The sequence below is a fragment of the Marmota monax genome, unplaced genomic scaffold (assembly GCF_021218885.2).
Source record: "Marmota monax isolate L192 unplaced genomic scaffold, Marmota_monax_Labrador192_F-V1.1 WCK01_AAM20220418_F8-fsc00024, whole genome shotgun sequence".
NCBI classification, from domain to species: Eukaryota; Metazoa; Chordata; class Mammalia; order Rodentia; family Sciuridae; genus Marmota; species Marmota monax.
Window position 1 is genome coordinate 2,413,783 of NW_026695224.1, and position 144,179 is coordinate 2,557,961.

Sequence of the window (144,179 nt, forward strand, 5' to 3'; positions counted from 1 at the left end):
ATGACAAGACCTGAAGAGCCAAGAAGCCAGGCAGACATCAGTGAGGTGGGCCAGAAATTAGCTACAGCAGGAAGTCACCTCACTGGAGGGAAGTTAGGAAGAGATGGTTCCACACAATCCAGGTCGGAGTGAAAACTGGGAAGAATCCAGGACCATGCAAGAAGGGGCTTTCCAGTGGAAGCAGAAGCCATGGAGGAGACACAGCCACAGCCACTGACATAGTAAACTCAGGGAGATGGGAAGAAATACTCTGGATTTTCTCCTCCTCTTAGCTCACCCAAGGAGCAAGGGAGGCTGGGAAATGTAGTTTCCTGCGACAATGAGTGAAACAGAGAATGCAGGGAATGAAAATGAATCTGAGAGGAAGACAAGTAATTGACAAGCAGAGCTTCTTTCCCACTTCTTGAAATACACCCGTCTCCCCCGGAGCCAAGACAATCATTGTCTCATTGGAAGAATTAAAATGCAGAAGGGCATTCTCACTTGCTAAATGTCAGAAGGCACTGTGTAACCTGAATTAGAAGGTTCTGAAAACCACGCTGACTGTCCAGCCATTCTGCTGGGATAGAGCAGGAGGGAAATGCTGCTGGGATTCAGGGAATTTGATTTGCTTGCTTTTGAAAAAAAAAAAATTATTTTTCTGGCAAGTGCCTGATTTCTTTTGATTATTTATCTGGATTTGTTTTGCTTTCTTCACATTCTCAACACATCTTTGGAAGATTAATATTAAACCAAATCTGCAAGCACCCAAGGGGCTAATCCATTTTTCTGACTTTTTGAACAAAAGACAACTATTATTTCTTATCAAGAGAAAAAACACAACATTTTGAATTAAAAGTCTGGAGAGTTGCCTCCCTTCTTAGCAATCTGGAGGCTGGGGGCAGGGCTGGGGAGCTCAGCGCAGGATGAGTCTCTTGTGGGACTTTACCATGATGGTAGAGAATGGTCTTTGCCACACCAGGTGAAGACTTTGGGACCTGTGGGTACCTACTTCCCCTTCCCCTCCTCCTACCCCAATTCTGTGGAAAGGGTAGAGCTCCCCTCAGCCAATGAACAAATGCATAGTTGTGGACCAAGTTCTGCTGATGAGCAAATAAAATATTTAGTTGGTGAATTGTAGTAAGTGTTCCATCTTTTGTCCAAAGTCCAGACTCTGAGGTGCTTATCAGAAGCTAATCATGGCAGAGTCTTCCTGTGGGGAGTCAAGAGACATAACCAGTGGTAGCCATGCCAAGAAAACAGAGAGATTAGGGAAGAAGTACCCTGGCTTCCCCTCCTTTCCTGCCCTCCCACATCTGGAGGAAGGATCACTCTTAGAACTGGAATGTCCTCCCACTTACCTGGAGAAGTCCTTAAGCTGCTAAAATGCCTAAAAGCTGGAAAGTCCACTGTTGTTGAGAGCCACAGCCCAAGGGGCCCCAGCAAACTTCCAGCTGATTGGCTCACAGCAGCCCCAGCAAACTTCCAGCTGATTGGCTCACCGCAACCCCTGCAAACTTCCAGCTGCCAGTTGATTGGTTCCTCTGCGGTGATGCTCATTGGGCTGTTTCCCTGCCCTTTCAGACAAGGAGCTGCTCATTGGGGGACTCTTTTGGCTCCGCCCATGAGACCCAGCCAATCAGCCTCAAGAGCCGGAGGAGTGGGGGTTGAGATGCTCGCAGGAAGCAGGTGGTGGCAGTTGGGCCCTGAGGGAATGCCTGAAGACCTCCCATGGTGCAGCTTGTGTGTTCTAAAAATAAAGTTTGTTTCTGCTTGACAAGTGGCTCCTGAATTGTGCCCAGCCAGACTTTGGCACATTGTCCGGATTATTACCATCTTCTAACTTTTACCAGGTCTGTCCGCTGGTTTCCAAGGTCAAGGCCAAGACAGACTGCTCCCCTGCCTGATAACACTTCATAGACTTTCCTTCCTCTCTCATGACTTCTTAATCTTCTTTCCTCCCAGCTAAAAATTCCCAGTTCTTAGAACATATCCATCACATTCAGCTTTTGGTTTATGTGTCTGCCTGCTAAGTATTTGAACCAGACTTCTCCAACATTTGTCACAGTATATAAATTGGCATTCTTTGGAAAAAGAGAAAAAAAGTCCTGTGGTCAAATATGTTTTGAAAATGCTGGGTTCATAAACTTTGACAGCTGTGGTCAGTGTCCATCCATATTGCCGGACGGCAGGGAGAGGCTGTCTGGGAGCCTAGCAACTGCTTCTTCTCTCCCATAATGAAATATTTATTGGGGAGGGACTGGGGAGGGATCGGGCATCTGCCCTCCTCAGGACAGGACAAGTCTGTAGAAGTCAAGGTCAGCCCCCGACACCTCACACTACCAGCCCAGGATTTCTGGTTGCCAGGGGCAGAGGGAGGCCCCCTACACATACTCCCACACACACTCATGGGAACGGTTGTGGGTTGTCCAGGAGACTGTCTGCCAGGGGTGGGTGGCACTTCACTGCACAGTGTTCCCATTCCCACCATCAGCATCTGCATTTCTTTCCCAAGGGCTTTGTCTGGCCTGTGCAGCCCACTTTGCTCCCCCTGCCCCCGACCCACCTTGGTAAGCAAGAAGCATCTGGAAATTAACATTTCTCTGGAGCAGTTCTCAACCAAAGAGGGGCAGGAGCTGATGTGAACTACCCCAGCCCCCTTCCACTACCCTTTGGGTGGTCCATGTCTTGAGGTCATTGTGCTGCCAGGATTTCCCAGTGAGACTAACCTTCAGTTCACAGTGATAACTGACCACAGAAGAAATCCTTTCTTGACTGATTCCCCTTCCCTCTCTCATTTCCCACACCTTCCAGGGACTCAGGAATTTTTGTCTCAGTAAATGCTCTTGGGGAACTTAAACTCTGACACAGCCAACTTGAGTTGTAAGTCTCCAAGAATGGAGACCGAGGCCCTTCCCAACTGTGTTTGACTGAGGAGCCTTTTCTCACAGTCCATCTTGATGGGCTAGGGATCCAGAGAACTCCCTAATACCTGGGTGGGACGCAAGCCTGTTGTAGAGTTCTTGAGAGGGAAGAAGTCAAGGATGAGATGCATAACCAGGGTGCAAGGAAGGAACGGTATTGACCAGGGACCTAGAAATACCCAGAGTTGGGACTTCCCCAGGGGAGCATCCTCTCAAAGACCCAGTCTGCTGGGAAGTGACTGATAGGTGTTTAACGGGTTCATCTGCTGTTCTGGGCCTGCTTTGAATTCTAGTTCTCATATTTCAAGTGTGGCATGGGAATTGGACTAATTTCTAGTGGATTCATACTTCATACATACAAAAAAAAATGTACTTTAGCTGCCTGTGAGGGCATTACCCTTCTGCTCTGCTTCTGCCTGTAAGGAAATGGTGCCAATCTCCTCAAGCTGTGAATCAGAGGCAGAGTCACCTCAGGATTGGGCCATTATGTCAGGAAATTTAGCATCTGAGATGAATGGAAGATAGCTGGGGACCTTTTTCTCGACAACTTGGCTCGAGCAGGATTGATTCCAAACCTGGAAAGTATTCAAGCAACGCGGCGCCTGTGAGGTTCCAAAATAGGATCATTCTGTAGGAGGAAAATCTAGCGTGTGTCCTGCCATCAAAGCTGAGGTTTTTAATAAGGTTGGTTGAAGCTGTTGAGTCAGTGAGGAGGAAATCAACTGTGAAACCCTGGGTCTAACCTACACTTGGAGTCTGATAATCATAGAGACACGAGGCAGCTGCGTGGACTGGGAGACTTGATCTTGCCCATGGAACAACACCCCCCTAGTGCTGTCCCAGGACAGCTCTGTGCTCTTCCTGAGTAGGACATGATGTCTGAACAGCACTCATGTTTTTGTCATGTTTGGCATTTGGTGACCTGTTCCACATGGGATGGGATAAAATGTTTAAAAGGTAGACGTTTCCAGTCTTTCCTGATTTCCATCCCACTAAAGAACATCCTTTCTGGGGCTTCCCCAGACCTTCTGAGAGGGTCTCTGCTTGGCAAACAGCTCTTGAGATTCAGAATCTGGAGAAAGGAAGAGAAATACAAAAAGCCTGAAGAGCAGAGCTGGGAAGATAAGTTTTTCAGAGCATTTCCGGGGGAAAAATAAGTTCAGAGCTACGGCAGTAACTGAGCAAAATGGATGAGAAAGAAAACAGGAATGTGCTAAGCCTGGCTGATATCTACGTGGGCCCTCCTTGTGTTTGAAAAATATCCACCAAGTTCAGGAGTGCTTGCTTTTGTAATTACTCTTGATTGCTGGACTGGACTCTCTTGACCTCAAACCCACCTTGGGTCTGGGTTTTGTGGATCATGGCCTAAAAAGTTAAACAGACGTACACCCAGATTCTGAGCCTTTAGACAAATCCACCCACCCACAAAAAGTATGGCAGCAGCCAATTCAACTGGACACTGGGACTCCCCGCCTAGTTCACAGCAGTCTTAGATCATCTCTCTCCTCCTGACTGGACTGTATTTCTCACTGTCAACTCTGCTCAGGCTTTTCTGACTTCTGACTTTTTGACAGTTCTCTAATTTCTAGCCCTGCACTTCCTCTTTGGACTTGAGCTTGACTTCCATTGTTATTGATCCTTGCTGTCCTTAAGATCTCTTCTCCCCTATGCTAATTCACCAGCACCACCCGACTCCAGTCCCTGTCTCCTTGATGCTTGGAGTTAGCTGAGTGTGCTCTGCATCCTTCCTCCCCTCCTGGGGGCCATCAGACAGTGTAGTCTGTCTGTCTCCCCTGGCAGATGGGCCCTCCTCCGTGTGCTGTCTATCACAGAGACCCCCCTACTCGCAGCACTACATCTAGTCCATAACAAGGGCTCATCAAGTATTTGTTGATTGCTAGACACAGGATCAGCTTTAGGTCTCAGCCTGGGGGAAGTGTCAATAAGAACTCTTGACACTTGGAATTTACCATTGAAACACTGAAATGTGTTAACAGAAATTCCAGAAAGCCAGAGAGGCTCTTGGATAAATTAGAAATCATAAGGAAGAAAGATGCTATATTCTGGTCAACAGCCAATCCACTAATGATTTAACAAAGTCAATAGCTCATGGGCCTCCATGACCTTCCCTCACTGAATGGCTGTTCCTCCTTGTACTTGTAAAGGTCGGTCTTCTCCTGGCTCAGCTGATTTTTTTCCTCAGCTGGGCTGCACTTTCTCTTTGCCCCTGGATGTCTACTTTGTGCAGCCCTCCCTCTCCATTACTTTCCTCCTCATTACTTCCAAAAGCTGAAACAAACAAACAAACAAAATTCCTTAAGCCTGTGATGAAATCTTGTTGTTTTGGGTTGAATTTCTCATTTTTCCAGTTTTTATTTACTTTTTTCACCGTGGACCAAGACCTCTACTGGGCACTGGGAATACAGTGACAGTCTCTTCCATGAAGAGGTTCCAACTCAATGGGGAAGACAGAGAAACCCGGGCAGAATGACAAAATATTGCTAGGTCAGAGGGCTGGGTGTTGCAGAGGTAGAGATTTGGGGTTTGCATGCACCACCCTGGGCATTGGAAGAGGGAACACAGAGGTGGGAAAGGCTTCCAGGAAAAGCCTGAGATGATTTTGGCTGGGGTGAGGGGTTGAGGATTAGGGGAATGGGGAGTGGGCATTGAACCCAGGAAGCACTTTACCAATGAGCTACGTCCCCATCCCTTTTTTTTATTTCTTTTCTTTCTTTCTTTTTTTTTTTAAATTTTAGACAGGGTCTCACTAAATTGCCTAGGGCCTCTCTAAATTGCTGATTCTAGCCTCCAACTTGCAATCCTCCTGCCTCATCCTCCAGAGTCATTGGGATTACAAGTGTGTGTCACTGCACCCAGATGCCTGTGATGATTTTAAAGTATATATAGGAGGCAAGTAGGCTCAGAGGAGAAACAAGAGGAAGATGTTTAGATCTTCCTCTATCTTCTGACTTAAATGTACATCAAACCTTCTTTACCCAATACATTTATCTGTACACATCCTCCAAAACCCAGCTCAAAGAATGCTGCCTCTGTACAGTCTTCCTGACACTCTTCCTACCCCTTAAACTTCTGGAATTAAGCTCTTTGGCTTCCCCATAGAATGTTTGATTCCAATACAGTAAAACTTCTCACGCTATGTATCATTATTATGTACCCATGAACTTGCCTCCCAGTTGGATGGAAAAGTTCTGAATCTTATTCATCTCAATAGTCCTGGGTTAGTATAATCCCTGGAACTTATTACCTTTTCAATAAATTATCACTGAATTTAAATAGTCAAATCTTGAAAGAGCTTGCTGATGCCATAATTATTTTGCAGGTATCGACTTATATAGTAACTGGTAAGTGTTAGGTGGAGTTTTTAGACAGAATATGTAGGAACACACTGCTATAATAATATCTCAAAACAACAAAGATTTGACACATCATAGATTTATTTTTCACTCATATCACCTGTTCTATTCAGGTCAGCTAGTGGTAGGAATAAGGAGAGGAAGGGGATTCTTCTCCATATACCTACTCAGGAGCTCAGGATGATGGGGGTTCTACCATTTGAAATGCCCCCTGTGGCTAAAGCAGGGGAAGAGACATCTAGAGGGTTTTATGCTGACCTTCCCATGCATCAGCTCTGCCAGTGTGTCACTTCCACTTTAACCTGTTTACCAAGATAATAAGGTACTTGCAAAAATCCCTTCCCTAATGGCAAGGGGGCTGGGAATGGTGGGGAGAGGAGAAGGAGTGTTTGGTGAGACCACTACCTGCTACTATAGGAATATCATTTCCCCTGCCTTTTCTGGTACAACTGTGGCAAAGCCACCAAACCACAGTATCTGGCCTGAGATTCCATTGCTCGGGCTCCGATTGATTCATGGGAAACTCTGAAGCCTGGAGCCATAGAAAAGACTCATGTTACATCCATTTTTCCTTGCAATTGCTTTGAGAGCAGGCTGACTGGTCCTGGCTTTCTTCCTCTAGAGTCACTGTCACTGTCAAACTTCCATCTGTATTACAGGTGCCAGAAGCTGACCGGACGGTGCTTCTCTGACACTGCATCCATCACTGACTTTCCCCAGTGGAACCCTGACCCTGGCGACTCCACTTTGCACAGGGCTGCAGAATACCATTAGGTAGCGGCATGCACACTCTTTACTTTCTTGATTTTCAAATTTTCCTTTGGTCTCATTCTTCTCTCCGGTGCCAGTCCCTTGAATTACTGCCATGTTTTCATGTTTCAGTTTAATCAGATAGTTCATCTCTGGGGTTGCTGTCGCCTGGGCTTCAAATAAATAACTTTGGGTAATCATTTCTCAATGTCTTCGCACCCTCCCTGATACCTCCTCCCCCTACCACCCCTGCACCTATTATTCAATGCATCTTCTTTATGATCCTAGCTTGGACTCATTTGTGAAAGTCATTTTAACTTATTTTCTGCTTGCGTCTATTAATACAATGCATTTCAATGCTATTGCCTTCATTAATTCGACTTGTGCTTCAGACTGACTCAGGAGATGCGCCTCAACCACCACGTGTTAGCTTTTCAGAAGGGAGAGGGGAGGGGTTGCCTTAGTGGCTGGAATTTGCATCACCTCTGCTGATCTTATTATTCCTCCAGAGCAGCCGAGAGTCTTGATTTCCATGGGTTTCTCCTTCTGACCTTCTCCTACTAGCTCACCTTGTCTGCGCTCTCTCTCCAAGCAGTCACCGTGTCTTTTCTGTGCCAGTGATGGCCTGCTGGACCTGCTGGCTGGACAGCTCAGCTGCCTGTCCTTGTGACTGATCAAGCGCTCCACTCTAATCCTCCTCTGGCTTTGCTCTCAAAGATCCTCCAAATCTATCAGGAGTAGAAATAGAAAAGAGTCCTCCAGGCAGCCCTGTGGGACAGAGGAGCCCCATCACTCCTTGGGAATGATGGCTTCTTGATCATGTGTTTGGCTCTCTCATTGACTTTTCTTCCCTTAAAATTTCAGGGAAACTTGGAAGATTCCTAGCCATTTTGGTTTGAACCCCAAAACTGTCTAGCTTATCAGAGGAACTGGGGTTAGTGTGGATCCTCTGTTTCCTATGAATTTAGAGGAAGACCATCTTAGGGTGGTGAGGGAGGAGGTGAGTAGTGTGTGTGTGTGTGTGTGTGTGTGTGTGTGTGACAGATAGATAGAGAGGTAGACAGAGAGGGAGGGAGGGAGGATCATACACTGTTCAAGAAACATGTCTGACTAAAAGAACTGAGAAAATGGAAACCCCAGACTTTGAATTGCTCAACTCACTTTTAGGCAAACCTGTCTCTTCTTCAAGGCTCTGTCTCTCCTCTAGCTAAACAAGCAGTTGGAACTGCATGGTTTCGATTTCCTCCGACTCTGAGCTTCTGTGTTCCTCTGAATGAACATTGACTTGAGAATCATGGTTCGTCCATGGACGATTTCTTTCAACATTTTATGCTTTGAATTTTTTTAAATTATAAATTAATTCAAAAAAATTATTGTGATAATCAAAGGAGATCAAAGATGTTAAAGCAATGGAAAATATTTAATGGTACTTTTAAAATGCAAGTTACCCAACCTGCCTTTATCTCAGGGCCTTCATCTGCTCAGGCTGCTATCATAAAATCTAGGTAATTTATAAACAACAGAAATGTATTTCTCACAGTTCTGGAGGCTGTGAAGTCCAAGATCAGGATGCCAGAAGATCTGGCATCTGCCAAGGGCAAAGTCCCCGTAGATGGGGCTTCCTATGTATCTTCACATGACAGAAAGAGAAAACAAACTCCTTCAGGCCTCCTTTATAAGGGTACTAATCCCATAAATGAGGGCTCTGTCCTCATGACATAGTCCTCTTCTGAAGGCCCCACCTGTTAATATAAGATAAGGGCATTTGGGATTAAGTTTTAACTTATTAATTTTAAAACCTAATTCACACAACAGTACTCAGTGTCTCCATCAGCAAAAAGCAGATAACAGCAGCCCATATTCTTGGAGCTGTTAGGAGAATTAAATGAGGTAATCCAAGCAAAACTCTTAAAATAGTGTCTTGATGATGTCAAGCATCAAATAACTGTTTCATTATTTAAGTTTTAATGGGGCAATGTAGCAGGGGGACCCCCTGTGCCCAAGGTATGACTCAGGGACTGACTGACAGGAGGCAGTTTTGCTCAGAGGAGACCTGGGTCTGAAATAGCATTTAGTTCCCAGCCTGGCCCCAGGGTATGGGACTAGAGGGTCCTTCACTCTAATTCAGCATGGCTCTGGCTCAGTGGGGCATATTGGTACTTTGGGGTTTAGAAAACTCTGGGGGTCACCAGAAGACAGCATCCTGGGGCATACCATCAACAGCAAGTCCACTGTTATATGTATGGACCTTGAATGTCCCGCAAAGGCACATGTTTTAAAGCCTTTGCCCTCGGGGTGATCCTACTGGGATGTGGTGGGACTTTGGGGTAGGGGACTAGTGGGAACTCCTTAGGTCACTCAGGACATGCCCTCGAAAGGGATTGTGGGACCCTGTTTTCTTCTTCCTCTCTTCGTTTCCTGACCAAATTCCTGCAAGGAATTTTGCTCTGTCATGTACTCCCTCCATGAGATGCTGCCTTACCACAGGCCCAAAGCAACAGGGCCAACCAGTCATGAACTGGAATCTCCAAAACTGTGATCCAAAATGAACCTTTTCTCTTCCTAAATTGTCTCTGGCATTTTGTTATTATGGTGGAAAGCTGACTAATACATCCACCAATAAGGACTATACTGTCAGGAAGGAAATGAGGGAGTACCCAGAGCATACTGTGATATCTATCTTTAGTCAACTCTGCTTCTTCTGTGTTGGCTTCATTCTTGGGCAATCTCTCTTCTTGTGATAGTAAAAATAACATCTGGAAGCTTGAAACTTAGGAGTCTGAATTATCTACCATTCAAGAAGAATGCATTCCCCTTGAATCCATCTTGTCCCACCATCCCAGATATGGAACACCTATTAAAACTTAAATTGAACAACAGATACACCACTTATAATACCTTTGAAATAATGATTATGTTTGCAGAGTTGAAAACTTGGGACTGACTGGGTTATGGTATCTCAAGTCTTGGTTTTGACTCTTATTGGCCCACTTTGGGTCATTTGTCCAGCCCAAACCTCTTGAAGCACCACAGAGATGTGACACCCTGATTGACATGGTCTAGATCCCCAGCCCACTATGGGGGCATTAGTGGAGTCAGCCTCACCTGAACGTCCCAGGTTCTAGACCAAGAATAGTTGAGAGGTGGTCCACAAAGAGTTGCTGCAGACTTGGAAATGATGGGTTTGAGTTGGTGTACATATTTCTTTGATATCCCTATAATGGGTCAGATTTCCCAGAAACAAACCCTGAGATGAAGATTTATAGGCTTGTGATGAATCAAGGAAGTGCTCTCAGGGAAGATCTGGAAGCACTAGAGAGAAACAGGACAAAGAAGAGAAAAAGGACAATTTCAACAAAGCCCTGCAAAGGCTAACTTCAGCCTGAACCCACAGAGGAACTGAAAGTGTCAATCATACTTCAGGGAGCTGAGCCTATCTGCTCAGCGCTCCCCTGGAAGAATGTAAACTTCTAGGCATGGCTGCCATCCATTGTGTATGAGGTACTCTGGCTTCAGGAGGCCTGAGAAGAATTAAAGTGGTGACCATGGACAGCAGAAGTACACTGAAACACACCAGCCATCAATAGAGGGATTGGGCAGAGAATGGTTGGCAGGGTTTATTAGAAACCCGAAGCCCATGGTTTCTTCTTTATGTCCCGCTTCCCAGCTCTGCAGTTCATCAGTCCAGATGAACGTGTTGCCTTTGCTTAGAATGAGGACACTTGGCTCTAAAATCCCCATGTCAGAGAAAACTGAGGAATTTGATGAGGGCTGCAGTGCCATTATGACCACTTACCAAAGAACCCATTTGGTTGCCAAGCCAAATGTGCTCTCTGCACAGAGTGGCCTCACCATTTCCTAAATGATCCTGCTATGCAGATGATCTTTGATGTACCAATTGCAGAACTAAAGAGGCAAACAGTTTAAATAGATGTGCCAGAGGGGACTTGGCTCTCCTGTCTTTTCCATTGCAAGCCCAGGAAAGAGCTTCCTGCTCACAGGGGCAGCATGTACCATTAGGGATGGGCAAGCAGGACCCCTGCATGTCACTGTCAGTGTTTGCCCTCAGGATACACTTCCTGTCCTGGGAGGTGTGATATGGTGGAACTAACTGACCCCAGTTCTCTCCCCTGGAGCTTAGTTGGCTCTACGGCAGGGGGATTGTCTGGGCTTTTCCTTGGCCAGACTCCCTTTGTTGCTAATGGGTTCCTCCCAAGCGCCTACCCTAATTATGTCCACAACAAACTGTTCTCTCATCACCAATTGTATCCAAGCCATCAGTGGTCACCAACTGTGTTTGGAGATCCAGAAAGCAAAGTACCTGAAAATTTTCCAAATAGTCCTCAGCCCCAGTTAGGCAGTCCCTGCCTGACTCCCTCAACCTGGTTCATTTTCCCTTCTGGTCTTGTTCAGATGCTTTCCCCAACTAGGATCCAGGAGCACCATTCCCAACACTCATCACCTTCTGGCTCCCACTTGTCCTACAAGAATGTTGGTTGCTTCCAGAAGGCTTCTCATTTCTTCCAAATTTCACTCATTCCTCTCCCCGCCAACCCTTATTATAGCTCCTAGGAATCAAACCCAGGGCCTCAGGCATGTAGGGAAAACTCTCCATGACTGAGCTCTACCCTTGGCCCCATTCCCTCCCTTTCTAAGTAGAAGGAAGAATCAAAAGGGTCAATGGTCAAGTTAAATACTGAATGAGTGAATGAACAAAGAGACGGAAGAATGAATGAAGGAGCTCAACCCCAATCTTACACTCCATCCTCTGGCATTTTACTGCATGCTTTTTGACACTTTCAGGTAATTTCTCCAATAACCGCACAGGTTGCCTAGGGTGAAAGAGTTATTATTTTTATTTCCTTTATGGTTAGGTAGAACAGTCTGATACAAAGGAACATTGTGGGCACAACACTAAATTGGAATTCTGTATCCTAATCTTCCCCCCATCACTCTTTGAATGAAGTTGGACAAGTTTTGAGGCTTTCTAAGCCTTAGTTTCTGATCTGTAATGTGAAGAGACTGGACTAAGATAGTCAGCTCTGGGGTAAGAATTCAGTTTCTTCTACATAGGATCTGGGTAAATTTGAGAAGGTGCACAATCTCCCTGAGTAAACAGGAAGGATCATTACTACCTCAAGAGTTAACAATATGATGTCTGCCAGGTGCTAAGCCCATGGCTAACAGAATCTCTAAGTTCCTGCCCATATTGACATAGTGAGAACGTCCCTTCAAGAATGCTATATTAAATTTCTCTCTAAAAGAAGTGCAAGACCAATAAGCACACAGAGAGATATGCAATGCCACTTGTCGTTAGGGAAATGCAAATCAAAATCACAATGAGAAACACTTCACACTTATTAGGAAGGCCTTAGAAAGAAGTGAAATTCTAATATGTGCTGCCACATGGGTGAACCTTGAAGATGTTATGCTAACTGAAATAAGCCAGACACAAAAAGACAAATATTATATGATTCCACTTATATGAGGCACCTAGAGTACTCAAGTTCATTGAGACCGAACTAGCTATAACAAGACACTAGAGACTAAGAAGTTTATAAAAGATGGAGGTTTACTCAGCTCACAGTTCTATAGGCCAGGAGGTCCAAAGTCAAGGGGTGGCAGCTAGTAAGGGGATTCTTGCTGGCAAGGACTCCACACTGACCCTGGGCAATGCAGGGTACCACATAGTAAGAGGGACACCCACAAGAGGCAGAATCAAACTGACTTTTCTAACAGACTCACTCTGAGAGAACCCATTAATCTACTAACCCATGAATGAACTGATCCATTCATGAGGACAGAGTTCTCCTGACCTAGGACCTCTTACAAGTCCCATCGGTCCCTCCTCACCATGGGGATAACATTTCATCATGAGTTTTGGTGAGGACATTTAAACCACAGCACCAGGAGTTTGCCGAGAGGGATGGGGAGTTTAACGAGTAGAGAGTTTCAGTCTGAGAAGATGAAAAAGTTCTGGAGATGGATAATGGTGGTGGTGCATGACACTGCCGAGGTAGTTAAAGCTATTAAACTGCACACTTAAAATGATAAATTTCAAGTCATATATATTTTACCATAATATAGATTTTTTTTTAATGCAAAACAATTGCCACAATTCAAACTTAGGTTCCTTTGGGTGTATTTCTTTCAAGGTAAAGGAGGCCCAGAGCTCCAGATGCTCTTGGAGCTGAAGGTAAAGATCAGCCTGGCTGAGCTGTGCTTTATGCTAAACTGGAAGAAACTGGGTTGGTCTGGCCCTTTAATGCTGGTTCCACCAGAGCAACGACTTTTCAGCAGGAGCCAGGAGCATGCACATCATGAAGTCAGGCAGGACCTCTCCATGGAAATCAGCATTTATTTGAAGATTTTAGTGCTCGATTTAGCCTCACCCAGAGGTGACCTTCTATACATGGCCCAAAGAAAAAGTGATTTCTTTGATCATCCATCTGACCCCAAACTGACCTCCTGCATTTTTTCAATTCATTTTAAATCATTCCATTCAGGCCAAAGTCATTCCAGCTTCTTAGCAAAAAACAGTTTTTACCAACAATTCCAGGCTGATTTCAGACTTGTTCACTTAAATAGCAAGAATAAAATGTGTGAATTTAGAGTCCTTCTGATCTGGGGCTGTAGGGAAGGAAAATATTCATAAATGGAATGAGGAGAAATGGATGTGAACTAATGATTGTTTGGACCCCATCTAAATTGGAGGAATATGACTTAACTCCTGGGGGATCGTAGCTCTGAGGAAGCTCAGGTCAAGGTCAGCATCTTTGCAGGATGCTGCAAGTAGCAGCAAGCCCAAGTTAAGCTGGCTCAAACATTAAGGGAAACATTTCCTCTCGAAACATCTCAAGGCAAGAGGTAGGATGACTTGGGTTTGGCAACTCAGCCACTCAGTGTCATAAGGAAGAACTTGTTTCACCCATCTGTCCCCTTCCTCCATAGCACAAGATGGCTGCCATAGCTTCAGAGTCCACAGAACAAAGCTATTCGGCAGAAGCCATGACCGTGAGCCAGCAGACTCTCCTCCCACGTGACTCCTATCACGTGCTAAGGCAGAAACTAGGAGTTGACATACTCATTCTGTAAAGGATTAGGACAGCAAACATTTTTGGCTTTGAGGTTGTACATTTGGTCACAATCACTTAACTCTGTCTTTGGAATGTGGAAGCTGTCATAGATAATGAGTCAGCAAGCATGGTTGCGTTCCAATAAAACTTTATAAAAACAGGTGGCTGCCTGGATTTGGCCTGTGGGCTGTCATTTGCTTACCCTTGCTCCGTACCAGCTACCCTCAAACCAGGATCCAATGACTGTGAACCATGTCACAGGCCATTGGTTACTAATTTATAACAACAATGTCAGTGGCTTCCTCCATTCTCTGTTGGCAGCAGATAAAGAATATTGAAGAGGTTCTAATTCATGACACTGAGCTCAGGATCACCCCAAAGGCAGAGGAAGTCAGAGCACAGCAAAATAAATGAGAAGAAATTTTCAAAGAATTTCTTAATTCCTGATCCTCAAAGCAGATGGTAAGGGAAGACCCAGAACTTGGCTAAACTTTGTTCAACTTAACAAATTTAACATTTAAGAAAATAATTACATTGAGGGGGCACTGTAATTCCTCCGAACATCTAAATATCACTATTAATGCTCTATAAATTGTTCTTCTACCTCCTTTTTGTTTCTCCTAAATGAAATTTACGACTGAAATGACTTTAGTACTCAGGCTAAACCTCAAGATTTACAGATGACAAGACAAGCTCAGAGAAGGCAAGCTGCTGTTCCCAGATCACATAGTCACTCAAGTGGCAGATCCAAGACCCAAGCCCAGGTTTTGGTAGGTTGTAATACTGTTCAGACTATTTGCTGTCCTTCCAAAGAGAAGGATCATACAATTTCCTGCAGGATGAAGTGTGGCTCTTGGGTGTCGTGTTCCTCCCTGCAGGTGACATATATATACGACTCCCCTGCCACAAACACATTGACATGCTCTTGAACTCAGAAGTGACCATGTGACTTATTTTGCCCATGAAATGTGGGTCAAAGTGACATGTGTCTCCTCCTTTTTAAATTCAGTACTGGGGATTGAACCCAGATAGCTCTATCACTGAACTACATCCCCCTCCTTTTTTTTTTTTTTTTTTTTTTTGAGACAGGTCTTGCTAAGTTGCCCAGACTAGCCTGAAACTTGTGAACCTCCTGCCTCAGCCTCCTGAGTCTCTGGGAATACAGGTGTGCACCACCATGCCTGGCTGGCATGTGTCACTTCTGATTGCCATGCCTGTCTGCCCTCTCCCACAAGAGTGATGATGGCCAGAGACTGATGTTAAGCCTGAACCATAGCTGAAGAGGATAGGAAGTGTAGCCATCGCTGACTTGTGATAGGCCCCTGAGATCTGGGTTCATTTGTTACTGCGATGGAGCTGGGCCCATTCTGACCAAAACATAGGCTTTCTGACCCTGAATGCTGCTCTTTCTCACCTGGAGAATCTCAAGAATTCCAGCGATTTTTACATGGGATTTAACAGCACAGGCTTTCAAGGTGAGCTTGACATGTTATTTCTCAGTTTCCTCGTCAGTAGTATGAAGATAACACTGGTACGGCTTAGTCCACTTGAGCTTCTATAACAAACACCCTCCATTAGGTAATTTATGAAAACAAAAATGTATTGCTCTTAGTTCTGGAAGCTGGAAGGTGGCATCCATTGAGGGCTCTGCTTTACACATGGTGCCTTGGATGTGTCCTCCCATGGTGGAGATGGAAGACAGCTCCCTTGATCTTCTCTTATGAAGCTCTGTACTCACGGCCCAAGTCACTCCCAAAGAAGCCATCTCTCAACACTATTGCTCTGATGCTGGGTTTCAACATGTGAGGAACAGCAACATTCCGACCATAGTAGGTAAGGACCGCAGGGGATATGGCGGGGATTGAGTGAGGAGCGCCTGTTTGTTGAGGAGCCCTGGGTAAATGTTGGTTAATATTATTGACATCCTCTCTCCCTGGCTGACTCTGCAGTGACAAGCCGTGGTTGGGGTCAGGGTGGGGGTTCACTAAAACTATTCCATGGTCTACATGCAAACAGCCCCCTCTCCAAAAGTCACTGTCCCCCACGTGTGATGCTGACAGCCATCACCATCCCTGTGACAGGTCTAGGGGAAAGGGCAGGAGAGGCTCTATTGTGGAGGGGTCAGGAGCAGGGCCCCTGGAGTCCCAGTGGATGGGTTCAAATCCTCTGTGCCTTCCTTCCTGCACGCCTGTAGCTAAGCTCCTAACCTCAATGAACCTTAGCTTCCATCTCATGGGGTGAGGCAAGGATTCAGTGAAATGATTCATGAAAAAAATGCTTATCACGGTGTCTGGCACACTGCAAAGGCTCAGCAGATGTCGGGATCAATATCAGTATTCTTTCCTGCCAGTACCAGCCAAAAAGAGTGGGCAGGAAAGGAGCCGCAGGAGGTGATTCATCCCTCAAGGCTTCTGAATGAGCAACAGGGATCATTGCAGCTTACCTTTGTCCTCATGGATACACCTTGAAATCAGAGGCTGATTGCCTGGATGGTTCCAGGTTGGTACAAAATCAAGCATCCTCCCCCACACCACACAATTGGTATGGATTCCCATGACTGACAGGGACCCACAGGTCTAGTAGACATATCATGTGGGTCACCGGACATCCAAGAAGGTGCTGGCTGCACTCAGCCTGCCCTGGGGATGTGGGTTTGATGACCTCAGATCAGGGTCACACATCATGGGGGGAAGTGCTGATGGTGTAAAAATACACTGTGCCACTTTACAGGGAGTCCACGCTTGGCATGGAGATGCCCACAAAAGGAACCCCCTTACTCATGACCTTTTCAGCCACATCCTTCCTGAGAGCACACCCTCCATGCTGAACTGCCTGAGCTGGAGTTTTAACACACTCACCAGACTGGGAGCTCTGCCTGGGCCCAGGAGTGCTGGCCTCTCTGGTTTGGCAGACACCTGCTCAGGGCCTGGCCAGAGGTAAACTGGAGAAAGATCTGTTGGACATAAGCCCCTAAATCCCCCTTACCATCCTGGCTCTTATCTACTAGAAATCTCAGCATTTCTGCATTAAGCCTTAACATGCAAATGTACCTGGAAGGGGAACCCACCAGGCTCTGCTTGTGTTTGAGAGAGCTCATCAAGTGTTGTCATTTGTGTTGCCACAAGCGTTTCTTGAATGCTCATGTGTCAGGTACTGCCTTCTTCCACATTTGGAAAGATGGGGGAAGTATGAGACTATAATGGTCAATTTCAATTTTCCACTTGATTGGATTAAGAGTTGCAGATGATTGAGAGGCTTATGGGCGTGTCAATGAGGGTGTGTCTAGGAATGATTGAAGTGTGCGATAGCCAACTGAAATGGAGACCCTCCCTAAGTCTGGGCAGCACCATCCAGTAGGATGGTGGCTTGGATGGAATAAAAATTGGAAGAACCAGGAAGCAACAGCAAATGCAACTCCACTCTTCTTGAAGGGATTCTTGATTGCTGCTGAGGTCATCTGAGGATATCGGAAACTTGCTTCTTCCCTCTTGACGAAACAGACTCTGCCAGTGATTCTCCAGAAGGCTTAGGTCTTGGACTAGGGTAGCACTATTGATCCCTCTTGTTCTAGGGCTTCAGCCTCTTGGACGGCCTAGCTACTAGTTCCCCCAGCTCTCCAGGCTACAGACGGCGGTTGTGGACTATCCAGCTTCTGGTCACGTAAGCCAATCTAATAAATTCCATTTTTATAATTATACTTCCTGTGAATTCTGTTCCTCTACAGAACCCTGACTAGAGAACATTTAATGAAGACTCAGAAGGGGAACAGAATGAAGGGTGCGGCATGGAACTATCCAGAACTGGGGGGGTGCCCCTCAGCAAATATTACATAAAGTTCAATAGACTTTATACTTTTTTTCCCAAAATGTCACCATGGAATTAACAGAACTCTCTCCTGGGTTACTGGGAATGCATCTTTTCTGCATCCATCACAGCAAACCTTGAGGTTGGAAAGAAAACCTTTCATTTGGTGAATGATTGTGTAGGAGTATTACGGAGTCAAGGGAGAAGACAATGAAGATCTATGAGAAGAAACAGTGTGGAATTTGGAATATCTTCAATAAAATAATTGCAAGTCAATATTTCAGGGTAGTTTAATTTCCTATGGCATTTTAATGACCAATAAAGAAGATATAAAAATGTCATTTGTAGAGAAACTCTAACATTTTTGTTTTCCTGGTTATTTTAACAGATCAATTGGAACATACAATATGATTTTCAAAATAATTTTTTTTTTTTTTACCAAACACTATAATCACTCAAGCTACAGATCTGTGTAGTTACTGCTTATCACGCAGTCAAGATAGAAGTGAATAGAAGTTAAACAGGAAGAGAACTCTACTCTTTTCCCTTCTGATAATAAGGTAAGAAACCTTGTAAGCTCCAAGCCTAGGCATTTTCCCATTCTGTTTGCTTTGACTGATTTTCAACAGAAAGTTGCAATGTTTCCATTCTCAGGTACTCGGATGATATTGATGAAGACACATGAGGGACCCCTGGGGTTCTAGGAGGTGAGGGGAAGCTTTTTAATCCATTAGCTCCCATCTGCCTCTGTCCACCACCCAGAACCAACCCCAAGCCTTCCAGCTGAAGTGAAGTTTCATGGGATGGGTAGGAAAGAGGACTCAACCTCAGGCCCAGATGGACCCAGTACTCCAAGGGTGGGAGGGGCTGTGGCCAGGGCACCCAGCTGAGCTGATAGCTCTGGCTCCTGCAGTCTCATCCTACTTATCTCACACACCCTCCTCCTGCCCTCAGATCAGCCCCAGGGATTTTTACAGTCGGACTTCTGTCGCCAGTAGCATTGCAAATGCAGAATTGGGCTTCTCAGCAAGGACTTCTGGTTTGTCAAATTCAATCACCTAAAAGAGAAGAAGAAATGAAATTAAAAAAAAAAAAAATCACCCACCATAATGCCCAAACTACTGAAGGCTTTGGGGAGGTGAAGCCAACCACAGCTTTCTGCACCTTCCCATTTTCCATGACCAGGACACGGTCGCAGTTGAGAACGGTGTTGAGGCGGTGGGCGATGGTCAACACCGTGCAGCCTTTGAAGGCATCTTTGATGGTACTCTGAACGAGGGTGTCTGTCTTGGAGTCCATAGAGGCGGTGGCTTCATCCAGGAGAATGATCTGTCAAGGAATAAACACTGTAAAAATCATGCTAAGCCAAAGCTGTGCCAAGGGGGAAATTTACAGTCTCAGCTCTATTTATTAAAAAGAGGGAGAAAAGCACCCATTTTTTAAAAAAATTACAAAAGAAAAGAGAAAGAACAGTCAAATCACACCCACTTCACCTTCCTTAGAGAGGCTTGCTGGAGGAACAAGACTGTATGTTCACCAGCCTCCTTTTTTTAATGGTGTATTCTAATGTTACAAATATGTAGAAAGAAACCTTGAATTCATCCCATTTATTAAGTCTTGATTTTAATTCTTGCGCTATAGGAGTCTTATTAAGGAATCGGGGCCTAATCCCACATGATGGAGATTAGGGCCTACTTTTTCTTCTATTAGACGCAGGGTCTCTGGTTTAATTCCTAGGTCCTTGGTCCACTTTGAGTTGAGTTTTGTGCATGGTGAGAGACAGGGGTTAATTTCATTTTGTTGCATATGGATTCAAACTAAAAAGCTTCTTCTCAGCAAAATAAACAGGGAGTGAATAGAGAGCCTACATCTTGGGAGCAAATTTTTACCACTTGTACATCAGATAGAACATTAATCTCTAGGGTATACAAAGAACTCAAAAAGCTAAACACCAAAATAACCCATTCAATAAATGGGCCAAGGAAATGAGCAGACACTTCTCAGAAGAGGATATATAATCAATCAACAAATATATGAAAAAATGTTCAACATATCTAGCAGCTATTATGAATACAAACAACCTTAAGTGTTGGCAAGGATGTGGGTGAAAAGTCACACTCATACATTGCTGGTGGGACAGCAAATTGGTGCAGCCAATATGGAAAGCAGTATGGGAATGGAACCACCATTTGACCCAGCTATCCCGCTCCTCTGTTTATATCCAAAGGACTTAAAAACAGCATACTACAGGGACACAGCCACATCAATGTTTATAGCAGCACAATTCACAATAGCTAAACTGTGGAGCCAACCTAGATGCCCTTCAGTAGATGAATGGATAAAGAAAATGTGGTATATATACACAATGGAATATTATTCAGCATTAAAATAGAATAAAAGCATGGCATTTGCAGGTAAATGGATGGAGTTGGAGAATATAATGCTAAGTGAAGTTGGCTAATCCCAAAAAAACAAATGTTGAATGTTTTCTCTGATATAAGGAGGCTGATTCATAGTGGGGTTCGGGAAGGGGAGCATGGGAGGAGTAGATGAACTCTAGATAGGGCAAAAGTGGGAGGGGAAGGGAGGGGTGTGGGGATAGGAAAGATGGTAGAATGAGATGGACATCTTTACCCTAAGTACATGTATGAAGACATAAACATGTGACTCTACATTGTGTGCAACCAGAGATATGAAAAATTGTGCTCTCTATGTGTAATATGAATTGTAATGCATTCTGCCATCAAATATAACAAATTAGAATAAAATTTTTTTAAAAAAAGGAACCTTGAAGAGACCTTCAGCAAACCAGCATGGGGTATAAAAACAACACTTACATACATTTGCTACTGCTGCTATAGCAAATGACCACAAACTTTGGGGCTTAAAATGACAACAAATATATCATCTTATAGTTTTAGAAGCCAACAATCCCCCAAATCAAGATGTAATCAGGGCTGCATTCCTCTAGCAGACTCCTATCCAGATTCTAGAGGCCACCTGCATTCTTTAGCCCATGGTCCCTTCCTGGAATCACACCTCCTTCTCTCTTTGACTCTCCTTCTTGCTTCTTATAAAGACTTATGAATAGACTATGCCCAATGAGATACAGGAAAATCTCTCCATCTTAAGATCCTGAACTTAAGCCTGTCTTCAAAGTTTTTTCTGCCATGTAAGTGAACATATTTTACATGTCTGGGGTATCATGGCATGCACATACTTCTTCTTCTTTTTTTTTTTTTTTCCTTTTGTAGAGGGAGCATTACTCTGCTTACCACAGCACTGATTTGATTTTACAAATTAGAGAGCTTAAATTCAACTCCCACCTCTTCTGGACCTTGGTCTAGTTACTTCTCCATGGTTCCATTCTCTCATGGGAAGGGGAGTTAGCTTTATTATGAGACAGAAATGTAAAGACACAGAAGCACTTAGCATGAGCACTGCCAAGCAGTCCTGGCTGCCTTTCCCCTGCCACCAGCACATCTACAGAATACACACGTGTGTCCCACCCTTGATGAGGAATCAGAGTGGGATTTCCTAAACAATGGCATTCTCCAAATCAGTACGCAAGGCTAGCTAAGTCACTTAAAAAAAAAAATGGGAATGCGTTTTACAAATTGTGAATGCTAGCATTCTGTTGGCCTTCTTGAGTGTCCTGGGTACTGTTTCTGAGGACTCAGAATTGTTCAGGGACAAAGGGAAAAAGTTGAAAGACAGATTTTTCAAACTCAAACCACTTAGGGGAACAGAGAGAATACCTAAGCAAGACCTCCTGGTGGGGCAGCCCAGGGGAGGAAGATGCTACTGCTGAAAATGGCTGTTATTTTTCAATTTTTACCCCTCACAACTTTGTCTTAAGAAAAAGTGATCGGTTTTTAAATGGCTCAATTGCTCTGTCTTTGCTGAAAGACAAACGCCGGGCCCAGTCTCCTGGATTGAGCTGCACTGCAGGAAATATCCAAAATTTGACCAATCCATTTTCCGTGCTGTTTCCTTACTTTTGAATTACGAAGAAGGGCTCGGGCCATACAAAGCAGCTGACGTTCCCCTACTGAGAAGTTTTCCCCATTTTCTGTGACTTCTGCTTGTAATTTTTCCGGGAGTTTCATTATCTATAAAACATAGAAAATGCCACATTTATGCTGATGATCTATAAAATTGTCCTGAATCGTCTGTATTGATTGCCCCCTTCTCTTGCATTTATCAGCTTGCTTTATTTTACTGTAGAAAAGAAAGTGCAAAACAACAATCATTTCAATATTGCAAACAGGCACCAGGGAAAGACCAGGGAGGAGGCGGACATTAATAATTTAAAATCACAGCGTGACTCATAGAACCCCGTAGACAACTCACCAAAAGAGTACAAATGATGCACAGACGGTTCCAGAGAACACACATACAAAGAGAAATGGCTTTTAGGGTGGCTACTGTGGGACAGGAACATTTGGGGCTGACAGGGTCATGGGCAAGGGCTGATTTATTCAGTGCAAAAAGCCAGAGTGACTTTGAGAGATGCTCATGCTGGCACCATGTGGCTTCACAGGCAGGATACTCATCTGCTGACCCCACCTGAGACTGCAGCTCTGACGGGGAGGCTCCCTGATCACAGATGACTCAGTCTCCTCAAACCAGCCGTATTTGTCATTCCCAGGACAGGCCATACCCCCTTATCTTCCTGTGGCTTATCTGTCCTGATAAATAAATGAGGCCACTGGCCTCATAATAAGGCATAACTCCCCTTCTAAAATCAGCTGGACTTGGGTTCATGTCTCTATTCTGCTACTCACTGACCTGGACATGTCTCTTCCTTGAGCTTTAATTTCTGCATCCCTAAATTGAGGGGTAAGAGCACCAACCTCAGAGAGCTGTTGCAAGGACTGAGTGAGGTCGATGCTTGTAGGACACTTAACTGGATCATTGCAGAACCATAATAAAAGTGCCTATGGCTGCTTTTTATTTAAAAAAGAAAAAGAGCAAATAAGGATTGTATTCTACTGACATATGTGGCATCCACAGAATAAACCTGGCCTAGTGCTGTTCCAAGTGCTCATCAAATTTAAACCTGGACCAGGTATCTGGGGGGACTGAGACTGGGAAATGGACTCATCCTGAATAGTCCCAGAAACCTACTGTGTCTTTCATGAATGTTCTCTCCAGAACCTGCCAGAGCATCTCATCGGTGTGACTCTCAAAGGGATCCAAGTTGTACCTGCAACAAAGGAGAAGAGAGGGAGCTGGATTTCCTAGGGCGAGAGAATGGGGGTTGGGGGGTCCTTCCAAAGACAAGAACATGGGGAAGGAGTGGGATGCTGGAAGGAGCCATGGGCCAAGGAATGCAGGTGGCCTCTAGAAGCTGGAAAAGACAAAGTAATGGTTTCTTTGTGGGACAGGTAGGGAAGAACAGGAGGGGGCAGGTGTCGAGCCTGCAGCTCCAAGAACCGTGCTCAGCCCTGGCCATGATACCAAACACCCACAACTCTGCAATGACTCAGAGACCACTGAGGCAGACGGAAATGCGAAGCCCTGCAGAGAGGAAGGCACAACACTTGGCCTCTCTATGTCACTGGGCAGCAAAGTAGGTTTGACCTTCCATAAATTCTTGGCAGTAACTCAAGCTGGCATTCCAAATTTGCTCAGCCTTCAGAGGCCAGAAGTACCTCTGCAGCTCCCAGGACCTTGCACAGGGTTGAGCATCTCATAGGCAGGATGTAAGTCTCGTGTTTCAAGATGTATTTCTCCTACAAGCCACGCTATAGGCCTCATTCGGTGCTCCATTTGAGGGAATGTCCCTCTCACTGGGACCAACTGAGAGCTGCGGTTTCCTTCTCATGCTTTGACCTCAGATCCTGGGCCCGTGGAAATTGCAATCCTGCTGCTCTTTTACTTGAACAGCTTCTGCTTGCTCTTTAGTAGGAACAGATTAATGCACTTCCAAGAGATGGCTTCACATGCAAGGCTACCATCCATCTATTCCATTATGCACTCTGGGGTATCTTTGAAAGTGGCCATTACTAAGCCAGATGAAATGCCGGGATACAGGCATAAAATAAGTTTGTCCAGGGCCAACCGGGATATCTTCTCACCCTACATATCAAAGCATCTTGCTTATTAATAATGTAGTTTCTGAAATGCAAAGCTCATGGCTCTCTTCCCCATTTCCTTCGAAGGCTTTACTCAAAAAAAAAAAAAAAAAAAAAAAAAAAAAACAGGTACCAACAGCCCATGGAGATGCTGCCTCCCTGAGACAGGACAGCCCCAGGCCAGTCAAGCCCTGAGGACTGTGGGTCTGGTTTCACTATCCAAAAATAGGAATGCAGGATGATCAAAAACAGCTACCTTACTGTACCTACAAACAGGACAGGATCCTGGGGGATCACGGTCAGCTTGGTTCGGAGGTCTTCCAAACTGATGGTACAGATATCCACCTCATCGATGAGGATCGTGCCGCCCGCTGGCTCCACCAGACGGAACAAGGCCATTCCCAGTGACGACTTTCCTGGGAACAGTAAAAGCCACAACAACAAATCCAACATTCGTTTGTGCTTCCATCATACCCCAGCATTTAATTAAAGGAATTTTTAATGCAACGAAAATGACTCTGTGTGGATGACTGTGCGGGCAGAAATTCCTCACTTGGGGGGAGGGGGGGCGGAAGCCTTGTCACAGTTAACCTGCCCGTCCTCGAAGGGGCCTTTAGCACACGAGTCATCCTCTGAGCCTCATTTCACCAGAATGAATCTCATTTAATTAATATAAAAACGGATGTGTGGTTGCTTCCAACTCACACAACCATTTAACCTGAAGTCCTAATTTACCAGTAAATAGATGTGAGGGGAAATTACAGCCGATCCAACACACATACCCTTCTCTCTCTGGTGTGGCCTAACACATTCAAGGCAGATTCAAGGAAAACAGCCTGAAAGAAACAAAAGCAGGGCTTGTCCTCACCAGAACCTGTTCTTCCAACGATCCCAACTGTCTGCCCACTTTCTATGTTTAGGTTCAGTCCGTTGAGAACAAGGGGAGTGTTGTCTCTGTATCTCATCTGATAGTCTCTGAAGGTTATCTCCCCGTGACTGGGCCAGTCCTTGGGACAGGCCCCCACTTTGAGGGGATGAGTGCTTTCGGGAACACAGGTCTGAAAAGCAGAATAACCAAAGACAGGTTAATAACTATTCATTTCCCCATTCGTTTAACTCATTCCTTCCTCTAACTCTAGGTTCTGGTGTTGAAGTTGTGGTGAAGTTGACCCATAAGAACCCTGGTCTCAAAAAAGCTCATGTTCCAGTGGGGACGTCAGATAATGAACAAGAAAAGCAATTAGAGATGCAGACAATAAAATAGAGCATTGGAACAGCCTATGGACTTGTGGGGTGGGCAGAGGAGAGGGAAGTAGGAGTATTTGAGGGCTGAAGAAAAAGTCTATGTGACATTGGAGCTGAGACCAAGAAATGCTGAGAAGATTCCAGTTCAGGGCCTTCTAGACAGAGGGGGCCAGAACCAACTTGGGTACTTTGAGGAATAGAAAGTCATGGGGCTGTACTGCTTAAGGAACAAGGGGAGCGTGACACGGGGGAACAAGCAGGGACAGCTCACACTGGGCCCCATGGACCTGGGCAATGTCAGCAGTGTGACCTTGAAGCTGTGGCAAATCCAGGCTGAGACTTGAGATTTGCAGAATTCAATCAGATACGATTTCAGTATCTACCAGAGCTATCAGGGTACTAGAAGTGAAAAGACAAGAATGCAGGATGTCCAGTTCAGTGGTCTTTAGAGTCAAATGGAAAAGGCATGTAAGTTTCCTTCCTGAGAGATGAAGAAATGCAAAGTCTAACGAAGGAGATCAGTTTAAGATTATATGACCATTATAAGACCAACCCCTCCTTTTAAGTTTTAAAGTTCCCTATTAACAACTAGAATTAGGGATCCCATATGCCCTGTCAGGGTGACTGACCAGCCCAGAAAAATTTCAATTAGCTGAAGAAATAATTGCTTTCTTACTATTTTTAAGCCTTGGAAGATGTAGAATTAAGAATAAAAATATTTAAGAGAAGAATAGCTGGGCTTGGTGGCACACACCTGTAACTCCAGTTATTCAGAAGGATAAGGCAGGAGGATCCCAAGTTCAAGGTCAACCTCAGCAACTTAACAAAAATGAGATCTGATCTCAACAACAACAAGAAAGTAAAATAAAAAGGGATGGGGGTGTGGCTCAGTGTTGCAATGTCCCTGGGTTCAATCCTTCAGAAAGGAGAGAAAGAGAGAGAAGGGGGAGGGAGCAATACTGTAATCATATATTTAGTTTAAGAAATCTGCATACTTTGTGTTCAAGTATTTATAATATGTATAGAATTAGGCTTTGTGATTCTAATTCAAAATATAAAATTGAATAATTGATTTAAACACAATTTTAAGTTAAAAGCTTTCTGTTTATACACGGCCTTGGAACTGTCACGAGAACTTAAAGCTCACCATATTTACAAGTTTAATTTATTAGATTTATACAAACTCAGGAAGGCTTGTTTGTTAAATCAGATTATTGAGGTACTTAAAAGGAAATTGAATGTATTAAATTTTAAAATGCAGTTTAAAATGTTTTAAGTGTTTAATTAAGTTTGTAAGTGGGACCAAACACTGTTCAAAGGCCCTTAAAAAGAGATTGCTAGGATCCCTTAGACTTCTTTTCAAAAGAATAACAGCACTAAAACAGGGTCCTCCATCTGAAATTGGTAATGGCTTCTTCGTGCTGAGTGGGGGTTGGGGGAGGGGGACTCCAACCCCCTACGAAGAAGATGGGAGTGGAAATGGCCTTTGTCTCCCTGCCTCTTCTCCTGAAAGTTCTGCTAATTTTCAGGAATTTCCGAGGTAGAATCTTTGAAGCAGTTAAGTTTCTCTTGCCTTCCTTTAAAGCTGACTTTGTGCTAAGTACATTAGCCCACACCTGCAATTCCAGCATCTCTGGAGGCTGAGGCAGGAGGATTGCAAATTCCAGGCCAGCCTCAGCAATGAAATGAGGCTCTAAGCAACTTAGTAAGACTCTGTCTCAATAAAAAAATAAAATAAAATAAAAAGGGCTGGGGATATGGCTCAGTAGTAAAGTATCCCTGAGGTCAATCCTCAGTGCCAAAAAAAAAAAAAACAAAAAAAAAAAACAAAAAAAAGAAGTTGGCTTTGAATAAAACCAACTTTCCTACCAATTTGACTCCAAATATTTCTGGAGCAGGGAGTGTTATACAGCCAGTCTCTTTCCTCCCAGGGGTTGGTACAGCTGCCCAGTAAGAGCAGCTGTGAATTGAACAGAAAAACTCTCAAAGAGAAGTGAAGCTGTTTTTATTTTTCAATTTACAACTTTAATCAAATATTAATTTTTAGAAACCAAAATGAGCCACTGAATTGTCTTTCCTGAGTATATAAACCACCTATAAAGAATTTTTTATTTTATAGAAAAAGCCTCACATTCAACACCAAGGACTTCGGTTTGTATTATAAACAGAGGTTTAAAGAAGAGGGGTGACTGGTCAGATTTGACTTTTTAAAAAGATCCCTTTCACATCAAAAAAAAAAAAAAAAGATTAAATACCCGCCTACTCCTGTCCCTTCTCATTCACACACTGGTTTCTTACCATAATGTACTCCCTTAGCAGCTCCACGGAGGTGAACTTGGCCTGGGTCTCTGTTCCTGTCCGCAGGCACACTTGGAGCAATCCGCTTAGCTATTGCAAAGGAGCAAGCAGTCGCCGTTAGAGGCCTTTCCTCCTCTGGGTTCTGCTCTCCCACCTTTCAGGGCTGCCCTTGAGGACCACCACCCCCTTTCTCACTCAGGGCCAGATGCACAGGAGGCCTGCATTCCCAGCCAGGCACCCCAAAGTGGAGATATATTCCTGTCGGGTTCTTTTGCCTTTTAACACTTCCTCTATGTCTGGAAACAAATGGTGTTTACATTTTCCCTGGCACTCCAGATGGCGGGAATCATCCCACCACCACGGCACCACTTTATCATTCACCTTTCTGTCTGAGCAGTGGGGACCTGCCGTCCAGTGGGAATGCTCCCTGGGGGCAGAACTGCTGGGTATCGCTTCTCACAGCACCTGGATGGGCTCTCCATCAAGGCCCCCTCCCCACTCTCCGCCCAACGCCAAGAAGGAATTGAAAGCTCAGCCACCACCGGAGACCACTAAACCATCTAGCCCATCTGCCCGCTTTACACATGAGACAATCATGTATTAAAATAAAAAAAATCATGTAGGGCAGAGGGATGGCTTGATAAGATGACCCACTTGAGGCCAGGATATCCCAGAAGGCTACCCTGAGATTTAGGGCTAATAGTGTTTTAGGATGAAGGATGCCCCCTCCCCCACCTGCCTAAGATATGTCCATATCCAAATTCCTGGAACCTGTGAAAGTTACCTCATTGGAAATAGGTCCTTTGCAGATATAATTAGGATCTTGAGAACATCCTGGATTACCTGGATGGACCCTAAAGCTAGTGACAGGTATCTTTACAAGAGACAGGATAAGTCACAGAGCAGAAAAGGGGATAGGCAGGCAAAGGCCGGAGTTAGAGTGAGGCAGTTGTAAGTCAAAGAATGCCAGCAGCCACCAGCAGCCTGGCCAGACCAGAAACAGCCTCCCCTGGAGCCTCAGAGGGATCACAGCCTTGCCAACACCTTGCTTGTGGACATCTGACCTTCCAAAGCGTGAGAGAATAAGTTTCTCTTTTTTTAAGTCACCAAGCTCGGGGTAATTTGTTGCAGCAGCCTTAGCACACACAGGGTGTAGGCAGTGAACCCAGAAAGTATGGAGGGGATGGGTGACATAGGAAGACTGGGAAGGCAGCCAATCCCAGGTGTGTGTTCATGAGAGGTCAGGGCAGCAGGCAACTGGGATTGGGTTGCACTGGGACACCATAGGGGCCACACCACAGAGTTGTTCCATGCCAGGGCAAGGAGTCATCCCTCAGTATCCTTGAGGGGCTGATTCCAGGGCACCACCACCATCACCCTTGGCAGATACGGAAATCCAAAGAGGCTCAAGATCTTTACATGAAATGGCATCATATTTGCATCTTACCTATGTACCTCCCCCAAAGAGTCTAAGTCACCTCTAGATTACCTCTAATATCTAACACAATGTAAACATTATGTAAAGGGCTGTCACACTGTATTTAGGGAATAGTGTCAAGAAAACTAGTTTACATGTTCAGTAGCGACACAGTAATTTTTTTTTCCTGAATATTTTCATTCTGCAGGTGGTTGAATCTGTGATGTGGAACATGTGGATTCTGAGGGTTAATGTATCCACTAACTCCCTTCAGTCACTGCTGAGGCTGTGAGAACCCCATCCCTTACATCTCCAGCTGTGCCCCTGGGCTTAGCCTAGCAGGAAAGAGTTAGAGGCAGGACCAGTCTTCTCTCATGACACACATAGATGACACACATTTATTAAGCAATAGTGATGGGCCCAGTACTGGTCAGGGGGCTGGTTTTCCCAGGTTGAACGTGATAGACAAGACCCTGCACTCGTGGGCTTACATTCTAATAGACTGGCAGGTGGAAATTTCAGGAACCATAAGAACAGGGTATTGATAAAATAGGAAGCTTTGGGTGACTGGCTAAGCCTAAGGTTGGGGAACTAGCCTACAGTGGGCAGGGAGGACTAGGTGAGCTGAGGTCTTTATGAGGAGATGTCCGCCAGGCAAACCTCAGGCGAGAAAGCTCTGGAAAGCAGCAAGCGACCCTCACAGAAGAAAGCCGTGGAGCCCAAGCAGGTGAATGCAGTGGGAAGAGCAGTGGCTGCAGACCCTCACAGGCCTCCGTTGCACCTACCTCCCTGCTCAACACAGGCCAGGGCTTCCCATTTCTCTTAGAGCGATGGCTCTCAACCTGGGTGATTATGTCCCCAGGGGACATTTGGCAATGTCTAGAGACATTTTTGGTTGTTCCAACCTGGGGGGAACATATTGGCATCTAATGGGTAGAGGCCAGGGAGGCTGTTGAACATCCTCAGGTACACAGGACAGCCCCACAGGAAAAGCATTATCTGCCGGGCATGCTGGCACCCAATAATCCCAGTGGATTGGGAGGCTGAGGCAGGAGGATCACGGGTTCAATGCCAGCCTCGGCAATCTAGCAAGGCCCTAAGCAACTCTGCGAGACCCTGCCTCTAAATAAAATACAAAACGGGCTGGGGATATGACTCTGTTGTTAAGCACCCAGGGGGCTCAATCCCCAGTACCCAAAAAAAGAAAAAGCATTATCTCACCCAAATGCATATTAGAATACAGGTAACACCCCTTCCCTGACTTACAAAGCCACACATTCTACCCCTGCCAACTCTTACCACTTTGCTTAGGCCACTCAGTCTTTTTCAGACTCTCAAACACACCAAGCTCAGGCCCCCAGGCCTTTCCCCGGCTCCTCTGCCTGCTGCACCCTTCCTCCCAGTCTCCTGTGGCTTGTTCTTTTTTGTTCTGGTCTCAGCTCGGAAGTCACCCCCCAGCAGAGGCCTCCTCAGGCTTTTGGTTGTAATGTTGCTCCCTCTTCCCCCATCGCTGTACCCCACTTTGTTATCTTCACTGCACTTCCTGAACCCTTATTGGTTATTTACTCACCACCATATTTATTCCAGCTCTGCACTAGAATGTCAGCCCCATGAGGGCAGGACAGTCAGATTGTTTGCTGCTAAATCCACAACAACCAGTAGAGTTCCTGGCTCACAGCAGCTGCTCAGGGGAGAGCTGGCAAATGAACTAACTGATCCTTTTCCTTGACAGAGGCACATTTCATTAAGAACAGGAGAAGTATGATCTCCCAAGGGCTTGGGCAGCCCACCCAGGTTTAGAATGTCCACATCAGCACAGAACTGGCCCCAGTAGGTGGCTCTTCTCCTCCACCATGGGAGGGGACGTTACTTTACATTGGCTTTCTTGCTCTGTGGTGTTTCCTGCCAATTTTTCATCAGTCCTCTGTTCTCAAGTGAAGCTCTGTTGTTTCGTTTCTGTGTTCTCCAAAGGGGTCTAATGCTGGAAAAGCCCCAGAGCCAGCTGGAGAAGCCATCCCATAAACCTTAATGTGTGCAAATTCTTCTCTGACCCCTACAGGAACGTTTGGAAACAATTTTACCGAGAGCCAATGATATTGCCCCAAACCATGACCTTAGATGGGGCAAGCTGTTTTACTTGGACCAATTAAGGGAAACCGTTCAACATCATCTGTTTGATTTTTTTTTTACTAGGCAGCAACAAATGAAAGCATCCATCCATGAGGGAAATTGGCTACCCAAGGAAAAATTCATTATTTTCCTTATCTTAAGAGTATAGAAGATATATTTTTGTTCCTCCTCTTTCCCAAATAACACTTAGAATGATATCAGAAAAATTTCTCCAAAAAAGAATAGACCCTTAACAGCAAGGGGATTGGAAAGAGATGAAATTGAATGAGAGAGTTACAAATTTCTGCAAGTTGGAAAGAGGATGAGAAACTTTTGATAAAATGGAAGCAGAATGGGCTAAAGGGATTTAAAGAGCCTTCTGTCTAGCAGAACCTAGAGAGCCTCCAGGTGTGAGGAGGAGCCCACAAAGAGGTTGTCAAATTCACAGTCTGTCTACAGAGACTCCTATTGGACCCATTTATTCACTTCCCTCTTCCAACCAGAAGTAGTGATACACTGTATCCCTAGGCACAGGTTGTGAACACATGTATATACACACAATTTCCCCTCTAAAGAAACTGAACTGACTACCTGGGGCTCCAGGAATCGTACCTAGATTAAAATTCCCTTTTAATTCTAGCATGTGGGTGTCTAACGGCCAGCTCTCTGGGTGCTTTCCTGCAGTGCTGCACCCAGCCCACCCATAGTCAGGAAGCTTCCTATGAAGAGAGACCTAGGAAGAAATTCACAAGTGCCAAAGAAGCCCTGAAAACCCAACCCACCCATTCTCCCATGCTTAAATGGAAACAGAGCAGGAGACAGCTGAGCAAATCTAATGGCATGAAAGAGCAAGAACTGGATAAACAACAACAAAAAAAAAAAAAAAAGAAAAAGAAAGAAAAAGAAAAAAAGTGACCCAAGAACAAACAGATATATATAAGTCAAAGAAGAGGAAAGAGTCTAAGGGTGGTGGTGGGGGGGCTCTAATAATATAAATGTCCTCAGAGAAATTTAAAACGCTTCATTGATTTAAAAAATTATTTTCTTGGAGGGGGAGGGGAGGGGAAGGGGGGAATGGAAGGACAGCAGAATAAAATAGACATTATTATTGCTGTGGGTATGACCAATGTAATTCTGCAACCTGTACACTCAGAAAAATGAGAAATTATATCCCTTCTGATTCAAATGTATGATATGTCAAGATCATTGTACCATCATGTGTAACTAATTAAAACAAATTAAAAAAAATAGAGAGAATAGATAAAAAATTATTTTCTTAAAAACAGAAAGAATCAGAGCTTGTGAAAATTAAACATATGAATATATGATTGTCAATCTTAAAATTCAAAGGAATAAAAACAGATTTATTCTCAGAAAAAAAAAACAAAAAGCAAGAACAGAAATTTTGAGATAAAAGAAACAGAAATTGATGCAGGAAATCTAATATGCAACCAATATACATGAGTCACAGGAAGAAAACAGAGAAAGGAAAGAAATTGTCAAAATGAAGGAGAAATTTCTCTGAATTGAAGGGAGATTTGACTTTAAAGTAAAAGAAGCCACAGCATCGAACAGAATATTTTAAAATGACCCATATTCTGAAACATTGTCCTGGAATTTCAAGTACCACTGGTAAGGACTACATTGGAAATGTTTCCAAAGAGGAAAATGGGAACCATATATCAAGGGACAAGTTCAAGAAGCATCAGACCTAGGTGGGTAGGCTTCAAATCCTGGCTTTTAGACATGACATGTGTGGGATCTTAGCAAGTCTTTCTGGGTCTCAGTTTCCTCATCTTTAATATGGGGCTTACAGTAGTATCATCATGGGAGGTAAATGAATTTATATAAAGCAAAGCAAATACCATGTGTTCACCTACTATTGTTGTTACTCAAAAGAAAATAAGCATCCAAGAAGATAAGCCAGTCATAGACACTGCCATGGCTCCTCCAGTATTTATTTCACAGCCCCCACTGAAGAGTAGCTATACAACTTCGTGGTGGCCTAAATCAATCATCTCAATCCCATTGAGCCACTAATTAGTTCTTGGATACCTAAATTAATCCAATAAGAGTAAAGCTCAGGATTTGTCCAGTGGTTAGGACAGGAAATATCTCCAGCCATAGACCCGAGAGGATGTTGATCACCATTGCATGACTATGAGGGAAGATATCACAGAAGGACAAAGACAAGAGCCGTGATCCAACTGTGCCTGAAGCCCACACAACTTCCCAACATTTTAATGATGCGAGCTACTAAACTCTCTTCACTGTGTTAAGCCCATTTGAGCTTTCTTTTGTGTCCAACCAAAAGCACCCTCCCTGATATGTTACCTGGATGATGTAAGACAGCGACAAGCCTTTGGACGAAGGACTGATTGAGGAGAAACTCAGGGTCACCAACAAGGCCACAACCAAGGTGACGATGTTCATGAGGATATCCATTCTTAAAGCAAACCACCTGAGAGCACAGTTAAAATACAGAAGGTGGCTGGAGTTTTCATCGTTTAGCATCTTAAACCTAAAATTAAGAAAATCAGACAAAACAAGAGGTCGGGTTATGCTTAGGTCACACGGACGAAGGATCAGGGCAACTGGAGGAATGAAGCCAGGGGCTCCTTACTCAAAGAGAAGCCCGTTCTCACACGGGAAAACTGAGCCTCTGTCCACCTTCTCTCTGCCACCACAGACATCTTTGATTTGCACATTTTTGAGAAATCCCATGTGGCGGTTGCCAGTGGTGCGAAGTGGGCTCTTTCTGTCTCTCCCCAGAGCTGGCGATTGGAACCCACAACTGAGAACAAAAGCTACTGAGAACTCACGTGGGGTGATCTACGTAAGGGGTGTGGGGAGGGAGGTGTCGTGGAGGAGGCCACCTTTGAGGAGAATCAGTGTCTGTGATGATGGTGAAGGAGGCAGGGAGGGTGTCGGCCTGGCTCCCCTCCCCACTTCAGACAGACAAGATTCAAAATCATTGCTTAGAAAGCTGGGGGGTCTCTTCAAGGACAGGAAGCTGACATCTCGTACCCCTGCCCATGTCCACCGAGCCAAAGGGCTCACTGAGAGAGAAAGAGCACCAGGCAGAGTAACAGAGAGGTGACCCAGCAGAGCACAGGGGCCAGACCCACCCCTGGTGTTCCTCATTCCCCAGACGAAAGCAGGGTGCATCCTGCCCGTTCCTGCAGTTCCTGGAGTGGAGGGGGCGGCAGGAAGAGGGCGTGTGAGTGGCAGGCTTGATGCAGCGTTCCTTCCAGCAGCAGGCAAAGGGGGAGCCAGTGGGAATGCTGTCAAGCAGCTCGCCAGCGGACCCAGCAAACCTGACGTGGCGATCCCGGCAGAGCTGCTTGGGATTTGGTCCTGTTGGGACCCCAGCCTGCCTTGGCCGCATCTGCCCAGTGAGCTGGGTCAGCAGGGCTGAGCCGCAGAGAAGGGCCCAGAGGCGGGCAGTCCCCTAGGAATGTCTGTTTTCTGATCCCCTCCCAATTCCCCTGCACCAGCATCAGAGGACCAGGCTCAGAGAAAAGGGAGAGTGAGTTTAAAAGAAAAAGGAAAGACTGGGTGCTCCCTAACTGCAAATCTGTCTCCCCCAGGCCCCCCATCACTCACTCACACACACACACACACACACACATACACACACGCAGCACAGCCTTGCCATGCCAAGTCTTGGGGGGAAAGAGAACCATGACTTGAGTTTCTGTACCACTGAATTTTTACGTAGACTGAAGTAACTATTAGAGACATAGATTTCTGGGCCATCGAGAGTTCCGTGACCTACTGAAAAGCGGGCTTCATCAGAACAATTGGTAGAAATTATCGGGGAGAAAAATGAAGACGTTTCAAAGTTTAAAGTCCTATGGAGTTTAGTTCCTCTATTGCCATGAATGTCTCGAGGCCATGCTAGTCCACCCTGTTCTTATAGTCCCCTTGGGGATTCTACCTGGAAGCAACTCTGACCAGCCTTCGTGGACTCTTTCTGCCTCCATTCTAACTATTTTCCTCTAAACCTTAACCAAGATATTCCTCCAAACACCACAGTGTTTCTGTTTCTCTGTGACAAATGCAATGCCCATCAGAAGCCCTCAGCCCTCTAAAAAGAAAGATGGGGAGAATGCGGAAGACCCCATCCGTCTAGTAGGGCCCAGCTCCCAAAGGGAGTCTCTGAGAAATCTTGAAGGAGAACCTGTGGGAAGACCAAGCTTGAGTCTGTTTTGTTTGTCAAGGGTGAAGAGATGCGCGGCTCTACAAACTTTTCTCATGATCAGGACGTGGAAAGGGTCTGTCTACCTGTGAGGCAGGACTCGGCAAACGATGTCAAACCTTGACATCAGGTCAAATTAGTCACAGGACCAGCTGCCGACTGAACCCAGGACAAACCGTCAAGTCCAGTCTATTGAGATCCTGGGCAGCCAGATGGAGAGACAGTGAGAGGGAGAAAGAGTTAGACCCAAGCATCAAAAGGGTGTGTTAGCTTTTTAAGGAAGGAAAAGGTAGGAAAGAAAAAAAAAAGTCTATGTTATAGAAGTTGCTTGAGATTCATCAAAGTTCATTTTCATTTCTTCCTTTGGCCATAGCTGGACTGCATTCCTGGCATCCTGTGCAGTGAGGTGAGCCCATGGGACAGAGATCAGGTCAATGAATGTACAGAAATGTGGAGGATCCTCACCAGGGTTGAGCCATAAAAACACCTTCTATGGGGTCCACCACCCTCCTCTCTCCCCGTCTCTTCCTAAGGCCTGTGGAGCAGAAAAGCCTTAGATAGAAAGAGATTATGTGCCTAAATGTGGAACAGAATCCCCTTCTCCTGCCCCACGGAACCTTGTTAAATTGGTACTTGAGGAATAAATATATATTGTTAAGATCTCAAGTCGGAGCTGGGTGTGGTGATGCATGCCTGTAATCCCAGCAGCTAGGGAGGCTGAGGCAGGAGGATAGCAAATTCAAAGCCAGCCTCAGCAACCACGAGGTTCTAAGCAACTCAGCAAAACCCTGTCTCTAAATAAAATACAAAATAGGGCTGGGGGTGTGGCTCAGTGGTCATAATGTGGAGAACCTACTGTGATTCATACATTTTTCTATGGTATTTTGAAGTTTGGAGCTGGAAGACTCCAGAGAAATTTACTAATCTAGTCCCCAAGTTTTAACAAGGAGCAAACTGATCTATCCACAAAATTAAAATAAATGTGGCCTTTAAAAAATATTTTTACAAAGAACATGTAATAACATGAAAAATGGGATTTAAAATATGTAAGTTTAAAAAAGGCAATAAAATGATTATAAATATTTAAGAAAAAAATCTTGAAGGGTTGGGGATATGCTCAAGTGGTAGCACGCTTGCCTGGTGTGAATGAGGCACTGGGTTCTATCCTCAGTACCACATAAAAATAAAATAAAGATACTGTGTCCACCTAAAAAAACTAAAAAATAAATACTTTTTTTAAAAAAAGGACATTGTAATGTTATGTGTAACTAAGTAAAACAAAAAATAATAATAATTGGGAAAAATCATTTAACATTTAGAGGCATGTTTAATAAAATTAGTATTTTAAGTTAAAAAAAAAAAGGAAAATCTTGAATAGAATCTTCTGATCCATGGTTAGATGTGCCACTGGCCTCCTAAACCTAATTGATTAGAATAAAAGAAAAGAAAGGAAGGAAATACAGGTTGAGTATTACTATCTGAAATCTTTAAGACCAGAAGTGTTTCAGATTAGGTTGTTTTTTTCCCCAGATTTTAGAATATTTACATAGACATAATGAGCTGTCTTGGGAAGGAGACTCAAATCTAAACTAAATTCATTTATGTTTGATATATGCCTTGTACACATAGCCTGTGGATAATTTTCATACAATACTTTTACTGTGTTTGTATGACTGTGACCCATTCCATGAGGTCAAGTGTGGAATTTTCCACTTATGTAGACACATCAAAAAGTTTTGTGCTCTGGACCATTGCAGATTTCAGATTTTCAGATTCGGGGTATTCAACCTGTATATGAAAATGTGAACAGGGTCGGGGGTGGGGCCTATGAGCAACTTTTTCTTCTTTGTTTCTGTTTTCCTGAACTGAACACATTTTAGCCCTTCGAATGAAAAAAAAAACAACAACAACAACAACAACAAAAAAAAAAACATAAGGTTGCATTCTGAGGTCATCCTGAATGAGTTCCCCTAATTCATATCTTTTGGGGCTCCAGATGCTGGGAATAGAGCCAGTTCTCTGAGAGTGTCCCTGCCCAGTTCCCAGCTCATCAGTCAGACCCCAGCAGTCCAGACTGCCCTTCTTAGAACCACAGAGGACATTTGTTCCTGCAACTTTCTTTTGGGGTCAGGCAGGAAGCAGGGAGACCTCGGGGCAGGGGCCCAGCCCAGGACTCACTTGTTGATGCAGTCTTCCTTTTTGTCATAGGCATGGATGACACCCAGACCCTGCATGGAGGAGGTGATGTGGGAAAACCAGGGTGACCGGCTGATGTTCTCCACCTTCTTGAGCTCCTGGACTCCTCGGTGGAAAATACTGTGAGGAAATCAAGAGGGGCCAAGAGAGCCACAGAGCGGGGTCTCAATGGGCTCGCCCTCGCACACAAAGCTCCAACCATGCACTCAATATGACAGTTAAGTCAGAGATGGTGCCATCTAAGTTAAGAGAATGCACCGTCTACCCTTCTTCTGTCAGAGTGCCCTGTCTGGTTGTGTGAAAGACACACACCTGAAAAAGGTGAGCATGCGGTCCCTTCATTTGCTCTCACACCTAAGTGCTTCTTGTCGTGCCGCATAAGACATAATTCTAGTCTTTAAAGACCAGAACTTTTCATAAGGTTCAGCCCCTGAATATAAGCCAACCACTTTAGATGCTCAACTAGAGAAAAAAGCGATCTCTTCTATCTTGGAGCGAAACCTGGTTGTCACATGCCAATGTGTGGTCTTCTAAAGGCATTTTCAAAGACCATTTTGAACTAACATCAGGATAGCCTCGGGAGTTGACTTTAAAACCAACCCCCCACGGGATGCTTCCCTTTGCCTGGAAGCCCCAGGAAGCCGAGTGAGCAGGACACCAGTGGCCTTGGGCTTCCACATTAGCTGGCTGCTTATGAGACAGAGTCTAATCCCGCCTCCAGACTCTCAGATAAAACTAACCCAGGGGAGCGAGGGAGGAACCTCATTAGCTCAGAACTCAAGTGAGTTGGATAAAAACATTTGGCTAATTCGGTCAGGGCCAGCTCTGGTCTGCCCTGTCTTTAAAGCAAGAAAGTATGGGTGCAGGGCAGAGAAAAACCTTATGCTAAGTCAATCAACACTATGAAGAGGACAGCAGACTAAAACAGGGATTACCAAAATGAACCCAAGTCCACGGAATCCACTGGAGGTAATGATATCCTTTCCTTTGTAAAGAACTTGCAGATTTTTTTTTTTATTTGATTGTCCCAATAAACACTTGAGGTTGGAGATTGTGGCCAGGTGTCCTTTCTCAGAGTCACAAGGGATACTTTAGGGAGAGCCTGGCTCTCCCAACTCCCAGGGTACTTCCCACCACACCAAGTTCCCATACAGATGCCAAGTCCAGCTCCCCAGCCCCAGGGCCTCTCTACCCACATGTGCCATAATCCACTGACACCATCTATGAATTTGATCATTAAACTTCGACAATCCACAACCAAACACATAATTGTGACTACCCTAACCACCTCTCCTCCTATGTCCCCTGTATCTCCTCTTTGCACATAACTTCCCCCATCTGGGGTCATCCTTGGCTTCTCCCATCTTCCTAATGCCCCAAATTCCACCAGCCGTGCAACCCCAATGAGTCTACCTTACAAATGACTCTTGAATCCATCTTCTTTTCTCTTCCCTCTTTTGTGGCCTATGTCTGGTCCTTGTCAACTTACACTCTAAATCTCTAGTCTGCATTCAATTGCACTTTATTTTTAATTTACACAAATTTATAATCTAGTCATTTGATCCTCACAGCAACCCCCTCTGAAGCAGGAGAGGCATATATTCAGTTTGGAGATAAGAAAACTGAGCTTTGGAACATTTCTCAGGCTTCTCCAAGGTTCTCCAGCCACTTTGTAGCAAAGTTGAGACTCTGGCACCATTTTTTTCTGACTTTCAACCTTTTCCCCTCACTCAATGCCCACCATCTACCTGCTGCTAAGAGCCTCTGACCACCCCAGGAATAGGTGCAGCTGTATCCCCTGGGAGGCTGGGATCATTGCCACCCTCCTGCCATCCTCCAGGTGGGCAGGCAGAGCCTCGGCAGGAATCCCCAGTACAAAGCAGGCTTTTCTGTAACTCTGCCAATGATTAGGATGCAGGTTATTTCTCAAAGTTCACAGCATAAGAATTGGCCTCCTCTCTCTCTCTCTTGCCAGTAGCAGTAACGGCAGAGTCCAATGGTTAAGAACATAGCAGACAGACAGCAACCATGGTTACTAGTTTCCTGGCTTTGGACCAGTGACAATCTCCCAGTCATATCCACCTCTCAGGGTTGCTCTGAGGCTAAAATGCCAGATGTATCCAAAGCACTTAGCACCTGGTGTTTAGTAAGTGCTAAACATCAATGTGCTCTACCATCAGAGGGACCGTAAAGGCTCACTATCACCTGATACCCAGCCGTTATGCATATCAACTCTGTGTGTGTGTTTGTGTGTGTGTGTGTGTGTGTGTGTGTGTTTCTCCTTTTTAAATGGTGTGTAGACCTACCATAAAAGGATCAAGAAGATTATAGCAAGGACAGCCAGGACCAAAAGGACAGCGGGAAACACGGCAGCCAATATCATGAGAATAAACACCACCATAAAAAACTGCTGCAGAAAGTTCTCGGCGTGAAACGGCAGCCTCACATCCAGCTCATCCATGTCTTTGGAAAAACGATTCATTAGCCTGCCAGTGGGAGTCGTGTCAAAGAAGCTCATTGGGCTCTTTAAGATCTGTGGATAAGAGCAGAGATTCAAACTGGGTTGGGGAGAGTGTGTGGCAAACCCTGGCCACTCTGCTGGGGCTGGAATTGTGAACTCAGGGCCTGGCCTTTTCCTGAGGGTACAACTCAGTGTGCCAGGTGATCTTGAGGAGGTGAGGATGGATGCTACTCATTTTTTTGTGGGCGTCAGGTGTGGGTGTGGGGAGATTCTGCCTCTGTGTGTGGCCTGCAGGTCAGGCTTCTGCAAATCTGGGATGCAGCCTGAGAGGAGAGAGGCTTGTGCCTTTGGAGGAAGAAGGGACGTTTTCCCTCCCTAGGGCATTTAGAAGACAAGTTCCATTTTGCCTCTGTCCCCTCAAAGTGTGACCCACACCTGTACACTCTGGAAAGAGCCCTCACAACCAAAGGCTATGGCAATGGAGTGTGGAGAGGGTGAGAAGTCCTTACTGTACTCAGGGCTAGCAGGAGCAGGAGATGCCCTCTTGGCCTGAACATTTCTGCTCCCTACCTCTACCTTGTCTAAGGGACCATGATGCACCGGTACAGTTCCCTGGAATTGACCTTCATGACTGGTAATTAGATATGTGGGAGAATCCTAGCTGTCTGCAAACTCCATGAGAACTGTTCTCCCCCAGGCCCCAGCACAGTGCCCAGCACAGAGGAGGGACCCAATAAGCCCTGTGAATAGTGGATGTGCCTGCGGCCCCTGGTAACTGTACCTTATCGAACACTTGGTCGTGTAGCGAGGAGGACGCCATCAGTGTGGTCTTGGTGAAGGTCAAGCCTTTTATAATGCCAAACGTCAGCACGAACACCATGCTGGCTGCATATACCCACTGGTACATGTGCTGCCCGATGTCTGCCAGGATCTTGCCGATTTCACACGTGCTCTTGTTGCTGTGGGACCCACAGGTTATCTTTGAAGCAGAGCAAGAGAAGCACCATGAGTCAGTAAACTATTAAGAGAAGGGAAATTTTTCCAGAGAGAAGAAAACTAAAAAGAGGCACATAATCATGAAGAATGAGTCTGGTGGGTAAAATCAAATCAGCTCCCTCTGGGACTTAGGAGCTTAAAATGGTTCCTCCCCAAGGGGCACCTGACTTATGAGCATCAGACAGTCGGGGGGGGGGGGAACAAGGCAGATGAGCTAGGCGGGTACAGGGAAGCCATCCCAGAAGCTACCTGTGCCTCAGAGGACCAAAAGTGATGCTGAGCCAGCAAGATCTAGAAACGACAAGGAATCTGGATGCCGTGAGGGCTAGATGAGGACCAACTGGCAGGGCTGCCCAGGGATTTTTAGGGGGCACTCAGAGGGGCTTCTTACAGTCTCTCCCCTTTTCTTTTCCCAACGGCCAACTGTGAGGGTGCAGGTACACTACCCTGGGGGTTCCCTGGTTGGGGAGAGCGAACACAGAGGGCTCTCGGAGGATTTGAAGAAACTGTAGCTCCAAGTTGCCCAGGGAGAAGACAATTTCACCAGCATGTCCAGGGGGGAGGCCATCTTTCCCTCCTCCTCCTGAGAAACTGGCAGTTTCATTTTTCTTTGGGCTCTGTGCTAAAAGTCAAGAGTGCCTTTGGGGAGCAAACAAACATCTTTCTTCTAAATGCCATTCTGCTGATTACACTAATAGAGGAAATGTAAACCAGAGGTGGCTGATGGATGAACGCCTATAAAGGCAAAAGCAGCCCTGGGGAGTCAACTGATAAAAGGCCCAACTTGGAGGAGGGGTTTTCCTGGGCCTTAGGTTGAGCCCACAGCATTGAGGGATTGGGGCAGATGCAAGGGTCTGCCACCACTGCTGCCTGGCTCCATGGCCACCTGGGAAGGCACCCAGCCTAGGAGGTGGCTTCACTTCAACCCTATGCCTGAGGCTCTCCAAGGAAAGGGCTCTTTCTTGGGGAGAATACATATGTTCTAGGAGAATACATATGTTCCAGACATGACTCTCTATTTCTGCACAGTGCAGGTCACCCATGGGCCTCTTCCCTTGGGAATGGCCTCTGGAAGCTGCACCAAGCAGCCTCTCTCCTACCCAAACTTCCCCATGTCTGCGCACATTGGTTGTCATAGCAACAGAACTGTACCAACCAAAATGTAATCTCAGGGGATGGGCAGGCACCTTCAGAGCATTCCCTGGGGGTCAGGAAAGCTTTGAAACCACTGGCCATCAGCCGGGAGAACTCCCAGCAAGCTCCAAGGAGATAAAACTTCTTAGTGCTTCCCTGGAGGGGCCCTGACCAAGGTAGAAGCCTTGGGGGTGGGGCAGAAAAAAGGCTTCTGGTGGCCCTGTAGTATTTGCAGACTAAGTCTGACTTTTCCATGTCATGTCCCCTTCCTGCAGAGGCAAAGTTGGAGAGCAGAGCCATGAAGAACCTTCTGGCACCAGCAGTGTCTATGACAAGACGTCAGTTTCTCTCCAGAAGCTTCGTTGGCCCCCCACTGCCCCTCCTCAGAGAAAACTTAGAACAGAAGCTGCAGAACCTCCCTCTCCGGCATGCACTTGACCCCATTTGCTGTATTTGACTAGATGCCCTGCCTGTCTTAAAAAACTGAAGGGGGAACATGAATCATGAGGTGCAAGCAACCAATTTCAATTTCACAAAAAGGGGCAAAAGAACATAAATGAGCTCAGTGTGTGCTGCTGGACTCAGATTTTCCTCCAGCAAACTTTTTGCTCCAGATACAGACTCAGCATTGCCAAATGAAACTCACCTCTGAGCCCTTGTCTAACCAGAGACCCAGCCACCAGTTGCTGAAGGCGGAGCTGCCAATCATCAGGAGGAAGAAGAACATGGCAAAGAAAGAGAGAAAGTACCCTGCAAGAGGAGGTGAGAGAGAAGGGTAGGAGCAGGCTCATCATCCTCAGAGCCCAACCCTTGGAATTTGGGAAGTACCAAGCCTGGGAACTGCATTCTAGACTGATTCAAGATGTCTAGGGGTTGGGCCCCTGAATCCCAATGAGGACATCTATTCCATCTGGTTGGAAAATGGGTCCAAATTGTTATTAGAAAAATCTCTGATGTGCACTTTAATAGAAGCAACCTAGTATTCTTTAAAAGGAAACCAATAAAAACGCAGTCTTGGAGAGAAACCAGAAATGAAACTACAGATATGTTCTGCACACAGAGGTGGGAATTGGGTGCAGATGACAGATAATGAGGTGATTGCGTCTGTACTCAATGATTAGAGAGCCAAGGTGTGGAAGAACCATCGCTGGTTCATGGCTGCTGCCCACTCAGCTCCAATAAAACTGAGTCTGGCAGCTTTAATGGAGATAAAAAAGATTCCATTTAAAAGGCAGCATTATCAGACTTTAGTTTTTAGGGGGGAAAAAATAAAAAGCATTGATAAACAGCCCTAGCATAAAGACAGTAATTGTTAAAGGAATCATAAAATGTGAACCCAACAGTTTAAGAACAGATTTTTAAAATGCAAATTAAATCAAGAAACCCATTGTTTTATACCGAACCTCCAGAAGCCTTAATGTATGTGTGATATGTTTTCCAGGTCACAGTTCCTTCACGGGAGGATTCAGTCTGGACAAGCTGGTGCACAGGAACTACAGAGAAAAACACAAGGCCATGGCCCTCAGTCCCGACCCAACCCCCTGCATACACCACACCTCTGCTAAAGGGACCTATGACCCATCCTTCCATTTGCCTGATGCTTTCAAATTTCTACCATACTTTAGCTCATTTTATTTTGTTTGATTTTCATTACAGCCCTGTGAAGTAGGTGGTATTAGGTCTTTTGAGAAACACTTATTTAATACCTACTATGTGCTCATTCCTGGAGTTCAGTGTGTGCTGAGCTACATTGGTGTTTCTCCAGAAGTCCCCCAAGTATAGATAGGAATGCATGTTCAGGTGGCCCTCAGTACCCACATGGCTCTGCATCTGCAGAGTCAACCAACTTCAGATTGAAAATGTCTGGGGGAAAATTTTCAACTATACTAACCTTATGCAAACTTTTTATCCTGCCCTCACTCCCTCAATAATACAGTGTAATGACTGTTTGCATAACATTAATATTGTGTTGGGCATACACCGAAATAGAGACGATTTAAGGTGTAAGGGAGCATGTGTGTTGGTTATATGCAATTACTATTCCATTTCATAAGGGTCCTGATCAACCGTAGGCTTTGGCATCTGGGGCATTCTCCTGGAACTAATCCCCGGAAGGATGCTGAGGGGTAGCTACAGTTTATTTGGGAGCTAAAGGGAAAAAAAATGAAAGGGAAGGGAAGGTCACAATAAAAAATGTGGCAATCCCTGCAGGCACCTGGAGCTTAATCCCATTGTAGAGAAATCTCAGAGCCAGTGGCGAAATACATCTCAGAGCTTTTTCACATGAAAGGGATCTGAGATTTCCCTATACCAATTCCTCTTGGCCACTGGGGGAGGGGCTACTTCTTGGGGAGGTTAATTCTGCAGCTTGTCTCCTGGCCACCAGAGATAGTCCCCAAGCAAAGGAATGCAGAGGTGGCAGTTGGGAGTCAGGCTGTGTGCACTGAAGGGACAAGGACACCCACAGCCTCTTCTAAAGGGTGCCCTCCTAGGTCAGTTGTTGCATGGATTTCTGACTCCCTCCACCTGGCCATCCCAAGTTCTCTCCGCTCCCCAAGGGGAAGGTGAAAAGTTCTCCGGCAAACAGCATTTTACAGATACACAGATGATGGCCAAGGCAGCTCCCAGCAGCCAGCGCTGATTGTACATTTCTTCTCCCTCCTTCACACAGAAGCAAGAAAATGTCAACTCCCAAGCAGAATTATAAACCATCCTTGGCTTTTATAAACAGTGATAAATAGAGCTGGATGAGGGGGCACCCTATACACGGACTCTTTCACACCTCAAAGGCGGCTCTGTGAATAGAACCACCATTATTCTCTGCCTGGGAACCTGTGTGCTTCTTTGAAAATGGTCAGGCTGACTTTCACGCATTATATCTTAGACTAGAAAATGAGGGAGATGGGTGTGGGCAGAGCCCAAGGAATGGGCACCCTGGCGCACAAAAGGAACCCGTGGAATCCCCTGCAGCCTGCCAGCCCAGCCAGGAGTGTGGCTGGTGCCTCTTTTGCTTTTGCTGGGCTTTAAAAACCACTCTGAACCTTTAACTATGCCTAGGCCTCTTCCCTCCCAGTACCTTACAGAGCACTGAGCACCTGGTGTGTATCCTGGAGGATTAGGTCTCTGGGGCGGGGGATATTTCACAACTTCACTGCCCTCTCCAGTGGAGAGGGGGTGGGAGAAAAGGAGGAGCAGGAATTATTCTCTCCACAGGACCCCTAATCCTGGGCAGCCTAGAGTTTTTCCTCCAAAATATGGAAGAGATGTCTGAGCACTTCACTTCTGCCTAAGAAGCTACAGAGCAGTAAAAATAAGTTGTCTTTCCAAACATGTGTGCCTGTGTCACAAGCACCATCAATGGCACCCAAACCCATTGATTCAGAGACTTTTTATTCCTTTATGTTTTAACATCTCTGAAATCTGGATGTGCCTTCCCCTCAATAGCATATGATATCATTTAATTGGAACAGAGTGTTTTTCCTAAGTGGTATATAAAATAATGGTGGGTTTAAAAATGGATGGCATTTTAAATTTGATGAAAAGCACTTACTTAAAAAAAAAAAAATACCTACACATTAATGAAGATTAGATCTCTAACTTGAAAAGCCATCTTGCTGTGGGTGCTTTGAAGAATTGGGACCCCTGTTCTATCAATATTCAGTGCTAGGCAGGGCACAGGTGGATGCTCTAGGGACACAGAATGGAGGACAGGATGCAAGAATACAGTCTAAGGAGAACTGGACTTTGCCCAGTGCATCTTTCCTCCTCAGCTTCTTGGAATTTCCTCATGCCTTCAACCTCAAACCCTCCACCCTCTCCCCCTTCTTACCACAGTATCCCTAGCAGATTCCTACACTTCCTTGAGAAACCAATTTGGAGGCCACCCCCTCTGTGAAACCTCCTATGTTTGTTTGTTACTCCCACCTCGACTCCCTGTTTTTCTAATCAGTGTTTCCCACAGCTTTCCATTTGCCTAGGATTCCTACCAGACCACAGACCACGAGGTCCCAAGAACTCACACATTGGTTCTTTCTCTCCCAGCCTAGCTTAGTATCTGGCACATAATAGAATGTTTAGTCCTTAATTGTTTAAAGAACAAATAACCATATCCCATCTTGATCCCTTCATAGCTTCACAGTTCTTTCTCTGTGTTCCTCACAAAGGATGGGAAACAGCTCTTGCTGGCTTTTCCCTCTAATTAATCCCTGTGCATTGTTTTGATCTCTCCGGTGAATAATAATAATGACTATTGAGGGTCATTCTGTGTCAGGCACTGTGCTAATCACTTTGTGTGCAGGTTGTCATTTAATCTTTGCAAGAACCTATGAGATTGGTATGATTATGACTCCATTTTATGGGTCAGGAAACTAAGATTTCAATATTCTCAGGATCTTGCTCAAGATCACAGAATTAGTCATGGTGTAGAGCCAGAATTTGAAGCCCCCGGCTTATTTCCCAGTCGGCAGCACAATTCCAGCTACCTCAAATGACGTTCACAATACCTAGACTCAAACGGTAGAATGCCCAACATACACTTGAGTAGTTACACAAGATCATGGATGGTAAATAAATACCTTTTGTTTCTACAAATTCTGTATTGGTTTCAGATTCCTTTCCTTCATCTTTCTCATCTCCTGGAGTCAAAACTAGGGTGAGAAAGAAAGAGAGGTCTGTGTCCACTCTGGAGCCCAGGATGGGAAGAGAGGCGGGATTGGAGCTCTGACTGTACCAGCATCTTCATCCATCTCCTCGGAGCTCTCCTGCAGGGCTTCCACCATGGCTTCGTTGTAAATGTGTTCAGGGTCCTGGAGACAAAATGAAATTTCTTCTGAAAGCCAAATGGCAGAACTTCCTCCAAGGCCAGACATCACCAGGGACGGCTCCCACCCTCTCCAGCCCAAATGCATAGTTACCTTGAATTGCAACCCCCGGAGATTGTGAATCAGTTTTGCATAGTGCCCTCTCTCCTCCATTAGCTCCTTGTGGGTTCCCTTTTCACAAATCTCTCCATCTTCTAACAAGATGACTTCATCGCAAGACTCCAAAAACTGCACAGAGAGTAAAGTGATCTCCAGTAAAAGAGAGGAGAGCCTACACCCCCAGCAGTGCCCCAATCAATCTTGACATTAGGGGCCAAATAATTATTTGTCTTGAGGGGGCTGTCCTATGCATCGTGGGATATTTAGTAACCTCTCTGGTCTCTATTTGTTAAATACCAGTAGATTTCGTTCCCCAATTTTTATTTATTTTTTATTTATTTTATTTATTTATTTATTTTAATTTTTTATTGTTGGCTGTTCAAAACATTACATAGTTCTTGATATATCATATTTCACACTTTGATTCAAGTGGGTTATGAGCTCCCATTTTTACCCCATATACAGATTGCAGAATCACATCAGTTACACATCCATTGATTTACATGTTGCCATACTAGTGTCTGTTGTGTTCTGCTGCCTTTCCTATCCTCTACTATCCCCCCTCCCCTCCCCTCCCCTCCCCTCTTCTCTCTCTGCCCCCTCTACTGACATTCATTTGTCCCCCTTGTATTATTTTTCCCTTTCCCCTCACTTCCTCTTGTATGTACTTTTGTATAACTCTGAGGGTCTCCTTCCATTTTCATGCAATTTCCCTTCTCTCTCCCTTTCCCTCCCACCTCTCATCCCTGTTTAATGTTAATCTTCTTCTCATGCTCTTCGACCCTACTCTGTTCTTAGTTACTCTCCTTATATCAAAGAAGACATTTGGCATTTGTTTTTTAGGGATTGGCTAGCTTCACTTAGCATAATCTGCTCTAATGCCATCCATTTCCCTGTAAATTCTATGATTTTGTCATTTTTTAATGCAGAGTAATATTCCATTGTGTATAAATGCCACATTTTTTTTATCCATTCGTCTATTGAAGGGCATCTAGGTTGGTTCCACAGTCTTGCTATTGTGAACTGTGCTGCTATGAACATCAATGTAGCAGTGTCCCTGTAGCATGCTCTTTTTAGGTCTTTAGGGAATAGACCAAGAAGGGGAATAGCTGGGTCAAATGGTGGCTCCATTCCCAGCTTTCCAAGAAATCTCCATACTGCTTTCCAAATTGGCTGCACCAATCTGCAGTCCCACCAGCAATGTACAAGTGTACCCTTTTCCCCACATCCTCGCCAGCACTTGTTGTTGTTTGACTTCATAATGGCTGCCAATCTTACTGGAGTGAGATGGTATCTTAGGGTGGTTTGGATTTGCATTTCTCTGACAGCTAGAGATGGTGAGCATTTTTTCATGTACTTGTTGATTGACTGTATGTCCTCCTCTGAGAAGTGTCTGTTCAGGTCCTTGGCCCATTTGTTGATTGGGTTGTTTGTTCTCTTATTGTCTAATTTTTGGAGTTCTTTGTATACTCTGGATATTAGGGCTCTATCTGAAGTGTGAGGAGTAAAGATTTGTTCCCAGGATGTAGGCTCTCTATTTACCTCTCTTATTGTTTCTTTTGCTGAGAAAAAACTTTTTAGTTTGAGTAAGTCCCATTTGTTGATTCTAGTTATTAACTTTTGTGCTATGGGTGTCCTATTGAGGAATTTGGAGCCCGACCCCACCGAATGTAGATCGTAGCCAACTTTTTCTTCTATCAGACGGCGTGTCTCTGATTTGATATCAAGCTCCTTGATCCATTTTGAATTCACTTTTGTGCATGGCGAGAGAAAGGGATTCAGTTTCATTTTGTTGCATATGGATTTCCAGTTTTCCCAGCACCATTTGTTGAAGGTGCTATCCTTCCTCCATTGCATGCTTTTAGCCCCTTTATCAAATATAAGGTAGTTGTAGTTTTGTGGATTGGTTTCTGTGTCCTCTATTCTGTACCATTGGTCCACCCGCCTGTTTTGGTACCAGTACCATGCTGTTTTTGTTACTATTGCTCTGTAGTATAGTTTGAAGTCTGGTATCGCTATACTGCCTGATTCACACTTCCTGCTTAGCATTGTTTTTGCTATTCTGGGTCGTTTATTTTTCCATATGAATTTCATGATTGCTTTCTCTATTTCTACAAGAAATGCCGTTGGGATTTTGATTGGCATTGCATTAAACCTATAGAGAACTTTTGGTAATATCGCCATTTTGATGATGTTAGTTCTGCCTATCCATGAACAGGGTATATTTTTCCATCTTCTAAGATCTTCTATTTCTCTCTTTAGGGTTCTGTAGTTTTCATTGTATAAGTCTTTCACCTCTTTTGTTAGGTTGATTCCCAAGTATTTTATTTTTTTTGAAGATATTGTGAATGGAGTGGTTGTCCTCATTTCCATTTCAGAGGATTTGTCGCTGATATACAGGAATGCCTTTGATTTATGCGTGTTGATTTTATATCCTGCCACTTTGCTGAATTCATTTATTAGCTCTAATAGTTTCTTTGTAGACCCTTTTGGGTCTGCTAGGTATAGAATCATGTCATCTGCAAATAGTGATAATTTAAGTTCTTCTTTTCCTATTTTTATGCCTTTAATTTCTTTCGTCTGTCTAATTGCTCTGGCCAGTGTTTCGAGAACTATGTTGAACAGAAGTGGTGAGAGAGGGCATCCCTGTCTTGTTCCAGACTTTAGAGGGAATGCCTTCAATTTTTCTCCATTCAGAATGATGCTAGCCTGAGGCTTAGCATAGATTGCTTTTACAATATTGAGGTATGTTCCTGTTATCCCTAGTTGTTCTAGAGTTTTGAACATAAAGGGATGCTGTACTTTGTCGAATGCTTTTTCCGCATCTGTCGAGATGATCATATGGTTCTTATGTTTAAGTCTATTGATGTGGTGAATAACATTTATTGATTTCCGTATATTGAACCAGCCTTGCATCCCAGGGATGAATCCTACTTGATCATGGTGTACAATTTTTTTGATATGTTTTTGTATCCGATTCGCCAGAATTTTATTGAGGATTTTTGCATCTAGGTTCATTAGAGATATTGGTCTGTAGTTTTCTTTCTTTGAAGTGTCTTTGTCTGGTTTAGGTATCAGGGTGATGTTGGCCTCGTAGAATGAATTTGGAAGTTCTCCCTCTTTTTCTATTTCCTCGTTCCCCAATTTTGACAAGTAGAGATATCGCCAAACATTGTCAGATGTCCCTTGAGAGCCCCCAGTTGAGAATCACTAAGCTAGTCCCCAAAGATCTCATGAGTTCAAAAGCCAGCTTTGGCCCCCAAACAGTGAAGTACATTGGATTTTCCTTTGCTTCTGCTTCCTAATTGAGCTGCCCCTGCTAAGAAATCTGATTGTGGATATTTGGAAAATGAAATTGACAGTCATTGCAGCCATGATTTGGTAGAGAGGAGAAATATCATCTCAGCAATGGCTCTCCTCATATTTAACATGACAAGACTCCCTCACCATTCCCACTGATCCCAGGAGAAGCAGACCATGGTGCGATAGCTCAAGCCACACTCCAAGCCTGGGTTTACACGGGCTTTAACTAGATGATAAAAATACAGCTACATTTAATGTGGGTATCCCTTGATTTGCTCAAACCACTTCTGTTTTTCTCATTTGAATTCTCTATTATTTCCATATCACTCTTGTGATCAAAGAGTTCTGCTAACAGGGGTTTCCCTTCATTTTGGAATAAGACAGAGCTCTCTCCACAGGATTAACCATGGGAGAGCAGGAAGCCCCTCCTGCTCTGTAAACAAGATGCTGTGAGGTTCAAGATGGCTCAACCGAAAGCAGCCTTAGCAACAGGGTCCACCTGAGGTCAAATCAACCTGGGATGCTCTTGATTAAAAGCCTGAAAGACCTGGACATGGTGCTGCATGCCTATAATCCCAGAGATTCCGGAGTCTGAGGCAGGAGGATCGCTAGTTTGAGGCCAGCCTCAGCAACTTATGAGACCTGTCTCAAAATTAACAACAGAATGAATAAAATTAAAAAGTCTGAAAGAAGTAGCTACATTTATTCATTGTCCACCTGACAGGGGTGGGGAAGAGGATTGCACTCAAAAGGTTAAATGATAGCAGCTCATGGCTTGGATGGCTCTGGCCTTTTTGCCTCCCTGGGACTGTCTCAATGCTGGTCTACTTCCTCATAGGGCCTACACAGGAACAGCTCGGCTTTTAATGTCCAGTTGAGGCACTTTCTGACAGAGCCTCTTCTCAGAAGACAACCCCTCACCTTTGCACACCATCTTCCCATTTCTCAAAGCCTGGCCTGTCTCTTATCTCCCAACCTCCCACCGCCCAATATTGCCAGAAGGCGGGCAGCTTTGTTACCAGTTGATTTTCTAGATGGGGAAACTGAGGCACCACTGGGCCTGTTACAGCCCCACAGCCTTTTCTGCCTGTTCCAGGGCCCACTTGGCCCTCCAAAAACTCCTGGCAAAGCCCCCAAGGATCAAGTCCTTCCCCTCTAAGGAAATCAGGTCTCCAGTTTGCTTCAGCCAGACCAGACAGATTCCAGTGGCTTTATTCTGCAGAATCACGAACCTGACCCTGGGTCAGGTATCAGCTGCACTGGCCTCATTTCATTTGTTTCCTCAAGTAAATAGAAGAGCAGTCACCCAGCCCAGCCTCTCAGAGGCATCCAGAGTAAAAGCAGCAGAGACAGAAATGTTCCGGAAAAGCCCCAAGGCTCCAGTTCTGGGGCTCTGAGTCTCCTCCTCCCTGACAATGGATGGGAGGATCAGACAAGGGTTCTGGTGCCACCTGGTGGCCATCTGCATTTTTCAGTACACAAAAAGTGAGCTAAAATGACCTTGGGGGAAAGGTAAACAGACTCTGGGTAGGATGAGGGGGAGGGGGCCAATGCTTGCCTGCTGTCACCCTGCTGGTTCCTGAGTTTCAAAGATAAAGCAGGGCTGAGGTTATAGCTTCCCCTCCAAGAGGACCACTGGAAGGACAGCTCTGACTCCCACTCGCCAGGTGAGAGGCTTTCCCCACCAGGTCCCAGGATCCTCAGGAGGACAACCTTCCCCACTGCAGGTTGTCTCCAGGGACCAGTCACAGGTCAGAGCTATGGTTACATATTTAGCAACTTGGCTGGCCCAGACCTCCATTCCCAGGCACCACACGGGGCTCCAGAAGAAATCCAACCTTTTGCACCCTGACCTACACAGGCAGAGAGGGGCTTGGAGCTCTCATCCACAGCAGCCCAGCTTAGGGCTTCCAGCCCCCTTCAAGGAAACCCAGACAGTCTGTGCCTGCAAATTTTAAATGTTTAGGGCTTTTTCTGGGACCAGAATTCTAGCCCTGGGCTGAGGTCAGCTCAGGGGCAAGGTCACAATGATGGGAAAGCTGGTTTCCTAGGTCTCTGAAAAACTCAGGTTCGTCCTCTTGGTCACTGCCAGAGGATCCTAAAATACTGGCTGCAGTGTCCTGGACCATAATAACCTCATTTGCTACCACCCTCTCTCTCTCCCTGCCCCAGCTTGACTTACCCTTGCAAGGCAATGAGACCTGCTTCCTACCCTCAAACCAGGCCCTTGTTGAACATGGTCCCCAAAGGAGAGAGAAGACAGGGCTTCTGCTCCCCTGTCCCAGTGAGCCTCCCGATGCAGGTCAGTCTCATGGGATATCTCCTCCTACAGGAGATCCCCACACACGCATGCACACCTATATGTGTTGCACATCTAAGGAGAGAGGGGAGAGGGAGACAGCAGGAGGAAGGGGAAACCTGGATTTTCTCGAGATGGAAAAGAATCCTGGATTCCCTGTGATAAAAGAGTCCAGGCATTTGGCAACCCCTTGAGTCAGTCTGAGGTCCCTACCCTGCCAAATTTTCCAGCTCACTCAGTATGACAAAAGTCACTTTCTTCACCAAGATTCATGTCTCTAAGACACATCTTCCCCAAAAGGCAGACAGATTCTGAGCAGGAAGAAACTTCCCCAAAGCCTTAGCTTCACCCCAAAGTCCTGGCCTCAAGCCCCTTTCCCTGAGGCGTGATGACTGGAGCATCTGGGCCTGTCATCCAGAGGGCCCACCACCCCGTCTTCCCCAGCCAAGGTGCCCCTGGCCTCAGGCCTGCCCAGTGCTTGCTGGAGGAAGGGTGGGCTATGAACTATTTCCTCCTGGCTCCCCACCAATGGCCCAGAGCTCAGCAGGGGAACCTCATGTCTACCCACAGGTAAAAGTCAATTGTTCCCGCAGAATCCACTCTGATAGAAGAAAGATCTTGGCTCTTCTGAACCCAAAGTTAGGGCCAATAGAGGACACGCACAGAGCACCAGGCTGGGCTGCCTGGAAGTCTGGGGGAATCATTGGTGTCACCTGCTCCCACCATGCCCTGTCCAGGTGAGGACAGCCTCGGATGAGAAAGGTTATACAGGAGACTGAGCATCAAGTGCTACACCCCCACCAAGACCTCATGGATCCTGCATGTCCCAGTCACCTGCAGTTGGTGGGTCACCAGGACGACCGTCTTCCCCCTGAGCGTCTTCTTAATACATTCCTCAAAGACATGCTTCCCCACGTGGGCGTCCACCGACGACAGGGGATCATCCAGCAGGTAGAGCTGACGGTCTGAGTAGACAGCGCGGGCCAGGCTGATCCTCTGCCTCTGACCCCCAGAGAGGTTGAGACCCCGCTCCCCAATCTGTGGACAGGGACAATGGCACCACCCATCATCAGGTCCCAGTTCTCAAAGGACGGGAGCTTCCTGAGGCATCTCAGGATTCAGGGGGAAGACACACAGACTGATCATCCTCTCACCCAAACTCCCCACCCTCTTGCTTCTCTTGCTGCCCCAGGAAGCCCAGTGGGTGGTGGCACCGCAGGAACAGCTTTTTCCAATGCTGAGTGATGGGCGCCTGCCTCACCACCCCCCCATTCCAAAGCACAGCCCACCAATAACACCAAAGAGAGTTGTTTCAGCAGGTAACTCTGGGAGAACAGACCAGTGAACAGGAGGGGAGCCCTTTATTCATTTTCTATGGTGCAGTCACATGCCCCCCATAGGTAAATCTAGACTCCACAAAGAGAGGATGCATGCTCTCTGGTCATTATTTCATTTCTAAGGCCTGGCACCACTCTGGGCATAGAGTAGATGCTCAATAAATATTTACTGAAAGAATGAAGAGCCTCAGTTGCTAACTTCAGGGGATTCCATCCATCTGAACCCAAAGTGAACCCCCATCACATTCAGCAGTTCAGGTGTTAAACTGGGCACTGAGAGCTGGACACACACTGGACAAAATAATAATATGTGCCCGATCTATCAGGAGCTTATGTTTTTAGAGAGCAAAGGGATATAGACAATCATGGTACCACAGCAGAATTCAATAAGTGCCAACTGAGAAGCATATTCAGGGTACTTGGAGGAAAATTGCTTCGGGCTGTGAAACTGCAGAAAAGGAGGTGGCTTTGAGGCTGGAACTCAAAGCAGGGTAACAAGAGCAGGAGAAAAGACTGAGAGGCTCAGAGTGGGTGGGCACTCCGGCAGGTGGGGTAAAGAGGATCACAGCCTGGAAGGGTAGGAGGCCAGAGCGCCTGCTTGCCGGGCCAGGAAGGCTGTGCTGGCCCAGGAGATGGAGGGCCATACTGACTGCCAGTCCGTGAGACTGTGTGTTCTGAGCTGATCTTTTCTCAACTTTCTGAGCTCCACCTGGGCTCCTGGGAAAAGTGGTAAAGATTGTGCAGAGTGCACGAGAAGTCAGCCAGGGAGAGAAGAGAATGGCATGGTCACTCCCAGGTCACTTGAATTGGTAGATCAGCCCAAGACGGAGCCAGGCTCTTTGGACAAGCACCCCAGGGGCAATGTCTGGAGGTGACCCCTACACTTCTGGGCTGGGCAGAGCCAGTGAGGCAAGAAGGAGCCCTTGAGATTCCTGCTGTGTGCAAAACTCCTGGACCCCTGCTTTGGAGAACAGAGCTAGTCCTTGAGGTAAGGAAGCCTTTCCCAAGATGACCAGGCAGATAGGGAGTGGCCTCTGGAAGTGACCACAATGAACCAAACATAAGTGGGCTTGGACTGTGGTGTCCACGAAGTGCAGACCCAGATAGAGAATCCTGGGTGGTCAGAACCTGAACTTTGCCTGTATTTTCTGACAACCTTTCTGCCTCAAGGGCATCTGGATACAGGACTGGGGTTTGCTGGGCAGTTGTGTTGGGGTTCAGCTCCCAGCTCTGCTCACCTCAGTCAGGTCTCCATAAGGGAGGCTGCGGAGGTCCTTCAGGAGGCCACAGACACGAACCGTGTGCTGATACCTGTGGGAATGAAGTCAGAAGTCACCACATGAGAAAGACCCCTAGCACTGCTGCCTGCCTCGGGCTGCTTCTGAAGGCACCATCCATCATCACTGATCAGCTCCCCAGCCAGTTGCCTTGTCTTTGACCTCCCCAGGTCAGCATCCCCTTGGCTCCTGGGGCCTCTCCCCTGACCTGGAACAGAGTTGACTGAGGATGGCTCCTCCCCTTGCAGGGTTCCCACCATACTGGGAAGATGACACCAGAGTACATGAATCCCCTGGAAGGAGTGCCAACTGCTAACACTGCTCATGGGAATCAGAGAATGGGGGCAACCTTGTGGGCGGAGTCACTGGGGAGACAACAGCTGAAGCAAGACAGTGAATGGAAGAGAGATGTGTGGGCGGAGCTTAATGGCATGGGGCTGGGTGATTACAAATGGCAACCCTGACATCTACTGAGCCCCTTTTGCTCCAGAAAACTGCCACATCCACCCATCACTCCTCCCAGGTTGGAGACAATAGGGTCCTCCTGGGACAACCAGAAGGCACAGAGAATGTCACCGAAAGGGAGAGAGGCCACACGGGAGTAGTACTCTCACTTTGGGGCCTCTCAGCCTTTCTTTTGCTCCTTATTTTGCATCAGCCACTGTTAAAGTCTTGGAGTTCAGTCTTTGTGGAGTTTGATTTATGAGGCCCTGAGCGGCTGGACAAGCAACTCATCTGCAAACGGTACCAAAGTTAAGAGGCTCAGCACTAGAGCTGTCCCACTGGGCATGGCACCACTCAGCCCCAGGGAGAAATCCATCCCTTGCGAGTTCTGGCACTGAGTGATCTATAAAAGTCAGGGCTTAGTGGGATGTCCAGGCTGGTGTCATGAAAGAAGCCTGCAACCTCCTTCCTCAGTTTTCTGTGCACCTCAACCCCATTCAGCCCTTCTGTAAAAGAAATGCAGTCCCCCTCAACCATGCTCAGCCAGCCACCTTGGGAACTAGTTTCTGCTCTAAATGGCCCATGTGCCAGGTGGCAGTCAGGTTTGGGCCCCATCCAAGCGGCTGCCAGACCTTACAACTGGACCCTAGGTTTGTATCCTGCTGCACAGGCTGCCTACCTCCACCAGGGTTGATTGCTGATTGACTGAGTGATTGACAGACATCATTAGCATCATCATTATCACATCATCATCATCAGGACCCTGCTTCCGCCATGCACAACAACAGGCAGGCCTCACTTCTCAGACTCCACAAGGCACACCTTCCCAATAAAGGTGCAGTGGCAAGGCAGAAAGCAGGCAGGCCTTGAAATGCTGCCCTTCAGGTGGCACTCAGGCCCCAGGCAGCACTTGACAGCCAGAAGAGAATCTGGGCACAATCCTGAGCATCACACTCATACACCAACCTCAGGTCTGGAGTACACAGTGGTGATGGCTGGAGGCTTTGAAATAAGAATATTTTGGGTTTAAATTGCATGAGGTGACCCTGGACAAGTGACTGTACCTCCCTGGCCCTCATTCTCCACTGGAAGGAAAACACTGCAAAGCCATTGCCTCAAAGTCTTGTGCACAGCAAATCCTCCATCAAGTAATGTCTTTGCCAATCTTCAACCACAAGGCCAGGCCGCTCAGCATATTCTCATCCCCTCACCACACCCCATCTTAAATTCCCTCCTATCCTCCTGCTTCCTGTGGTCCTGAGAGTCACAGTTTCTAACCTAGGAGCCAGACCTCTGCTGAAGTATCAATGAATGGAAGTACTTGATTCATCCCTCAAGGTTAATCAAGTACCACCCTCTCTTGCCTGATCTCTCCCCTCTGGTGATCCCTGCTGCCTTTGGACAACCTGACACGGTCTCATGCCACTCAGCACGATCCTCCCTGAGGTACTGACATTTCTGTGCATCTCTTACAGTCCTTTCCAGATCTGAGCACCTTATGGGCAAAGATTCATCCAGGCCATCTCTGGGTCCCCTGTGGAGTCCTGCATGTTGCAGGCATTTGGTAACTATCTACCCTTTGATTTCCTTGTTGATAAATAAAGGAACCCTCCTTCCAGGCTGCTTCTGTGGAAAGAGAAGCATTCCAGGTGGTGGTAGGAAGCGGCACAGACAGAGGGGGTCAGGTCCAGGAGACCCGAGCAGAATGATTTGGCCACTGCCAAGGACTCCCATGCTGATTGGCTTCCTGTCATGCTTGAGCCTCCTGTTAACAGGATGGCAGGGGCCAAGGGAGGAGGAGGTGGCGTAATGGGCCCCTTGCTGAGAAAGAACATGCTGGCCAATGCCAGTCAGCAGGGACAGAGTGTGTGGGTTCAAGCAACAGAATGAGGAAGTTCAAACTTAGCCAGACTCCTAAAACCAACTCTCTCTCTCTCTTTATTTCAGCACGGTGTTGCTTAAGAAGGTTGCTAAGTGACCCGACTGTCAGGCAGTTCCAACTGCAACAAATGATGCTGGGGTTCAAGACTAAATCCAAAACTCAAGTCTGCCATTTAATAACTTTGACCTTGGGCCAGTCAACTCAATTCTCAGTTCTTCATCTGTAAAATGGGGATGCAATGCCAGGATCCCTCTAAATAGATGGTTAGGGGATACAAATGAGAGAATACACATGGCAAAACACCACACTCAGCAAAGAACCTGGCCTAAAGTGTATCAAATAATTATAACTGAAACTTTGCTTTTATTTCATTAGATCATTTGGAGGACACTAAAGACAATATATCCTGATAACACGGATGTCAATTAACAATGTCAAGGCTGATTAATTGCATGCCGGCTGCTCATGATTTCAAGTGAAGTTTTTGGTTACTCAGCCTAAAGCAAAATTGCCAGATTCATTTTTCTCCAGTCAGACAACATATGCCCTGTTTCAGAGAACCACAGAACATATGGTGCTCCGCCCTGGGAACAAAGTGTCAATTGCATCCTCTCCTCCAGTGTGCAGTCACAGGTCTGCAGAATGTGCCTCTCCCGAACTCTTGGGTCAGGAAGGGAAAAAACTGTGCTTGTGTGGATCCCATGAATGTTTCATCAGAACTCATTAAAGAAACCCACTTAGCGATCATTACCAATGGCATCAGCATCTGCAACAGAGCGTACCAAATACTACAGAGCTTCGCACTTTAAAAGTTAATGTTACCTTTGGTGATCGTACTTTTCTCCAAATAATATGTTTTCTCTCACATTTCCATGAAAGATCCACGCTTGCTGTGAAACATAGGCCAAGGTCCCGTTGACAGCCACAATCCCTTTCTGTAACTGCATCTGCAGTGACAATACCAGAAAAGCCTCAGGAGCCAAACCTTGAGGCCTTTACAAAAGCCCGTTGCTCTCAGCCACCCCCTAATTCTTTGAGCATTGATTATGGAGGTGCAAGAGGTCGATAATTTGCCTTGTCCGTGCTCTGCGAAGCCCAGCTCTGCAGATGGAGAGTCTCAAAGTCAAACACCTGCAAGGGCCCAGGAGGGAACATTAGGGAATAAGCAATGGCAAGCCCTACTGCAAACTGGAGAGCACAGGCTGCAGGGCCATGTCACACACGGCACCCCTGTGCCAACTACAACTACACCTCCTGAGCCAACGGATCACAAGAGGCTCCCTTTTTTCCAGGTGCACTGACAGGCTTTGGCCCTCCTTAGCCAAGTCCCCAGGGAGCAGGACACAGCCTGCACTGCTGTGGGTAGTGGCCCTAGTGTGCCTCACCTTAAGGAAGGTAGCTACAGCTCAGTGGCACAGTTGGCACCATGCAAGAATGTGGGCCAGGTGTTATCAGAGTTTCTGCTTTTTCAAGAGGAATGGAAAAATCTAGTTTCATATGAGACTTTTGGGACTTTTAAAACATTGAGCAATCTCATCAAAAAACATGCATGATATGCCTCACCAAAAGGTGAAAGATGGAGAAAGGAGCCAATATGGCAGCCATTGGTTACAAGAGGCCACTGAGTATTTGAAATGTGTCTAGTCTGAATTGAGGTGTGCTATGTGTCAAGTAGACATTAGATTCCAAAGAATTACTAGGATAAACAAAATGAACATGAAATATCTTACTAACAATTATTTTCTTTGCAAATTATGTTGGTAATCCATTGGGTTAAATAAAAATATATTAAAATTAATTTCTCCATTTGTTCAAAAAAAAGAAGTAAAGGAGAACAAGGTAACATATTCTGTATCTTGACTGTTGCCATTTTTTATATTTGTGTTGTCAAAATTCATATAACTAAATAGGGCAAATTATACCATATATAAATTATATCTCAACAAACAAATTTTATCTTAAAAATAAATCTAGTTCATGAGCTGTCTTAACAGTATTGGGCACATACTAACCACCTGATAAATAATGGCTACTATTATGATCCATTAAAACAACCAGCATCAGGCTGTTTCATAGTGGGGTATGGAGGGGGGCATGGGAGGAATAGACGAACTCTCTGGATAGGGCAGAGGGGTGGGAGGGGAAAGGGGGGAACTCGGGGGTAGAAATGATGGTGGAATGTGATGAACATGATTATCCAAAGTACATGTATAAAGACACGAATGGTGTGAATATACTTTGTATACAACCAGAGATATGAAAAATTGTGCTCTATTTGTGTAATATGAATTGTAATGCATTCCACTGTTGCATATAACAAATCAGAATTAAAAAATGCATGAACTCCTGTTTGTGACCCTTGGGTAGATAAGGCCATCTAAGATGACCCCACATGATCGGCTTCTGTTAGGTCATGGTAGATATTAGTGATGGTGCAATGTTCAAAGACACTGGGAAAGAGGACGTCTGAGACAGGCCATGTGCTCAGGCTGATGCACAGGGGACAGCAGCAGGGTTGTTTTTTTCCCCTGTTTTTAGGGCAGGGAAGGAAGGTGGCAAAGCTGTTAAAGGATGTGGTGCCATTTCATCTCAAGAATGGTCCAAGAGACATAGAATTAGACTCAGAAGAGAGACGATGATGTTAACAATAACTGTAATAACGATAGAAGATAAAAATGTGTGGGCAGTGGAGTCTTACTGAGCCATAAAGAAGAATGAAATCATGTCATTTTCAGGAAAATGGATGGAACTTGAGAACATGGTGTTAAGCAAAATAAGCCAACTTCAGAAAGTTAAGGGTGGTTATGTTTTTTCTCATATGTGGAAACTAGAGAGGAAAAAGGAAAAGAAAGTTAGGGGCAGGGGAATCTCATGAAAATCAAAGAGACCTGAGTAGAGTAAGTAAAAGGGACCGGCGGGGAGGGAGGAGAAGAGGAAATGGGTAAATACTGGGGAGTGATGTTGGCCAAATTATATTGTTGCATTGTGTGCATGTACGAATATGTAACAATGAAGCCCACCATTATATACAGCTATAATGTACCAATAAAAAGTATGGGAAAATGTGTAGGTATATTTCAGGCACTTGTGAAGTATATATAAAGATTTTTATCACCATGACTGGCTTTGGGAATTATCCTACAACTATTCCATAAATTTTCTCATTTCATCCTCACTAAGCTCCATCTTATAGATGAAAAAACAAGACTCAGAAAGGTTAATTCACCTAACCAAGGCTAAACAGTGAGCAGACTGGAGCCCATGGGCTTCCTGCCTCCCCTCTGCCCATGGTGAGGGGCCTGATCTCCCCACTGTATCATGGGGATAGATTCTATTTTCTCTGAGAAGTTCCAAAGGAGCAGACCAAAAGACAGAAGTTAAAAGAAAGCAAGTTTGGTTTCAGTATATATCAAACCACTCCAAAGAGGGAACTTTATATGAAGTTATTGTTTCCCCATCACTGGTGACACCTGAGCACAGGTTGGATCATCTCTTCCACTGTCAAGAGGATCCATGCTCTTATGGGGAGAATTGGGCTGGATCACCTCCAACATCCCTGCCAACTCCAGGGTCATCACTAGGCAAGCATGCTGAATCCCAGAGAGCACAGGTGACCTCAGGGGCTCACCCACTTAGCCCTGGCCTCCACCTCCAGGCAGAAAAGGGGACCTCACTCTTTCTACAGAGTAGTCAACAGAGACTGAAAGAAGTTCCTCATGTTGGAGCTTATAATACACACACGACCCTCCCCATTCTGCTCCACTGAGCCAGGTATCTTTGTTTCCTCAGAGACACCCCAACCTCTTCCTGTTGCACACAATCCCAGCTGGAAAACAAACAAACAAACTTCTCCCAAACTTATCTTTAGGGACAGTGGAGTGAAAAGAAGAAGGAACTTAATATTTTTCCCCAGAAAATTTCTCATTCATTTAGGATGCAACTTAGGAGCCATGACAACACGGAGGCCTGCGGATGCAGTAAACGACTTCACCCTTTCCCCTGGAGTCACACAGCTAGAGGTAGGAGAGAAGGAACAGGACCCAGCTTCTTCCCTCTTCCTGCACAAGATTTGTAAAGAAGTTGGAGGCACGTTGCTGCTTTAGTGTAAGCCTCCATTCAACCTCTCCTTCCTGGAGGCAGGCCTGGTTGAGCATCTGCTCTTGGCAGACACTGGGGCAGGTGCTGGGGACATGGAGATGAACGAGAGAAAAGGACATCTGAAGTCACCGTGAATGCCAGACTCCTTTGTTTTCCATGAAGCTGCCTTGCTGGATTTTCTAAATCAGAGCAGCTCAGGTCCTGGGGAAAACCATGAGCTTAATGATCCATCACTTCCTTTGACCAAGATGGGGTTTTAGGTAAGGAAGCAGGCACCATTTAACACACATCCTCAGGGAGCAAACTCAAGAGTGCGTGCAAAGCTTAGCCCTTGTTTAGCTGAGGGGCACAGAGCTACTAAGTACATCAACCTCCCAGAAAGCATCATTAACTATGTGCACAGTGCCCAGTGCAGCCAATCCCATGCACTGAGTCCACGATTCCACCACCCGAAAGCCCCCAAACTCCGCAGGAGGATAAGCATTTCACTGCCATTCTGGTGCCCTGTTTCACAGCACCCACCACTCGGCTTACCTGTCCTAGGAGAGCTGCAATGAGGGAGCTCTTTCCACTTCCGACATTCCCGCATATCCCTAGGACCTTCCCCTGCCAGAGAAATAGAGATAAGCCACAGTCACTCTCCTAAGTCCTCAGAGGGTCATGGGCCAAAGCCATCCCTCCCAGTCTATGTTGGCTAGGCTCGGACAGGGCAAGGGGTCACGACTGGCTCTCTGATGTGACTGCCGCAGACTCTCATCAGAAACTCAGCACACACAGCCCGGGAAGATGCAGAAATGTAAGTCTTAATTAAGTGTTCTCCCTTGTGCAGCATAGCAGAGCACCCAGAGGGCGTCTAGAAATCATGTACGGGCACTGATGTAAAACAGCCTTGTGAGAGACACAGGCCCTGGACGTGAGCACTGTCCTGTGCCCAAGTCCCAGGAACGCAAATCTAATGTAAGCTAAATGTCTCTACAGCCCAGGGGTTTGGGAGTAGCCTTTGAAGTATGGCGAGCTGGGTGCTTTTCAAGTCATTTTTAAATGAATTCCTCCACCAAAACAACTCAATTTTAAAATACTGAACAGTTGTACTATTTCAACGTGTTGGACTCATGGATGACTCTACAGTGGCAGATTTATGAATTCAACCATCAAATTGTTATTTAGCACTCGTTATGTGCCGGGCGTTGTTCTGAGCACCAGCAGCAACACACACAACAAGGAGCTCAACAGATCGGTTCTGTGTCTGTCCCCACAGAGCTCGTTTTAGTTGGAGAAGACGGACAGGAAGCCATAGAAGGGAAAAGTGAAAAGCGGGGAAGAGTCAGGGCGTGTGGGGGCGCAGCTGTGCCAGGAAAGCCTTCCTGGAAAGGAGGGTGTCTTTGAGTTCTCCCAGAATCAGCCACTTAATCGAGGATTTGAGTGAAAGCGACGAATTTGGGAGGTACAGGAAATCAACAGGAGAGAAGAGGGGAGCGATATAGAAAAGGGAAGGTGGCCCCAAAAGGTATATTAAGTCAGCTCTCACAGGAAGCCAATGAAGCGCCATGCTGCAGGGAAACTCCTAGAAACTGAGTATGGTTTTATATGAACACCCCAACAGTCATTATCTGTGGGCTGCTCCCTGGGCTCTTAAGGTCTTAGAGCTCAGTGGGTAGGGTGGAGAGCCACAGATCTGTAGATCTGGCCAGAACACAACTAAAGACCCAAGACATATGGACCATGCATAGCATCTGGTACATTGCTGTTTGAATAAGACCCAAAGGAAGTAAGGGAGGAGGCCACACAGACCTCTGCAGGGAGATACTTACTATAGGCAGAGTCTTCAGATAGAGACTCTGAGGTAGCAACATGCCTATGGGTGCATTCAAGCAGAGACTACGATATTTCCCATGGAACATTCTGGAACATTTGCATTTAGCCCTGTTCCCTGCCATCCCTAGAGCAAAGATGCCCAACATGGGGCCAGATATGGCTGCTTTCCCACCTCATGCTAGACCAGAAGGCCCATCACCTGCCTGCCACACTCAACACCTGAGGGTTGCCACCTGTCATCATAATTCCTTTGACAACTCTTTACTGAATTCCAGATATCATACTAGGTTGGAGATAAAACAGTGACCAGGACAGATGTGGTCCCCGCCCTTGGAGAGCTCACAGTTTCATTAGAGCTGCAGGTATAGGAAGGCTCTCCTTTTTAATTCCACTAAAAGGACTTCAAGGAACTTGATAACATGGAAACCTTGGGACAAAGAGATCACAGGTATGGATCCAGCCTCACTGGGTACTTGGCTCTCCCTCAGTCCTGTCCATTTTGGAGGGCCAGATAAGAGCCCTCTAGAGCTATCCTTATATTCAGCAGAAAATCCATGAGGCCTGCATCCTCCAGGCTTCTGATTATTTTATGTGTTCACTTAGCAAACATTATTGGGAACATCTGAGCCAGGCCCTGAGCTCAGGGCTAAGGACATAATTCTGAACAACACACCCTGACCTCATCCTGGAGGATAGACTCTAATGGAATTGGGAAAGCACAGATGGCCTAAATTTAGGACATTTAAGAGCAGCACTTCAGCTGGACATGATTGTTGTTAAAGGAAATAAGGCAACAGCAGGTGCTGACATCAGCTGACAATTTGAGCTTAGTATTTTTTTTATGAGTCTGTCTATTCTTACAACCACCTTGTGAAATAGGTACTATTATAAAATCCATGGATCAGATAAAAAGACTGAGATTTCAGGAGCTCAGGCAATATACTCAAAGTCAAGTGGTTGGTACTGGAACCAAGGTCCATAAGTCTCCAGAAGCATATTCTGAACCCACATGTTCACTGTATGGCCCCCAACTATAGCTTCTGCTTATTTTACAAAATATTGGCCATGCTCTTGATGTACAGATCCAGACATTACCAACATACTGAAAGAGCATTTGGAGTAAAGCAATGATAGAGTTAAATGGCAGTTTCTTTATATGGGGGCAGTTTGCTAGGGCCTTTCTGAAGCAACTGGGAAAGCAGGGTTGGAGCAGTCAGGGGCTGCACCAGAGAGGCCACGATAGAGTGAGGAGAAGGCAGAGTGGCTGCATTCAACAGCACTTAACCGAGACCCGAGCTCAACTGCACTCAGTCCACAAATATCAGATATCATTTTCAATAAATATGTGGCAGACAGTCTTGTCAGCCTCAAGAGGTACTATTTTCACGCTGCTATTAAGCTTAACATTGCATAATAAATAAGAACCTCTCCTTCTATGGTATTTGCATAGTGAAAGAGAGAGAGAGTCAACAAGATGGGAGATTAAAATACTAGGCAAAAGATTAATGCTGAGCCCTCTGTAGCAAAATCAACACCTCCACCTTGGGAATGCTAATGCCAGGTTCCCAGTGCAAGAAAATACATGCAGGAGATGCAAGAGCAAGCCAAGAATTCCCTAAATTCATAGCTTCATCTAAAAACCCTGATCTCAGTCCTGAGGAAAGGGAGGACCCACAGTGTCTGCCTGACTTCGCTGGCTTTGTTCTGGGTTGCTTGTGGATCTCATTTTACTTTTTACAAGAGCAATATTTCATGGTGGTTCAGAGTATAAACTCTGGAGTTTGGCACTGTGTGTATCAAGTCCTCCTCTGCCATTTGACCTTGGGCAAGTTGTTTAACTTCCTAGACACCTGAGTTCCCTCGATGATAAAGTCGGGGTATTATAGTGCCTACCTCGTAAGGCTATTGGAGTGGCTAAATGAGTTAATTATGTACCTGGTAAGTAGTAAGTGCTCCTGTCCGTTATTATGATTTATCTTAATATTCCAATGTTAAGAAAAAAAATCTAATAAAAAAGCTAGTCAGTTTGAGGCTAACTACCTGAAATGGATTGTCCATTCAAAATTGCATCTGGCTCCAAAGGAGGCATTGAAAACCAGTACTAATATGAAGTCATCTTCCAGAAGTTAAGTTTGAGGAGAATGTCTCCAATGTTTACCCACCTGGTTTTTAAATTGGGGTTGGGGGTGGGGGAGGCAACAAAGAATCTGGTGAGAGACATCCTGCAACTGCTTCCAGCTCAAACTGAATTTTAGAAGGCCATAGCTATGCCATACAAGAGGAAGGAGGCCATACTTTTAGACTCACTACAGTTTGGTTATCAAAAGGGCCCCCAAAGGTCCATGTGTTAAAGGCTTGGTGGTGTTATTGGGAGGTGGTGTTGACTTTTAGGAGAAGAGGTCTTATGGAGGGGTCTTAGGTCATTAGAGGCATGCCCTCAAAAGGGATGTGGGACCTGATCTCTCTTTCTCTTATCTCCTTACTCATGATGCAAGTGATTTGCTCTTCCACACTCTTCCCGCCAGGATGAGCTTCCCTCACCAAAGGCCCAAAGGCAAGGGGCTGCCAATCTTGGATGGAAACCTCCAGATCTATGCGCCCAGAGCAACTTAGAAGTCAATTGTCTGAGGTGTTTCATTATAAAATGCAAAGCTAACACACCCACCTTTCTCACCACAAAGCTTATGTTATGCAGAATTGATTTGGGACTGTCACTCTGTTCCTCTGAGCCAGCAGCTCCCTGGGCCGATGGACTGTGCTCAGCGTATACCTCCTGCCTCTGTTTCTTGACAAAGTGCCTTTTCTGGTCCTGCGCTTTCTTTGAGTTATTCTTCTTGCTGGTTTCTTGCTCCCATGTCAAGGTGGCATTTGCTAAAAGCAAGACAATATCTGGGTCTTCCGGTTGGGTGATGTAAGATGGGGGGCTTTTATCTACGAGAATTTTCTAAGAGTAAAGAGACAAAATTAGATGGGCAGATGTCATCCATTTGCAAGAATCTCCCCAATATTTCTTCTAATGACCCCCAAATCACAATCTTGGTGGTTCTACCCAAGAAATCCAGGAAAGATATTCTGAAGTTATTTCCCCGGGAGAAGAATAGTCCACTATTACATTTTCTCTGGGACAGATGCCTCTTTAACCATGAGGCTCATGTGGGTCACCTACACTGGAGAATGCTGATTCTAGCTACATTTTACACTCATGTGTTAGATAATCCGCCTTTGCCTGCCTTTGGCTGTGGAACTTCTCTGTTTGACACTAATGTATGTAAAACCAAGGTCATGTGCTTAAGTCTCTATTGTGTCCTCTTTTTACATCCCCACTCCGCCTTGCTCAACCAAGTGTTTGCCACGTGCCTACCAGGTGCCTGGCTAGGGGATAAACAGCAGAAATGCAAATGTAAAATGAGGCCGGTTCTTGTCCTTGTCTGGGAGGAGATGGGAACATGCATAGATGGTTTCAGTGAAATGTGACAAGGACAAAGCACTGTAATTTCCAGAGAAGGGACACTTGTCTCCCCATCTGGAGGTCCACGTAGTTGACGACCAATCTGAGTCTGTACAGGTGCTACACGGGCAGAGATGAGGAACGGGAGGGAGGGTGAGAACTTGTGCGTGGAGGACCCAACATGGGAGAGATAAGGATGCCTGCAGAACACGGTTTGTTGTTAGGGAGGGGGGAAGGCGTCAACAAGAAGTTCAGGAGTACTTGAGTCACAGGGCTCAAAGTAGGAAGGGGATGGGAAACAACAGAGACAAAACCAAGGAGCCATTGATGGACGGCTTGAGGTCAGTCCTGGAGGGGACAAGTGTTCTAGAATTTCAAGCATGTAAGAATCCATTATGGAACCAATATTTCAACAGCTCTCTGAGAGCTGTAATAATATACACGTGGTGGTGGTGATTCTGGTGTTGCCTTTAGAAAGCAATAACATTTCTTACAATGGTGCCTCTCAAAATGGGGAGCATATAGTGATCAGGAGGTGACTCAACAGGGCTCTAAATTCTTGAATGTGGAGAGTGAGAAGAGAGGTATGGGAACCCAAGATGCTGCTGATGATTTCCAGATGCCTGGTTTGGGTGAGTAGGACCATATGATTAATTCCTAAATATCTGAAGTGCTATTTTCTTGACTAGCATGCCCCTTTTCTCCATTCTTCACCTGGACTTCAAAACCACTTTTGTCTATACTTTTTGCATGTCACTTAATATCCTTACCATGTACATAAATTACTAGTGTACCCGGTCCTAGATCAGAATGGGGGCACTTGAGGTAAAGACTCTCTTATATTTGAACTTCCCACATGCTTTGTATATAGAAGACACATAGTGAATCTTTGATGAGTGAATAAAATGTGACTAAATGGAGGTCACTTTATTCTTTATCACTTCCATCATCACACCCATCGCAGCTCAAACTAGGTAAACAGGGGGGGAAGATTCAGAGCAACAGAGCAAACCCATACCCACTGCTAGAACAATTTTAAATTTATTGTTTGGATCAAGAGTAAAGGTCAGGAACATCATCTCCATGGACAGAGATTCTATTTTATTTTTCCCACAAGGGCAGAACACCTATAAAACTCACACGGATCCCTCCTCCATGCTTATTTATTGCTCTAACTCTAAATGGATATCCTTCTCTCAATGTCAACCCAACAGGGGACCCAGCTCTCCAGTGGATTGGTGCAGCATCCCCAGATCTGAGAATTTTCCCACCCAGAAATGAGATCTCTCTTCCCTACTCACCCAGTGTTAGTTATACCTTCATTCTCCTTAGAGAGACATTGGCTTCGGCCATTGCTTTGACTGAGAAAGGCAAGATTGCAATTGAAAACTTCATTACATTAAACATGGCAATCACACTAAATGCCTGAAGAACAAAAGAGAGACACAAGGGTTTAGGAGGGGAAGCTGTGTTGACTCTAAACTATTCTATCCATGGGGGTTAAACTTACTGAGATAAAAAATGGTAGCACAGTTGGGATTCACAGAGGAACGTTTTGGTTTTTTTCATTTCATGGCTCAGAAACCATGGGTTTAGAAAATTAGGGACAGTGGAATCCTCATCTATGTTGCTTCTGAATTTTCACCATAATAGTAGGAAATGTATCCCCTTGTCTCTGTTGAACCAGAAGGGAGGCCTTTTAACTGAATACTTCTGGAAATCTCCATCCACACCACGTTCTTCTTTAAGTCTAGACCATTCAATGTGCAGATTTTCCTAGGTCATTCTCTGCTCTTTATTCTTCAGGGCCATCTGACCCTTTGGGACTAAAGGTTCCCTTCTCCACACCACACATAATAACCCCAGGGATGGAAGTGGTAGGCTCCCTAGAAGGATCTGCTTGCCCCTGCTGACTTGACCTTCGGCTCTCCTGCTCTCAGTACCTGGCCTCTGTGCCCTGCCTCCCCCCGACACATACACACACACCAATGCCAGATTTGAGAGCTTTTGTTCCATTGCACTTCCCCCAAAAGTCACCTCCTGTCTTCCTCGGGTTCTTGCTCTCTGAATCTTACCTAGTAGGTAATTATTACGGGTGAATGAAAACAAGTTACCTCCCTTCTCTGGGTACCCCAGGGGTGCATGATCTCATCTCTGAGACTTCATCTTCTCATCTGTCTGACTTCTAATTAGCAGCCTCTCTCCAGCCACCCATTTTAAATATTAATAACACAACTTCCTTCACCAAATCCTAAGTGATGCTGCCTGCTTTTGAAAGGGTCCCATGGACAGGGCCCCAGGCTTCAACTAATTCTACTTACTTTGCTAAGAGGATGATGAAGGATGCTCCTATCACATCTCATCCTAAATACACCCCCAAAGCAATTCTCTCTCAGGTCCCAAAACACCACCTTTGCTCTGGAATCCAGGCCTTCGTTGACAGAGCACCTGGGCTGTCTGACATGACCAAAAACGTCTGAGCTGACCTCCTACTGACATGGTCCTAGCAAAAGAAGCAACTGCAAGCGATTCTGAATCCAAAGAAATAAGAGTTTTGCATTCAGAGAATTTGGTTTGGATCTAAATTTTTTTTAAACCATCACAGTAGAAAATATTAACTATATGCACTTAATTTGGTTTCAAATTGACTTTCTTGATGTGCTACTGCTTTATTGGAGGAAAAACAAATTGGGATCATAGAAAGCAGGCGCAATAATTGGGCAGTGTTCTCATCAGCTTTCAATACATCACTGCCATTGATTTCAGCTTTGGGCTCAAATCCCTTGACTATTCCAGAAAGGAAACTGGGTATGAGGTATTACCTGCCGAAGATCTTGAGAAAATAAAAGCATCTCTCCCTCTCTCTCTCTCTCTCTTTCTCTGCCTCTATCCCTCTCTCTGTCTCTCTCCCTAACCCTTGTTTACTTTCCTCCAACTACTTGTCCTGAAGACATTTCCTTTAATATTTTTGTTGCTTTTTTTCTTTATTTAAGGCAAGGGCTATTTTCTCTCTGGCTCTGTGTTTCTTTACCTTCGAAGGCTCAGGTCCATTGTAAAAAGCAAGCTCATCTCACATTCATCGTGGCTCCCCCCTGAGGCTTGCAACCTACTTTTGCCTGGCCCCGGGTGAGAATCAGGCTAATAAGAACAGCAAACACTGATACAGCACTTAAGGGCCAGGGGTGATTCTGCGTGCTTTGTATAAAATGACTCTTTCAGTCCTCACAACTGCACTGATAGGGACGATTATCCTCCTTGTAAAAGATAATAAAAACCAAGGCAAGATAAGTTCAAAGATTTGCCCTAACTCATAGCTAGGAAGTAGTGGGCAGACCTGGCTCCTAAGCGGGATGGGCTCAGAACCCAACACTGCCTCTCCCAAGACCTCCAAGTCCTTTGACCCAGGGAATGTTCTCAAATTCTCCCTCTTGTAGTATACAGTATAGGAATAAAACATCCAGGTGCTATTTTGGTTTCTATCTTTTCTCCAGACATAAAATTATATCCCACTGTTAACTGGCACCCCTGCCCTGCCATGAACAGAGGGTAAGAATCATGGTTAGGATCTCCTGGAATCCTGGTCACTTTGGACTGGATTCGGGCCTAGTAGCCTATTGTGATTGGGGGCTCTGAGGCCAGGGTCCAACAAAGGTGGGAAGGGGCTTGCCAGGGGCAGGGTACAGAAGAGGCCAGGCCTAGAGATGTTCTTACCACAGGGGCCGTGAGGTTGCGCCTCAGGAGGATGTGGCATGAGAATGTCAATACGATGGCTATGGTGGACACAATGGGGGCCAGGGCTGAGTTTCCACTCTGGACATATCCAGCTTTTTCTAGCAATTTTCTTTCCCTCTTTCTGATATCTGTGAAACAGAGAGCAGTCTGAGGTGGCCTTGTTTTGTATGTCAAGCACCAACAAGAAGACACGTCTCCGTGCCGCCTGGTCCTCCGCCAAATGAGGGTCAGTGATTCCAGTGGTACAGAAGCCCCGGACCAAACCCAGCAGGGATGTGAAGCCAGAGTCGGTTGCCATAACTGGATGGTTTCCAAGGTCCCTTCCTGTCCTGTTACTCTATGTGTCAAGAGTCGCAGGCTCAGATGCCTACGAGGGCCAGGCAAGGACTGTAAGTGACAGGAGTGAGGAGGGGGTGGGCCCAGAGGGAATGTGACCGAATGAAGAGCCCAGACCACAATGAGTGCCTGGGAGCCCAGCATTTCCTTCAGCTCTTCTGAAGTTTGAGGTATGGACCTTTATGAGCTATTTTCCGACTTTTATATGTTGGGAACTCATTGAAAAAAAAAAGTTTATAAATATTGCTGTCCCAGAGACTACCAGACCCTGATGTCCCCTACCAGCCACCAACACTCAAAAGAGTATTTTTCCCTTTCGTAAGACTGCAAGGTACCCAGAACTCTGCACTGCTCACAAATTAAATCCAAACCATCTTCCCCTGGTGTTTACAGTTCTCAGCTCCAATTTTAGCCTCATCTGCAAAAGCCCTTTCACATCAATTGTGCAACGGTGGCGGCTGTTCTTACTGAGTGCTCTCCGCGAGCCAGGTGCGCCACTCAATGCTTCACAGCCCCATCTCTTTAGGTTCTTCTCACCACCCTGACGAGAGGCTATTATGAGGCCCTTTTGACAGGAGAGGACACTACCTTAACAAGTTAACCAGTTTGCCTTTTAAGAGATCGAGGAAGAATCAGAACCCACTTCTACTGGGATTCAGAGCTTTGCTACCCATGTGCCCTTCACCCCAGAACATCCACTTTCCCAAGCATGCACCTGCATCTCCACCCCCAGGATGTTGCTCCTACCTGGGGAAGCCCCAGATCTCTGTGTGTCCACATCCTTCCTGTCCTCTGCCGGGAAGCCTTTCCTGACCTCCCCACCTGGTGTGCTTCCCCCCAGGAGCTCCAGGCAGCCTCTCTCAGGTCTCCCTGGGGCACGTCCCCTTTTTGTCTTACAGAATAATCAATTCAGGTGCTCACTCATCAAACACATTTTAATTCAATGTTTACTATATGATAGGCATTGCATTTGGTGCTAGGGAATAGAGGAATAAATAGGGTCTTGGCCCTCTTCCGGTGGGGGAAGATCAACAATAAAGAAAGAAACAATTAAATAAGATAATTATAAATTTGTTGAATGATCTCAAAGAAATGACCAAGGTAGAGTGATGAAGAGGCATTGGTAGAGCACAGACATGGTTAGGGCTCTGGTCCAGAGGGCCTCTTTGAGTCAGTCACATTGAGAAGAGACCTAAAATCAAATTAGAGTCACTGTGAACATATAAACGAAGGGTTCCAGGCAGAAAAAAATAGCACGTGCAAAGATCCTGAGGTATGAGGGATGTGAGACACTTTGCTTTAGAAACAGAAGGTTCAAAATCTGCACTAAAATGTGGTGAGGTCAGAGTGTTCACCAGGGACAGATCGAGTAGGACCCAATAACCTATAAGGAATTTGGACTTAATTCAAAACATCTAAATTTGAAAAAAATCAAAGTGTTTTAAGAAACCACCGAAGAGTTTCCTGCAGGACCTAATTGGCATTTTTGAAAGGTCACACTGGTGCATAATGTTTTGAGGGGGAAGGTGAAAATCAGGAGGGGGCACAACTAAACCTCCTCGCCACAGCCCGGGAGAGGAGATTGGCTTGAACGGGAGTGGCAGTGGGGTGGAGAGAAGCAGATGGATTCCGGGTATATTCTAGAGAGAGAGCCAACAAATTTGGGACTGTTTTTGAGCTTAGTCATCTCAACCTCCTTTAATCTCAGAATCAGAAACCCTTTGCCTGATCATTTGTGTAACTCCCGTGGTCTTACACATAGTAGGAATTTGATTTTTTTTTTTTTGTAAATTAAACTGATTTGAGTTAAATTGAGTTGAGCTGAAAATGGGATGAAACTTAATGAAACCAAATGAGATTGTGTTGAAGTGAGTTCAGAATGTGAGGAAGTGTGTCTGAGCCCTCAAAGAGAGTCCCGTAGGAAGGCTGATGTGCCCCGTCAGAGGTACTTTCTTCAGCAAGCTCAGAAGCAGGTTTTTCTAAAGCACTTCCCTGATGTGCAGACCCACAGCTTCAGCCCCAATTACACGCTGATGCAAAAGTGTCATCGTAGATCCAGAGAGTTGATTGTAACTGTGATTCATACCATTAATTGGCCAACCACCTGAGTCCATGTTAGCAGTTATGGAAATGTCCCTGCAATTAAGATTTGCATTTATATTTGATTGAAATAGTTTTTAATATCATCTTTAAAAAAAAAAACTAAAAATGCATCCTCAAATCTGCCCAAGAAATGTTGAGTCAGTGGGCCATTCAAACACAAAGCTGATGCAGGTGAGATTTGTGTGTGTGTGAGTGTGAGCGTGTGTGTGTGTGTGTGTGTGTGTTTGTAGATTTCTTATAAGTCAAAGAAATAGCTTGAGGCAGCTCCTCGATTGCTTACAATGTTAGTGGATTATTTTTACTGATTATTTTACCTTTTATCAAAGGTACTGGTCATGCCAGGATCCCGTGCCCCAGTAAAATCACAACCATATGTTGCTCACCCTGGGATTCATCACAACAGATGCCTGGCTCTCTTATAAAGATTATAAAATCTCCATAATCCTTGGGAAAATCCTTGAACCTGCAGAGCATCTCAGGGGGTTCCTTCAACTCACTTCTGCAACGCCTGGCCCTGGGAACCTTAAGAACTCCCTAGAAGAACACATTCTACAGGGTAAGTGGTTCTCTCAGCAGTTTCTCACCCTACCTTGAATGGTGTTCGTAAAAGATCTCTCCCAGGCGTACATTTTAATCAGCTTGATGCAGGTCAGAAACTCATTCATTGTCTGAACGCGCTTGTCTGTCACCGAAATTGCTGATCTTCGGAAAGCTGAATTGAGCCTAGCCATAAACATCTGAAAGCAAGGTATAAACACTGTGTTCGGGGGAGAATTGCTGAGTTGCAGTTGGCCTAAATACTTAGGGACTGGAGCACTAGTGCCAGGAAAAGTTCTGAGAAGTTGGCTGAGCTTCTCAGCCGAGTCCTTCCCTTGAGATTTGGCAGATGACCTGGCCTGGGGGGAAACCGCTGGGGATCAGGCAGGTGATACATAATGAATTGCCAGGATGCAAGGGGGGGAGTGCTGGGGACTTTGGCAAACTGAAGCAGCATGCTCCTTTTCCCCCAAAATATTCAAATTCAAGTTCTTCAAAAACTACACTGTGCCAGCAAAAGAAATGAAGCCTTCTATCCAATTCCATGAGCGCAAATGCAAATGTACAGCGAGCGGTTCCAATCGCAGAGGTCTGCCATTACCTGGATAGGGATGAATATGATATACACGAATATCCCGATGAGAGCTGTGGGTCCCAGAATGAAATAGGCATACACTGCACAAACGGCCATTAGGATAGGGATGGTGGCTGGCAGGGGACAAAACAAGGCAGCTTCAAACAAAGAATAGCTATCACTTGATAGTATATTGAGAACCTGGAAAGAAAGCACATGGGTTCAGGCTTGGGGAAGGGTAACTCAAACATCTCCTCAACTGAGGGTTTTCTGAACGGCTAATGGGGCAGGGCACCTGATGAGTTTTGGGGTCTCATTCTGGACTGAGGATCCCGAAGAGGAATGACTTAAAGAGTAATAGAAACTGCCAGGTGCAGTGGTGCACGCTTGTAATCCCAGCGGCTGGGGAGGCTGAGACAGGAGGATCTCGAGTTCAAAGCCAGCCTCAGCAATGGTGAGGTGCCAAGCAACTCAGCGAGACCCTGTCTCTAAATAAAATACAAAACAGGGCTGGGGATATGGCTCAGTGGTCAAGTGCCCCTGAGGTTCAATCCCCCATAACCCCACCACCACAAAAAAAAAAAAAAAGAGTAATAGAACCATCTAGGTGATGCTGGAGAGACTGCTTGCTGCGTACTCTGTATCTGTTTGCCCTTCTTAGGCAGCAGAGTTCAGGCAGTATGGCGCCCAGCTAAAAGACTACATTTCCCAACCTCCTTGGTGGAAGGGGTGACCGTGGGAAGGGCATGGTGAGATACAAGTCAAAGTGTGTCATGGGATGTTGGGATGGGTTCTAAAGAGGAACCAACCCAACTTGGAAGACACACCCATGTTTGTTTTTCTCTCCCTCTTCCTACCAACTATCTGAAACATGGTTGGGATGTCTGGGATCTCTAGAGTCTATCCTGAACCATTGTGGGAACTACATGCTAAGACAGTGACGAAGAAAAGAGAAGGATCCTGAAATCCTCCTGCCAGCCCTGGATTGCCCTCTTCCAGACTCCTTTTAAATGGTGAAATAAATTCATCTTGGTTAATCCGCTGTTATTTGGGGGTTTCTGTTACTTTCAGAATCTAATCATAATTGATGTGAGACTCTTTGAACACACTGAAAAGAGCAACTGTAAGAGCCAGGCAAGCCCTTTCTCTTAACTCGCACCACTTGGGGTTCCCTTGATTAGGAGAATTTTCTTGAATAAGCAGCAAGGATTTTATTGCTGAGGATTAAGGGCTTAAGAAAATGTCAACTCTGAAGTACAATAGGCATGGTTTTCATAATGGCTTTGGCATCCCAAACGCTACACAATTGGAATTATTGGATCCACCCATCAATCAATTTTATTGAATACCTATGGTTGTGCTCTTCATCGAAAACCAAAGGGATAAGAATGAAGTCACCTCGGAGGCCTGTCCCAGCTGTAACTAGGAAGTCACCCAATTCTCCTTTCTCTGAACTTTTCCCATGTCTTGAGTCCCCACCCCCTCTGAAATGCAACATGATGGATAGGATATGGATAATCAAAAGAAAGGCTAGTGCTCCATCCAGACCTCTCACACATCTTAAAAACTCAAGAATTAATTTTCCAAAAGTAGACTCCTTCTGGACAAGCTTACCTCACCAACAGAGAAGTGTGTCAATGTCTTGAAGGACACCAGGTTTTCGAAAACCAGGGTGGAGAGGGCCACCTTCAACCGGATCGCCGTGCGGTAATTTATGGCCCAGGCAAGGGCCCAAAAGAGGACCTTGGTAACCTCGGTGGCAAAAAGGGCTATGCACAGGCTGATGCCAACCCAGACTTTCCTGGAGGAGCTCTCGGTGTGCTGGAGGATTTGGTGAATGAGAACCGTCTGTAAAACAGCGCGGTGGAGAGAGGAGAGGGCCACTGGGGGTGGAGGTTGGTATACGAGGCCTCAGATAATGTCAGCAAGCAGACTTTATGAGGCAAACTTTTTAATTAATTTCAGTGGCTGCTGCGCTCGACAAGGATTAACTTTATGAAAATTCACCCCTGAGGAGCACAAAGATAATGACAATGTACTAAACCCACCAGTTCGTAGAGAAAGTAACTAATGACATGCTTTGCCCAGCTGGGGACCTAGGAGACAAGGCAGAAGAAGGGCTGCCCCCACTCACCGGCCCGATGGCTGACATGATGATGCATAGGATGTTGGCCAAGATGTCCATCAAGACTCGCGTCCTCTGGAACTTCCAGGCCACTTGGCCCAGGGAGGCCTTCTCGGGACCCACCCTTTCTACCTCTTTATCCCAAAGGATTCGAAATCTATGATGAAAGAACAGAAAAGATATTAACATTGCCATTTAAAACTGCTGTGGTGGGCACACCCTGACAGGGGGTACCACACAGCCCTTGTTCCTGGGAGCAGTGCTTTGCCTTCAGACAAGCAGCATGGATTCACCTTCTTCTTTGCCTGGGCAGGTGGCCTACAGGAGGGGCAGAGGGCAATGCCTAGACAGGGCTGAACAACTGGCACTTGGGCACACTCTGCCTTTGCTTGTACTGCCTCCTGGCCAGCTCTTCTCCAGGGCAAAGAAGACTGTCCACTTCCAAGATCTGAAAGACCAGCATGACAGGAGAGTGGCATGTGAATCAAGAGGCTGAGAGGCATAGCTAGGCCACATCTCCCAGGACCTCAACAGCCTCCATGAGGAGATTAGATTGTATTCCAATCTCAAGTGCAAGAGAAGCCATCCCAGGTTTTTAAGCCACTATAACAGGACCATTTCACTTATCTAAAAGATCGCTCAGCTGCTGTGAAAGCAATGGATTATTGGAGGAGCAAGGGAAAGGTAAGGATCCCACAGTAGAAGACTATTGGCATCCAGGTGGGAGGTGCACAGTTCAGTAGTGGGTGCAAGGAAAGGTGGAAGGGAGTGACAGCAAGACTCACCCATGAATTAGAGATGGGCGGAATGGAGAAGGGTGGATCCCAGTTTCTTGGATTGACCAACCATGTGAAGGAAGTTTAAGGAGTCAGGGAAAAGAGGAAGAGGAGAAGATTACCAAGTTGGGACTGAGATCACTAATGTAGTTTTAAGCACTTGCCTAGCGCGTGCAAGGCCCTGGGTTCAATCTCCAGCATGTGCACACACACACACAGAATTCAGATTTGGATATAGATGCTTGTGAGTCACCCAAATGTCACTGTGCAGTGTCATGCTAGGTGTGCAGATTCAGAATCTGGAAGAGAGGCCAGGACTAGAGATGGGTATATCATTGAGTAGCCCGCATGTGCTTGGTGTCTAAGCTTTTGAAACAGAAGACAGCATAGAAGAGGATCTAAGATGATGTGGGGTAGATGGAAGGGCACAAGAAAAACGAGAGAGTCAGGCCAGAGAGCTGGAAGGAAAATCCAGTACTCCACAAATGCCGGTTCAGCCCTTTTCTTTCAGTGCTGCCTGGCAACTTTCTCCAGACAGTAGATTCTATCTAGAAATTACCACTGGCTGAGATGGCTTCAGGGCAGAGATGAGGGGAAGTACCATTCTAGAAGCAATGGCAAGGCTACAACTAACACTCCAGCCCTTTGAGTGTTTACCCCAAACTAAGCCCTGTACTTTACCCCCATGTGGCCAAAGACAGGGTGAAAAATATCACAAGGGCCTTTGAGAACTTCTTCCTTATTGAAGACATTCTTGGTCATCAGAACTATAGCATTCAATGCAGCTGGTGGAAAGAATAAAAGTGAAGTCTCTGTGTGCACAAGTCTTCGTGCATTTCCAACTGAAAAGAGCAAAGTGATGAACAACTACAGAGTATATTTCACTTTTTTTCCTTAAATGTAAAAAGCACAACCTGTGGGTGGGGAGGAAAAAGAAGAGGCATTGCCCTGTCAAGGATGATGGCACAGGGCCTGTTTCATCAGAGTAGGAAGATCCTGGAAAGGACCACATCAACATTTTAACAGTGTTTAACCTCTGCGATGGGAAGCAAGAATATGCTAGGGATACTTGCACTGCTTAAATTTTGTTGCTTTAACATTTTTATAATGAACATGAATTGGCTTGGACCAATGACATTTCCATTTTTACAAGTCAAAATGGCAAATACTGGTGGTCACGTTGGGTTCAGCCTAGGTGCCTTTTGTGATACAGAAGTCCAATAATGGTTTCTAAAATGAAACACAACACAATGCCAAGAGCTCTATGCAGCAGCCTGGCAGGGCCACCAACATCCAGCAAAGTGAGTTTCCAGACACCTTTGTTCTACAAAGGAACTGAAGGACCTGAGCCTCAGACTGGAGCTCTCCAACCAACTCTGCCCAACCCTCACCTCCCCTGAGGCAAGAAGGGCAGACAGTCAGCCCAGGTCTCAGAGAGCAGGCACTGAGCAGGATCACCAGCCGCTCTGTGCATCAGTTCCATACAGGGGAAATGGAGGCACCCAGAGGGGACCCCAGGACCCCTTCCTAGGGTTGGCACTCTCCCCAGGACATGGAAGCAAATTCAGGTACCTTCTGGCGTTGGTGTCAGATGAGTCATATGGTGACAGCGGGGGCAGGGTGTCCACAGTCAGCGTGTGCCTGTACCCTCTAACCATCATTGGTGTAAGCCAGGAGAATGTGGCAAAGGAGAGCAGCCCTGCATCGTCTACCGGGTTGGATGCCAACCTACAGACAAATGCAATACTCGGTGTTTCTGGGTGTTGGGGTCATTGCCCTGGCCCCCTAGTTCGACTTAGTAACCACAATAATAACCACAGCCACACTTAGAACCTGGGACTTGCATTCATTCACCCTGGGGCCAGTTTATACAAGCTCATGAGAGACATTATTAAATTTTCAGGAATTTTGCAAGTCAATTGCTAAATGCAGCCAATATTCAAAATTAAGTTACATAAATTTAAATAAATTATCCAAAAGACAAAAGGTGGCTCCACACTCAGATCTCATCACTTCCTAATTATGTTACTATTATCTGTTTTCTTGAAGTTATTTGCATCTATTATCATCTTTATACTGGAAATACCATGGGATGGGATGGTACCGGGTATCTCTTCCCAACTTCGTATTCAATAGCATCATATAGATGGCTCAAAATCGACCATGGTAGAGTATTTACACAACAATAATTGATAAGTGTTATAAACCAATGATTTTTTTTTCAGTGAAATGGTTGTTGAACATTTTGCCAAAGCTTGAGCCTCATGATCATCTCATGGGAAGAAGGGCACTTGCCACATTTGATAAATGAGGAAATGAGAGACCCATTAGTTGACCCTCAGAGGGATCAAGTACCTGTCTTTTGCTTTCCAGGGTACTGGTAAAGTCCAGAGCAGGGCATGCCACAGAGGGCAAGGCGTCCCAAGAAGGTAAGAGCTGAAGGGAAACTCTGGGCTTATTATGAGGACTGAGGGCACCGACACATACAAAGTGCTACGTAAGTATTACCTAACGGATAAAGGAAAGAGATAGGAAAGGCAAAGGGGCAGGAAGAAGAAATGGAGAGGAGCAGGAGGAAGAGGAGGAGGAGGAAACTGAAGAGAAAGAGGAGGAAGATGAAGAGATAAAAGGAAGAGGAAGGGAAGAAGAAAGGAAGGAAGAGGAAGAAGAAAAGAGAGGAAAGAAGGAAAAAGGAAATGTGCCTAAGAAAGAAGAAAAACCAATGTTTTTGCCCTTGAGGAATGAATCGAGTAAGACAGAATAAAAGTCAAAGACACAGAGCATTAGCTACCAATTACTGAATGTTAGCTGTATTCCAGATGCCCGAGCTCTATATTGTGAAGAGGGTTCCAAGCAAGCTCAGGCTGGCAGTGTCCCCTCTCAAATGCACACTGTGTCTATTCACCATTATTTCAGAGCTTTCTCAGGTGCACCAGTGTGCAGCCCATGATTGCAGGAAGTTCATTCCCCGCAGGGTCAAACCTGAACTAAGAGTGTGTTAGACCATGGGTCAATGCTCCCACCTCACATCCTTTGGGTAGGAGCTTGGACCCTTCTCAGGAGTCGAGTCCCCCTTGCCTATAGCAGTGGCCCATCCCATGTTGCCTTTTATTCCTTCCCTGACTCACTCTCCCTAAATCTTTATCCCTGCTTCTTGGAAGGTGGAGTGGCCAATTAGCCCCGTTGGCCCTATCCAACAGCCAGCCAAGCCCAGGAGCACAGTCACCTTGCTGGGCAACGGATGCCTAAGACCAGGTGAACTACCCCCAACTAACTCAGCCCAAGTTGCTTTACTTTATGGGCCGCCCATAAAATTATAAGCTAAATACGTGGCAATTGTCTTAAGCCACTAAGTGTTGGGGGAAGTTTGTTAAAAAGTAAAGGCTGTCTCCAGGCAAGTTATTTAACCTTTCTTGTGCCTCGGTTTCCTCTCCTATCAGGTAAAGACAATACCAGTACCTCCAGGGTGGTTATGAAGAGTGGATGAGATGTTTGCAAAGCACTTGTGCAGGTCCTGGCACATGAAAAGCTCTCTTTTAATGTTTGCTCTTGATTCCCCTTCATCAAAGGACAGGAGGAGACAGGAATTGAGTGATCAGGAAGTGGGTACATGGGCAGATGGGTGGATGAACAAAGGACAAACATGCAGAGCAGCACATTGCGGGGGAGGAGGGAAGTGCCCACTCTGCTCATGGGCTCACAGCTATCCCTGGGTCAGATCCTGTCCTGACCCCACTTCAATCCTCCTCCAGACTTACCTTGCATAGGGACGCACCGGGATCATGGTCTTCAAGCTGGGGTCATATCTGTCTGAAAAGGACCTCCGCTGGCCTCGCCGATCCAGATCAGAGATAAGATAGGGTCCTTCCCCAACCATCATGAGGGCTCTCTGGACCCCTAGTCCAAAAGCCTAGGGACACTTTTACTCTGTGGCAGAGAGATGGGGAAGGCTCACTGAGAAATGAAGACGTCTGGAATAGTCAAAGAGCTCCTACCCAACCCAGACCTGATCCCCTGCATTGACCCCACAGACCTGGTTTTACCAACTCGCCATCCACATTTATGCAGGAGTAGGACCCAAAGCCCCACCACATCCCTTAACTCCATCCTGATACTTCCTTCTTAGTAAGAGCATTTTGCTCCTATTCTTTTCCCCTGTTGGGTTGAATGGGAGCAAAAAAAAAAAAAAAATCCTATTGTGAGTTTTCTGGTAGAAACCAGGCTGAATCCCAGCCTGGCAAAAATAATTTCTAAGAAACTGGGTTTGCCCTCTTAGCATGATCCAAAGTGAGAATTTTCACACCCCACACACCCTTTATTCTCCCAGATTACCTCCAGAAGCTTGTGTATCTACATCCCCTTTACCTGGATACCCACTGATAAGAGAACTTCAACCTCTCAGGACCAGACCCACATTTTTTCCCACTTCTGTGGTCCCTGCCCCCAATGGAATCAAACAACCCAGTTGGAGAGGACACTTTTCAATGTGGTATGTCCAGTCCACAAACCAAACACCTCATTCTCTAATCTCCTAAGGATTTCAGTCGCTTCTTTTCCTGTGTTGGGTTGCTTGGGAGCTTAAAAGCTACTCTTGCTTTAGGATTCCATGACATTCCTCTCCCCATATCCTAAAAATAATTTCTCCTTTGATTTTGTTTAACCTCACCTCTGTTAAGTTGGTTCCTGTCACTTGCAATCAGAAGCTTTAATATTATATACACAAAGGAGTCACTCACACCCCCATGAGTTCTCTCCATAAGTCTGAATATACCAATTCCCACCAAGGTGTTAAACATACAGCATGGCAGAGCTGGGAGTATCCTCAGATGCAAACTGTTCCAAAGTCCTTATTATACAGAAAAGGAAACAGAGGTCCAGAGAGAGGAAAGATTTCCTCCAGTGTATATGGAGAAGAATGTCACCATCTCACCTGGGGCAGTCTAGAAACAAGGGAAACTGAGATTCCCTACTTTCTGCAATAACCTTGGGAAATCCCTTGCTTATATTACAAGAGGTACTTCTCTGGGAAAATATGATGGTGGGTTTTTTTAATTAAAAAATATTTTGAAAATCAAAATGTCTTTATCACAAAAACACAAATTCTCCAAAGTGGAAACGGAAGCCTTGTAGTCAGCTGGAAGAGGCACATGCAGTAGATCTGCTCAAAATTTCTCCAGTCATTCAGTTAGTGAATACTCATTACCTGTATACCACAGACCCAGCTTCTAGACTCCTGATTCAATCAGAAAATTAGAAGTTACCAATCAAACTCACTACTGCTTACGTGTACCCTACTCTGTACTCCACTCTCCGTTTACACCAACTAACACTGAGCACCAGCCCAGCTGAGAGTCTCAACACTCCCCGAACAAGGTGCCAGCTCCTCCTTCCTTGGGGTCTTTGTACTCACCACTGCCACCATTGGAACAATCTCCTATTCCTCCCTTCTCTGGACCAACTCCTGCTCAGGCATCAGGGCTCATTTCAGACCCATCTTTTTCTGGGAAAACTTCCCCACTTACTTTTCTATTTACCCAAACAGACTATGAGCTTCATGTCAGTCTCTTTCACAGCTATATTTCTCACCTGGCCCAGTTCCTATGTGTACTGGATGTTCAGTACATATTTGTCAAATGGATCACTAGTCATGAGTAAGACAGTAGTCTAGGACAAATCCCCCCACAAGGAGAAATTAATACACAATATCACACAGTATAATGTGAACCACAGTATTATATTAGCCCTAGGGAAAAAAATACCACAAAAGGGGGTTAAAGATAAGAAGTTTTAATCAAGTTAATAGAATGGAATAGTAAATAATAGATTAACCCACCCCCCAAAAAAAGATAGGCAAGTAAAAACAGAGGAAGAAAAACAGAAGGAATACATAGAAAACCAATAGCAAGCCAATAGATTTAAACCCAACCTTATAATTATTGCGTTAAATATTAAAGGACTAAATATTCCAGTTAAAAAACAAAGATTGTCAGACAAGGTGTAAAAGCAAGATCCAATGATATGCTGCCTACAAGAGGTGTATTTTAAATATAAAGACATGAGTGGTTGAAAATAAAAGGCTAGAAAAGGAAATTCAATACTAACAGTAAGAAGTGAATAGATGTATTTATGATCTTCAAATAAGGAAGGATTTCTTAAAGAAAATTCAAAAAGTAAGTCATAAGTTTGAAACTATAAGATGTCTGTTCATCAGAAGGCACAATGTTTAAAAGATTTGCTGGTATAAATGTGATGCATTTAATTATAAAGAATTAGCATGCAGAAATCAAAGCATTTTCAATACATTAATAGCAAAAAAAAACAATCAATTAAAAAAGTGAGAAAAAGATAGAAATAGGCAATTGATAGATGAGTCAAATAAACACAAGAAAATATGTTCAATTTCTAAGTGCCCGGGAATTGTGGATTAAAACCAAACTACAGTAATAACCATGTGTCATTCTTCAAATAGGCAATATTAAAAAGCATAAAAACTTCACATACCAACCCTTAAATCCTGATGGTGGGGCTATAAATTGAACAACTAATTTGTAAAGCAATATGGCATTACCCGATCAAGTTAAAGATTGTCTTACTAACAAAGCTACCTTATCCTCCCTGGATATGGACATGCCAGGGGAAATTCTGCCTGTCCAATCAGTCACATACAGAGTGGCCACAAACTTTGCAAGATCTTTTTCATTTTCCTCACAATTCTCCACCACCTCTATTAGCCTCTCTTCTCTCATACTTACTGGTGTCAATACGGAAGTTAATCTAGAAAAACCACAAGGAAACAATCCACAGAGGATTTAATCTCATACAAAAATATCTTTATGGCCCCTCTACAAGAATATTTGAAGTAACTCTGTTTACAGCATCTCAGACATCTGCAAATAGGAAAATAGATGAACAAATTGTATAATATGAACAGAGTATATTACTATTCAATGCTAAATATTAATGTGCTAGGTCCACACATCAACCTATGTGAATGTCACACACAATAAATTGAGAACAGAAAAATTAATAAATTGCAAAAAATTGCACTCCGAAACAACTGCACAAAGTTCACATACTTTCAAAACAATAAATATATTTCTTTTACCAATAACTGTATTTGCAATACAATTCCACTTCTCCAGGTACCCATGACTCCTTTTCCTGAAGAATGATATTAGAAACCAAGATCTGGGCACTAGGTTTTTTCCTTTGTTATTGGAGTACTTTTGCTTCTGGGCCCTCTCAGATGATGAAACAAGGAATATACGTGTGTATATTGGCTAGTGCAAATGCACATAGCTATAAATATTTCTATATGTAACTATCTGTACCTATTTTAAGATAAGCATACTGATTCTCCAACTTTAATCCATTACCATAATTGTCCTAATTCTAGCATCCTCTCCTTGCTTATCTACAAACTCCAAATCTAAAAGTGAAAAACCTGGTTCTCACCATCCACTATCCATTTATTTAATTATCCAATTAAGTATACATGCAGAGCAGCATCAAAATTATCAACCTATTACCCTGCAAGAAACAACTAGAGTACAATGCTTCCAAGAGTTCAGTGCAATATAGGAAAAAAAAATAATAACTTTACAGTGAAGATAACCTGACAATCACCACCTCAGCCAGCTGATATTGGGGTCAGTATCAAGAGTGGTAAGTCATGTGGATAATATGTGCCCTTGAAATGATGTGATGAGAACGATCTTCCTCCCCCAAACCTATAATCCCAGCCTAATCTTGAGAAACACAGGAGACAAATACCGGTTGAGGGACATTCCTGACCAGTGCTCCTTCAATTATCAAGGTCGGGGCTGGGGTGTAGCTCAGTGGTAGAGTATGTCCTTCCCATTCATGAGGCCCTGGGTTTAATCCCCAGAACCAAAGCAAAACTATCAAGGCCATCAAAAATAAGGAAAGTCTGAGCAAATAACACAGCCAGGAGGAACTTAAAGGAAACGGAACAACTAAAGTGGTATCTTGGATGAGATCTTGGAACAGAAAAAAGACATTAGATAAAAACTAAGAAAAGCTAATGTAGCAATATTTGTTTGTGAATTAGAATACACATACTGTGATAAGACAGGATATTATATGTAGGGAAAACTGGATGTGGGGTATGTGGGAACTTTCTGTACTATTTTTACAGTTTTTCTATACATTTAAAACTTTCTTAAAAAATAAAGTTCAGGGGCTGGGGTTGTGGCTCAGTGGTAGAGCGCTTGCCTAGCATGTGGGAGGCACTGGGTTCGATTCTCAGCACCACATATAAATAAATAAAGGTCCATCAACAACTAATAAAATATTTTTAAAAAATAAAATAAAGTTCATTTTTAAGAAATTCAACATGATGGCTACCTCTGGGTGTAGGGAATGAGATCTGGAAGTTACACAGGGATGCTCCTATGTCATAATATTTAATCATAAGCCCTGCAACCAGGCTGCATGTGCTGTCACTGAGTCATGCAGAACACCTGTGCTAGAGAAGATCCAAGGACAGAGAGGTCAGTATGATCTGGAAGGAGGATGGTATTAGAAAGAATGTCCCGGGGGAGGTGAGACTGCATCTGGGTTATTGCAGAAGAAAGGAAAGGAAAGAAGAGTTTGAGAGAAAGCCCAGACCAAGGCTTTTGGCCAAGACTGAGTGTGTTTGTGGAGCTGCATGGCGAGGTTCCTAAGGGGACCTTACCATGTGCAGCAAGCTTTGGTAAGAGAGTCAAGAAATAAGGCTGTCATAAAGAAGAATGAAATTATGGCATTTGCTGGCAAGTAAATGAAACTGGAGAATATCGTGCTAAGTGAAATAAGCCAATCCCAGAAAACAAAAAGCCGAATGTTCTCTCTGATATGTGGATACTGACACATAATAAGGGGTGTGGAGAGGGAAGAATAGAAATTCATGGGATTAAACAAAGGGGAATGAAGGGAAGGGAGGGGCGAGGGAAATAGGAAAGACAGTAGAATAAATGGGACATAACTCTCCTATGTTCACATATGAATACATGACCAGTGTAACTCCACCTCATGTACAACCACAAGAATGGGCATTTATATTCCATGTATCTATAATTGTCAAAGTACACTGTACTGTCATGCATATCTCAAAAGAACAAATTAAAAAAAAAAAACAAGGCTGGGAATAAAGGGCTTCAGATTTGCCCATTTATGTAGACAGCAGTCTTATCGGTTGGTTCCTATATAGGACTAGATCAAGGCTAAAATGTTCCTGTAGAACTTTTTCCAAAAAAAATTCTGTTAGTAGTTAATTTTCTATCACTGTGACCAAAATACCTGACAAGAACAACTTAGGGGAGGAGAAGTTTCTTTGGGCTCATGCTTTCAGAGATTCAGCCAATGGGTAGCCAACTCCACTGCTCTGAGCCCATGGAGAGGCAGAACATCATGGTGGACAGGCATGGTGGAGGGAAGCTGCTCAGCTTATCACAGCCAAGAAACAGAGAGAGGGAGGGAGAAGCCAGGGACAAAATATATAATCTCCAGGCATGACCCCAGTGACCCACTTCCTCCAGCCATCTGCCTACAGCTACTACCCAGTAATCCATTCAAATCATTAACAAACACATAAACTGGATTAATCCACTACAGCTCTCACAATCTAATAATTTTACCTCCTGCATTAATACATGAGCTTTTGGGGGGGGGGCGGTGCGGGGAGGGGGTATGCATCCCATAATCCAAACTATGGCAACTTCTATTTGTGTATCAAAAGTTCTTCAGAGTTTTCTCTACCCAAAGCATCATGCCCCTGGCCTTTCTGAATTTGTTTCAGGAAGACAATGGAGAGCTGCTAGTCACTCTAAAGGATGCTCAGTCTGAGAACAGAAAAGAAATTGGTCTCTCATCCTTAGAATGGTCATTGGTCTCTGAGTAAATGCAATCCAGTTCTGACCATAAAGGCAAGAAGAGACCAGGACATGGACATAGCCTTTGTGCACAGTCTTGAAACCATTTTCTGATCCTTAATACCACTGCACTACAGGTGAGTGATCAAGCTATGGTCCCTGACAATTTCTTGTGACCTCCTACTAGCTTCTGGACCACTCTCCTGCTCACCATGACCTGAGCAAAGCAGAAGAAAGAATTCACCGCAAGTTCTGAAATCCAATTGAAATTATTTGGGGGTGAAAGAATCACAGAATCCAAGAATTTCAAGAACTCAAGAAGACCTCAGATATGGCAAACTCAGCCACCCATATGAGGATTTCCTCTGGCCAACCTGATCCTGCTTCAACAAGCTTTGGCAACAGACCTCTGAATCTTCTTAAGACAGCCCTCATGTAGCACACATGCAGGAAATGCATAAACTGAATCCAGAGGAGATGTCAGACAAGCTCAAAGACACATTCTACAAAATAACTGGCCTGGGCGATTCAGAAGCATTATTATCCCGAAAGACAAGGGAAGGTGAGGGGAAAGCTTTGAATTGCAGGAAACTAAAGAGACATAACAGCTAAAAGCAATATGCAATTCTGGATGGGATACTGGACTGAAAAAAATAAGATTCAAAAATGTTCTTGGGACAACAAGAGAAAGCTGAATATGGATTCTATATAATTATGTTATATCAAAGTTAAATTTCCTGACTTTAATCATTGTACATTTGGATCATTTTGATCAGATGTTCTTTGAAAATACATACTGAAGAATTTAAGGATAATGGAGCAAAATACACACAGTTGACTTTGAAATGTGTCAGAAAAAATAATAATAATGCATAGAAAGAGATTGGTAAAACAATTGTGGCAAAAATATTTGTTTGCAAAATCTGAGTAAAGGGTAGTCAGAATTTCTTAGGGTTGTTCTTCCTACTTTTCTGTACATTTGAAATCATTTCAAAATTAAAAGTTAAGTACTTTTAAAGGAAATAGCTCTAAAGGGAATCCAGTTTTTCCCTCTGTAGAACCAGATGCTATTTTCCGGCAACCACTGCTGTGGTCTCAGCCATTTAGACAAAATCTATGCCCTTTCTATATGCCCTCTGATATTCTAGGACGACCTTCATTTCCTTCATTTCAACTCACAATGCCCACCCCCCAACTCAGTCGCTATTCGTCTCTTGTCCGGGCTGAATTCCCAGCCCCTCGTCCTGATCTGCCTTCTGAGAGGGTAGGCCTCGTTTGTTGATGCAGCGCCCTTACCTACGATTTCTGCCTTTTTGGTTCCCATTTTTACTGGCAAAAGGCCCCAACAGCAACCTGTCGGTAGCTTGCCTTTGGGGTTCTGAGTCCAAGATGTCCAACAGAGAAGGCCAGCTTCCCTGGCCAGTTTTGGGTAATCAGAGTGCATAGGAAATTGGTGCTGGGAGTAATTTCCTTGAACACTCCATGGGGGATGCAGAGTTATGATTACCTAAGACAGCTTGGAAGCTTTGCAGCTGGAATGACACTTTGCTAAATTTGGCAGCCCCGGAGGGAAATGAGACTTTTTAAAATCAGGAAGTCGGCTTTGGCTAACGTCTCCATCGCCGTCTGTCATGCCATCCTCTGCCAGGAGTGAGAAGCTGCCTAGAGTGAGAAATCTGCTAGCAGGCAGCCATGGGGGGAGGAGGGAACAGCTGAGAAGAGCTTCCAGGAGCCGGCACATGCCCAGGCAGGCCAGGGCCCCTGTGGCCATCACGACTCTGTTCTTGCCCTGACTTTTCCCATTCAGAGCATCTGAGGGCTGGCAGGAGATGGTAAGAAATCCCTTAGTGCATCTCTCTGCTTGCAGGCTGGGGGTTCCTTACCCAACGTCAATACACTGGACAGGTGGAAGCAGAGGAGGCCTCTGTTTAGAGAGGACACGAACTAATAAGTTGATGGCCTATACAACTTATGGGTCCATTTGATACAGCCTATAGTTTTTTTTTTTTAATTTTTTAATGTGTGGAAAACATTTAATAATTAGAAGACATCACATTAAAAAAAAAAACCCTCTGGCTTTTCTGAAAAAGCAGTTGCTCTGTACATTCATGTGGCCATGGTCAGTGGCCATCCCCATTCTTTTATTGCTCCCTGATTCTGGGGTTTGGGGTCACTTAGCATTTAGCATCACACTTACACAGTTATTGTTCATAAGTAGAATCATTTTTCTCTATCCTTGTCTCTGTCCAAGCTGGGGAGAACAACAGAGGGCATCTCGAGAAGAAACATCTTCCACACCTACGGCTTCATATTCCGTTTCTGCCTCTCTAACTCGGAAAACTGACAATTTCCTGTTTGAGAACTGGATTCCCAGTTTCCCTGGGTGCCCCACAATGGAAGTCCTTTCTTAGGACTCCTTTCACCATAAAATCCTTCCCAGATAAGAGACCAGGCTATTGTTGTTCCGGAGATCAGACTCAGAGCCGTGAGCATGTAGATACTGAACTACATCCCAGCCTAATGAATACATTCTTAATTTAAAACCACCCAAATCGGCAATATCTGATGGTCTCACAGCCTCCCCCAACTTCTTCCAGAGTCTGAGCAGCCTCTCAGCCAGCTCAGAGGAGGCTTTCCCACACCCCTTCCTGCTCCTGTCTGTTCAGGTTGGCTCTCCCTAGCACATGTATGAGCAGATAGACAGAGACGAATCCCTGAGTGATGAGGGGCTGGTGTCAGAGTGAGGGTCCCAGGAGTGGAGGAAGGAGCAGAAGGAGGCATAGGCAGGTGAGCCAGCACAAAGTCAGGAAGGGAAATGGGATGAGGTGGTGCTTGAGGTCTCTTATCCCCCGAGGGCCTAAAATATTGGCTTGTGATGGCGTCTCCAAATGAGGTCACCCCTTTGGGACAGAGATGTTCTGACATAACTAAAGAAATATGAGAACCCCCATTTTAAATGTATGAGAACCACATAGTAATGCACCATGAATTCAAGGTCTTTTAAAAAATAAATCCTCATGATAAACTGTGAACTCTGTGTGTATGTGCACGTGTGTGTGTGTGTGTGTGTGTGTTTGGGAGGGTGTATTGAAAGGCCTCATTTATTCAAGGTGGGCTTTTGTATATCACAGATTTTTTAAGGCCTGTCCTGGCATTCCTGCTTTTTCTTTCACATACCAGGAGTCTCCAAAAATGGAAGAGCCCAGGCTTCCTTGACCCTCTGGGAGTCCCAGGCCCCTGTTCCTTCCCACAGGGCAGCCACCTGTGATCATGTCACCCACTGGATCCTGTCCTGGGGATAAGAAACAAGGACCCTGAGGACTAATTGGTACCAATAATTGCAACAGAGAGAGACTGTACCTGGACAGGAAATGCTCTGAGTTCTCAGGTGGAGAGGAAGAGGCAGTAGGCGTCAGAAGTCATGAGGCTCAGAAGGTGGCACCTGCTGTCCACTTTGCCTGGAACTCCTTCTCTCTATGGACCTTGGGTTTGGCTTCTCTTGTCCCACCTGCTCCCACCTGCCTGGAGCCCTCCTCTCCAACTGCCCCATTCAACTGCCACTCCCACCACACCTGAGGAGGGAACTCTGGGGGGCCAACATTCCCTCAGCCTACATTAAAGGGCACTGCCCCCTCTGGGGATGGTCCATCAGCTCCTCTGGGGACACACAGAGTTCATGCAATGTGCTTGCCTAGCCACCTCCTCATGGCCTGTCACAGAATACCTTTGTGTAGGAGGGAGGGAGGGTCCTCCCTCCAGCCCCATTCCAACCATCATGAGCCTGCCACGACTGGTGTGGGGCAAGGCTGAGACCAGTATCCACGCCTCCTGACCCTCTTCCTGGCCCCTGCCTGTGACAACGTATCCCATTTCTTTCTCTATTCCTACAAAGGTAAAGCAACTCTGGACTCAGAAGAAGGAAGGGAAATCCAACCTTTAAAACAGAGAAAAATCTCATTCATTCATCCATCATTTATTTCCCACTCACTTAACCAGAAATAGAAGGGCATTTTGAGCTCAATTCTTTTTTTCCTGAATTGACCAAAAGTCTGAGACTGAAACTTTGCGTAGAAGCTTCCTGCTTGTCACACTGCAAGCTTCATATGCTCTGGAGCCTGGGCCTTGTTGGATTCCTTGGGTCCCTTTTGAACCTTGCCCAGAACAGTTGGCCCAATCTCAGTTAGCAGAAGGATTTCACAGTGGCCAATGAATTGGTTAGGAGGGAGTAAAATCTCAATCCAGAAATAACAAATCTTAATTTGTTTTGAAGAATATTTAGACATTTTAGAAGATCTTCTCCACCTAACTTACATGGGTTTAAGGACATTTTTTGCTGTAGTCTTTTTATCTGCCCAGGGCTCTTTCTTTACTCTTGTGCTGGTCAATTCCTCCCTCTGCTGGTGGCTTCTGGCTTCTCTGTTTCCTAGAGATGCAACTCACTGACTTCACCTGAGCTGAAATGGGGAGGGTCTGGAGACAGATGCGGTGTGGGAAAACGGATCCTTCGAGGAAGGCTCCCTGGCATGGGGAGTGGTGAGACCAGCAGACGTTTTCTTTACGCACATCTGAAATGTCCCATTTCATTTACCTCCATCCCTTCCTCCGCTGATGCAAATCACTGCTAATAATATCACTTGACATTTGTGCCGCCCTTTGCGTATCCTGAAGTTCTTTATCCTCTTGATCACTCAATCTTCTCAACAATCCTGGTGGGGAGGGATTCTCCATGTCAGACTGCCTTGCACAGTCTTCCAAACAAGTGCAGATATTATGGAGTTAACCAGTCGAGGACCCTGAGCAGTTTTTCTCCATGTTCAGACCAGGCCGGGAGGAGTTGAATTTCTACCAAGACAGACAGTATTCTGGTAAAGCAGAGTCTGATCTTTCAGGGAACAGATTCTGGAGTGGAATGATAGAGAGAGGCTGTCTGCTCTCTGGCCAAGGGAGTCCTTCAGCACAAAATAGATCAGCTCCTACTTCAGACAGTGCATGGGTTTGTCCAAGGTGAGGGACCGAGGTCCAGCCTGGGGGGGTTGGAGGAGCATGAGGACCTATTGGAGTACAGGAAGAAAAATCGGAAATCCTTGTTACTTTTCCTCATCCTTTAAACATTCCGTTTTGTGTTCTATTAAATGAAATCTTTGGAGACGTAAGGGTCTCTGAAATAAAAGGACTTATTGAACCATTGCAAATGGTAGCCAGGAAAATAAAGGACCAGGTTCAGAGACAAGTTCCTACAATGATGGGCCAGGACCAGCACTGAGAGCATGTTTCATAAGCTCTGGGAAAGGAAAACTCTGTGCCCTATACTGGCTACAGAAACAGGGGCCTTGGTGGGACTGAAGTCAAGGTTTCAACATAAAAGGTGTTTTTGTTGGTCTCACCTGCAACCATTTACTGATTAACTTCCCTTATCTCTGCCCACTGGTCTATGTAATTAAAATTTAAGACATCTCATTGTTTTTCTTTTATCCTACAAATACACCAATACAGTGATTTGCATATCTAATATCCTGCACATCATTTGTACATAAATGATATATGCATATAACAGGAGTCTATGTGCCCAAAGATAGGGGTGCTTGTGGCAAGTAGAAATCCATGTTTGCTGGAAAAGAGAATTTTCCCAGCTCTGAGCTTCTAGGAGGCTTTCATTCTAAAATGAGGCCTCTGTCTGAAATCTTCAAAAGGAAATATATAGATATAGATGTATGAACACTTATATATGTAAATACACACACACATATAAAATCAGTTTAATGTAATAACAATTATACAAAGACAGAGACTCGGAGAAAGAGGCAGTGAGTTCTGGTCCCAAAGCACTTTGAAATCAGTGTGTGGAGTTGTAGAGACTCGATATCATGTGCTGGTTGAGAACAGGAGCTCTAGAATCAGATCTGACATCAAAGTTTCTAAATTTCAATTTCTCCAACTACAAAATGAAAACACTAACCTCAAATCATTGTAAATTAATTGAGGTTTTAAATTAGATAGCATGAATGAAGGGCACAGTGCCTTTTACATAGTAAACACTCAAAAGGTAGCTGTCACTTATGAATAATTTTCAAATTGGCAAGCTTTTTTGAGAGATAAGAAGTCCACCTTCTGGATTGCTGTTAGTCTGCCTGGTGGACATACATAGGAATATGTGCTTAAAAAACAGGTTTGGCTTATCTGTGTTGTTTTCCTAATGAATCAAGGAGCAAGATACAGGAGGAGGACCAAACAAAGTTGATATCAGATGGTTCTAGAAATGTGTGGAATTTGAATGGACTTTTAAAACAAGGGGAAGAAACACCAGGATTAGTGAACCAAAAATACATGCATGCAACAATTAGAGAACAATCCTTCTAATAAAGAACAAAAAGGTTTCATAAACTCAAATATTGAGTCCTGACCTCAGTCTCACCACTCACAGCTTAACGATGTGAGCAAGTCCTTTGGCTCAGAGAGCAGCCTGGGAATTGAAACTCACCCTGCACATGCAAAACGTAACTCTGCATCCTCAGGACCAGGAAACCTATGCTAACGGTGAACAACTAAATTCTATCTTTAAATGATTGGTGTATGATCTTGTAATACACCTATTTCCTTCTTTGCATTGACTCTTCAGAAGCTCATGGTGAAAACCCAGCCATCTCAGGCACCCACAACCAATCCTACATTTTATGTAAAATGATGTACCTGTGGAAGTGTTCTGTGAGCTCTAACTCATGGACAGGCAAAACCCCAGGACCACAAACTATATGTGATGCGTGTGGGGAGGTGGTAGAGGAGTGTTGTTGTGTCCAAAGTCTAGTTGTACCTGGGCATTGGGGTAGGATGCAGGAAAGCCCAAGAAAGTGCCTGGAGACAGCATGAGAGTCATCTGGTTTATTGAGGGAAAGCTTATAAGTATCAGTAACAGCTCCAAGGAAAATTTAGTGGCAACAGGCTGAACAGATAGCACCTCTGTCCCTCAAGGTGCTTAGCAAGCAGCACCTCCTCTCCCTCGTGGCATTGGGTTCAGTGGCAGCCAGCTGGATGAGTGACATGTATCCTTTCCATGGCGCCCAGGCCAGTCCCCACGTAAAGAGAGGTTCTAGCTGGGCACAGGGGCACACACCTATAATCCCAGCAGCTTGGGAGGTTGAGGCAGGAGGATCACAAGTTCCAAGCCAGCCTCAGCAACTGAGTGAGGCCCTGAGCAACTTAGCAAGAGCCTGTCTCAAAATGAAATTTTTAAAAAGGCTGGGAATGGAGATCAGTGATTAAGTGCCCCTGGGTTCAATCTGTGGGGGAGAGAGAGAGAGAGAGAGAGAGAGAGAGAGAGAGAGAGAGAGAGAGAGAGAGGGGTTTTATATATTAAGCTGCAGAAGCAGTGACATCATTAGCATTAACTTGCTTAAGTTTCTTATATGAATTGTCTCTCAAAATGTAACCATCTTGAACTGTAGGTAGGACAAAGGGGAGGGAGGAGAAGGGAGGGGGCACAGGGCTAGGGAAGACAGTGGAATGAGATGGTCATCATTATCCTAAGTATATTTATGAAGACATGAATGGTGTGACTCTACTTATTGTTCAACCAGAGACATAAAAAATTGTGCTCTATATGTGTAATATGAATTGAAATACATTCTGCTGTCATATGTAACAAATCAGAATAAATTTTTAAATTTTTTTTAAAAAGAGCCTAAAGAGATAAGATAATCAAATGCAATGATAGCTCCTTATTAAGATCCTGGATTGTCTGGAGAGGGGTGTCTGAGTTGTAGTAGATATTACTAAGATAAATGAAGACATTTGAATTGTGTGTTAGATAATGGTCTATCGGTTGTGAAGTTGTTCATTTCAATGGTGAAATTTTATGAGTGTAACAATTATACTTTGGTTATGACAGAAGGTGCCTATTTTTAGGAGCTATATGTAAAGGATGTAGGGTGGAAGGTTATAATGTCCACAAGTAACTTTCTAAAGGCTCAAAGGTCTGTGTTGGTATGCATATGTATCACACACACACACACACACACACACACACACACGGAAGCAAAATATTAACAAATTGTTCATCTAGGCAGAGGGTATTTGGATATTCATTATACTCTACCTACAACCTTTCTACAAGTTTTGAAAATTTCAAAATAAAACACTGAAGGGAGGAAGAAAAAAAATGCAACCATCGTGGTGTATACACAAGAAAGTACTTTCTACAGATAACAATAACTTGACCTTGGTTCCCGGTGTGCATAAGAGAAACCTGTGTCCTTCAAGATAATGTGTGTCTGTATCTTCTGGCTCAGGCTTGCTCTCATCGTCTCCTTAACTCAGCTAGTTAACTTGGGGAACAGAAAGGGGCCCTTCAGGCACATGGTTTTTACTGTCCCCTTTTTCTTTATGGAAGAAATAGGAGCATTTCAGTGACTGCCAGGTAACTGACTCCCTCAGAGTGGAAGAGAAGTGTAAGAATCAATACAGTTTTCTCTGGGGCACAGTAGAGACCACAGGGCACTTGGGAACAAAGAATTTGGTCAGAAACATCATTATTAAATTGGAAAACGATACTCCTCACACCACAACTCCCAGCAGACCAAGCCTGACTACGGTATTGGGGTGAGGCCATTGTCCCCAGCTCTTGATGTGTGCCTATTCCTCTTCATTCTTTTCCTCCACCTTTTTAGATTTAGCTTCCAAGCCAGCCTGTTGGAAACCAGTGATGTAGTTGTAAGCAGGTTACCTCCTCTGCCTGGGACTCAAGTTCCCTCCAATAAAATCAGAATTGAATTAGATGAGGGTTCTTAATTTACTCTTTTTGTGCCATGGATCTCTTTGGCACTCTAGAGTATTCTCAGGATGTTTTTTTCTAATTCCCACAATAAAGTATGTAATATCGTAAAGAGGGTCAATTATATGGAAACATGATTATCAAAATAGGTATGAAAACACAAAAATTGGATATTATAAGATATAATCTTCTATAATGATGCACTAAATAACATGATCTAGCAGTAAGTCTAATGACAACTATAATTTCAAAGCACTGATGCATATAAATGATATTTTGAATTACCTGATACCATTGAAATAAGATTTGAGAACATCTATTGGTGACAAATTCAAAGCTAATGGTACTAATACTACAAAGTTTGTTGTCTCAAGCATAATCAAGGGAAATTCTAAATTTCAGTTGGTAAAAATAAAGATGTAATTTTTTTCCTGTCCAAATTCATGGATCCCCTGAATCTAGCTGACAGGTCTGTGGACCACAAGCTAACTTCTGGACTAGGAATCAACTAAGTAGCTTCTGACTCTGACATAGTTGGATTTCATAGGATTGTCTAAATGAGATAGGCAGACAGAATAGGGGTCACCTCTAAGAACAGCATACTACAGGAACACAGCCATATCAATGCTTATAGCAGCACAATTCACAATAGCTAAATTGTGGAACCAACCCAGATGCCCTTCAGTAAGTAGGATGAATGGATAGGGAAACTTTGGTATAGATACACAATGGAACATTACTCAGTATGAAAATAAAATCATGGCATTTGTAGGTAAATGGATGGAGTTGGAGAATATAATGCTAAGTGAAGTTAGCCAATCCCCAAAAAAACAAAGGTCGAATATTTTCTTTGATATGAGGATGCTGACTCATAATGGTGATGTGGGGTGGGGAGAGCATGGGAGAAATGAAGGAACTTCAGATAGGGCAAAGGGGAGGAAGAGAAGGGAGTAGGAATGATGGTGGAATGAGTTAGACATCATTACCCTAAGTACACGTGTGAAGACACGAATGGTGTGAGAATTCTTTGTGTACAACCAGTGATTTGAAAAATTGTGCTCTGTATGTGTAATATGAAATGAATTGCATTCTGCCATCATATATAACAAATTAGAATAAATAATTTTTAAAAAGAATAGGAAAATGGAGCAAAATTTTACAATCTTAAAAGCTGGCACGAGAGTGTCTCTGGTAGAAACACTAGAACTGGGAGTTGGGGGCAAGGAGATCACAGAGGATACTAGTGAACAGCAAGGAGACTGGAGCCTGAGGGGATGGAAATTCAATGAGAGATTGGTCTAAGAGAAAATAAGAGAAGGTGCTGAGTTCTCCCTCTACTTCTGCTGAAGAAAGGAGACGCTGTGGCCCAGTGAGGTGCTCAGCAAGTCTGAGCCAAAGAGGTCATAAGAACACACGTGTGGGCTCGGGGTGTGGCTCAGTGGTAGGGTGCTTGCCTCACATACACGTGCCCTGAAGAGGGTCCTCAAGCAGCTACTCCCTAGTTAGTGGGCCTATCTAGTGACCTGCCCTCTCTCTGTGCCTCCTGGCCTGAGCCCCCCCTCTGAAGACACTTCAGCAATGTGAAGACTGAAGTCTGAGCCCTCCTGTTTTCCTTCCTTCCTGTTCCTTCTCCAGACTGGTGGTCAGTCGGCCACAGTGGTTGTCCTTTGGAGACCCTCCATTTATCAGTGTTCCTCTTAATATAGAGTGTCTAGAGCTGAGGTCGGAGGGCAGGACAGGGCCAGGGCCATGGGACTGTTGCTTCCTTTCATCTGTACCTCCAGCTGCTGTCCCTGTGGACATTACTCGAGCTCATCCTGAGCTGGCCTGCTGCACTTGACCATGAGAAAGGGCTAGCCCCTGAGGACAGATTAAAGCCTCTAGAACCCCTAGAACCACTATGATCTCTTCTCCACCAGCATGTAATGAAAAATAAAAATAACAAATCGCTAAAGAAGTACAAAGAAGTAGAATAAAGTTCTGCCTTCTCTCAACAGTTATTTTTGTATGATTTTTGAAATGTCAAGCACCAATTTTTAAAACTTTTATTATAAAATACTTCAGAAACCCAAAAGGTATATTAAGATCATTAAAAACAAATCAAGAGGGCAGGGGATGTAGGGTAGAGAGTTTGCCTAGGATCCTCAAGGCCCCACGAAACAAAACAAACAAAAACATACAAGTATACACTTTCCACTCAGCTTAAGAAATAAAATATTATGATATGGTTTGTTAGTGTTGCTTTCCAAGAAAAAAATATCTGTTTTACTGGAACTTGGAGCCAATAGTTCTCAAATTTGTCACACTTTAGAGTCTCCTAAAACTTTAAAAAATCCTTACACCCAGTTTCCATACAAACCAACACAATCAGAGCCACTAGGAGTAAATATCAATATTTCAAAAACTCAAAGAAATTCTATTCCAATGTGCAGCCAACTTTCAGAATCATACGTTAATGCCAGAGGTGGGGGCAGAAGCAGGTGGAATGGAGTCCTGTAGATCTGGTGGCAGTGGGCTCTGTTTCCTGTCCTCTGACATTTTCTTAGGATTCTCTATGGATCCTCCCAGTTCTGAAACCAGCAGACCTTCCCACATTTTTGGGAAGAGACTGCCATCTGCTGGTCAGCTTGGGGAAAACGCAGTAGCTGCATTCGATTGGTTGGGAAAGGACACTGAGAGAAGTATTATGGGTCACAGCACACAGTTTTTTGTTTGTTTTAATCGTTTTATTTTAATTAGGTATATATGACAGCAGAATGCATTTTGATTCGCTGAGGTACTTCAGGGCATTGCCCCACAGCAGCTCTGGAAGGAAGGCAGGGCCAGGTGAGTGGCATCATTTTCACTTGGTAACTATGCAGAGGTGGGGTGGCATGGTATAAGTGGGGCTCCCAGGCATCTCCAGGCCCCCAAAAGGTTAAAAAAAATTAATTTTAAAAAGCAATGATTAGGGAAGGTAATAAAAGGATAAATGGATTTTTAAGATTTTTTTTTAAAGCTTTCATTCAGAAGGAGAAGGTAACAGAAGATAATAGACACCTGTCACCATTTATGGTAGAGATTGCATTCTCTGTTTGATCCAAAGATTGCATCCTCAGCCCCTGTGGCAGTTCATTCCTGCAGGGACGTGTTTGCTGTTCTCTCTGTGTTGAACAGATCTTTCTTGCCCAACACTCGTCATCTGAGTAAATATTTGTTCATTACAGGTCTCAGTAAACTGCGACCTCAGCTCCACCAGGAAGCCTTGCTTGGATGTCCAAATCTCCTTCACCATGTGGTCACCTCCTGGCCCTCTGCTCTGGAACAACCTGTTTATTTGTTTAGTGTTTACTTAGCCTCACAAGATTCCAAACTCCATGAAGGCAGGGATATCATTACATCCCTAGCATCTATCCCAGTGCAAGAAACAGAGGGAAATATTGGTTCACGGAATTAGATTTTCTTATGGAATTTTGGAACATCAGACACTATAATTTGAAAACAAAGGAAAAGTACTTTGAAACCCATTTCCCCCCAACAATGAGGTCTCCCTAGAAGTAAACTGGAAATAGCTTCCTTTTCTACTTATATATCTATAAACACAACAGAGGAAGAAGGAGTGATCTTCTTTCTAGTTGGTATATAAGTTAACTTTCTATGCCACCTGTTTATGCTTCTAATCAGAAAACAAGCATAGTAGATAGGTACTATTTGGGATCTACCCAGCATCTATATCCATTCTTCCTTCACATAGTCATAGCATCCTAATTTTATTTTGGAGGGAAAAAAAAAATCTTGTACTGAGTCCAGATAATTCAGGGAAGCTGACACCATCCCCAGGCTCTGGTTTGGGTATGTGACTGGGCCTGGAAAAGTCACTGTATTCCAACAGCCAAGCACATGATTGGTTCACATGTGAGGACCCAAGCTGACCCAATGAGATTCAGCCCATTTTTGTTTGAACCATTGAGGTAAGAAGACCTGGGGTGCTGAGCTGGTAGCCATGTTGCCACCAGGAAGTGAAAAGTGGCCAGAGACTGAAGCCAAACAAAGGAAAGGAGGGACAACAGAAGAGAGACAGAGTCCTCAAGACAGACGTCCTTTCAATACCTGCACCCAACCCAGAACTTTTTCTGGACCTTCCTGATACATGAGCCTCCTTTTCCAGAAGTCAGTGTAAGGGAATTTTTGTTCCTGGAACTGAATAAGTCCTAGCTAACAGAGAAAGCAGAACAAAGAATGTGGCTTGTTTTCTCAGTTTAATTTTTAACACAATCAATACATCATTTGCAACACTTCCAACACAGATCTATAGTAATAAGCTGTTCTACTATTCTAAAATTATTTGGCATGAGCTTAAAAGAGACACTTGATCACTTGATCCCAGGCTGGAGATCTAAGGTTTGGGGAGTTACAGAGTGACCTATTCCAGATTTTGTTGCCTCTGTCTCCTTTTCCTTCCCAGCACCCTCCCCACATGTCAGCCCTGCTTCCAGGAGAAGTGGCCATCTCTAGACAAGAAGGTCATAGAATGCAGGCCTCACAGCTGCCCCCACGCAGTCCGCTGAGCTCAGCCACCAGTCTCCATGCCGTCTCTACTCCTCCTCAGCTCGGTGAAGAATGGGCTGTTGTCAACAAGGCTGCAAACAATGACCCAGGCTGTTTCTGCAGGACCTCAGGCCTGTCAAACTCCACAACCTGGGGGATGGAGAAAGGTGTGGAAGAGACAGGGCCACAGCTAAGCTCAGGGAAGGAGAATTCATAGGCCGTCTATGCAGCGGCCTGAGCAGGCATCCAGCCTCCCACCAGCCCAGGGATTGGGCTCTCACCTTCCCATTGCCCATGACCAGAATTCGGTCACAGTTTAGCACAGTGGTGACATGGTGAGCAATGACCAGCACTGTGCAGCCCCGAAAGGCTTCCTGGATTGTGCGCTGGATGAGGGTGTCGGTCTCTGGATCAATGGAGGCTGTGGCTTCATCAATAAAGACGATCTGGTGGATACAAAATAGGGGTGAAGGCAGCCTCCCGGGGCCCCAGAGGCCTGGGCCTAGTCCTAGTTCTAACCCTAATTCACCAGGCCTCCATTTCCTTAGCTGCCAGATGAGGAAACTGAGTTGAAAACCCACTTTAAAGCTCTAATTATCTCTTGCACTATGGAGAGAATGATAGCTCTCATCCAAGAGCTAACTACATCTTAGTGACCAGAGAATTAAGTTCCCGGAAATGAAATGGGCCAGTGGCCAAGTGTGTGTGTGTGTGTGTGTGTGTGTGTGTGTGTGTGTTGCTTCTGCATGCAAAGCATGTTCTCTACCACTGAACTACACCCCAACCCCCAGAGTCAACTGCTTGCTTTATCAATTGCCTTCCCATTTGTTTGAATTAAAGTAGATCTATGTTCCCCCCAAAGGGGGTCAAAAACACACACCAGGGAATATATGAGATGGTCTTAGCCAGTAAATGAGTAAGCATTCTTCTTAGTCTGACATTTTGGTGATGATTCATTAACAATATGCATTAGAAAACTAACTAGCACAGAAAACAATGTTTTCACAAATGTTACTGGTCAGGAGAAGGCCATTTTTGAAAAGAGCATATCATCAGCAAATTATAAGACAGGTGGGTTGCAGATATGACAAAAATCAGAAAGACATGACTCAAATTTGGGAAGCAACACAGAGGAAGCAACTTCAGCACCAAGTGACTAAGTAACTGTGAAAGAAGAAACTGAGAAGTTAAGAAAGCGCTACAAACATATTGCAAATTCTGTAGCTGCCTCTCCTCCATGGAGAAGTTTCCACCATTTTCCACCACTTCTGCATGCAGCCCTTGGGGGAACTTTGAGATCTGAGACATGGAGGCAGGAGAGACCACATGTGGGTCACTGTGGGTGAGACTCGTGGGTCACACAACACAACAGGAAGAGAAAAATCTTACCCCTTCTGCAACTTTCTCCCCCACTGCAAGCCCCACTGAGACTTTTTTCTGCCGGTTCTGATGGTTTGCACCAACATTTTTTGCATTTATCATTAACTAACCATGGTGACTGTGAGTGTGTGCATACACCTGTGCATACCTGTACACATGTACATATATGTGTGAGTATGGAGGCATTGTATGTATGCACATAAAAGTGCGTGCGTGTGTGTGTGTGTGTGTGTGTGTGTTGCTTCACTTGTGAGAGACTTTGTTCCTGGATACCCCCGGTAATAAAATTATGGAAAAATATCTTGGAAACTTTGAGAAACACTGTTACATCAAACTTTTTAAAAAGGGTTGGGGATATAGCTCACAATGGGAAAGCCTGTGCTTTGTATGCATGAGGCCCTGGCTTCTCTCCCCAGCACCATAAAATAATTTTTTAAATGCCATTTTACCCCAGAGCAATTGTCCCTCTGACTCCTGATTCTAGTAAAGGCAAAAAGAATGTCTTGCAAACACCTTTCAAGGAGAATGTCCAGGAGGCAATTTTTAAATCAATGGGTTTCCAACCTTTTGCCTTCTTCTGAGAATAGAGCATTCTAACTTGGTTCCAGTCGCCACCATTGTAGCTTAGTTGTGGGACATCAGTGTAAGGGGGAGCCCAGACTGAGACTCTCCCCGCAACCATGCCTAGCTGCAACACAAACATGTGGAATGGCAATCAGCAAAACCAGGGGCCCTTTGGATTTCGGTGGAAAGAAAAAATAGCACCGTGACCGCTGTCCTGTGATAATGGAGGAGGGAGGAGTGCAGATTCCCACCCCACGTCACCTGCGGCTCCTCAAGGCCACTTTGTAGTGGCAGTCTCACCTTGGCTTCTTGAAGAAGGGCTCGAGCAATGCAGAGCAGCTGCCTCTCCCCCACGGAGAAGTTTCCACCATTTTCCACCACTTCTGCGTGCAGCCCTTGGGGGAACTTTGAGATCTGAGACATGGAGGCAGGAGAGACCACATGTGGGTCACCGTGGGTGAGACTCGGGGGCCACACCACACTCTCCATCGCTTTCTGTAACACTCCTCCACTCTGCACTCCAGCCCCTGGTCTTGGTCCTCAGGAGCATGGGCTCGCTCTCATCTCAGGGCCTCTGCGTAGGCAAGCTCCTGGGCTGGGATGTTCTCTCAAAGACCTTTTCCTGGCTGCCCCCTCAGTATTTGGTCTCCACTCAACTGTCACATCCTTCAAGGTTGTCGCGACCCCCTCGCCAGCAAGGAAGACACGACACAGGATTCTTCTTTCAGCGGTTTATTCAGGCCTTAACTCTAGGTTTCTCTCAAGCGCTCTCTCCTCACGCCCCCACACACAGCCTAATAAAGCTTACTCAAGTCCAATCCAAAGCTGCCACGTGGGGTTTTCTCACAGGGTATTGAGGGACAGCGCGCCAATACTTCCTAATAAGGAGTTGTTTACCAAGATCCACAATGGAAACCGGCGCCATCTTCTAATGGCGGCAACGGTCTAGAAACACGGCTCACCACAGTTCCCCCTTATCTCTTAAAAAACAATGCAGGCGAAAGTAGAGGTCCTATCCCACTGTGCAAACATGGCTGCAATGTATGGCTCAGTCCCAAGGAGGCGCCTTCCCTAGATCTGACACCATATCAGCCGACGCCTTTTTTCGTGGGACAGGGCTTGGACGCCAAACCCGTATGCAATAGGATGTGCTTCCCTTGAGGTCCGGAGACCGGATCACTCAAGTGCAGTGCCTTGCCTCGCATCCTGCATCGTGATGACGGCGAAAAGGAAGGGGGATTTTACAAGTAGCCGGTCAGTGACTATGAGGTTGGAAGTGGCAACACTATCTCTCAGCCCCTGAGAAAACGAAGGGTCCAAAGCATAAAGTGCAGCGCCAGCATGGAAGCCCACCTGCGTGCAATGGCAACAAGGCCTGCAGAGTGCATGGGCCTTCCATAACTGGGAAAGCAGGAAGAGGAGGGCATGCCAATCCCAGTGCAATGTCAAAGATAACTTGGGGTGCAATGGCCAAAACCCAGGAAATTATTGCTTAAGTTGCGCAAGCCAAACTTGTGGAGAGATACCATTCTCTAGGGCTGCAAAAGCCTGGACAATCATAGCCTTTTCTTGGCTATGGCGAGCTCTTAGGCGACAGAAAAGCCACAGACAAAGGACAACCCCAAAACAACACATCGCTCCAAAAATGCCTATCTCCACCCATTCCTTAAAGAAAGAAAAAGCAGAAGACAACCAATTCGTAAATTGGCCCAATGTCACAGGGTCCACACGAGTGTTGTTCAACATGGCAATTTGTGTCAGTTGGGTCTGGATCAACTTCTCTGCTTCCATGGACCAGTTTCTGGCCAGGTACTGTCCAATAATTTGAGAGGTATTCCTGGAATCATTAAATCTGAGAGATGTTATACATAGATGTGCACGATGATCAACATAACCCAAATGTACTAGGTCTGACAATTCCTCAATCTGAGCTTGGAGGAGATCCACCCTTTGATTAACGGCCAAAATTCCTGATAAAATATGTTGATTGATTTTACTTTGAGACTCTAAAATGTTGGAAGTTTGTTGGATGACCTGATTAACCGTGGCCGCAGTCTGCACTTGATAAGCCATGGCCACTCCAGCAGTGACCGCTGCAGCAGCAGACACTGCAACTGCTGTCACAATAGCTGCCGTGATTCCAAAATCCCTACGGCTCCTGAGCACCTCAACAATAGGGAAGGAGTCCGGATCCGCAGTAACCGGAATCGGGACGAAAGTCGGGACCTTCATAAAAACTGCTGTGCTCCAAGATCCATTCCAACACTCAGATAAGACACATGTACAATTAGAACAGTCAATCATTTCTGATCCTGTAGTATTGGTATCATTGGTCAAAAGGAACAGAAACGGAGAATGAAGGCAGATTGCTGCAGAGGGCAGTGTGGCATTGGACACCTGAGAATTGTATGAAATGTTTTTAAGCCTCCTACCATTAGCAGTGTCCTGTACAGAGCCAGACACATTAAACAGCCAGCTCTGGACTCCTCTCAATTGAGCCAGAGCAGAGACATCGGCTGTGGCCCCCTTTTCATTGGAAATCAACCATTGAAACCAAGACCAGCCTGTTCCTGTAGTGGAATTAGCCTTGGAAGAATTATACAAATACCTTTTAAGAGAAGGGGAAAGAGAGAAACCCACAGCAACTTGGCGCTTCTCCCAAGAATGATCTTGACAAGGCGTGAATGTCGGGGGGAAAGAATAGTATGGGGTACAATAAGGAGAGGCCTTAAAAGAAGTGGCATTACTAGCGTTAGAAAAAGCCACCGGGAGTGACACCTGGGAAATCATAGCCAAAGTGGTGATATTCATTTCTGTCGAATTTGTCGTCTCTCCTGAGCCTGCCCCTTTTCCACTACTCACTTGGCTAAGCGCCGAAAACAAGATTCCCAGTGAGACCCTACTGTTCTGTAAGGGGTCCTCCCAATTGGTCAAATTGTTGCGCTGTAAGCGAATACAATGGTTTCTCAAGAAACTGAAGCAGAAAACTCCCGTGAGATTAACATGAGAAAGGTTGAAACCCCGTTCCCCGTCTCCTCTAGGGGAGGCACAAGGGGCAGACATTTCACATGAAGTAGAAAAAAGAGTGGGGAGGACACTAGAATTTTTATGGACCGGCATCGGCATCGGCCATGTCCGAGCTACCGCCCACCACTGCATCGGTAACATCTGGACCATTATCGTCTGTGATAGGGCCAGGATACTCAGCAGAATGAAGGGTCTCATCGTTGGACTCTTGTAGGGTCCCCCGTTGTTGATCAGTTGTCTTCGAGGCTTTTCTCGTTAGTCGTTCAGGGATCCACACCGGCTCCGCTCCGTCCTGTGGGAAAACACAGACAGAACCTCGTGCCCATGCCAGCACGGGATCAGGCCCATACCATTGTCTGGAAAGGACATCTTTCCACTTAACATACCCAAAATTCGGGGCAGAGGGCGAACAATGTCTATCTGCAGCAGAGCGCCCTTGAATGTCCAAATTTAAAAAATTGATAGTAAATAGAGCCAGGGAGAGGCGCTCTTTCGGGGAGTGGCCTAAGCCAATTCCCCCTTTTTGTTTTAGTAACATCTCTTTTAGAGTCTTATGAGCGCGCTCTACAATACCCTGGCCTTGTGGATTGTAAGGTAAACCATGGACAAGTTGGATACCCATCTGGCTGCAAAAGGAAGAAAATTGTCGCCCAGTATATGCTGGACCATTGTCCGTCTTAATGGACTGTGGTAATCCCCAGGCTGCCCAAGCTTCCAAGCAATGTGTGATAACATTTCCAGCTTTTTCCCCAGACAAAGCGGAAGCATAGATAATGCCAGAACAAGTATCTACAGATACATGGACATATTTAAGTTTACCAAAGTCAGGAACATGAGTAACATCCATTTGCCATATAGTTAAAGGCCGTAAACCACGAGGATTTATGCCTATAGAAGGAGGATGATGTAAAATCACACAATTAGGACAATCCAACACAATCTGTCGAGCATCAGCACGGGAGATGGTAAAGCATTTCTGAAGTGCTCGTGCATTAATATGAAACTTACTATGAAAGTTTTTAGCTTGATCTAAGGAGGAAATAGGGAACACCCAAGAAGGACGAATAGCAAGATCTGCCTGGGCATTACCCGCAGAAAGAGCACCCGGTAAACCTGTGTGGGCTCGAATATGCAAAGGGTAAAAACAGGCGGAACGATTCCAAATCAATGTTTGAAGATGAAGAAAAAGGGAAGACATTACTCCTGATGTGTGTATGGGACCCACTGCTTCCAACACCTTTAAAGCTTGAACTACATAGACAGAATCTGAGATTAAATTAAAAGGAAATGGACATTGTTCAAAAACTTTTATGACAATTTGCAGCTCCACCCATTGCGGATTGCCAGGAGCAAACTGATGTTGGATAGGAGGTTGATCATTTATCACATAAGCCCCAATACCAGTCTTAGATCCATCTGTAAAGATATTTGCAGCTCCTGGAATAGGCGTAGAAGAAGTGATTTTAGGGAAAATGATAGGATGTTCCTTAACAAATGTAATAAGAGGATGTGATGGATAGTGATTATCTATCTCTCCTAAAAAAGAGCATCGTAATATAGCCCAATTATACAAGTTAGCACATAAGACCAGAATTTGTTGACATGTATAAGGAACAATCACAGACGTTGGAGAGAAACCAAAAAATTGTACACTTTGTCGTATCCCTAACATAGCTAAGGAAGCAACTGCATCAGGATAATACTCAAGGGATTTTCCAGGGGACATACGTGGATGTGTCCACAGTAAAGGACCATCTTGCCATAAAACTCCAGTAGGTTGTCGCACAGTGGCGAGCACACATAGTTGGAGAGGTTTATCCTCTTGAAATCTACAAAGGCTAGCATGTTGTATAGCCTCTTCCACTTTAAGCAACACTGACCTGGCTTCCTCAGTAAGATGTCGAGGGGAAGTAAGATCTGAATCACCTTTAAGAATTTCATACAAAGGTTTTAATTCAACATTGGGAACATGTAGGTAGCTTCTAATCCAATTTATATCACCCAATAATTTTTGGAAATCATTTAACGTCTGCAATTTATCAGTCCTCAGAGTTATCTTTTGGGGTGTGATAGCTTTACAAGAGATAGTAGCACCAAGATAATTAATAGAGTCCCCTATCTGTACCTTATCAGGTGAAATAAGCAAGCCTTTTAACTGTAGCAGATGTACTAAGTCAGTATAAGCGGCCTCCAACATACCCTGGGTCTTTGCTGCTAACAAAATATCATCCATATAATGTACACACCCTAATGATGGATATTTTTGTCTGAGTGGAGCAATAGTCGCACCTACAAACATTTGACACATAGTAGGACTATTTGCCATGCCCTGCGGCAGAACCACCCACTCAAACCTCTGATCAGGCTCCTCGTGATTACACGAAGGCAAGGTGAAAGCAAAACGTTCTGAATCTAGAGGATGCAATGGGATGGAAAAGAAACAATCTTTAATGTCTATACATATCACTGGCCAATTTTTAGGAATAGTAGAAAGTAAAGGCAACCCTCTCTGAATAGATCCCATGAGTTGCATTTGAGCATTAATAGCCCGTAGATCGTGCAGAAACCGCCATTTTCCAGTCTTCTTTTTAATAACAAATATGGGTGTATTCCAAGGAGAAGTGGATGGCCTTATATGTCCTAACTTTAACTGTTCTTGAATTAAAACATGTGCTGCAGCCAATTTCTCAGAGGAGAGTGGCCACTGAGGCACCCATACTGGCTCCCCTGACTTCCAGGTAATGGGCACCTGATCCTCAGCGGCCCCTAAGAAAAACCCAACCCATGTCTGTTAAGTTTTGGTATTGATTGTACAGGACGTCTACGTCCCTGTAAACTTTTACCTAATCCAAGACCTGGTCTATATCCCATGTCTTGCATTATCTTTTGGGCAACTGCTGAGTATTCATTACTAAGTTGAAACCCCATGTCCTTCATAAGATCACGTCCCCATAGGGAGATTGGAAGATCAAGCACATATGGTTGAAAAATGCCAGAATGTCCTTCAGAATCTTTCCATGATAGATGTCTACAGCTGACTTGTGGAGCTTGAGCATATCCTAAACCCCTCAGCGATTGATCCGAAAGTTGCACCGGCCACCCCTTTGACCAGTCCTTCATTGCTATTATGCTACGATCTGCTCCAGTATCCAGTAATCCTAAAATTGATTTGCCTTCTATAGTTAAGTTTAATGTGGGATGGTCATCCATTTCTAAGGACAAAAAGACACAATTTCCCCCCGTTGTTCCAATCTTATCGTTTAATCTCAAATGGGAGCCAGCAGGAAAACGGGTATGTAGACTGGGTAGAATTAACAATTGAGCAATCCGGTCTCCTGGGGAGATGGACACAATACCTTTCGGAGCTTCTACCATAACCTTTACTGTTCCTATTGTATCCGGATTAATAATTCCAGGGAAAATGTAAAGGCCTTGTAAAGCGGAAGAAGCACGCCCAACTAACAACCCTACAGTATCAGGTGGCAAAGGTCCCTTAAAGTCAGTTTCCACCAATTGGACTCCCATTTTAGGTGTTAATACGAGTCTGGAGGCGGAACAGAGGTCCAGTCCCGCGGCACCTGTAGTGGTTCTCCGCGATCTTTGGGATGTCGTAGAGATGGCCATGTTTAGCTCTCCATTGTCCCATTCTCCATTGCCTCATATATTTGCGGGCCCTGAGGTCGAGGGCCCTTCCGGCCGTTTTTTGGCACCTGTCTATCTGATATTGGCTGTCCATGAATGTCCTTGACTGATCTGCATTCATTAGCCCAATGTTTACCCTTCTTGCAACGAGGACATAGTCCTGGCTGTCGAACAATTGAGGATGACCCTTTTTTGTCCTGTAACTGACCTGTTCGGGGACAATCACGCTTAAAATGTCCCTCCTGGCCACATCTAAAGCACTTTCCTGTATGAGGAGGTGGTTTTCGGGTTAGCTGGAGAACGGCAGCAGCCAACCCTGCATTAGTAAGGGGCCCACCTATTTCCCTACAGACCTTCATCCATGCCTCTATTCCTTTATTTTTATATGGGGTTATAGCTGCTTTGCATTCCTTAGTACATTGTTCAAAAACAAGTTGTTTGATCAAAGGCATAGCTCTATCAGGGTCTCCGAATATTTTCCCCGCTGCATCTACCATCCGAGCTACAAAGTCAGAAAAAGGCTCTGTGGGGCCTTGGATAATCTTAGTTAGATTACCAGATACTTCCCCTCTGTTAGGCAAGGACTTCCAGGCTCGGATGCAGATGTTGTTGATTTGCTCATATACTTCCGGTGGGTACCCTGTTTGTTGATTGGCAAATCTGCCCTGTCCCAAAAGCATGTCCTTATCCCAGGCAGGGCGTCCCGCCGCATGGTTTTGGGCCGCCTGCTCTACTGCCCCCTCTAACATAAATGCTCTCCAATCCAGATACTTTCCTGGAGAAACACAGGCACGCACCAGGCTCGCCCAATCAGACGGAGTCATACAAAAGCGAGAAAGGCCCTCCACCTGGGTAAGTGTAAATGCAGCATCCACACCATAGGTTCGGACTCATTCAGCCAATGTCTTGACAATTTTAAAGTCAAGGGGTTCATGATATCGCCCCCGATTGGCATCTTGAAACACAGGGAATGCTAGACCCATGTCCGAATGAACCTTTCTCCATGTTTGTGCATGGAACGTCCTATTGAGTCCTGGGTTAGGATAGGGTGGAGGGTCAGGAGGAATCTCCAAAGCATCCTCCTCCTCTTCCTCATATCCCACATCTGTCTTTGGGTACTTATGTTCTGTGTAGACAGCCTTACGGGGATCACCCCGCCCTTTAGTCTCACCTTTTCCTTTTTTCTCTCTAGCTTGCCGTGATAGCAATTCCAATACTTCCTCATTATCTGAACTACTGTCTTCCTCAAAGGCTTTCAATTCAGTCAAATCTGGATAAAGTCTAGTCTTTGGCTGACTTGAACGTTTATCATCTCTATCACTTCCCCCACTCTTAATACTTTCAGCTCCCTCGGACCTCTCCTCATGCAATTGTTCGAGAACCTCCTGTCCTTTGGTTAGGGCATCCTGACATCTACTGTCAGATAAACAACCCCTTACTAACTTCCATAAAGGAATCACCCCACCTTCGAGGGTCCCTTGTTCGTGTGCAAAATCTAAATCCTTGCCTAGTTTTTCCCAGCTGGGGGTCGTGAGACTGCCCGAGTAAGCAAACCACGGGGCCGCTAGATCTATTTGTTTTAAGAACATCTGCAAAGTACTCTGTTTAACTTTTAAACCTTTAGATCGTAGCAGTCCATCCAGGGCTAACAGAATAGGGCTAGAAGCAGAGGCGCCCATGGCGTTAATGCAGAAAGCAAAAGCAAAGAAATAAAGCGAAAGTCCAAAAAATCCCCGCTCTCTCTGCTTACAGAGGAGCGACCCGCTAATTTTTCCGCGGATTCCCACTTACCTGGGAACTTACCGGTGCACCACCCTGACTGCTAAAAGTTCTGGATCCTGGGATTGAGAGGTATTCGGTTCCCCGTGCAGGCCACCAACTGTCGCGACCCCCTCGCCAGCAAGGAAGACACGACACAGGATTCTTCTTTCAGCGGTTTATTCAGGCCTTAACTCTAGGTTTCTCTCAAGTGCTCTCTCTCCTCACGCCCCCACACACAGCCTAATAAAGCTTACTCAAGTCCAATCCAAAGCTGCCACGTGGGGTTTTCTCATAGGGTATTGAGGGACAGCGCGCCAATACTTCCTAATAAGGAGTTGTTTACCAAGATCCACAACGGAAACCGGCGCCATCTTCTAATGGCGGCAACGGTCTAGAAACACGGCTCACCACACAAGGTGTCTTGCCTGGCCAGCCTATCAAAGGGGGCTGCTCCCCATTGGATCCTATTAACTTCATGGCACTTGCTACTATCTGAAAGTATCTCTGTTTATTCTTTGTCTTTATCACCTGTGGGGTATAAACACCAGGAGGGCAAAGACCTTATCAGCTTTGTGTTTGCTGGTGAACCTAGAACAGAACACACTGTTGGTGACTGGGGCCATCAACCTTTGTTTAGGAATTCCAAGTCGCCTGGTGAGATTATTTAAACCATGACCGAAAGCAACAGCCTCCAGGATACCTAGTGAGGGGACCCCTCAAAAAACTGAGACCAAGACTTGGGCCTGGGGGCTACTTACAGTCTTGGTCAGGAATATCTTCTCCAAGACATCCCAGATCTGCTCGTCTGTGTGACGGTCAAAGGGATCTAGGTTGAATCTGTCATATGAGAGGAAGAACAAGGTTTAATGACCTCACCAACCTTGAGCACTTTATTTTATATACACAGTAAAAGACCAAGAATGGTTAGAATTGGATTATTGGGTTCAGAGAACTCATCGAACAGCCTTGAGTGATCCTTCCTTATATCTCTCCAGCACCCACTCCCTCTGTAGACAGCGACCCCCAAGCTGTGTTAGGACACCCCCTCCTCTCCAGCTGTGGAGCCCATGTGTTTCAAGTGGGGGCCCCTGACCTGCCCCAGAGTGGAGCAAGCAACCCAAGCATCAGCCAATCAGCCCAGGGCAATCCCTGGACACTGATTTGTCCTGGCTTGGAAGGTAACCAATCAGAGCACACTTCAGGACTTTAAGGCAATCCCAGGAAGCCAATCTTTCTCACCAGGCTGAACAAGAGAGGCTGTAACCAACCTGCCTCGGGAAGAGGACACACGGAACCCCCTAGGGCCCTCAGGTGGACCTTACAAATAAAGCAAAGGCAGAGCCAGGGGGAAACTGGGTCCTCGAATCCAGCCTTGGGCTTCTCAATATTATGAAGCAACAAACACCTTTTTTTGCTTAAGCCATTGGGTTTAATTGTTTTTGTTTTTGTTGTAAATATATGTAACGTAATATTTGTCTTTTTAACCACCTGTAAGTGTACAATTCAGTGGCAGTAAACACATTAACAAAGTTGTATAATACTGTCTATACCCAGGACTTTTCCATCATCTACCACAAAAACTCAGTACACATTAATCAATTCCCCCTTTCCCTTCACCCCTGCCACACTTCCTAGTAACCTCTATTCTACTTTCTAGCTCTACGAATCTGCTTATTCCAGCTACCTCATATAAGGGAAATCATGTAGTACTGGTCTTTCTGTATCTGGCTTATTTCACTTATCACAGTGATTTCTAGGTCCATTTGTGTTGTAACATGTATCAAAATTTCACTCTTTTTCAAGGCTGAGTACTATTTGGCTATATATTCATACACCACATTTTGTTTATTCATTCATCTGTTGAAGAACACTTGAGTTATTTCCATCTTTTGGCTTTTGTGAACAATGCTATTCTAAATACAAGTATACAAATATCTCTTCAAGTCTCTGTCCTCACCTCTTTCAGATATATAACTAGAAATGGTAAAAACATTAATTTGGATGACACTTGGGCCGGGGTTGACTTCCAGAAAGTGGATGGCGTGAAACGGCTTGCTGAGAGATTGGGTTCCATGTGCCCCACTAGCTGGCCTGCCTAGGTTCTTTCTCACTCCCTCACTGCCCAGAACATGCCCCCCGAGAAGAAGCACTTGCTAACAACCACCCCAAGGGCTTCACCCAGTGGGCCAGTGGTGAGGGAAGAGGGTAAGTCATGTCTGGACACAAGAGAACATGGTAGCCATGGTGCAGATCCTTAATGGGGACCAGATGCTGACAAATCCTATCAGGCTATACAAAATGGAAGCATGCCTTGTCTTCATTTAGGACATTATGGTTTACAACAGGCTCCTGTCTGAGGACCTCATTCAACCCCAAACCACACCTTAGTGAGGTAGACCAGGCAGGCCTGACTGGAGGAGAGTTCAGAGGCCCAGAAATTGAGGCGGTGCTAACATGAGGCAGGCAGGTGCTGGAATCTCCGTCCTGGGACTCTCCCCACGAGGCTGACCTCCACACCAGGCTGGCCTCCAGCCTAGCACTTGCCTGATGGTTCCCGAGAACAGGACCGGGTCTTGGGGGATAACTGACAGCTTGGACCGCAGGTCCTCCAGGCTGATGCTGCAGATGTCCACACCGTTGATGAGAATCCTGCCTGCCGTGGGCTCCACGAGACGGAAGAGAGCCACACCCAGGGAGGACTTTCCTGGAGGGCGAGAACAAGTGGTGTGGGAGACCAGCCTTGCCGGGGCACCAGGGAAGCACTGACCCACTCCCCTCCATGGCCCAGGAGAGGGCAAGAGGGCTGGGGTCTCGGCTCCAAAAGCTTCCAGGCCCAAGCAACTCTCTTAAAGCCTAGATCAACGGAGCCCCCAGAAAACACATATATTCTGTTACCCACACACAGTACTACAATAATTTTTTAAATTTTTTGCTGGCATTTTAAAAATCCCCAAATCCTACATACAGAAATTCAAATTGCACGTTTCTCTTGAAATTGTAGAAATGGGACCCCTGGGCTCATGTCCCCCGGACAACTCAGCCAGGGATGAGCGTGGCTGCATCTTTCAGATGGAACAGGCCACTCAGGTCCTTCACTCCACCCTCCCCACCCCCACGTCACACCCTAGACCCTTTCCACTCATCTGTGTTAAAGGCATTTGAGTTTTCAACCCTGTGCTCAAAGATCAATGAGGACAGAAGCCATGTGTCTTGTTTCCCCTTAAATTCTGCTTGGAGCTGCAATGTCCCCCAAAGGCTCATGTGTTGAACGCCTGGTCCCCAGTATAGCAGGGTTCATAAGCGGAACTTTGGGAGACTGATTGGATCATGATGGCTCTGACATCATCAATGGACTCATCCATTCATGAGCTCATAACTGAATGGGCTACAACGTGGTGGGGCCAGCTTGGGGAAGTGGTCCCTGGCAATGGATCCCTGGCCTCTTGTATGTGCCTGCTCCCCCCTCCTCTCCTGGATACCTCTTCTGCTCTACCACATGCTTCTCACCATGATGTTCAGCCTCACCAAAGGCCCAAAGCAACAAAGCCAAGGGACCATGAAACGGTACGCCAAAATAAAATTTTCCTCCTTTGGAGGAGGGAAGATGGCGGCGAGGGGAGTGCATTACCCCCGTGTGCTGCTTCACTGTGTGGGAGTATGACAAGTCAGGACGGCTAAAGGATATCTTGTTAGGAATTTCCAGCAATAGTGGGGTGCGCCGGAACCTGGAGGAAGGATTTCCATCGCATGAGGATCGGCTACGGGGACTCAAACGCGAGAGGTTTGTCGCACGGAGGGTAACACTGCTTATTCAGCAAATCGCCCCGCGGCTAGAGTCTGCAAGGCGCGCTGGGATAGAGACGCAGGGTTACAGCGCTGCAGTTTCTGCCAGACGCGCAAGCACCGCACTCAGGGCTGAATTCTGGGTTCGAGACGGGGAAGGAAGCGGTCCATCTCGGTTCTCCACACCGGTCAGACCACAGAGGAGGCCAGCAGCCACCATGTTGGTAAACTGACGTCACCACACCTGTTTTTGACTGACCGCAGCTCATTCAGCCATAGAACAGGTAATTTCAGGCTGCAATTCGCCTGCGGCTTGCAGACAGATTGCTAGGGTTCAGCGCCTGGGGGCTTCTTAAAATCTGATCTTATCGGAGTGAACACGGAGCGCGGGGCGGCCGAGTCCCGGCTCCCGGAACCGTCCCGGAACCGCCCTGGCTCCGGGCTGCGGAGCCTGCGGAGGCTGCTTCTTGGACCCTGCTAATATCAGAGCAAACACGAAACACCAAGAAGCCGAATTCCAGCTCCCGGAACTGAGCCCGCGGGGACTGCTTCTTGGAGCTTACACTTATAGGAGCTTACACCGAGCACAGAGCGGCCGAGTTCCGGCTCCCGGAACCGTCCCGGAACCGCCCTGGCTCAGGGCTGCGGAGCCCGCGGAGGCTGCTTCTTGGACCCTGCTACTATCAGAGCATACACCAAACACTAAGCGGCCGAATTCCGGCTCCCGGAACTGAGCCCGCGGGGGCTGCTTCTTGGAGCCTACACTTATAGGAGCTTACACCGAGCACGGAGCGGCCGAGTTCCGGCTCCCGGAACTTCCCTGGACCGGGGCTAGGAGCCCGCGGAAACTGTGTCTCGGTCCGGGTCCTGCTGAGGGCAGGTCAGGACTCACCCATTGCTTGGGTTGCCTGGCAAGGGGAACGAAATGCTGCCATTCGCATAGGATACCAACATGGCAGAGATCTGATGTCAGCAGAAAGCGGTGGAGGAGAGATCTTCATCAATACCAGCGGTGACATAAGCAGTTGGTCTCCTGGTAAGGGGGGTGAGGCTCAGTCACCCGAGTCTCCTCAATTTGTCCTCGAGCCAGAGGGAAGGAGCCGGGCCGCCGCCAGCCCCCGGAGCAGGCCCAGCGGCTCGCCAGCGTGGTGACCGCGTGACCCCAATTGGAGAGGGGGCGGAGCGGAGCCGCCACCCACACCCGCCAAGTGGGCAGACCCACGACCCAGTAGTACATGGGCGTGGTAGGAGGGGCAGGGCAGAGCCGCCCTTCGCGCTTGCAAGGTAAACAGACCTGTGACAGCCTGGCGGGTCAGGCCCAGTGGCCTGCCAGTGTGGTACACACGTCACCCCAACTCGAGTAGGGGCAGAGCAGATCCTTATCCCACGCCCGGATCAGGCCCTGCCGGTGTGGTGGTCACGTGACCCCAATTGGAGTGGGGGTGGAGCGGAACCGCCACCCGTGCCCGCAGGGTGAGCAGACCAGTGATCAACCTGCAGATCAGGCCCAGGGGTCCGCAGGCGTGGTAGGAGGGGCAGGGCAGATCCGCCGCCCGCGCCTTCAAGGTAGGCAGACCTACAACAGACCGGCGGATCAGGCCCAGGAGCCTGCCGGCGGGGTACAAACACCACCCTAATTGGAGTAGTGACAGAGCAGAGTCGCCTCCCTTGCCAGGAACAGACCCAGCATCCTGCAGGCGGGGTAGTCACGACACCCCAATTGGAGTAGGGGCAAAGCAGAGCCTCCACTCGTGCCCGAAAGGTGGGCAGATCTGCGACCGACCAGCAGGACAGGCCCAGTGGCCTGCTGGTACGACAGACACGTCACCCCAATTGGAGTAGGGGCAGAACAGAGCCGCCACCAGCTCCCAGAACAGGCCCAGTGACCTGCCGGCGTGGTAGCCACGACACCCCAATTGGAATAAGGAGAGAGCAGAGCCGCCGCCCGCACCTGCAGGAAAGATACGCAAGCAGTATGAAAAGACAAGGAAAGAAAGGACCACAAGCAATGCAGGTCAACGCAACTTTAGAAGAGGTAACAGCTGCAGCAGATGGAATGTCAGATAAAGAATTCAGGATATACATGCTTCAGATGATCTGGAGTATCAAGGAAGACATTAAACAGCAAAATCAGACAATGAAAGATCACTTCGACAACGAATTACGCAAACAAATCCAGGAAGCAAAGGATCAACTATACAGGGAGATAGAGGTTATAAAAAACAAGCAATCAGAAATCCTAGAAATGCAGGAAGCAATAAACCAACTTAAAAACTCAATGGAGAATACTACCAACAGAGTAGAACACTTAGAAGATAGAACATCAGACAATGAAGACAAAGTATTTCAACTGGAAAAGAACATAGACAGCTCAGCAAGACTGTTAAGAAACCATGAGCAGAACATCCAAGAAATATGGGATAACATTAAGAGACCAAACTTAAGAGTCATTGGGATACAGGAAGGTACAGAGCTCCAAACCAAAGGAATGAGCAGTCTATTCAATGAAATAATACAAGAAAACTTCCCAGACTTGAAGAATGAGACAGAATCCCAAATCCTAGAAGCCTACAGGACGCCGAATGTGCAAAATCATAAGAGATCCACACCTAGACACATTATAATGAAGATGCCCAACATACAGAATAAGGAGAGAATTTTAAAAGCTACAAGAGAAAGGAAGCAGATTACATTTAGGGGCAAGCCAATCAGGATAACAGCTGATCTTTCAACACAGACTCTGAAAGCTAGAAGATCCTGGAATAACATATTTCAAACACTGAAAGATAATGGGTTCCAACCAAGAATTGTGTATCCAGCGAAATTAAGCTTCAGGATGGAGAATGAAATTAAAACCTTCCACGATAAACAAAAGTTTAAAGAATTCGCAGCTAGAAAACCATCTCTTCAAAACATCCTAGCCAAAGTATTACAGGAAGAGGAAATGGAAAATAACAATGAAAACCAACAGTGGGAGGTAGGACAGTAAAGGGGGGGGGGAAACAATCAAAGAGGAAAACAAACAATGTTTAGTAACAGAAATAAACAAATATGGCTGGAAGAACAACCCATATCTCAATAATAACCCTAAATGTTAATGGCTTAAACTCACCAATTAAGAGACACAGGCTAGTAGAATGGATCACAAAACAAGACCCAACAATATGCTGCCTACAGGAGACGCATTTGATAGGAAAAGACATACATAGGCTGAAGGTGAAAGGTTGGGAAAAATCATATCACTCATATGGACTTCGGAAACAAGCAGGCGTGTCCATACTCATATCAAACAAAATAGATTTCAAGCCAAAGTTAATCAAAAGAGATAAAGAGGGACACTACATACTGCTTAAGGGAACCATACACCAACAAGACATAACAATCATAAATATTTATGCCCCAAACAATGGTGCAGCTATGTTCGTCAAACAAACTCTTCTCAAGTTCAAGAGTCTAATAGACCACCACACCATAATCATGGGAGACTTCAACACACCTCTCTCGCCACTGGACAGATCTTCCAAACAAAAGTTGAATAAGGAAACTATAGAACTCAATAACACTATTAATAACCTAGACCTAATTGACATATATAGAGTATACCACCCAACATCAAGCAGTTACACTTTTTTCTCAGCAGCACATGGATCCTTCTCAAAAATAGATCATATATTATGTCACAGGGCAACTCTTAGACAATATAAAGGAGTAGAGATATTACCATGCATCTTATCTGATCATAATGGAATGAAACTGAAAATCAACGATAAAAGAAGGAAGGAAAAAGCATACATCAATTGGAGAATGAACAATAGGTTACTGAATGATCAATGGGTTATAGAAGACATCAAGGAGGAAATTAAAAAATTCTTAGAGATAAATGAAAACACAGACACAACATATCAGAATCTATGGGACACATTGAAAGCAGTTCTAAGAGGAAAATTCATTGCTTGGAGTTCATTCCTTAAAAAAAGAAAAAACCAACAAATAAATGATCTCATACTTCATCTCAAAATCCTTGAAAAAGAAGAGCAAAACAACAGCAAAAGAAGTAGAAGGCAAGAAATAATTAAAATCAGAGCTGAAATTAATGAAATCGAAACAAAAGAAACAATTGAAAAAATTGACAAAACTAAAAGTTGGTTCTTTGAAAAAATAAACAAAATCGACAGACCCTTAGCGATGCTAGTGAAGAGAAGAAGAGAGAGAACTCAAATTACTAGCATACGGGATGAAAAAGGCAATATCACAACAGACACTTCAGAAATACAGAAGATAATCAAAAACTATTTTGAATCCTTATACTCCAATAAATTAGAAGATAGTGAAGGCATAGATAAATTTCTTAAGTCATATGATCTGCCCAGATTGAGTCAGGAGGATATAGAAAACCTAAACAGACCAATATCAATTGAGGAGATAGAAGAAACCATCAAAAGACTACCAACTAAGAAAAGCCCAGGTCCCGATGGGTATACAGCAGAATTTTACAAAACCTTTAAAGAAGAACTAATACCAATACTTTTCAAGCTACTTCAGGAAATAGAAAAGGAGGGAGAACTTCCAAATTCATTCTATGAGGCCAACATCACCCTGATACCTAAACCAGACAAAGACACTTCAAAGAAAGAAAACTACAGACCAATATCTCTAATGAACCTAGATGCAAAAATCCTCAATAAAATTCTGGCGAATCGGATACAAAAACATATCAAAAAAATTGTACACCATGATGAAGTAGGATTCATCCCTGGGATGCAAGGCTGGTTCAATATACGGAAATCAATAAATGTTATTCACCACATCAATAGACTTAAAAATAAGAACCATATGATCATCTCGATAGATGCGGAAAAAGCATTTGACAAAGTACAGCATCCCTTTATGTTCAAAACTCTAGAAAAACTAGGGATAACAGGAACATACCTCAATATTGTAAAAGCAATCTATGCTAAGCCTCAGGCTAGCATTATTCTGAATGGAGAAAAACTGAAGGCATTCCCTCTAAAATCTGGAACAAGACAGGGATGCCCTCTCTCTCCACTTCTCTTCAACATAGTTCTCGAAACACTGGCCAGAGCAATTAGACAGACGAAAGAAATTAAAGGCATAAAAATAGGAAAAGAAGAAATTAAATTATCACTATTTGCAGATGATATGATTCTATATCTAGCAGACCCAAAAGGCTCTACAAAGAAACTATTAGAGCTAATAAATGAATTCAGCAAAGTGGCAGGATTTAAAATCAACACGCATAAATCAAAGGCATTCCTGTATATCAGCGACAAATCCTCTGAAATGGAAATGAGGACAACCACTCCACTCAAAATATCTTCAAAAAAAATAAAATACTTGGGAATCAACCTAACAAAAGAGGTGAAAGACTTATACAATGAAAACTACAGAACCCTAAAGAGAGAAATAGAAGAAGATCTTAGAAGATGGAAAAATATACCCTGTTCATAGATAGGCAGAACTAACATCATCAAAATGGCGATATTACCAAAAGTTCTCTATAGGTTTAATGCAATGCCAATCAAAATCCCAATGGCATTTCTTGTAGAAATAGAGAAAGCAATCATGAAATTCATATGGAAAAATAAAAGACCCAGAATAGCAAAAACAATGCTAAGCAAGAAGTGTGAATCAGGCGGTATAGCGATACCAGACTTCAAACTATACTACAGAGCAATAGTAACAAAAACAGCATGGTACTGGTACCAAAACAGGTGTGTGGACCAATGGTACAGAATAGAGGACACAGAAACCAATCCACAAAACTACAACTATCTTATATTTGATAAAGGGGCTAAAAGCATGCAATGGAGGAAGGATAGCATCTTCAACAAATGGTGCTGGGAAAACTGGAAATCCATATGCAACAAAATGAAACTGAATCCCTTTCTCTCGCCATGCACAAAAGTGAATTCAAAATGGATCAAGGAACTTGATATCAAATCAGAGACGCGCCGTCTGATAGAAGAAAAAGTTGGCTACGATCTACAGTCGGTGGGGTCGGGCTCCAAATTCCTCAATAGGACACCCATAGCACAAAAGTTAATAACTAGAATCAACAAATGGGACTTACTCAAACTAAGAAGTTTTTTCTCAGCAAAAGAAACAATAAGAGAGGTAAATAGGGAGCCTACATCCTGGGAACAAATCTTTACTCCTCACACTTCAGATAGAGCCCTAATATCCAGAGTATACAAAGAACTCAAAAAATTAGACAATAAGAGAACAAACAACCCAATCAACAAATGGGCCAAGGACCTGAACAGACACTTCACAGAGGAGGACATACAGTCAATCAACAAGTACATGAAAAAATGCTCAACATCTCTAGCTGTCAGAGAAATGCAAATCAAAACCACCCTAAGATACCATCTCACTCCAGTAAGATTGGCAGCCATTAGGAAGTCAAACAACAACAAGTGCTGGCGAGGATGTGGGGAAAAGGGTACACTTGTACATTGCTGGTGGGACTGCAGATTGGTGCAGCCAATTTGGAAAGCAGTATGGAGATTTCTTGGAAAGCTGGGAATGGAGCCACCATTTGACCCAGCTATTCCCCTTCTTGGTCTATTCCCTAAAGACCTAAATAGAGCATGCTACAGGGACACTGCTACATCGATGTTCATAGCAGCACAGTTCACAATAGCAAGACTGTGGAACCAACCTAGATGCCCTTCAATAGACGAATGGATAAAAAAAATGTGGCATTTATACACAATGGAGTATTACTCTGCATTAAAAAATGACAAAATCATAGAATTTACAGGGAAATGGATGGCATTAGAGCAGATTATGCTAAGTGAAGCTAGCCAATCCCTAAAAAACAAATGCCAAATGTCTTCTTTGATATAAGGAAAGTAACTAAGAACAGAGTAGGGACGAAGAACAGGAGAAGAAGATTAACATTTAACAGGGATGAGAGGTGGGAGGGAAAGGGAGAGAGAAGGTAAATTGCACGGTAATGGAAGGAGACCCTCAGGGTTATACAGTGGAGGGGGTAGAGAGAGAAGAGGGGAGGGGAGGGGAGAGGTGGGGAGGGGGGAGGGTGGATGATGGGAAAGGCAGCGGAGCACAACAGACACTAGTATGGCAATTTGTAAATCAATGGATGTGTAACTGATGTGAATCTGCAATCTGTGTATGGGGTGAAGGTGGGAGTTCATAACCCACTAGAATCAAAGTGTGGAATATGATATGTCAAGAAATTTGTAATGTTTTGAACAACCCACAATAAAAAATTAAAAAAAAAAAAAGAGTTAAAAAAAAAAAAAATTTTCCTCCTTTAAATTTATTTTCTCAGGTACTTTGTCACAGCAACAAAGAACTGACTAATGCAGTTCCCAGGAGTATAGTAGATACTCAACAGATATCTACTATATGAAAACAGTGAACCAACCGGACCAGTGTCTACTGAGAGCTCCTCTATGCCACTTCCCAGCCCGCCCGCCCAGGCCAACTGGCAGATAAGAAGAGCAAGGGAACAACACTTAAAGGAACAGTGCTGTGAGCTCTTCCAACTTGTATGGTTGAAAGGTACAACTGAGGAGGTAGAGACCCATGAAGGCTCCAGTCACCCTGGACTGTCCAAGGAGTGAAGATGGAGTACAAGAAGCAAGTCTGAACAGTGCCTTTGAACAATGCAGAGTAACGTGTGGACCACATCCCAAAAGAAACAGGGGAAGAAAGGAGAGAAATCAGGAAGGAGGGAGGAAAAGAGGAGAAGGAGGAAGAGGAGGAGGCACATGAGAGGTCCAGGAAGGGAAGGAGAGAGGGAAGGAAGGACAGGAGGACCCCAGTGCTACTCTGCCCTGCTCCTCACTCTGACTGAAGCCCTGCACTGTCTCATGACTCCTAAAACACCACCCTGTGTATTTTTTCCACGGTGTCCACTGCAATCTGTAATTATCACCTTTGCTTCTGTATGTGATGGTTTGCTGAACATATGTCTCCTCCACTGGAGTCCCACAGCTTTGGTTGCTCACCAATGTCTACTTAGCACAGGGCCCAACACACATGCTAAAGTGGTCTAGTACCCAAGGCCAAAGGAGAGGATGCGGATGCTCCCCAGGGACACTCAGCTCACCGGAGCCCGTCCTTCCCATGATGCCCACCACTTCCTGGCCACCAATGGTCAGGTTGATGCCATCGAGGACGACAGGCGTGTGGTCTCTGTATTTCATCTGATAGTCCTGGAATGTGATCTCCCCGTGCTATGGCCACCCAGGGGGACAACACGTGCCTTCCATGTGTAAAGGCGCCTTAGAGACACACATCTTGTTGTAAAAGAAAGAAAAAGAAATCAGTGGTCATTATCAACCTCTGTCCACCTCTGCACACACTGGCCTCCAGCTCCTGTGACCCACCCTGGCCTGTCCCACTCCATGGTCAAGCCACTGCCGTGTGATGAGAGGAACATCCTTTCACTCCATACGTACCTGGAATGAATATGGTTTGTCCCAGAAGGATAAGAAATCTAGCTAGCTAGCCCCCTCACTGTTGACACAGGGCACTTTTCCTAATTTACCATGAGGCACTGAAGAACTAGAATCCAGGATAATGATGACACGGGCAGCAGAAATACTGAGCCTTATGTTTTACAACTCAGAAATCTTGCTCCGACTTTCTCCATCTTCATCCTACTTTTCAGGCTTTTTAAGATTCATTTCATGGGAAATAAAGCCTCCAACAAGTCAAATGACTTAAAAGCACAGTTTATGAGCAGACCAACTGGGACTCAAAGCCAGACCTGCCTACCTCTAAGCCCAGGAGACTGTATCCACTGTGTGCCCTGGGAGGAGACAGCACTAGAGAAAAGCACTACAAAGCCATGGGTCTCCACTGTCAGTCAGTCTCACAACAAAGCCCCTTGGCATTAAACCAGAATCCCATGATTCACAATGTAATCACAGGGGCAGGAGACCCAGCTTTAGAGGGTTCTGCCAGGCCAGGCTGTGTCATCTCATGAAGCAATGTGCTTGCTGTGGGGGAGCCTCAGCTTCTCATCTGAATAATGGGGAAAAAAATTCAATGGACCTCATAAACTGTTTTGTAATATCATGAGACAACTTGCATAAAGGGCTTACTTAGCGAAGTGCCTGGTCCATGGAAAGGGCTCAATCTTGACAATAACATTATTGAGTCTTCGCTGTGCTCAACGAAGGAGATACTATTATCTTTCCCATATCAGAGAGAGTGAACAGAGAGCATAAGTTGCACAAGGTCACACAACTGGTTTAAACAGCAAAATGTGAACTTGAACTCAGGTGAGCTGTGATTTTAACTACGATGACACAAATAGAAGCAATAATAATGACGATTACTATTATTGTATTTGGGCAAACCTCTTATTTCTGAGAAGATTATTCCCTGTATATCCAGGGATGCGGTGAAGGATGTAGTCAAAATGAGCCAGCAGGTGCAGAAAAGCTTCGGGATGATGAGCAGAAGTCCTGGGGAGTCTAGGGGCCCCAGGAGTAGGCAGGACTTGCAGAGGTCCCAGAAGCTATGGCCCACCCTGCGGAGCTCCCCACCAGCCCCAGACCCGCACCCCACCTTTGCATACAGCAGCATTCTCTCTGCAGCCGTGAAGTGCGCCTCTGCCTGCGAGCCAAGCCGCGCAGTGGACTGGAAGCTGGATGCCAGCTAGAAGGAAGGAGAAGGCTCAAGTGGTCAAGAAGCTGCTGGGGGGCGGGGGGGGGGGGGCTCAGGCCCTCAACGCTCCTGAAAACCACGAGCTGCCATTGCCCCTGAGCAACTCCTCAATGCAAGTTAATTTCCCTCCAAGGATGGATGGAGCTCTCATGCCCCACCAGGCATTTCTGAGTGTAGATGCTACTCTGGTGAAATCTCCACGTGCGACTCCATCGCCCTGATGCTGCTCCACCTCAAGCTCCCTCCATGTGTGTCTTCTTTCTGCTCAAAACCTTCACCCGAGCCACAGTGCAAATTGCACCCCAGACACAGTGGAGCAAGGACTATTGAGAAGCCTCAACTCACGGGGAACAGGAACTGGTAGATAAATGCTCCCATCTCTCAGCCTTTGGGGGAACAATCCTGGGAATGTCTCAGATGCTTCACAGGAGATCCCAGTAGAGTTGACCCTCAGTAACCTAGAGCAGGGACCTTGATGACACTCCCATGATGATTTCTTCCCTCCCTGTCTCACTCTTCTGCTCCCTCGATCCTTTTTCCTGGGAGTGTCTCTCAGATAAGCAGCGCCCAAGTCCTTGTTTCAGGATCTGAAACCCATGCTAGAGGAATGTAGGGATTCTTAGGAATTAGAGGCACCAAAATACAGAAACTGAGGTCCAAGAAGATAACATGCAGAATCATCTGGAAGCTGGAGGCAGAACAGAGATTAAGACCTCAATCTTTTCTTTTTTTAATTTTTAAATTTGTTCTAATTTGCTATACCTGACAGTAGAATGCATTTTGACACACGGTACACAAATAGAGGCCAACTTCTCATTCCTCTGGCTTACATAGTGCAGTCTCACATCATGCGTGTGTTTAGGGTGATAGCGTCTGTCTTATTCTACTGTGGGACCTCAGTCTTTATGTTTCTCACCCAACAGGCAAACAGAACATGCAGAGGGTGTGGAGTGACAAGGTCATCATACATTCATTCAATACACTGTGTCAGGCACTGGGGGCAACCCCAGGTCCCAAAAGGCAGCAGACAGACCCCTGTCCTTTAGGAGCTCTGCAGATGGAAAGACAGACAAGTCAACAGAGACAGGCAGTGCCGAGGGATTTCTCATGACAGATTCAGTGTGGAGAGCCAAAGGTCCAGCAGAAGGGACATCCAGATGAGGGCCACCGAAAAGGTTCCTAGGGGAGTTGAAATACATGAAACTGGACTTATATTTTTAAAGAAAGGTAAGATCTAGTAGCTAAAAGTGGTTGGAAAAGTAATTCCAAACAGAGAGACCAGCCTACTTAAGCCCTGAAAGTAGGAAAGGAATAGGTTACATTCAGGGACCTACAAGCTGTCAGTAGTGCGTGGAAGGGCAGGAAAAGCCTTCTATGTGTTCTTCTATTCAGAGAAGGTGGCCATCACAACACTAAGTTGGAAAAGGAGATCAAGGCTGGGTTAGGAGACTGCCTTTCCTCCAGTCCTCCAGTATGTCAGACCCGATTGGTCATCTTGTCAGGAGACCCTCAAGTATGTTTAGCTGTCTGGCAGCTTTGTGCTTCGGGGAAGCTTGGTTAATTTAAAAAAAAAAAAAAATCACATCAATTCTATTCCTCTTGCCAGTGACTGCCTTAGGAGCGGACCCATAATGCTATTCTGGACAATGAAGTGTGAAAAATAGATTTGAGCATTCTGGGAAACTCTTCCATATTTGTAAAAAGGGATGCATGGGAAAAAGTTTTCTCCAGCTTTTAGCTGTTCTTGTGTGAGGACAGGTTGTTTGGGGCTGTAGCAGCCACTTTGTGGCCCCAAGTTGACAACCCTGCAGACAAAAGCCGGGTTGTAGATTACAGAATAGAAGGGTAAAATGATTGTGGGTTCATGCTAGGCCACTGAATCAACCAATGAAGACCCACCCTACCCCAGCCTTCTGGTTATAACAGATGATCAAGGTCATTTTGAGTTGGTCCTTTGTCTTGCAGTAAGAAGCATCTCTGGCATTTAATGAGAAACCTCTTAGGTCTGCAAAGCAGCACAATGTGTTATTCCTGCCACCTAAAGCTCGAACATAATTCCTTGAAAATGCACGCGGAAGTTAATGGGGTAGTGGCTTGACCAACTAGAGAATGCATGTGGGGGTCCCGGGGCCAGATTGGGGGCCTGGAAGGTAGGTTTCAGAGCTTAAGCTTGGTGCACAAGGAGACGGAGTCTGAAGGTTCCTGAACAAGACAGTGACCTGATGGAAGCTGTAACTAAAGCTCACTGGTGAGAGTGGAAGGTGGAATGGAAGGTGTTCAGGGGGCAGGGGAGCCAAGAGGGTGCTAACCAGGATGCAGACGAGACATTCAAACAGGGCAGTGGACACTGAGAAGAAAGAATGTCCCCAAGGACCACTGTGGAGCTGTGATATTGTGAAATACATATTTAACTTTAGTCCCTGTTTCCAAGCCAAAAACTCCTAACTCAACATCTCCAGTGTTATAAGAATGTGTTTTGCATGCAGTGAGCTGGCTGGTGACTGAGGGGCCAAGGTAGCTTCAGGATGGGGCTGGCCTCCTGAAAGACTAAGGCTGGATTATGAGGTGGGGACTTCCAGCCCCAAACCCCCACCTCCAGAAAAGGGAGGGGAGCTGAAGACTGAGTTATCACTAACGGCCAAAGATACACTGTCATGTTATGCAATAAAACCTATAAGGACAGGGCTCAGGAGCTTCCTGGTAGCTAAACATGTGGAGGCACCTGGAGGATGGTGTGCCCACAGAGGGTACAGAAGTTCTCCCACACGCCTTCCCTGAACCACTCTCATCACCCGGCTTTATAATATTCTTTATAATAGGCCAGTAAAAGTGTTTCCCAGAGTTCTGTGAGCCATCCTAGCTAATTAATAGAACCAAGGAAGAGAGCCCAGGGACCCCAATTTACAGCCAGCTGGCCGGGAGGGCAGTCTGGTGGGACTGAGCCCTCCGCCTGTGTCCTCTGACACCAGGTCCAGGCACACAGTATCAGAACTAAATTGGACTAGAGGACAGCAGCTGGTGTCTGCTGGTCAGTCGGCTACAGCACTGGCGGCTGGTGGGGAAGGGCTCCCCAGCACAATTTGGCAACCAGAGGTGGAGCATTCCATGTGGATGAAGCGTAGGAGAGTAGGGAACATGCACTGAGGGTCTCACATCACAACAGAAGTCCAGCTAGGCCTCCGGGAAGGACAGGGGCCTATGAGTCCACAGTGACCCTAGGAGAGATGGGCCTCTGCTCCCTGCCACAGGACTGTGCCCAGGGCTGCGCCAGCACTGCACAGCCTTCCCCTGAGCTTTACCCTCCTGGTGGATGTCCTGCACACTCAAGAGGGATCTCTGGGCCTTAATGATTGCAATGCTCCCAAGACATCAGCTTGGAACCTCTCCCCAGAGTTCTAGAAGGCTTGGAAATAACTTTGCATTTTGTGTGCGCGTGTGCATGTGTGTGCACGCACTCCTGCATGTGTGTGAATATGTGTGGGGAATGGGGGAGCTAGGCACAGTGGCACATGCCTGTAACCCCAGCTCCTTGGGAGGCCAAGGCAGGAGGATCACAAGTTGGAGGCCTGCCTGGGAAACTTTTCAAGATCCTGTCACAAAATACAAAATCAAAAGCACTGGGAATGGAGCTCAGTAGTAGTGTGTCCCTAGGCTCAATCCCAGCACCACCAAAAAAAAATACAAGGGAAGGAGGGGACAGATAGAGCTCAGTGACACACAGGAGATCCCAAGCCAACTAGAGCATAGGCCACACAACTGCACGGGGGCAATTAATAAATACTCCCGCCCCCAGGGAAGGGGTGCTCTGGAACTGTGCCAGCAGGTACAGCCTCCTCTATTTAATTCTGTAAATTGGGGTTCCTGGGCTCTCTTCCTTGGTTCTATAAATTATCTAGGGTGGCTCACAGAACTCTGGGAAACACTTTTACTGGCCTATTATAGCCATAAGCCACCATGGACAAACCTCTGGAAACATGAATGAGTTACTCAAACTCTCTAGGCCTATAAGACAGAACTGAGAATAGTTAGCATTCACTGAGCAGTTAACCTGCACCAGCCACTATTCAAGATGTTTAACGTGCCTTGGTCCTAATATTTATGTCTCACATATCTATGATTTCAGAACTTGTATTATCATTCTTTTTACAAATGAGGAATCCCAAGCACAGAGAGGTTAACAAACTTACCCAAAGTCTCACAGTTAGTAATGGGCCAGGCCTGGTTTGAACCTGGACATCCCAGGCCACATATTGTCAAGCCCTCTGGTGTATCTTGTGCATCATGGTGAGAATTAAACAGAAGAGGCTCTACCTGCTGGCACAGTTCCAGAGCACCCCTTCCCTGGGTAGGGGGGTTATTCATTAACTGCCCCTGTGCAGTTGTGTGGCCTATGCTCTAGTTGGCTTGGGATCTCGTGGATCCTGTCCCCAAGGCTGAGAAGTTATTTTTGGTACCCAAAAGGGCACCACCTTACTCGTTGTTGACCCCTGAGTGGTGCCTCCCTGGCCCATGTCCTGCAGCACTCAGGAGGGATTTCAGGGAAGCAGTGTGTACAAGTGTCTGATGTAGCACCCGCCCAGCATAAGCCCCCGAGAACCCCAGCTCCTACTGCACTCACAGGTGTCTGAGTGTGAGTCCTGCACAGCCATCTGCATGTCTGGTTCTGGACACACAGGTGTGTGTCTGTCCACACAGGACACGCCCTGGTGCAAATATGACTTGGAACAGATGAGGAGCGAAGCCCTTTGCATATCTAAAATAACTCCTCAGCACTAAGGATAGATAGAGCTCAGGGAGACACCTGACATCCAAGCCAACTAGAAAAAAGGCCACATGAGCACAGAGGGGCAGTTAGAGTCACGCCTCAGGAAGGGGCCCTGGCGCTGTACAGCCAGGCTCCCCTGAGCCGGCCTCGGGCCTCACAGTCTCCCATGGACAGCCCTTCCGTGGACGATGACCCTCGACCAGCTACTCCCTCTCCACGCCTCCTCCCACCCAGTGCTCTGTATGTGGAGAAACTCAGGCCAAGAGGTACAGAGGTCACTCACTCAGAATCTCCTAGAGAATCCCTTTTCAAAGCTGGACTCCTGAAGCCTGACCCAGGAAGGGACTCAGAATCTCTATGGCTGTGCTCCTAAGCATGGGGCCTCGGTTGGCTCCACCTAGACCCAGACCTCCTGGTGGAGGCCCTACCGTCTGTTTCAGCCTTGCACATGTTCAAGACTAGAAGCCCTGACCCCACCCAAAGGGGCTGGGAAAGCTGCCATTTTAACCACCTTGTCGGGTGATTCAGGAAAGTTTGACAACCCAATCAGGATATGAGCAATTAAGTACAAAAACATCAGCTAGGAAGCCAGGAGGTCAGGGCTTGTCCTGGCTCTGCGAATGCTCTGTTTGGACAAGCCTTTCTTCTGTCTGGGCCTCGGTTTCCCCGTCTATACAATAAGTGTGGGAGATTCTATAGCAATGGGCTCCCTCTCATTCTCAAGTTCTGTGAGTCCATTAAATACAGACTTTAAATGTAGCCTCCCCAGTACAGAGGTGACCACAAGAAAACAGAGAAGGCGGGGCACAGACCTCAGAAGATCTCAAATGGCCAAATCCTAAAGTCCTGTGACCCCTGGGTTTGCCCAGGGGCTGCAGGCGGAGGATAGGCACAGCCCAGGAGAGCCCCCCTGTCTAAGAATCCCTTCTCACCTGCAGCACAAGGTTGATAGCCATGACCTTGTAGACAGAGAGAGAGGAGGAAAAGCCAAATGTCACAAACAAGGCGAAGGCCAAGGTCACCAGGTTGCCCAAGATCTCCATCCTCAATGCCACCCATCGCGAGGAGGACAGGAACATCAGCAGGTAGTTATTCTGTGTATCAGTCAGCCTCTGAAACCTGAGAAAGGAGAGCACAACCTGAGCACCATGTGTTTGTCCAGCCCAGGGCTCCCCACGAGGACACTGCTCGCTTCCTGCAGCACCCCACTCCCACCACTTAAACATGAATTTTCTTTGGGGGTTGGGAGATATCCTCCTCGTCCTTACCCTTTTGTCAACCATGGATTTGGATAGAGCTAATCCAATTGAGGAGTAGACTCTGTGGGCACCTGCATCCACTCTTCCCCTAAACTCCATGACTGATTCTTTGGGGGGGATGAGTGAGTTACACACCTGGGTCAATGACATGAGCAATTGCCAGGATCGGTGAGTGAGGGAAGGGAATGAGCACTTGTAGTAGGATCATGGGAATCCTTGTCCAAACAGAATCTACCATTTTGCTACCATGAGGGTAGCCTGGAGCTTCCAGGAAGTCTCCAAGACTTTGAAAATGAAATCATGTCAAGGAGGGCCGAGCAATAGAGAGCCAGTCAGGGTCTCTGGGGACATCACCTGAGCCTCTGGGTCAGGACTCACTTGAAGTTTCTTCATTGATCTGACCCAGCCTGTTGTTATAAACACTTTTATAAGTACAAAAAAAAAAAAAGTAAAATGCTGATTTAATGAACATTCACATACCCTCTAATATAGCAATGGTTAATATTTTTATTGTTTTAAGTCTTTTCTTTTTAAAATTTTTTAAAACTCTATTTTATTTATCTACATGTGGCACTGAGAATTGAACCCAGTGCCTCCCACATGCCAGGCAAGCACTTTACCACTGAGCCACAACCCCAGCCTTAAACATCTTTCCTTTTTAAGCCAGTTTGAATTCCTTTTCTTTCTATCACTTCCAACCAAAACAAACCTACAAATTTGCAATTTTTATATACCACCACCACAATTTACCAAATCAATACACAGCCTGTAATAGATCTTCTCCCCAAATTAATAGTATTTTTTCTTTTAATTGACTTAATATATTCTATAATTAAATTAAGAGAAATTTTTATCACTACCTTGAATGGGTTTGATTTGTTAGTTGAATTTTTCTAAGGTCTATTCAAATAAACTTTTGATTTTTGAAGTAAAGTACATTCATCTACATTCCAACTAAAACCATCTTCTTACCACTGCAGTGGTCACCCAAAGCACAGTGGCCTTGTGAATCCTTCTGGTCATATCTTCTGAACTTTTGCACAAACCAATCCAGCTTCTGTGCATCTGACCCTCCCAAAGTGATTCAATTATCCCTACTTTGAGGCTTTCCCAGATTAATTACAATTTTAGACCTGGTGGCCCCTCTATTCAGGTCACCTTGCTGTCCTTGGAATCTCTTTTCCCCTCTACCTGGAGAGTTCTGACCCACATCGTTTCTTAAGCTTGACCCTCACTTCATTTAGATCTCTGCCCTATTCCTTCCTCTGAGATCTTCCTTCAGGGCAGCTCCAGTCTCTTTGTGTCCCTCCCCGCCTTCTTTATGCCTCAGGGCAGGGATAGTGTGTGTCTTCTTCCCTGCTGTGTACTCTGTGGGTGCTGGGCACAGGGGGTTCTCAGTGTGGACTGAAAGAATAAGTCATGCCTTGATCTCCTCAGTGTAATGCCAGTAGGAGATTAGGCACCATGGTTTACCCAGGATCACATGGTCTCTCCTGGCTAAATCTCACCCAGCATTCAAGGCCAGCTCAGATAGGGTCTTCTCCCCAAAGCTTCCCCCACCACTTCTTCTCCCACTGAATTTCCATGCTATCTTATCAGTTCCCTTCTTTTATCTTCCTTCCTATCCAATCCTGTGTTATTACAAAAATATGTGTCCCTGTTTTCTCTTTCACCACCCCTGAGCTTCTTATAGGTGAAGGCCAAGTTCAGTTATTCTCTACAAGTAGATTAACTCATATTACACCATTAAGCCTCAACTACAATCTCAGAATTTCCTTGTTTATTTCAACAAACATTCAGAAGGCAAATCTATAGTGAATGGGGAGCAGTGAATGGGGTTCTGCTATTCAGAAAGCTATTGTTTCTCTTTAATTTATTTAGATGAGATATTTGTTCAGAAGGGAAAGAAAAAACCTAATGCATAATAATAAAATAACCTAATTGCATAATAATATACCTGATTATTAAACATAAAAAAACACACACAGTTATCCTTCAGCATGCAGATTGCTTCCTACACCCCCTGAGGCTACCAAAACCCCAGGATGTTCAAGTTCCTTTATAAAACAGTCACAATGTGACCTACACAATCCTCCCGTGTACTTTAAATCATCTCTACAATACTTACAATGCCTAATCAATGTCAATGCTATGTAGATAGTTGCTGTATTGTATTATTTATGACAAGGAAAAAAAGTTTATACATATTCAGTTCAGGCACAATTCTAACCACCCCCCCCTCTGCCCCAATATCTCTGAGCTGCAAGTTGTTGAATCCATGGATGCCAAACTAGTTGATATGGAGGGCCAAGGGTATACATAAACTAACTATAGGTCTTTAAAATTTTGCAAACATTTTCCATATCATCTCCACTTTTATTCTTATAAACATCATCTTACAGATGAGGTTCTGGAGGCTCAGAGAAATACGGAATGAAACAATGTTCTGATTCTTCTAGAGATGACACCACACCCAGAAGCTCTGTTTCCTTCTGGATCCTGCCCACCCCCTTGTTCCCCATCACTGTCAGAGGGCAGCAGAAGGACTCACTGGCTGAGGAAGTCTTCCATTTTTCCATAGACTCGGATGGAGCTCAGGCCATGCAGAGAGGTGAGGATGTGGGAGAATAAAGGAGACCGGCTGTAGTTCTCCAATCTCTTGAACACGTTGATGGCCCTCTTGAATATTCTGCTTGGAGAATGAGGGTGAGTGACTGGGGCCATCCACCCCTGGAACCATCCAATCTGGGTTGGCCCCAGTCTTGTACCCCAAGTCTCAAACCCCACTTATACAGGGAAAGAACATACTCACATATAGTAGACAAGGCAAACCAGCCTACTATGGCTGCCATCAAGAAGATGTATGGAGATAGCACACCGAAAATTAATAGAATGTCTATCAACATCAAAAACAGGAGCAGGAACTCCTCAGTGACAGTGGGCAACAACTGGTCCAGCTCATCCAAGTCCCCCGCAAAGCAGTTCAGGAGTCTGCCTATGGGGGTTGTGTCAAAGAAACTCATGGGGCAGCAAGAAACCTGCAGGGACAAAATCCACAGGGTCCATGAACATAGCAGCAGGCCTTGCTTAGAACTGGACAAAGATGCCCATTTCCTTTAGGCTCTGAAGGGGTGCAGGATGAAGCTCAACAGCCATCCGAGGAGGAAGCATAGAGCATGGATGGGCTCTGGAGTCCACCTGCCTGGATTCCAGGGCTACCCAGCTCCTCCACCTTCTGCTTCTGACCTTGGGCAAGTTATTTTGAGTCTCAAGGTCTACATTTGTTATAGTCCCAGTATAACGATACTTCATAAAGTTGTGATAAGGCTTGCATATTTCTGCAAATATCCTAAACACCTATGAGTTGTACCATCTAAGAGGGTAAATATGGTCTGTGAATTATAAGTCAATATACCCGGAAAGGGCTCAGAACAGTGTCTGTCCCCTAGTAAGCATGTCATCAATATCAGCTCCGAACATTTTCTTTTTTTTAAGTAAGCAAACTCTGATTGAAGCTTTAATTGTGATACAGAAATACATTTCAACGGATTTAAGTCTGACACCAATGAAGAAAGAAATCATGGCACCAAATTTTTCTTCTATCACACCTGGATAGATTCTATTCCATCTACAGTTTTTATTTCTCTAGGCTTTGTTCCACACAAATTTGTGCAAGTTTTCAGCATTAGAAGTCTTAAGTCTATTAGGAGAGAGGAAAAAAAATTTTTTTAATAAAAATAAAAATCAGACCTCAAGCCAACAAACATTACTGATCTACTGGGATACCACTCCAAAACAAAATCCACTTTGAGTTAAAGTCCTCACAACAGAGCAAGTCAAAACATGCTGTGCTCATTACAGAATCAAACAGATCAAGTTGACTGAAAGCTTCCTCAATGAAACATTCAATCAACAGCATGCATGAGCTATACGTCAAAACAGTGTCTAACCATTTGATCTCAAACCAAGTAGATTGCATGTTTAAAAACACTGAAAAATGTGTTTCCTTTATAATTACAGAAGGAACAAAGCATCACTGCATCAATCCAGAAATTATCAAGAAAATATTATGAGTTCAAGAAATACAAAATTTAGTCAATTTTGCTCTTCTCTCAGTTGCTTCAATACTGCAGTTTTTGCTAAAACTATAACTAAAAGATCCCAACTCTTGAAAAGCCTATATTACTAGTCGTTTCCCACTGGATATTTTTAGAATTTTAATTTTTTAAAATCCACCCATATATTCTGCTACATGGTAATATGTGACTAACCTGGCAGTCATACATTTGATCCTCTGCATGTCACAGAAGGAGATGATAGAGAAACAGATGAAGTCAGAATACACACATGTGTCACTTAATCACAGAACTTGTAAGTCTTAAGATGGAAAAACCACTGATTCTGCTTTAAACCAAAGTTTACAATATTACTATGAAAGGAAATTAGTGGCAATGGCTACTGAAAGTAAAAGTTAAGGTGGATGATCCAAGCTGACAGGACTGAATGAATCCAGTACAAGCTATAGGATAAATCTCCCTACTAACTACTTAGTGATAAAAATCCTTTAATACCACTACTTAGCAAGTTAGTAAAAGCACAGTACTCCATTAGAAGTTAATCTCATTTATTACAGAGCACAGCAGAGAAGGCAGTGTAGAGTTCAGTCAGTATACCCTAATCTTAATCCCTGCTAATCAACACTGGATACTTAAAATTCTTTTGTGGGAGACATTTAATTTTGTCATTTATCTTCCAAAAGCGCCCATGCCAATAAAAAAGGGGCCAAATTAATATGCCCTTAAAAGGAAATTAAGCCCAAAGACTTTCCCTCTTTGCCCATCTGGGGTATAATATTAGTATACAAATCCACAGTGTAAGTTTATTGCTTCATTTGTGGGGCTGGAGGGGAAGACACCAGGTTGAGGGAAGAAATCAAAGGACTACAAATGCAGAAACAATTATTAAAACAGTAATACACAAAATGAGTAACGGTAATCATTTTCTTAAGGACTTGTCTTGTGAAAGACAAATTTAATCGCTGTTGCAAAAACACATCTGTGTGAAGTAGAAAGTGGTTTCAATAACATTAGTAGAAACTATGTTCTAGAAAGTAAAGGTAACTGGATGTAAAATTCTAGCAGCAATTTAATAGTACAGTCCCAGATGGTTAGGCTGAGGCTAACACCTAATGAGGATGAAAGCCTTGTCAGTTTGGGGAATTTTGGATAATTCCTGCAGAAATAGTACACTGTGCATAAACCAAATTGAATTGTTTTCACAAATGTTGTACAGTCTGACTGTTGGTACTTGTAGCTTCTGGATTTCCCAGAGTTGGGTAATAAGTCAACCCGATTAAACCCTGGAAATTTTGATGAGTGAGCTTGATCCAGCAGTTATGGAACAGTTCTACGTGAGAGATAGTGTTACTGCAAAGGATGTCACTCGTGCGAGTGGAATCTGTCACTGATGCCATCCTGTTCAATCCTTGTGGATGATGTTCATTGAATGGAATGAAATCAGATGGAACTTACTGGACTATTCACATCACTCGAGAACCAGAATTTTCTTATGTTAGCTTGGAAACAAACTTAAGTTTCCAAGTTTGTTTCTGAGCCCAGGATCACCTGAGCAGCAAAGTTGTGGAAGTCATCAAGCCAGGAAAATTTATGACCACCTTGTTTGTTAATCAGAGTTCTAACTGTCGCACAGTGCTTTCTTCACCCCAGAAGATTGAGGGTTTTAAACGTCTTGATTGCCAGAGTGCTGTGTTCAATGATTACAATTTGGTCTTTACCAGTTTTGCCAAGCAGCAGCAACAACAGCAGAGTTGATTAAGGAAAATGAAGTTGATTAGAAGTGGTGACTGCTTTCTAGGTGTTGATACTGGGGGCTATACTTTCCAAAACCATCACCTTGTAATTGCAGAAGGCCCTAGATGTAATGACAGTGTGATCAATTTGAAGTGTATGCATTAGATTTCTTGCATAAATGGTCTCTTCTGTGTTTGGGTATTCTATGCAGGTCTTGCAGCGAAATTGAAGTGCATGTAGAAAAAAATTTACTATATGAAGCTCCTAACATTTTCTATAGAAGGGATGGATGACTGTCACTCAGGATGGCTAAAGGCAAATAGCAGCAATTCCACTTAAATTTCACAAGACTAGGACTCTTGGGTTGTATTTCACCATGATTGCCCCATCTTGAAGGTGGAACCCAACTTGATCTCTGAAAGCCAGTGGACATGAGTCCTTTGGAAATCAAAGAACATTTCAAACTGAAAGCACTCTAATAAGCATCTATTTCAGTGTCCTTGCTTAAGAGATGGAAAAAAGAACAATGAAGCTCAGAGGAGGGGCAGTGGCTTTGTGACTTGCTGAAGGTCACCCAGATATTAATGTCAAAGCCATGACCTGGACAGGCCTCTTTAAGTCTTCCCCCACCCTCAGCACAGCCAGCTCTAGGCACTTCTTAAAGGAAGTCCCGTGGTGCTGACGGACAGACCACTTTCACTGCCCTATGGATTTCTCAAAAGCCACGATGCAAGAAATAGAAATTGATAAAAACTAACAGGATCTATTAAGGCCAAAATTAAAGGTAGGAGAAGAAGGAACATTGTGACTATTCAGGGATAGTAACTAACAGAGCCACCAAGTGCCCCTGCAGCAGCTGTCATGGCAAATGCCTGGATAGTTCTTGTTAGTGTTTGCTTTCTAAGAGGCTCAGGGGAGCAGATTACCATCTTTACTTTTTCTGTCTCCAAAATGCCTTTAGTTTTATTTCCAGAATCTTTTGTTAATTACTTGAGCTAAAGCAATCAGAATTGTTACAATCACTTCAAGAAATCAGAGGGCAAAAGGGTCATTCCCTCAAGGACTCCCAGCACCCAAGGGGAAGTCTGAGTGCTATGGAGCAGGGGGCACTGGGACAGACCTCAGTGCTGCTGGGAGTGTGCAAACCGTCTTTCTGAGCCCAGGATCATTGAGGATTAGGGGCAAATGCTGGAGACACAGGGAAGAGGGTTTTTGGTTGCCTTCTAAAATAAAACTAAGCAGGAATATTTTTGTTGGTTGATTGGGTTTAGTTAAGTTGTTCTTCTTCCCATTGAGCTGAGTTTTTCAGAGATTTTATCCTTCACTCATGATTTAAAACTACAAAGTCAAATTTAAAATCAATAAAGCCATGAAAGAACTAGAAAAAGAGAAATATTCAAAATATTAAACACTTTCTCATGGAAAGAAACTTGGATATTTCTTAAAATTAAGGTATAAAATATCATTTGCAGGACTAGCCTCTGGATATTTCTAGAATCTTGGAGCAGGCAGCTTGTAGAAACCAAGGGGCCAAGTGCTGTACCTCTGCCTGGATGGTAAGTGGTAGGCCTCAGATAGCACTGCACTTACCTGCAAGGTAGTCACCTTATCTGAGAAGGAGGGAAAGTTCTTGCCTCATCCTCCCAAGACTGAAACACTCAACAGCAACACAACTTGCATTCAATCTACCAGGAATGACGGGTCTCTTCCTTTCCTTCCACGCACCCCTATCAGAGTGCCTAGCTCACACCTCTGAGCTCCAGCCTTCTGCACTCTATTCACTTCCCCAGAAATGCTCTGCTTTTGTCCATCTCCAGCCTCCTAATCTTGAGCTGGCTAAATCCCAACTCATCCTTCAAGGAGTGACTGCATCCTCCAAGAAGCCTTCTTGGACTTCCTTCCCCCACACCCAAGGCAAGGTTATGTGCCTCCCATGTTCTTAGGACCCTGTGTGCTCCATCCCATGGTAAACTTGCACATTATAATACAGTGGCCCATTTTCTTCCCTGTTTCCCCCATTGGACAATAAGCCCATCACAGCCCAAACCCTGACCACATTGTTCATTCACCACTGCAAGCCTGTAACAGTGTCTATCAGTAGTGATATCTGATGAGGGGAGGGGGTGACGTTTCTAGGAGGTGTTGTGTTTTACCACAAGGAATTCCAACATGTGATGCCTTATGTGTATCTAACATGCATAACACTTAATGCACATTCTAACCATAATGCACATGGAATTCCAGTTATCTCACAGGTAAAATGAGGATGACCATACCCACTACAACAGGCACTTGGGGAAATTATCAGCAACTCTATATGTGACAGGGCTCAGCCAACAGAGGCGAGCATTGGTGTGTCCCTTAACCCTCCACCAAGGGACACTGAACTCTTAACTCATTCTTCCAGCAGCAGGAGAGCTCTGAGGCACCTTCCTCAATCCCTATCCACCTAGTGAACCAGTTACACTCCCTTGTAACTATGACATTCTGGGAAAAGGCAGAACTATGGAGACAGAAAAAGCAATCAGGGATTTGGGGTATTTTTAGGGCAGGGAAACTCTTTTTTATGATTTTAAAATGGTGGATACATGTCATTATACATTTGTTAAAACCCATAAAATGTGCAATACAAATAGTGAACCCAAATGCAAACTGTTGACTTTAGTTAATATTAGCAAGGTATCAATTGACTCATTCATTTTAAATGTTCCACAGTAATGCAAGACATTAAGACTAAGAGAAACTGGGGGAATGGAGTGGGGCCGGGGGATATGGAAATGCTCTTTGCTTTCCACTCCATTTCTCTATAAATCAAAAACCAAGTTAGGTAAGGTCAGCGTTCAGCCTTGGCATACCTAGCACCCAAATCTATACCTTGTCAAGGAGCTTGTCGTGCAAGACTGTAGATGCTTTTCTGGTGACCTTGGTGAAAGCCCCTGAGGAGCAGATCCCTGTACAGATTAGGCACAGGGTGCTGAGGCCGTACACCAGTTGGTAAAAGGGCAGCTGAGGATTGTCCAGTATGTCTCCTGGGTCTGCAGTGGTCCTGTTGCTCTCTTGACTACAATTGGTCTTCAAGAAAGAACAGGGGTCCAGGGTGAAATTCAAGAAGAGAATGTCCTTCTCCAAGGGGCTACATAAAACTATATGGCAAGTAGGTAAAACCACCTGTCAAACCTCCCTGCTCCATGCTTTAGCTGTTCTTTTCCTTCCTTCTGCCCTGCCCTGGATTAGGTCCTCAATGTCCATCCCCTGGACCACAACAGCCACCCCTTCTACATTCTCCATTGCAATGCAAAGACAAGATGGACACATGACTTCCTAGGCTCCTTGCCAGCATGGTTTCAAGTTAGACTCTACTAAGGAGATGCACTCACAGGAAATCTGAAAGGTGGAAAAGGAGAAGCCATCATACTGTGGTGGCAACTGGGCAGGTGCATGGGATGTGGACTTTTGCCACTGGCTTTCAGGTGTCTAAAACTCACCCACTTTAATTCTGCCTCATGGTGGCTCCCATCCCCCAGTGCCCCAGAGTGCAGGGGAGTACTTTAAATAAAGCACAGTAAGGAGGCAAAATTCAAACCAAAGGAGAAACCCACGAAGGAGACATGCACGGATTCCTGGGGACTGTTTGGGAACAGAAATCTCTTGGGTTTGTCCCCAAAAGACTGCATGGTGATGACCCATTCTACAAAGCCAGAAGGCCAGTGCAGGATCCCAGCTCCCAGACTATTCTTCCTGGAACACACTTGTCAACTCAGCTCTGGGCTTGCCCCATGGGTCCCTAGCTGTGCTCTAGCCCTCAAGGGGATCTAAGGGAGCAAGAAGCTACCTACTCACACAAAACCCACATCATGATACTCACCCCTGAGCCCTGTGCCAACCAATAGCTCAGCCACCAGAGGTTGAAGATTGTGAGGAAGACTGTCACCACCATAAGAAGGAAAACTGTGACAGACAGGCAACCTGGGGGGAAGACGGAGGGGGTGCACAGGTGGTGCCATGAGAAGATGCCAAGCAATTAGTATCAGAGCTGCTAATCCCTGAACCATTTGATCTCCTGGACCCCCATCCACCTTGGACACCCTGGAGGACTGGGAAGAACCGGGCTCTAAAGTTGGAAAGCCCTCGGTACAACTCCTGGATTAAATTCTGACTTCCAAGTTGGGTGACCCTGGAGAAGGCATCAAATATCAGTGATAGTCTATTTCCTTGCTTTTTAAATGGTGACATTCAAACAGACTCAAACCAAACCAAAGATGAAATGAGATGATGTGTGTCAGGCACCCAGCCCAGTGCCTGGCACAGCAGCAGTATTCTAAAGAAGTTAGCTCCACCTTATGCAGATTCTTAGGGCTCACTTTTAGAAAGAACCTTAACAGTCACCTTTTATACATTAAAGTGTACTATGAACTATTATGTTCTGTGTGCCATTTCTAAGTTTTGGATTTCTATTCTCATTTACATGGGTGCTATGGTTTGAATGTATGCATTCCTCCCAAATTCCTATGTTGAAACCAAACCACCAAGGTGATGGTATTAGAAGGTGGGGCTTTGGGAGGTGTTAGGTCATGAGGGTCCCACCCTTGTGAGTGAGAATAGTGCCTTTACAAGAGATTTTGAGCCCTGACTCATCCATTTTCCAAATGCCTCCTCTGGAGGACAGAGGGCGCAGCATTCAAGCTACCATCTTGGAAGCAAACATCAGACCCTCACCAGACACTGAACTGGGCAGTTCCTTGATCTTGGACTTCCCACCTCTAGAACTGTGAGAAATAAATTTCCATTTTTTATAAATTACCCAGTCTCAGGCATGTTGTAACAATAGCACAGACAGACTATGACAATGAAGAACCTGAATCTCAGAGAGAGGAAAAACATTTCCCAGAGTCAGAGAGCTGGTAAGTGGAAGATCTGGGATTCAAAAAGTCAAGGACGGGAGACCTGGGGTGCATTCCCTCCTTTGGTATCTGCCTCTTGCCCTAGCACTCCACCCATCTACCCAGTCTATGTCCCGTGCCCATGTGTCTTTCCCAAATTCTACATTTCTTCCAAGTCTGCCTATTCTTTGATGAGACCTGAGACTATTCCTGGCCACAAAGATCCCTCTCACTATCTGGAGGATGCAAGTTCTTTATCTCTAGAGAGATTTCAGGGTTGATTCATAGATGACTTTCAATCCCCTCCCTCAGAGCTTGGCCTGGCACATAGTAGGTACTTTGTAAATTCAGACCAATCAACTTCTCAATTTACTCATCCGTTTCACCAGGATTTGCTATTCCCCTGCTCTAGGCAAGCCACATGTTACACCTTGCAAGGATGCAATCCATGGTGGAAGGGGTAGGAATGGGTGACCTGTGCACAGCCCACCTCTTCCCACCCCCTACTCCTCACCCCCAGGTGGAGAAGAGATTCATTTTACCCAAAGCTAGGCTCTAAAGTCACCAAACAGCAAAAAGTTGCAAGGAGTCAAAAGAACTTAAAAAAAAAAAAAAAAAACTCTTAAATTACTCCAAAAGGAGGGTACCATATACTAGGTTTTGTGTTCCCAGCAACGTACAATAAATGTGCATGATAACATATATCATTTAATAAAACAGTAAATTTGAAAATTCTAATTGCCACCTTCTTGCCTTAAGAAATCCATTTTAAATCACACCTAATATACAGCAAAATAAAAGTTCTGCCAGTGTCCCTACGTGCAGTGCTTGCTGGTCTTTTCTGTCCTGTTTTTTTTTCTTTCAGCTCTGCTCACGATCCATTCAGTTGATTTCACAACCCGCTAGTGAGTCGGGACCCAAAGTTTAGAAAACACTGAAATAACAAGTATACTGAAATAATTAGCAGATGCGAAAACATCATTGCCAACATTGACTCATGCCAGAGTTACTACAACGGAGAATGGTCGGATTTGTGCAAGTCAGATTCCATGAATGGCATGACTCCTCTGTGCCTCTCCACCTCCTAGGACCTCACAGGTTCCAGTCTGACCTGGCTTCAGGGGAGGTGCTGATCAGGACAAGAGCCCCAGGCCTGGGGTGGATGCTGATAGACCATACCTCCAGCTGCTCTGATGTACTGGAGGTAGACACTCCAACTCAGGGAACCTTCTTCCATCTCCTTCTTCTTTGTGAGCTGCTCTTCTGGCACTGGGTCAGGATAAGAAAAAAAAAAGAAAATGAAATGCCTCCCAATCAGCTGCTCCCCTTCCGGGGCCAAGAGGGTGTCCTGCCAAAGCCTTCTGCTTCCTCACCTTCCAGGGAGGGTGAGTGTGGAGCTGGGATTTACCTAGGTCTGTCCCTGAGCAGCAGGTTTTCCATGGAAAACATAACTGATGGTAATCATCGATTTGAACTCCAGAGTCTGGATAGAAGGTCCCTCCCTGGCCATTCAAACAATTCTGGAGGGGCCAACCATGATGGCGCACACCTGTAATCCCAGCAGCTCAGGAGGCTGAGACAGGAGGATCTCAAGTTCAAAGCCAGCAGCAACTGAGCAAGGTGCTAGGCGATTCAATGAGACCCTGTCTCTAAAAAAAGTACAAAATAGGGCTGGGGATATGGCTTAGTGGTCAAGTGCCCCTGAGTTCAATCCCCAGTACAAAACAAAACAAAACCCCTGGAGGGTCCACCATTCCCATGTGCTTAATGGGTTGAGAGAGGCAGAAGGAGCAAATGAAGCAAGCAGTGACATGGGACCAGAAAGTCTGGGTTCCAGAATGGTCACCATGTCACTGTGAAACCTCAGATCACTTAACCTGTTTTTCCATCTCAAAAATAGCAGGCCTGGATGGTTGCTAGGATGCTCTGCAGCAATACATATTTGAGACAAGTTTTCAAAAAACAGTCACGACACCGCTCCAGGCAGACCATTGGCCTGAGCATGGGCTACAGATCAGTGCCTAGAAACACCAGTAGGCGGGCTGGGGGTGTGGCTCAAGTGGCTTGACATGCGCAAGGCGCTGGGTTCGATCCTCAGCACCACATACAAATAAAATAAAGATGTTGTGTCCACCGAAAACTAAAAAATAAATAAGTATTTTTAAAGTATTTTTAAAAATTCTCTCTCTCTCTCTCTCTCTCTCTCTCTCTCTCTCTCTCTCTCTAAGAAAGAAAGAAAGAAATACTAGTAGTTACCTCTGATAATAACAGCAACCACCTGCACAGCCATGAATATCTGTTGTGTCTGCCTGACATTCTCCCTTCTATTAAAACAGAACCCCAATATTTCCTGGGAAGAGACTCCCTTTCTAAAATTCAAATCCTGAGAAAAAACTAGAGTAGAGTAGGGTAGAAAATCTTTCAATGGATTTTTACCAAAAAGACTCTGCACTTGTTACTGCTGCTTGGAGCACCCCAAAGATGCTGATTCCTAATTCTTCTCCTTTTCCCTTTATTCTATGGTCCACACCCTGTCCTGCCAAGACATTATCTTTCTGTTTATATTAGCCCAAATCTGTTTCTGACCCTGGCAGCGGAAGACTGTTGGTGACAGGAAACTAGGATGGGCCATGCACTGTGCCGGGAATTTCCCTAGGTCTGACCTCATCTAATCTCTACTATAACCCTGCAAAGTCCGTACTATTATCTCCACTTTTGCCACTGAGGATTCACAGAGCTTGTGCCGCTTGGCTGGGATCCCACAGCTTTGTAAGCAGCAGAACTGGGTTTCAATTCAAGAATGAATTTTCTTTTTCTTTTATCTGTTCTAATAAGTTAAGAACCATTTTTTCTTGAAGGAAAAATCTTTCCCTTGTGCTACCCTGCCTCAGAAAAGAGGCTGATTTCCAACACCTTTGCTCACAGCATTTATTCTCTTTTTTTATTAATTTTTTTATTTATATAAGACAGTGGAATGCATTACAATTCTTATTACACATATAGAGCACAGTTTTTCATATCTCTGGTTGTATACAAAGTATATTCACACAGATTTGTGTCTTCACACATGTACTTTGGATAATCATATCCATCACATTCCACCATCATTTCTAACCCCATGTCCCCTCCCTTCCCCTCCCACTCCTCTGCCCTATCTAGAGTTCATCTATTCCTCCCACACTCCCTCTCCCTCTCCCACTATGAATCAGCCTCCTTATATCAGAGAAAACATTGGACATTTGGTTTTTTGAGATTGGCTAACTTCACTTAGCATTATCTTCTCCAACGCCATCCATTTACCTGCAAATGCCATGATTTTATTCTCTTTTATTGCTGAGTAATATTCCATTGTGTATATATGCCATGTTTTTTAATCCATTCATCTACTGAAGGGCATCTAGGGTGGTTCCACAGTTTAGCTATTGTG

At 45.1% G+C, this 144,179-nt stretch overlaps 1 protein-coding gene and 1 pseudogene across 3 annotated transcripts; one reads left to right on the top strand and one right to left on the bottom strand.

The window, feature by feature from the left end:
* Positions 1 to 18,878: 18,878 nt before the first annotated feature.
* Abcc12 (ATP binding cassette subfamily C member 12) lies at positions 18,879 to 80,926 on the bottom strand. 3 transcript variants are annotated; one of them, XM_046435014.1, is made up of 29 exons: positions 80,808 to 80,926; positions 78,622 to 78,777; positions 76,283 to 76,430; positions 75,763 to 75,996; positions 74,176 to 74,349; positions 73,627 to 73,774; positions 70,578 to 70,726; positions 68,184 to 68,291; positions 66,084 to 66,362; positions 62,138 to 62,209; positions 58,328 to 58,452; positions 55,141 to 55,213; positions 53,400 to 53,603; positions 46,958 to 47,092; positions 46,774 to 46,849; positions 46,619 to 46,690; positions 43,448 to 43,537; positions 42,691 to 42,794; positions 40,696 to 40,893; positions 39,760 to 39,986; positions 37,436 to 37,573; positions 33,391 to 33,577; positions 27,531 to 27,620; positions 24,856 to 25,045; positions 24,244 to 24,403; positions 23,038 to 23,116; positions 21,906 to 22,019; positions 19,072 to 19,236; positions 18,879 to 18,965 (listed from the first exon to the last, which is right to left on the bottom strand). In XM_046435014.1, exons 1-29 carry the CDS (start codon positions 80,924 to 80,926, stop codon positions 18,879 to 18,881), a joined length of 4,101 nt encoding a protein of 1,366 aa, XP_046290970.1. The 3 variants fall into 3 exon arrangements, with proteins under 3 accessions (XP_046290970.1, XP_046290971.1, XP_046290973.1); XM_046435015.1 differs by having other exon boundaries at positions 33,391 to 33,547; positions 46,619 to 46,693; positions 46,768 to 46,849; XM_046435017.1 differs by lacking the exons at positions 23,038 to 23,116; positions 46,958 to 47,092; positions 53,400 to 53,603; ... (10 more) ...; positions 78,622 to 78,777; positions 80,808 to 80,926 and having other exon boundaries at positions 24,258 to 24,403; positions 46,619 to 46,678; positions 46,774 to 46,822.
* Positions 80,927 to 133,200: 52,274 nt separating this feature from the next.
* LOC124086791 (S-adenosylmethionine decarboxylase proenzyme 2-like) lies at positions 133,201 to 135,893 on the top strand (annotated as a pseudogene).
* The last annotated feature ends 8,286 nt before the right edge of the window (positions 135,894 to 144,179 follow it).

Excerpts from the sequence above, each read along its gene's own strand:
- Abcc12 (XM_046435014.1), bottom strand. The coding sequence starts at position 80,926 with ATGGTTGGGGAAGGACCCTATCTTATCTCTGATCTGGATCGGCGAGGC. Across the intron at positions 73,775-74,175 it reads TCATATTCATCCCTATCCAG|ATGTTTATGGCTAGGCTCAA; the intron begins GTAATGGCAGAC and ends CCTTGCTTTCAG. Across the intron at positions 55,214-58,327 it reads GAAAAGTACGATCACCAAAG|GTATCAGCACACGGTTCGTG; the intron begins GTAACATTAACT and ends TCATTCCCACAG.